This window comes from Carassius carassius, chromosome 7 (assembly GCF_963082965.1).
Source record: "Carassius carassius chromosome 7, fCarCar2.1, whole genome shotgun sequence".
Lineage (NCBI taxonomy): Eukaryota > Metazoa > Chordata > Actinopteri > Cypriniformes > Cyprinidae > Carassius > Carassius carassius.
The window spans coordinates 34900043-35044221 of NC_081761.1; the positions used below are offsets into that span (position 1 = coordinate 34900043).

Sequence of the window (144179 nt, forward strand, 5' to 3'; positions counted from 1 at the left end):
TATTTTAAAGTTTTACATGAATGAAAATTACATGGAATTATATTGCTTAAATTGTGTTTTTGGTCTTTCAAAATGAGTAGAAGAGAATTTTAGTTGTTTTGTGTAAAATATGTTGTACCATAGAGAAATATAAATTTTGCTTTACCATTTTACCACCTTTTGGAAAAATATGCAAATTAGTAAGCCAAAAAATGTTTAGGTTTACTTACATATGTGAGTGTGTGTGTGTGTGTCATTTTTTTTCATAACTTTGCAGTAAATGCTATATATATTTTCATTAAAAAAAATTAATAAGCACTACTTTAAACATTAAAAGTTGTATGTAAATATTAGTTATCTTTTATGAATAAAAGAATTAACTTATAAAAAATTATAAAGTTACAAATACAATACAATCTTGGTTGTATATATAATATATATATGTGAATATATATAATGGTTAATTAATGAATATATGTGAATATACAAATTTGTCCACAAATTTAAGTGAACTAATTTTGTTTTAATAAGGCTCAATAAAAATTAATGTTTGACCACCTTACAGAGATTTCTGTATCAAAAAAGCATTCAAGTCACTAAATGCCTCCTTCGCACATTAAATTCTGAATAAATGACACAGTCACTCTGCAGTTTGTCTTATTATCTCATAAATGGTTGCATAGTCTAAAGTGTGTCACTCCAGAGCCACGGCCTCCATTGCATGCCGGACTATGTCTTCATTAAAGTTACGAGGAACCATGCCTTTGCATTTCTCCCTGTGCAAGCTGAATAGGCTGCGGGTAATCGATAGAGAGAGTGTGTGTGTGTGTGGAGATGACCACTCCACAGCAGCTGTCTGTCCAGCTTGCAGGAGAATCGGCACACAAAAGCCCCTCTCCCCTGGGGCAAGACTCATGGGGCAGGGGTCTAAGACCGCTACAGAGAGAGCACAAGAGCGACAGAATGCAGGAAAGCCAGAGAAAAACAGTGGAGGAAGAGAAGGCTGAGTGCTGAGAAAGAAAGATCGACCGACGTGTAAAAGAGAATTCCTGAAGAGCTCACAACAGGTGCACAGTGAAGAAACGCTGGGGGAAAAAGAAAAAATAGAGAAAGCGTTAGAGTGCAACAAGAAGACAAGAAAAGAAACACTTAAGTCCAGTGTGACCTAAAAGAACTGACTCCACACCTGGTGTAAACAGGTGCAATCAAATATTATATATCAAACATGTCAATTTACAACACTGATGATAAATCAGCATATTAAAATGATTCCTGAAGGATCATGTGACACTGAAGTCTGGAGTAATGATGATGAAAATTTTGCATCACAACAATTAATGATATTTTAAAGTATGATAAAATAAAATGTATTTTAAATTGATAGATATTGATTATACACATTCATATATACATATGTGATATGTGAGTATATATATATATATATATATATAACCTTTCATTATCTAACTATAAATCTATTATATAATCAATTCAAATAAAAAATATATATGCATGCATTTCATAAAAACGTTAAATTCATGGAAATAAAATTAGATAAAAAAATTCTAAAAAAAACTGACAGATTGATTGGCCTGCAATATCCATCATCCCTAATCCTCACTAAACAATCGTAAGGAACACAGGGGCTGGTTTTTGACAGTTATTGAGTTGTTTCGTTTAAAGGTGAATATAAACATGAGCATCATGCTGTGCGTGTCTGCATCACTGATCTAGAGTCAAATCTGATGTTGAGCAGTGATGGATGAGATGTCAGAGGACAGCCTTCGACCGCTGACTCCGGATCAGTGCGTGCATGCAAAACAAGTCCTTTTGTGATTAAGCTCTTCCCACGAGCTTCATCTTACCACTGACACACTCAACACCTGCCGCCAGCTTTGTCTTAAAAAGGCTGATCTTAGTTATTCTGTTTTTCTTTGGCTTTGTTGAGGGCGGGTCACTTTTTGGAGGGTGTGACGCTGATATTCAATGCTCGAGATTGTTACAAAAGTGTGTTGGGGAGCGTGATTACTGTACCTGCAGCTTTTGTAACCTACAATCATGCCCAGTGTGTCCCATCAGGCATCATGTGTTTCCTCCAATGTGACACTCGAGAGCTTTGGCGTCCCATATAAATGAGCCTGAATGCATGCGATGCACCCCAACACACACACACACACACACACACACCTGTGTTGACAGCGTTGTTTGGAAATGAGCAATCATCTTGCAACAGATTGTTTGGGCCTGTTTGGAAGACAGTGCTCATGACAAAGGCTCATAGAGAGCTTGTGTCCTCAGGGAACGTGTGTGTGTGTGTGTGTGTGTGTGTGTGTGAGGGGGTGATGGAGGTATAGAGCAGGGGGTATAGTTACTGACCCCCCCTCCTCTTTTACCCCTTTGTGGGCCCTTCTGAAGAGGGAGAAGAAAAGAAGGATGTGGGATGTGTGAGCCCTAAACACAGGTGCCTACATCTGTTCATCCTCAGGGCAGATGCTGGAGCAGAGAGAGACAGAGAAAGAGACAGAGACAGAGAAAGAGACAGAGAAACTTTGATGGGCTTCATCTTCAAAACAAAAGCCTGAAGTACTGTTGAAGACACACCTACTAATTCTTCATTATTACAGTTTTCACACTTTAGAGTAAAAGTGAAGTCATCAAAATTATGGGGGAAACATAAGGAATTAGATAGAGATCAAATCACAAATATATAAACGCTTTATTATGCTCATTTTGGACACACATCAAACATTCAACTTCATGAGGTGCATACTGGGAGGTTTTCCAAGACTACTAAACACGCCCAAAAACAAAGATGTCAAAAGAGGCTTTTAAAAAGTGATTCCATAGAAGAAACATTTTGGTCTCTAAAGAACCTTTCTGTGAATGGTTCTAAAAAGAACATTTTTTTCTTAGTGTGAAGAACATTTTAATATTCCAAAGAACCCTTTTCTTCTATAGAACCTTTTGTGCAAAAGAAAATGTGAAGAACATTATAAAAATCTACAATGAAACTTCTTCCACTTTTAAGAACCTTTTATGGAATGGAAAGATTCCACACTCTTAAAAATAAAGGTTCCGAAATGGGATTTTTGCAGTGATGCCATGAAGAACCGCTTTTTGGTTCTCTAAAGAACATTCTTCCGTTATAAATAATCTTTTGTGAAATGGAAAGATTCCATTGATTTTAAAGGTTCTTTATGAAACCATCAATGCTATTTCTATAAGTGAAAGAGGAACATAAACATTGATGGTGCTTTTATTTCTCTATCCTTTTCAGTTAAATTAAGTTTATGCACAATGCAAATGTATGCAAAATGTATTTGACCCCTAATTTACACTTCATGCCTCATTATTACTGCATTAGAGAATAAAAAAGTATTAGAGCAAGTGTCTTTAAAGGATATTTTCTCTTTTTTTAAGTGGATGTGTGAAGTCGGTTCTCCACAAGTTCACACAGGTGTCTGAGCAGAACAGGTGGAGTTCATCACATTATTCATCAAACTAAAATAGTACCAAGTTTGAATATTAAAAATGTTTTGCCACGTATACTATTTATTTAGTTATTTTTTGTTCTTATCTACTGCAATGACATTCAGACATTTTCAATGTGTCTCAATACTTTTGAGTATATATATATATATATATATATATATATATACATACATACATGGGATTCATCACGTGTGATGAAAGCGCACTGCATCGACATCTTTAGCGTGAGGACCGTGGTGTCAAAAATGCCTATATGTCAAATCAATATGCTGAGAGAGAGACAGAGGTCGATATGTTGTGGTGCATCAGTCCCTGGAGCCCTCGAAGCAGATGTGTTTTGATACGCACAGGCACGCGACAAGCGTCAGCTCCCAAACGTCCACGCCTGTCTCCTTAAGCTCGCGCACACCCACAAACAGACGCACGCGGGCGCAAATAAGAGGATCCCCGCGTAATTATTGAATGATTGTATCCCCGCGGGAGGCCTCCGAGAGAAGCTCAGTGAAGCCACGGCCATCATGTCCATGGCAACAGCGCATGATAATGAGCCTCGTGGTCAGAGTCAGGGCGCGCGTGGGTTGTTAGGGCATCTGGTCAAAGTAATATGATCTGAAACAATGCATAAACCACAGGTAGCCTGATGAACGCGCCTGTACCTCTTTGTGCATCTTTACAGTACCATAACATAAATATGCCACTAAAGGCCCGCACACCAAGAACGATAACTATAAAGATAATTATAAAGATAGAGATATTAGCGTTATTTTAAGCGCACGCTCATGCTGCTTTAATTTATAGCAGGATTGATTCTGATTGGGTGCCAATGTTTTTATCGTTCATCAGCTGGAAAAAATCGTTCTGAAAGTGATTCCAACGATATCGCTGTGCCTTTATCATTATAGCTGTGGTGTAGACTATATTCTCTAATATTGAGAAGGATTATTAGGACTATATCTTTATCTTTATAGTTATCGTCCTTGGTTTGAATGGGGCTTAAAACACTATTTTTGATTCTAGTGTGTCGTCTTAATTACCCCCGCTGAAAAAAAAACTAGAAAGCATCAGAAATACTAAAGTTCTGTTTTTTTTTAAGTTATTTCTGGACTTTTATGTTACTTTTCTAATGGATACCATTTAGTGTGAATCTTTGCGCATTGCGTTTTTATTCTGGGTTCATCTACTTGCCTATATAAAATATACATAATCAACAAGGTGTATATTGAATTTCGCATTTTAATATAAGCATTTTATATGATACTACTTAATGCAAACCGTGTAAAAATGACTGGCTGCCAGTCGAGCAAATCCTCCAGGACTATGAGACGTCTTATATCATCCGACCAGAACTGCTTCCATGTACAACTGTTTGCGCAAGCTAGATTAGAGTTATTATTACATTTTGAATATGGTTATTTTTCTTACAAAAATGCATAGATTCGTAACAGTAGGTCTTTTTTCACCTCCCGGAGCCATGTGAGGCACATTTTTATTATGAATGGATGCGCTTTATTTAACTTATTTTGGGCTGCTGCACACAACACCTGCTGAGAGGCATTAAACAGCTTGAAAGCCCGAAGACAAATTTTAATATAACTCTGATTGGATTCGTCTGAAAGAAGAAAGTCATATACGCCTATGATGACTTGAGGATCAGTAATTCATGCACTAATTTTAATTTTGGGGGTGAACTAACCCTTTAAGTCCATCGAAGTTACTCTTCTGTGTGATTTATTTGTTGGGAAAAATGGCAGACTCTGTGTTATGTTTGGTCCGATTGCCTGTCAATCAAGCTCTTTGGAATTGTCAATTACAAATATTACAAACCATCAACTTTTAACCATTAAAAACATTAAAAATAGTTTGTGTTTTGGGACATATTCCATTAGGATTGAACAAGCAAAAGAAGGTGACCAAGTAGAGACCAACAGGCACCTTTACAGTTTCCATTAAAACCAGTACAATTCTCGTTTTAACCAGTAAAACCATTACAGATCATGTGATGGTCTTTTTTTTCCAGCAGGGAAGACTTAAAGTCGAAACAAACAGTTGGGGATGTAGCTATTAGCAAAAGTGCTTTTGCTTATTATTATTACCTATTTAAATTATAAGTATGCATCTCGACAGAGTTTTAGTAGCTAATGATTAAAGTTTAAAACGAACTAATCAAACGATTCGTCGCATTTGCTTGAAGGGGCAACCATAAAAACAATGATGTACCGATACGTCGATTAAATTTGACAACTATTTTATCATAAAATAGAGCTTTACAGCGTTTTGATAGCCTATACGGTTAGTTAGTTGTGCTCGTCGCGTTCAATTTCATTGCGCTAAATTACTTTTTATGCACATTTCACAATTGAGACACCCTTAAAAATGGTCGACCCCATCCCCAAAAGTGATCGGATGTGCGCGCACCTTCCTCTCTCTCCCTGCTCGAACATCCATGTTACCTTCTCCAATCTACAGCTGCGTTTTTGTAGGACACATCGTGGCGTGTCAAATCAGATTCTCCAACCCCTTTGCCGATCGATAGGTCGCAAACAACATTATAGCCCCTAATTGTGATCCCCACACGACTTCATATGATCGATCCCGTGTGATGCGAGCCCAGCTTAGGTTCCCACGGCCGCCCATGTGCTGTCTAACTCCGCTGGGACTGCAACACTTCTGGCTTCGCCTGCGCCATCTGGCCCCTGCCGGCCCATACCGTTACAGGTTCTTTAGCATGCTTCTAGTTCAATTTAGACCTAGGGTAGTGAGCACACACACTCACACACACATACACAGGCAGAGGGAGGGAGGAGACAGGCGTTTAGTCAGTGGCAGATGGTGTGTAAGGGTCTGGTCGCGTCTGAAGGCTCACCATAGACCCCCTTCAGTGACTGTCCCCCGAGGGGCTTCACAATCAATGAAAAACGAAAGCGCAAAGAAAGGCAAGAACAAGAAGCAAGCGAGTCCCACTATCGTGATAGTAGCTGAGGGGCTTGAGTTACTACAGACTTAACACACTAAAAACACGGCCTATATATTTAAAGAAAAAGTAGAAGCCTACAGAAGTATGTACTAACTTTGAACTGCCAGGAAAAAAATAAATACTCAACACAAAAAAAAAAAAAAAAAAAATATATATATACATAAAATTTTAAATAAAAATAATACAAATCACCTGTTTTTATGAGGGGAAAATGGCAAAATATTGAATTAGTTGCACTTTATAAAAAATATAGGTGGTGTGTTTTATGTTACATTATTGGTTGTTTAATCAGTGTTTACTGCATTATGGTAGTGTTGTTATAGGCCTATTGTTGCCATTTTTATAGTTGCTGTTGACGCCAGTTCGATAAACTTTAAGTCATCAGGTGGCCTTCTATGTAGCTATTGTGTTGTCATCAGGTAGTTTTGGTTACGAATGAATGCAAAAAAAAATTTAATGAAATTAATGAAGCCAAAAATTGGCTTGGTATTTTATTTATTAAATTGTTTAATGGCATATGCAATTCAAGTGTTTTAGATTATACAATTTAACAGTATAACACAAAACTTGATCTATAGTTACAAGACATGTAAGTGATTGGGGAAAATAGTAAGAAACTTTTAAGTCTTGCAGGGAGTAAACAGAAAAAGAGGAATGGCTTCTTCTTCCAACACATTCCCAATGTCCCACCCCTGCCCCCTGCAACCAGCAAAGTTTCACTAGGAATCCATTTTTTTACTTCCATTCAAAGATGTCAGAATTTGGCTCATTTAAACGTTGGTGGATTGGAAATACAGATAGAGCTCAAAGCATATCTTAACACAGTGATGTAATTTGTCTCACTTGTGTTTGGTTACTATGGACCTCAGGCGAAAAAGCCTTTGTGCTTAAGAAAATCGCACTTAAATGAACGACCCCCCCCCCCCCCCACTCACCACTCCCACTACACACGCGCAAATCTGCCTCCTTTTTCTTTTGCACACACACACTTTTTCCCCTTTCTCCCCCCTCCAAACAACGAATACTGGTTTGGGGGGGAAATCATAGCTGGTTCTAATGTAAGACAACAGTCCGGCATCGAAGACGTTCGAAAGACCAGGAAAAACAAACATATATTTATTTACATGGCCTGCTGAGAATGGAACGATAAGGAGGCGATTTGCTTGCTTTTGTGGGGCTCCGCAGATCCCCCGATTATGAGAACGGTAGCGCAGGTGCTGCTTGAATTACCATACAGCTGAGAGCAAACTTATTCCGCCTGCACACAATAGCGCTGCGCCCCAGGGATGGCCACGCGAGCAACACACACACACATACACTCTCACACACACTCACGCGCGCGCTTCGGACTCTTTCACTGCACGCGTTCAATACACACACGCACACACACACACACTGGAAAAAGGAAAGCAAGTGGAGAATTTGGCCTCCATACAAATGATGGGTATTCTTTTGTGAGTTTGCCTGACGCACACACAGTGTTAGCCTGGGGAATGCTTTTTACACACAAATCAGGAGACTCCCTGAAGCAGGAAACGAAAAGGGAAGTAAACTGAGATTGTAATCCTCAAATGTGCTGTTAGTTAACTTTTCGATTAGTTTAATTATGCCAATTAAAACACGCGTTTTATAACTCCCTGAGCGGACAAACAAACACAAAACTATCACGTATTTTTCTATTGAAATATATTCTAATGCGATAAATAATCTAACGTCTAAATCTTCAAGTTGTAAATGACCGTCACTTTTACGCACACACGAGCAGCGCTGATTTGTTTAGGAGAGGTTGGTTGGTAGGGGCTGGTTGCAAGGGAGTCGCATTGTAAAGCGTGGGACAGATTGGGGGTAGTGGTTCATTAGCATATTATTACCCCGACATGTGGCACCCCGTATAAAACTGGCGGCAGGCGGCCTCGCTCCAGATACAAACGCACAGTGTCCGCTGGAGAAGGACGTGAGGAGGGATGCTGGACCAGTGACGAACCCTGGTTTATAATCAGACCAAGAAGGAACTATAAGAATACACACCAGCATCTTTTCAACTTTTCTTCTCCGACTTCTGAGGATTATATCATTCTGACGGAATTCAACAAGTCCGTTTATTTTAATTATTTAATTATTTAAATTTTGGACTTCTCTGATTGTTTTGGACAGACTTTTTTTGCGGGAAAGAACTGGGGATTCTTTCGCTTTGTGCACATTTGACATGAAAGGGAACTGCATTCATGCTCAGTCTCTTTTGAAAGCAAGGCTCTTCCAATGAATCAATCGGCGAAAAGAAAAGGCTTTTAATAAGAGGGATCCCTTGACTGATCTGGGAGCAGCCAAGTTGCTCAAAGACTTTCAATAACCTATTTATTTATTTATTTATTATTTATTAATCATGGGACGCTACTTACTGTTGCTCTTCTCCATCCTGTACATGCTGCTCTGGCAGGTAAGATTGACTTCTCACTCATGTGTGAATCTAAAGCAGTGTAATAATTGCAATCACATTTAGATCTAAAATTCACTAACATTACTTCTTCTCCAGGCGTCTTCCTCAGGCGTCTTCGAGCTGAAGTTGCAGGAGTTTTTGAACAAGAAGGGTGTTCAAGGCAACAAGAACTGCTGTAAAGGTGGACTGATCACACCGTACCAGCAGTGCGAGTGCAAGACTTTTTTCCGCATCTGCTTAAAACATTATCAGCCCAATGCATCTCCAGAGCCGCCCTGCACCTACGGAGGCACCGTCACCCCCGTGCTGGGCTCCAACTCTTTCCAAGTGCCTGATACCTTACCGGATGGCTCTTTCACCAATCCCATCAGGATGAATTTCGGTTTCACGTGGCCGGTGAGTGCTGATGCTCTGACTTTGAGAAGTAATTCAGAAGCAATGTTCAGCTCATTTTCTGATGGACAAATCTGTTTTTGCTATTGCAGGGAACCTTTTCTCTTATCATCGAAGCAGTGCATGCTGATTCCAAAGAGGATTTGACAACAGGTATGTGGTCTCATAACAGAAAAATAAATTTTTAATATGAATATTTTTGAATTGCATCACTGAAAATCATCTTCTACACAGAAAACCCAGAACGCATCATCAGTACCATGACTACACAGCGACACTTGACTGTGGGCGAGGACTGGTCCCAGGACCTGCACAGCGTAGGTCGAACCGAGCTCAAGTACTCCTACCGCTTTGTGTGTGACGAGCACTACTACGGGGAGGGATGCTCTGTATTCTGCCGGCCCAGAGATGATGCATTCGGTCATTTCACCTGCGGAGAACGTGGAGAAATCATCTGCGATGCCGGGTGGAAGGGCCAGTACTGCACAGAACGTGAGTAAAAATATTGTATATTAATATAGAAAACATTGCATAAAATTCCGTAAAATGTCAACCTAGATTTGAAAGGATTGTGTGTAACTTATTTAGAAAAGAGAGGGATAAGAGGCAAGGAAAAAAAGTTAACGGTTACAAACAACTTGTAACTAATGCCCCCACCCCCCACACTCAAACTCCCTCCTACAGCCCACTCTCACAACACACCACTTGATTTATTCCAGTCGGGAGGAGGAAAGTTTTTAGGAATAATCTCACGCGTGCCATAAATTTACATGCTGGCGTCCTATTGGTTGCTCCCAGAGTGGGCTGGCTGCTGATTGGCTGGCGTAAGGGAGGTATTGTTTGAAGTGGGCAGCTGCCGAGAGTGCGCAGACAATGGAGCAGCTGTCGCCCGCTGGCCGCGCATACACCAGCTGTCCACTCTTATCTTCCCTACCCGGAGACATTGAGAGCACAGGAGGGAGAAAAAAAGTTTTGACCCACAGTGAAGAGAGGGACGAAAGAAGGGTCCCCTTGTTTGTGAGTGCCCTATTGTTGTCATGTGTTAAGCAGAAATTCTTCAGTGGTGATTAGGAGATTTGAGTTTTTTTAGCAAGAGAGACCGCTAATTGGTTTTAGGGACCCCACCTCACTCTTCATATGACATAAAATGTCCTAGTTAGGATGTACAGAAAACAAAGTTAAAATAAGAAAATGTGCCAATCACGATCTTAACGCAGGTGTTTTGTCCTCCTTACAGCAATTTGCCTGCCAGGATGTGATGAGGAGCATGGCTTCTGCGAGAAACCTGGAGAGTGCAAGTATGTTTATCTCATGTTTGCATCATTAGCTGTTAAAATCACCTCCAGGATTGATTTTCTAATCAGGCTATTTGTTCCTTTTGTGCATCAGGTGCAGAGTGGGCTTTAAAGGCCGCTACTGTGATGAGTGCATACGTTACCCTGGATGCCTTCATGGAACCTGCCAGCAACCATGGCAATGCAACTGCCAGGAAGGCTGGGGTGGCCTCTTCTGCAACCAAGGTAAGAAAGCGAGCAGAGCAAAAGACACACAAAAGATCAAAGAAAAGCATTTAAAATGGCCTTGAAAGACTAAGCAACAAATGGAAGTTTGGTAGAGAGAAGAAAGGCTGGCTGAAAGAGATATGTGGGATAGACGTTTGAACATGCAGCAGCTGTCCAGCTGCGGTCCAGCCATGTGTCACTGCTTTGGGTCGGATTAATCCACATGTGCTCAACATATGTCTGCCTCTGTTACAGATCTAAACTACTGCACACATCATAAGCCCTGCCAGAATGGAGCCACTTGTAGTAACACCGGTCAGGGCAGCTACACCTGTTCCTGTCGGCCAGGATTCACGGGAGCCAGCTGTGAGATCGAGGTCAACGAATGCACAGGAAACCCCTGCCGCAATGGAGGAAGCTGCACTGTAAGTTTGCCAACATGTAAATTAGACTTGTACACTATGTACAAACCAATGCTTTTGCATTAAATCACTCATTCTCGTTCTTGTCCTAAGCATCCTGTTCATTTTGCATTTATAGGACATGGAGAACACCTACAGCTGTACCTGTCCACCTGGTTTTTATGGCAACAACTGTGAGCTTAGTGCTATGACGTGTGCAGACGGGCCGTGCTTTAACGGCGGACGCTGCGCCGACAACCCCGATGGTGGGTACTTCTGCCAGTGTCCCACAGGATACGCAGGGTTCAACTGCGAGAAAAAGATCGACCATTGCTCCTCCAGTCCATGCTCTAATGGTATGTTGCATTTAGGATTTGAACTGATCAAAAAGCGTGATCAAAAGCGGCCCAGAATCTCATTCTCTTCCCTTTTTGTCTCACAGGTGCACACTGTGTTGATCTGGTGAATTCATACTTGTGCCAGTGTCCCGAAGGGTTCACTGGCATGAACTGTGATCGTGCCGGGGATGAGTGCTCGCTGTATCCCTGCCAAAATGGCGGGACTTGTCAGGAAGGGGCCAGCGGTTACATATGCGCATGCCCACCTGGATACACAGGACAAAACTGCAGCTCACCTGTGAGCCGCTGCCAACACAACCCCTGCCATAATGGTGCCTCCTGCCACGAGAGGAACAACCGATACGTGTGCGCTTGCATTCCCGGATATGGAGGACGCAACTGCCAGTTTTTGCTTCCTGACAGAGCGTCTCAAATAGCCGGTGACATTCCCTGGACTGCTGTGGGATCTGGAGTCCTGCTGGTGCTGTTGTTGGTAGTTGCATGTGCCGTGGTGGTGGTTTGCGTTCGCTCGAAGGTTCAGCAGCGCCGACGAGATCGGGAGGAGGAGGTCGCCAATGGCGAAAATGAAACAATCAACAACCTCACGAACAATTGTCACAGAGACAAAGACCTGGCCGTAAGTGTTGTCGGGGCAGCACCTTTAAAGAACATCAACAAGAAGATTGATTTTCACAGTGATCATGACGACCTGAGCATGACAACAGAGAAGGAGAAGAGGAGCTATAAGACACCACATGCACCTGCAGACTATAACCTGGTGCATGAATCAAAATACGAGGCGAAGCATGAGGTGAAACTGGAGCATGCTGGGAAGGAAATGGCGGCAAAGGAGTTGTCCGAGAGCTGCGAGGATGTAAAGTGCCAATCTCTGCAGGACTCTTCTGAATTTGAGGAGAAGCGTAGGAAACGTCTGAAAAGGTAAAAAATGTGTTTTGAGTAATCTTGTCCAAGATAACAATCTCCTCCTTTGAATATTTACTCAATTTACTGTCAAATTCATGCATCGCTAACATGCTACTCACTTTTTTCTTTACAGTGATGCATCAGAAAAGTCCAGATATTCAGAGTCGAGGTATTCTGAATCAAAGTATTCTGAATCAAAGTATTCCGATTCGCTGTATTCCGAGTCAGCATGTGCATTGGCATCGGCATCCACGTCGGCTTGTGTCGACACCAAATACAAATCCGTCATGGTGATGTCGGAGGAAAAAGATGAATGTGTAATTGCAACTGAGGTGAGTGTCACACGCTGTTGATTTTATACATTATGCAAAGAAAGAATGTCCATTTAGCATTCTTACCTTGAATCTGAGAACAATCTAACAGGTTTTTTGTTGTCTTTTCCCATCTCAGGTGTAATGGGCCTGCAGGAAGCCGATGCTCATTGTGTCCTATGGGAGACATTTTGAACTCCCTAAGAAAATGCTGCTGCTCGAAACCTGGTGGAAATGTCCCACCTCATGACTACTGCTGCTGAGAAACTAAGACTGATTAACTGATATTCAGGATGAGCTGGTTCTCTGTACTGAACGAGGCACAGGCAGTGGTTGCCTGTAGGCTTGGAAACTTGTGGAAATGATAGTGATGGCAGGAGTGTCATTAAAATTTCAAATATAGATGTAAAATTTACCTGTAAAGCCATTTTAAAGGTTTTGGACAATATGTGTCCATTTTGAAATGTTTTTAATGTGGGTTCATCACATGAGAATGGCATTAGGAAGGAAGTAAAGAAAGAGAAGAGAATACAAGAAAAGTAAAGTATCACAGTGTTTTGCCATGTGATGTCCAATAATGTGTCAGAATTGTGGCAACGTTTTAGCAATATTTTGGCAACATTTGCTGGTTTTCCGCCAATAATTCCCACAGGCTTTTACTGTGCCCAGAGACTGCACCAAACATTAAGGATGTTAAGGACGTAGTTTAAAATAAATGTGTCACAAATTGTTTTGCCATTGAATGTCTTGACACCTTGGTGAAGTTGTGATAACATTTTAGCAATATTTTGGCAACATTTGCTGGCCCCACAAGTCAGTGTACAAGGGACTACATCAAAACGGTGGATGTTCAGCCATACTGGCCTGTCTTGCACTGGATAAAAATGTCACATGATGTCATATCCTGTCACATGATCAGTGGAATCTATGTGTAAGTGCTCATAAAAAAAAAAAAAAAAACACTCAAAGTCTTCCAAGCCTCCGCTTTTTTGCATTATGGTTTAGAAAATGTATGTAATTTGTTTTTTGACGTAAAAAGTTTGCGTTGTTGATGACGAATAATATCCTTGTTTGTATGTTTTTGTTTTCTTTTTTTTATAACAAGAGTATGATTTAAGTTAATTTATTTTTATTTAAGTTGTATTTCTAAATATCTGTAATGTTTTTAAGATTATTTAAGTTTGCGTTTTTCCTAAGTTGTTCCTGTTACTTGCAAAGGCACTTCGGGTTGCTGGGATGTTTTGAGAAAAAGTTATTTAAAGAAGGATTGTAAAAAATGTTATTAATGCTATTGTTTTCATTAACAGGCTTTTGTTTGATTTTCTTTCTCTAAATGGAAGTTTTAGCTTAAATTATTTTTCCAAATAAAGATTATGAACTATCGAAGGTATTTTGTTGTTTTATTAACTCCACCACACACTTCTGTTTCACATATATTGGTCTTAAAATAGAGCATCTTTACATTCATATTTGAAAGCTGACACAATTCTTACCGCATTTTTAGCTTAAAGAAAATACAAACTAATAAACCACCAAAAACAAACTGCAAAACCTTTAAAGTGTTATGAGACGCTGCTAAATTGGAGCCTCTTTAGTGGTGGTTCACATTGTCGTTTCTCTGAGTTGGATTTATGACTTCAATGTGTGCCACTCTGTAAGGGTTGGAAATGGTTCTTTAGAAAATGGGGAGTAGATTGGGATGCAGGTTCTTTATAAGGATGAGAACGAAGCTAATCATTAACATCTGCTCTGGCCTCTCGGTCACCCCATACTGGGCTATTCATGGCTTTACCCCACATTCTGCCTGCCGCGGGTGCATCGCTCAAGAGAAGGGCCTTTGAGAAATGTCGTCAAATAGCTGCAGGATGTTTACAAGTTTTCAAACCAGACTAGAGAGAGAAACTTAAGGCTTTGGGAAGGGGGAAAAACCCTAAACTAGTTGGCACATTTCCTAACTGGATGAAACTATTTGGCAGGTGTTTTGGCGGGAAAGCCTTTACTTGATTTCAAACACACATCACCAAAACATTCTAGAGCTATTCTAGAGAAAGTTTGTTTGAGAGAACAAAATGTCTTTTGTTGAGCTAAATATTAAGCTCGAGGAGAAGTTCAGAGGAGTTCTGGCTGAGGTCTCTTACAGCACTCATCAATGGAGCTCTGGGGAACAGGCAGAGTCACAATGTAGTGGTGAACAATAGCCGATACAAAAGGGCACCATTTGGGAGAGGCAGTGTGTGCCTATGAATGGGGGGAAAGGAAGGGGGGGAAAAAAACGACAGATGTTGTCTGTCCTTCTGTGTCAAAGTGTCCTGCAGGCAGAAAACACCAGCTAGACCCCACATGGCCATGAAGGAGAGACACAATGGAAACCCTTTAGCTCACATCTTTTGGACTTCTGATATTTCGCAATGTAATTTTAAACTACTTCGCACAGTGCTATAAAGTACTTTACTTGATTTGGACATTCATCCTGAGATCGATCAATAAAAGCTTTATTTTACACTATTCCTGACACTTTCTTTACCCCATGAGCAGCCTCACTATTACTACGGCTCATTTAAAGAGTTTTCAAAATCCCTAAAATTAGCAACCTCATAGCAACACCCAAGCAACCACCCAAAACATTTCAGAATCACGGTGGTGTTTAGTATGGACAAACACCACTCACATCCACTTTAGAAAGTGTGCATCCAAATGGAACGATTGAATGTTTGGTTCCTAAAGAGTACATTTGAGTGTGGCCTTTTACATTAAAATTATTTCCCGATCGTTACATTGCTTTCATCAGAAGGCCTCTGCCAAGTGCAACCCAAGATCAAGCTGGCCAAGCATTCTGCACTTCAATTAGCACTAGAGCTTGAGCTGCCATCAGTGTGACTTCATGGAAAACAAAGAGGGGAATAAGAGGCTTGCTCTGTGATCCTGTTGCATTTTAATGAGCTGATCATGTGGAGTCCTCAGGGATCAGACGGTAACACTATATTCCAGCACAACATAAAGATAAAATACGAAACAGCATCACACTTGAATCATAAAGTCATCAGTCACGTCCAACTGTGCTGCGAGAGCTCGACTCACATCCACCGGTGCTGGTTACTTATACGCCGTTAGCGGCAGAGTGAAAAACTAACCAGAGAAGAACAAAGGCCAGAGCTGGAAATAACCGAGGAGCACAGAAGACGAGAAGAAGAACATGTGAACTGGGAACAGGAGAACAAGGAAGCAGACTCGGGTGCAACAGGGACAGAGCAGGTGTGATGAAATAGTCATGAGGAGAGGCAGAGTCTAGCTTGAGTTACACCTGCCGCTCCTAAAGTAATGAAGGAAAGAGCCAGAGAAGGAACGCCACGGAGATGGGGAGAAGTAGGAGAGATACAAGACTCTGACAAGGGAAGCATTGAGAAGGTTTGTGTGGAGTGTTTTATTTGTGCGTCTCTGCTATTGAATTGATTCTATTCCATCAATGCTGGTTACTTTCATCTTATGTTAAAAAGCGCATGTCTTGCTCACCTTGCATGTCAGTGCTGTAAGCTCATGCCTCAAACAACAAGTACTGTATGTAGATGTTAGACTGAGTTACTGTAAAATGTAACAAGCTTGATTAGTTGTTTGAGCTCTGGCATAAAAACCATCTAACCTTTAAGCCTCGAGGAACTTGTTTAACTCATAAGCTACACTAAAATATCCTGTTTCTGGTACAGATCCTGCTAAGATTGCACTTATCGCTGTATTTAGGAGTTAAAAGTCTCTACCTTCACCTCAGAGACGTAAATTATTCAAGAGCGCTTGGATTCAGTCACAATCGGCCAATCAGGGAAGTTAAGGTGATGCGTCCTGAACAAGCAGCCGCTGAGATGTCAATTTTCTCTTCGCCACTTTGTCTCTTAACATGACAGTGTGCGTCAATCAAGTGTGTGCATTGATGAGTTGAAGGGCCGTCAGAGTAACCAGATGATCTACAACAAAACGAAAATAATATAAAAATGCATTTTATGGTTTACATGCAAAGTAACACTTTAGTTTAGGAGCCAGTTCTCACTATTAACTAGTTGTTTATTAGCGTGCCTGTTATTAACACATTGGCTGTTTATTAGTACTTATAAAGCACATATTCTGCTGCATGACCATATTCTACATCCCTAATCCTACTCAATACCTAAACTTAACAACTACCTTATTAACTATTAATAAACAGCAAATTAGGAGTTTATTGAGGCAAAAGTTGTAGTTAATGGTTTTGTTCATAGCGAGAATTGGATCTTGAAATAAAGTGTCACACCATATTTCGAAATAATAGATGGACAAGGCAATACAGTTTCTCCTGTCTATACAGCAAAACCTAAAAAACAAACAAACAAAAAAACAAGCAAACAAACACACGATTTAGATGCAAAGTAGAATCAGACTAATGGGGAAAATTCTGATTGGGTTTTGCCTACACCAGAGGTGCCCAAACTATTATTATAGTTAACTAAACCTAAAAATAAAAACCATAAAAAAATTGTTTTTAAAATAAAGTAAAATAAAATAAAATATTTTACTACTACTACTTTTATTTCCGGTAGCGATATTTCTATTTTTTTTATTTAAACTTAAATTGCTGTTTAAGTTGACTGGTGTACTATAATGAATAAAACTAAAAAATACATAAACACAAAAATATAGACAACTTAAAAATAAATAATTACAATTTTAAACACAACAGAATGACTAAAATTTTAACTATAATTAAAATGAAAGATACAAAAAACTATAATAATATTTAACAAAATATTTAACAAATAAAATCTTAAAAATTAAATTCATTTATGTTCTATAATTAATAAAACAAACAATATTAAAACTAAAAAAATATATAGAAATTAAGTTTTTCCCCCCTTCGCTCTTGTGATATGGCATGGCAGGTCAAATCAAAGGTCATCACATAAGTCCACAGATAACAATAATACTAAAAAAAATATCTATGCGTGCCTAGCAAAATTCAAGAAATAGCCGGCAGAATAATCTGATGATTTTTGATTTATAACAGAATAATTTGTTTTATGTGCAGCACAAGCAACAGCTGTAGAACAAAGAGTGGACCTGAAGAACTCATTTGCAAACTAAAAGAACAACTGTCACTAAACTAAGAGACCTAAAGCATGACTCGACTGGAACCGGCACTTCAGCGCTCAGAAAGTCGCTCTGTAATAGAAATGCAGAGCAGAAGAGGGAGCACCAACACAAGCAGACGAGGAAGCATCAGCATGAGCAGAAGAGAAAGTGTCAGCCAACACACAGGTGAGATTTAACCCTGTAAAGCCTTACATATGAAATAATTTAAAAAAAAGTCCCAAACTGAGCAAAATATGTAACTTGGTGTAGTCACTGATATCTATATGGCCAAAAAGCAAGAGGAAATTCCGACAGCTTGTAATGTAAATAAATGAGATCTTTATAATAGTAAACAGACTATATGCATAAAAAGCATTTGAATATCAGTTGCCACTTTATATTTCCAAATATGGCTTAGTAAAATTCAATTTTAATGACTGGATACCGCAATTCTGTCCATGTTTTCCGCATCGAAGAAAACATAGGACCCTAGTATTGGGTAGAAGTAGAAATGTAGAATATGGTCATGCAGAATGTGTGCTTTATTAGTAATAAACAGCCAATATGTTTTTAATAGGCATGCTGATAAGCAACTATAGAGAGAATTGGTCCCTATACTAAAGTTTACCAAAATGTTAATTCTTTAATCATTTAATTATTCATTTATTTCAATAATTGTATGCATCAGCACAGTATCAATTCCATGTCTTCCTCAAACAGAGACTAGAAGAGAAACAGAACAAAGCAACGGCCGCGCCATTTTTAAAAGGGCTAATCGCTTCCTCTCACGGGACAGGGAGCCAGAAGATGGCAGTTCTCCCGCTCCTGTGCGCTACTTTGAGAGGGGCCACCCTCTTCCAGCCAATCACAGTCCTGAGCGCAAAGCCACAATCCCCTACCGAAACCCCGACCTGGGTCTCCCGTCCTATAGGAGGCGCTCTGACAATCTTAGCAACGAGGCAATGAGTGGCCTCTCCCCCCAGCGACACATGTCCTATTCAAATTTCAGACGCGGGGACAGCCAATCCCGTGCAAGCCCTCGTTCCGGCAGCCCGAGATCCACGAACGTCTCACCGCAGAGGCGAGGGGAATCGCGCAGTTCGCCCCATCGCCGAGGTTCCACCGGACACCGGACGTCTCACACGTCCTCTCAACAGGCTTCTGGAAAATGCACTCCATCACATAGACGAGATTCGGTGGTCACGCGCACCACGTCTCCCTCGAGAAGCTCAGGTACGAATAAATATGAGGAGTCCTTTAGCCCCGCCCACAAAAGAAGCCCCTCCCAAAGCTCCTACGGACACAGCTTGGATTCTGAAAAGCTTTATAAGAATCTCAAATCAATTGCGAGTTCGGCAGAGTCAGATGTCTCCGAAGAAAGGAACGGCTGGTCGAAAAGACATTCTGATGTGGAAATCGATGGCGATTATAATCAACGCAAACACGGTGGTCGCAATAGCACTCGCAGCAGTCGAAAGAGTGGGGGCTGCAATACTGGATACAACAGTCGGGATTTCTCTCCTAAACGAGGCTATCGTGATGACAAAACAAGCCGCGGCAGTCGAAATAGTGGCTACAACAGTGGATCTAACAGCCATGGTGCCTCAACACCTTATCAAGATTACGATGAACATGGTATACTAAAAAACAGTACTTCGAAAAACAAAAGCCGCAGGAATGGCGGCTACTCAGACACCTCGGACAAACAATCCAGATCTGATTCCCACCATTCACTAAGCCCCACCCACTCCCCTCTAAGCCCCGCCTCACCTGCATCAACACCAAACATCTCCCAATCAAGGCGGAGCCGGAATCAGGTTCCATCCCCCGATTTGCCTAAATCCCAAGCCTCAATATCAGAGACGGACAAGCCGGTCAATGATCGGAGCAGAAGCAACATCAGGCGGGGTTTGGAGGCGCTAATCCTCTCAGAGAACACCAGGTCTTCCAGCCAACCCGCAGTGCCAGAGATGACCATTGAGGACTATGTGATCATAGCCGATATTCCCCGATCGAAGCTGTACCCTGAAGAAGAGGAAGCAGTAATAGTGAGGAGGAGACCGCAGAGCCAGAGCCCATGCAGAGACAATCAGCACAGGTCAGAGATCTGAAGAGAGATGGTACCACTTTTCCACTGACATGGTGCTGGTGCTGATGAAAAAGCAGATGCTTAATCTAATAAAAGACTGATGGACATCCTATAAAAAGTTACTCCAATTACATTATTTACAGCTTCCATTTAAATTATAATTAAATAACTTGTGACCATTACATAGGTTTTGGGAGAAGTTTGGCCATTCAAATTACTGGATTTTAAAATAAGGTCTTAAAACTTAGCTTAAAAAATAAATAGACAAGTAGGACACTTCCACAGGTTTTCAAACTTTTTGATGAATCACCAGATATGATGATTCTCTGAGGATTGACTATTTTCCTAAAAAAAAAAAAATCCTAAATGTTTTGTTTAATTTTTATTTATTTATTTATTTATTTATTTTTTACATCTATCCTAAAATTATATATATATATATATATATATATATATATATATATATATATATATATATATATATATATATACACACACACACAAAATAAGTCATGAGGACTATATATAAAATAATGGTATTCTATTAAAGAGTTAATTTTTTTTTATTATTTATTGTATTATTACCTGTTAAAAACTAGAGCTGTCAATGAGAAAAAAAGTAATTTTGACAAATTTTATTATTTAAATTCAGATATATATATATATTTATTTATATTTGGCATGCCTAAAAATACATTTACTGCAATCAAAAAATATTATTCCTCTCAAAATATTTTAATCGGGCCCAGTAGCATCCACTTCAACCCAGAAACCCCTTCATTACATCATCTTTTAGCTCTCAAGTCAAAATATAGTCTGGTTCTTATAAGGATCACAGAACCCCATCAAAGCACTGGCATCATTTCAGTGGCAAAGTGAGTGTGAGAGAGAGAGAGGAAACCCTGTCAGTAAATTCTGCTTCTCCTATCTGTGTTTAAAGCTATGGGGATGGGAGATATGACCATGAGCGTGAGGTTTCAGAAGAGCGAGGCAGAGGAAGAGAAAGAGAGAGAGGAAGAGACCGCAGAGAGAAAGAACGCAGACGTCCAGACAAAGAGATGGGAGGGTCGTCAAAAACCAACAGCACTGCATCAGGCCATTCACAGGTGCCTAAGATCAGTTTCACATACTACTTCCCTTTCTTACTGATGTCATCTCACCTGTCATCTATCCTGCTGAATCTGCGGAGCCAAAAAAATAAAAATAAATAAGTGACATAAAAATGGCACATATTCGGACAGATGATAAAATAGGCAAGATGAAAAATCCCATAGATTTCCACTGAAAGCACCTTATTATTTTGATGTTTTGATGTGTATGTGACCTCCTAGCATCCACTCAGAACAAAGTAGCTGCATTCTTTTTACTTTGAGATCATTCTGAGGTTAAATACAGATTAAAAATCTTAACAAGAAATAGTTATTAGCTATGATACTGTTTTTAGGAAACACTGGCATCTAACAATGCCTTGGAAAAAAAACTGTCAATCTTACAAAATAAAGCATATACATAAACCCAAGTCAATATATCGGTTATTAAATAAGCATGCATCTAAAACTCCTGAAATATTGGTGTCTCATACTTTAGACTAGAGCAATCAATGCAATTTATTAAATATATCAATTAAAATCTGCATGTGTGTGAAAAAAGTCAGATGCAACCCCTTTTGTAATCATTAACATTTTTATAAGTAACTAATTTATTAACACGATTTTCTCAGTTCTGTAACAGATTACAGTTAAATTTATTTTTAAATAATTACGTAATTCAGTTACATGCACCTAGTGTCACTCCCCAACAATGACAGCTAGCAATGTTTTCTTGAAACACCATTTAAAAAAATAACACGCTTCAGAATGTCTTAGTATCTCTCTGAATATGTTCTCAGAGGTGCAGCAAAAATGGAGAAAGCGTTCGGATGGTAAACGGGAAGCACAAAAGTCCAGAAGAGTCCCCTCAGATGCAGGTAAAGTCTCCTAAAGTTACACTAATTTCTAGTTGACCAATGCTGAGGTGTTTGATTTCTAGTTGAGAGGCCAGGTTCGTAGCCAGCCTATTGAAAGGGGGGGGGGTTCTTTTTTTTCAAAAAGTGGACCTTTTGCAGTTTTTCTCCACCTTTTGTATTTAATTATGAGGTTCAAATACTTCATGCAATATTTTTGATGCACCCAAAAAATTTACTGCATTTTTGTCAAATTGCTTCCTCATGTAACACCTTTGTCAGTCCATACACAGTTCATAAGTTTAAAGACTACACTTGACCTTCCCTGAGCTGTTGCGAATCATCTGTAAATATACAGTATATGCATTGGTCAGTGATGTTGTATATTATCTGAAATACACTTTTTTTTAAGTTTACTTGCAAAGTTATATGTTCCTGTTATCCAGTAACAGTTGGCTTCATACTTTTTGGAAGACAAACAAGGTACTTTAAAAGAAAATTCTTTATATTTTTATATTTATTTTATATTTATATTAATAACAAAACAATAACTATAGTTTCACATGATTTATATGTATGATTAGAAGCAGTTTAGCCTATGACATAAATGAAAAATATTTTGGTGTTTTTAGAATTTGGTGGTTTATATCGATCTATATCGAGCTATATCAGGAACAACCTCAGCTACCTTCTGCTCCAGTGGGGTTGACGACTGTTAGCTATCCAATGTTATAAGTTATGTAGTAAATATAACAACCTTACCCTGTTTGCCAGTTTTTTTGAACATATTTTCAATATTCTGTGACAATGACGCTGCTGCCTGCTTTCTCTTCCGTCTCTCCTGCTCTTTTCGCCCCATACTCACTACTTGGTTGTATCGCCTGACATAAAAACAGTCAAACACCTTTTTTTTTTTTGAAGCTTTGTCAATGACTAAACACTCCAATTTCATTCATTAGATGTATGTACATCCAACTTCAGATAGATTGGTGTAAAAAAAATCTAAACATTTTAGTAACTAAGCAGAATTGTATTAGGTTTAGTAACAACATGTTTACTGTATTTTTCGGACTATAAGTCGCACCTAAGTATAAGTCGCATCAGTCCAAAAATCCGCCATGACGAGGAAAAAACATATATAAGTCGCACTGGACTATAAGTCGCATTTATTTACAACCAAGAACCAATAGAAAACATTACCGTCTCCAGCCGCGAGAGGGCGCTCTTTGTTTTCAGTGTAGACTACAGGAGCACTGAGCAGCATAGAGCGCCCTCTCGCGGCTGTAGATGGTAATGTTTTCTCTTGGTTAATTTCTCTTGGTTCATGTCAAATTCATTTTGATAAATAAGTCGCACCTGACTGTAAGTCGCAGAACCAGCCAAACTATGAAAAAAGTGTGACTTATAGTCAGTGTTGGGGAGTAACTAGTTACATGTAACGGCGTTACGTAATTTAATTACAAAATAAATGTAACTGTAATCAGTTACAGTTACTAAGAAAAAGTGAGTAATTAAATTACAGTTACTTATGAAATTTTTAAAGATTACAAAGGGGATTACATTTCACACATACACATACAGATTTAAATGATTTCTTCTGAGACACACGGCCCTATAATTTCCGCGATGCAGAAACATAGTCTGGTTCGTAGAATCCAGTCATAAAAACGGGATTGCTATTGCCTAACGCGGACAGAATATGCCACATTTTGGACAAATAAATCAAAAGTAGGTCAGTACACTTGAATCAAAGCATGGCCTAGTGTCTGTTAATATTAAGCCGCGAAAGACATTATGAATCCTGCACGTTCTGAATGTCTGTGGAGAACAGGCGCGGACCGGACATCTGGAGAACCGCGACAATTCCCGGTGGCCTGGCAGACGATTTGTCCCGCTATTTTAATATTATTATTGTATAATTGCCTGCCGAATGTACTGTACTAAAGCGATCGTTTCCGAATCCGCCATTCGATAATTACATCTCTAATAATTCATGGATCGGTTAGTTGTGACTGGCAATGGTTGGGCGCGCGCGCTCTCCGCGCCTCCGCCGAACGGTTTGGATCAGACTCAGAGTAATCAATGCAAGAGAGAGAGTCCGGAGTGGAATGTAGCGCACAGCTGGAGCAGAGAAGCAAAACTACTGTTCAGGGTTTGCAGTGCAGGTCAGTTTCATCTGTAAAGATGCTATAGTAGTTTTGTATTTGTTCACTTAGTCAAGGAGCAACAGCACATTGATCACACTCACTCAAAATACTGTATAAACGACATCATTATTATCTATTGTAATGTTGCAGTAGTAATTAAGCTGAAAAATAATGAGATTTTATTATAGGTTTAGGGGAAGCTACGACAGACAACTACACAACCCTTACGAAAATGTATGTTTTAATATTTTGCTATAAATCCAGAGACAAAGGTTACTATTGCCACAAAGCACACAATACACCATGCCACAAATTAAAAATTATTTTACAAATGTATTTATTTAAAAACAAATACAAATGGTAATCCATTTGCAAATAAATAAAACAAGGTTAATGTACTTTTATATAATAAAAGCATGGTAAATTTGTGTGAGGGAAAAACATGACTCATGAATTAGGATTTTTCTATAAATATATTGAAGTGATGCACTCATTTTGACATGTAGGCAATTTAGAAAGTATAGTTTTGTTAAATCTTGAGTATTGAAGTCATGAGAGAGATGGATAACAGGGCAAAATAAAGAGACTGAAAAGAAAAATGGAAGTGAAGGTGCAGTTCAGGAGAGAACTTTTAATTATTTTGCATGTCCCCAAACTAAAGATTTATACCTTTTTTATGTCAGGTCCATACAAAAAATAGTGTTGTCCCTGAATTTGTTTGTATGAGTTAGAGATTTCCTGGTCTAAAATTTTTTTTCCCAGTCCCCTCCTCATGGAAATTGATGCAGACTTGCGGTTTCATTTACTATACATAGGCCTACTGAAGCTCGGAGTGATTTCAACCTCTGCCGTCTCAATATATTAGTACATGAACACATAAACACAATCTCTATCATGAATCACTTCATGAGAATTTAACTTGTTTTGAGAAAACTATCATCATATACAAAGAGCAGCAATGTTTCAGGAGTTTAGTACACAGAATAGGAGGTATGCTTATTACATAAACATATTTGAGTTGATGTATATGCTTTTATTTATTATTTTTTAATTAACTTTTTCTTTCCAAACTATTGTTAGAAGCAGTGTTTCCTGTAACTATGCAAAGATTTGGTTTCAAAAAAAGTTTCACTAAACAATTTCTTTTAAATTTTAAATTTGCATTGAACTTCAGATCAATCTTAAAGTAAAATGCATAACTAAAGTCTGATTGTGTGGTGGATGTTCAAAATTGATCATCTTAATTCAGGTGATGAAGGATGGTGAAAGTCTGACAGTATTGAGCTCTACTTTAAGGTTAAACCTGCATAGTGTAAATGTTGACTAACGGTTGCAAATAAGCATTTATTAGAGATTTTTAAAAGTAATCAAAAAGTAATCAAAAGTAATCAGTTACATTACTTTAATAAAGTAATTGAAAAAGTTACACTACTATTACATTTTAAATAGGGTAACTTGTAATCTGTAACCTATTACATTTCCAAAGTAACCTTCCCAACACTGCTTATAGTCCAGAAAATATGGTAATTGTTATATTGTTTACATGGTACAATTTCTGGTTAGCCACGTTCTTTGTGCTTGACAAATTTTATGATTTCAGTTCAGTGCTTGTGATTTGATTCAATATTGACTCATTTGGATAAATATTAGGTAGGCTTCACAAGATATAGGCATACATTTTTCTCTAGACAAAAAAAAAAAAACTCACATAATCAGCCCTATCAGCTGGTAGTAATTTTTAGGTTACATATAACTCAAATGAAATATATTGCGTTTTATTATTATAACAACAACTGTATTTAATGATATAAGTAAAAATGTGTAATATAGTAGGCCTACAGATAATTAGCTAAATATTTTCTATAGCTCTTTTTTCTAGCCAACTAACGTACATGGTAATTAAATGGCTTTCCCAAGGTAAATGTTATGTGACATAATTGTTCTCCAGCAGTTTTATTGACCTCTTTGCGCATTGAAAAAAACACTGATTGGTCGATATGAGGAGGAATATACATTTCGGTAAGTAATGTATCTTTCAACATGGTTCATTCATGTTTATACGCTATGTTTATATGGCTATCAGGGGCGATTCTAGGCTCAGAGCTTTAGGGGTGCTGAGCACCCAATGAGCCCCACTGCCACCACCCACCCTCTTTTCACACAAAAACAAACAATATGTCTATTGAAAAATAACTTTATCATTTTAACATTGATTCAACTAACTCCAAAATCCAGATTTTTTTCCTTTTTTTTTTTGAGACCTTTTCAGAACATCAGCTTAATTGTGAGAGTTCACACAGACACCCCTTGTACACCCCCAACATCCCCACTCATGACAGCTGCCCCATCGTAGGTCTGTGCCACACATTTCAACTGATCAATTCCCTTCTTTACCAACTGATTTTCAATTGCAGCTGTTATCGAAGTAGCATCAAACTGTGACACCTCTGTAAGGGCTAGGAACCTTTCTTTGACGGCATCATCAACAGACACGTATCTAACACAGAGTGCCAACTGTTCTGTCTTTCCATCCCTGGCCTCATCAGCCATAATGGCATACATATTTATTCCCTTTATCTCACTGATGATATTTTCTGTTAGTTCTTGTGAACAGCACTCTATCATCTCATTTTGGCTATCAGATGAGAGGTACGTGGTGTTTGAAGGGGCTGTGTATCTTTGCAAGAAGGGATCAAATTTGGTCAAAAGTGACATGCACTCTAGGAAATTGCCTTTGTTGTGACTGTCATCCATTTCATCATGACCTCTGAATGCTATGCCTTGCTTCCCCAAGAAGCAGGTTACTGCCATAATACGCTCTAGGTACTGCCTTCTTTCACTAATTTCAGTGGTACTTGCTGCCTCTATCTGCTCTACAACATTCCCTTTTGACAGGCTTGCTTTGTAGCTGTTTCAACACACCACACTGTCCTTATTTGACTGTGTTGTTTTATGTTTTTGAAACTTGATAAGTGCCTTTTGCCAGTTATTGACTCCATCATTAACAAGTGCATCCTTTCTGACATTTTTGCCAAATACCCTACAAGCAAAGCAGAAAGCAGCATTTTGTCTAGCTGAGTATTCCAGCCATCTGAAACTTTTGAACCACTGTTCTTGAAAGGCTCTTTTTTGTGTGCCAAACTGAGTATGAGGGTATTGAGACAGCTTTAACTGTTTAGGACCAGTGTCCTTATCCCCTAAGTCTGAACAGCTCTCTTCTGTCTCTGCTGCTTTGGCTTGGTGGTCTCTATCAAAAACAAAAAGTAATATAGGCTACTTAATGCCAATAAGTTTGTATAGGATTATGAGTAGTTACTGTTTTACTTGCCACTATTCACTATATGTCAGTTTATTGTTGTTGTTTCCTCACCTGGTTCTTTCTGCATGCTCTCCCTTTCCCCTTCGCCATCTCCCTCTCTTTCCCTTGGCACTGACAATCATACACAAATATATTGTAGGCAGGAGAGTTTAGGTCAGTTTGTCATGTCACAAAAATGAGACCATGAGACCATTTACAGATTCTAAGGATATGACCAAAAGGCACACAGAGGCGTGCCATTTTAAATGTCTTTATTATTATTATTATTGAGCTTAGAAACTTTTTTAAATGACAAATTCCTTTCACAAGAGAAGCTTGTGAGTTTGAAATAAGAAATAAATAAAATAAAAGCAGGGGACCATTGCCTAGATAAGTAATTTGATTCAACAACAGCTGGTTTGCATTATCTGTTACTTTAGCTTAACACTTTTCAGAAGAACAAAAAAAACAAAAACAAGACAGAGGTCATTATGGACTGTCCCTAGTCTCTCACCTGAATCTGTCTTTTTTCTTTTAAAGAACTGTCGTATGTCCATTGCTCACTGCCAGGCCACAGACACACACACACACACACACACACACACATACAGAGAGAGAGAGAGAGAGAGAGAGAGAGAGAGAGAGAGAGAGAGTAATGCTAGGAGTTCAGGAGTTAAGCCTGGTTCAGGTTAAATCCTGTGTGTCATGAATGAATAAATACAGCAAAAGAAAAACATGAAACTTTGTTTTATTGTCTAGTTTGATAGTCAGCCACAACTGAAAAATAACAGATTTAAATCTAGGAATTAATAACAATTCATTTAAAAAGCCACAGTGAGTGTTTTCAGAGACTTTGGTGTTTTCAGTGATACGTCGTTTGATTTCACTCCAAACGCCATCATGTTTCCATGACGACTGACCAGCAAAGACGCTCGTGACGTCATGTTTACATAACTCCCGTTTGTTAAAATGAGTATTAAATTAACGATAAACTTTAACAACAGAGACACACGTACGCACTACACAGGTACGCAGTTTGTCGCGCTTCTGTTTTTGTTTCACACTCTAGCAGTTAATAAACAGAACTGCATGCGTCTTGCGGAAGAACATTGTAACCGGCTTTACTTCTCTCCGTTTATGTCTATGGACGAGTCACCCAGGTCCTGTGCTACTCCACAGCGGCGGCGACCCGCCTGACCAAAATAGTCCGAAAATAAACACTTATTATAGGTGTACCACCATGGTTATTCAGGATACTGACTCCAGTACTCACCGATATGGTTTCGGAATCGGAACAACTCTAGGTAAAAGGAAAGAAGTGTCAGACACAGCTTTGCAGCAACTTAGTTGCATCACAACCGATCACAACACTACATCACGGGTTCTCACTCTGTGTGTGTTTCGCGCTGGATGACGGTCGTGCTGAGCGGTGCAGGTACAGAGGAGAAGTAGAAGAAGAGAAGAGGATGACACCATTTGCTATGCGGGGATGTTTTAATTTTCCTCCTTAACACATACATTTTAAACCACAAACTACGGAGTATGTTTTGGACATTATTTAACCGTGTAAAAGACGAATTTTTTTTTTAGAATAACAACATTTCTTACTCCAAGTTTTAGGGGTGCTGAGCTCCTTTTTAGGTAAGGGGCTAGCCTCGCCCATGATGGCTATTATATTTTAGACTCTTGAGTGGATAAAATATAGAAATGCTTTTAATAAAAAAATATCCCCCCACATCATTCAGAGCCGATGCTTCTTCACCGTTGCTTTGAAAAGTGTATTGCGAGAAGAACTCTCTCTGAACTGCACGCGCGGCACACAAATAAACACAAACGCCTAGCTACAATAATCGTATTAATTTGATTAATTAAACAGCAACCATATTTGTCACAAGCATTGATTAAAACAATGCTGACAATAATAACATGAAAAAAAACGACTTAAATTCTGGACCTTTGGCCAGGGGGGGTGTTCGCAGAAGACTTCCTAGACAGCGACTACGTTATATTTAGCGCTAGATATAAAGGTTTTAGTTAAGCTATGAGAGGATTTGACGCTTAAACTATGCTGAGTACAGGTCAGTTTGTTGATGTGTCAAACCGCGAGCTGCTTCTTCGCGGAAGCGTCTTGTCACGTGACCATCTGTTGGAGATGCTCGCCTAGTCTCGCGCGGATAATTGAATGTTTTCGTACACCTTCTATTTATGTTTAATGCAACATTTACTTAAATGAGCGCGAATTTGTATTTATTTAATGCACGACTTTGTGGTCGTGCGGATACGCGTTTCTGTGACACTTCGTACTTGCGTGAATTGAGCAACTAAAGCAGATTCTTTCCTATTTCATGCCTACTATAACCGGATACCCATGTCGGTAAGTAATTGAAATGTGTGTGTTTGTTAAACTACTTGCGTAAATGTTGTTTTTTGTGAGCTCTTAAATGTCATACAGTTGCTCTTGAAAGATTTGTACTGTATTTATTGAATTCCTTATGCATGCACTTGTTTTAACGCAACTGATTCTGTTTCCTAAAAGCTTGATCTTCCGCTCTGTAAAAAGGGATGGATGTATATGCTGGATGAAGATGAAGAGGTACAGGTCTGCTTCTGTTGAACTTGATCTATTGCATGTCTATGGCTGTTATAAGGCATAATAAGTTGGCATAATATGACTCGCTATACTTTTATTTTTTATATTTTCCTATATGATTATATATAAAAGCACAAGTGGAAATGGCGACCACTTAGAGGATTTAAGATACACTTCTTTTGATTTTGCCTGAAATCTTGTTCAAGGAGCTAGAAAATTATATAAGGCTTTGATTATTGTGCAGTATTACTGCTTTGTGGAAATGCACAAACAATTTGTTGTTTTGTTTGTAGTGGAGGAAACACTGGTTCGTGATCTCTGATTCAGGATTGAGATACTATAGAGACTCTGTGGCTGAAGAGGTGAGCGAGAACGACTGACATTGCCATACAAATGAAATATTATCTAAGGACTGTACAGATATGTCATGTGGAAAACATGGAATGAATCTTGGAATAAATTTGTCAAATAGTATCTGAAAGCATGATCTTATTTAACGACACTATCTTGAATTCTGCGTTTTCCGCCCTGATAGAGAGATGAGGCAGATGGTGAGATTTATTTACGTCACTGTCTGCGAGTGGAGGAATTTGATGCCGATAAAAACTATGGACTTCAACTGCATGTAAGAAGGTGTCACAGAAGTTAAGAGGACCACTCATTGGAAAAAAAGTATGAATATTCCTATGTCTCAGACCTCTGTGACTGACCTGCAGATGCGTCATGGACTGGTGACCCTGTCAGCGATGACCTCCAGAATCAGGAGGAACTGGATCGACACACTCAGGAGGAGAATATCGTTCAGGGATTCGGCTGAAAGCATCCGGTAGGACAGAGTTGAAGAAATAAACGCAGAGAATCAGACACGGGCGGATTTCATGAAAACAGTCAAGAACATGTCTGAAAATTATTTTGAGATATGACAATGTTTTTAGGAAAATTCATGTTTAACTTTCATGACATTTAAACATATTTTATAATTCACAGTAGTAGTATTTGCTATAATGCATTAATGCATGTTTAACAGTTATTTGATATCCATACTGTATAGAAATACAATAATGTGCTTGTAATGAAAAGTAACATTTTAAATTTATAGTAAAATAGCTGGATTGCAGTGACGATAATGCAAAAATATCTTAATGTTCTTAAAATTATGTTCATAAAGCTTTTCTTATTAATATAACAAAGCTTAATATTTGTGTTAAATACAATTTTTTTATATTTTAAATTAAATTTCATGTAAGATGTTTTCATGGTATTTAGAATATATGTGTTTATTAAAAAAAAATATATATATATATATATATCCACGTTAAAATCTTGCTATTTTGATGATGGTTTTCTGTAAGATTTCAGAAACTGTCAAGAAAAAAAAAGGATAATGTTTTGACTTTTGAGAGAAGAGATGAAACCTAGTTTTCAGTCCATAAAGTGTTTTAATGACAATTAAGTATATTTGATAATATACAATAGTAGCATTTGCAATAATGCAACTATGTAACATTACAATAGTGAGCATCTAATGAGAATCATCGCTGATAATAATAATAATAAGAATTAAGAACAAACTTAAAATAGAACAAAAATAAAATAGAAAAACAAATAGCTGGAATAGCACTAAAATAGCTGGATTACAGTAAAATTGTCATAAAAATAATTTCTCATTGCAAAAAAAAAAATTATTCTTCATGCTAAATGCAATTCTTTGGATTTTGACTGGTTTGAAACATGAAATTTTGCATATATTATTCACCCATTAATAATTTATATAAAAATATATCAAATATTCATGAATCATTCCTATATTGGTTATGGTCATCTGAAAGATTTGACTTTGGGCTTATAAACTGAAATAACATTTACGTTTAGTCATTTAGCAGACGCTTTTATCCAAAGCGACTTACAAATGTGGACAATGGAAACAATCAAAAACAACAAAAGAGCAATGATACACAAGTGCTATAACAAGTCTCCATTAGCTTAAACACAGTACACATAGCACTTTTAAATAATATAATAAATAAAAAGAAAACAGACAGAATAGAAAAAGCATAGAGCAAGCTAGTGTTAGAGTAAATAACAATACTGATGTTTCCCTGAAGCAGGTTTGAGGTTTGACTTAGGTTCCTTTTTCAGAAGTAGGAAGTTGATTTCTCTGTCTGTTCTCAGACACCCAGACAACAGTGACATCAGCGACAGAGAGGACTCCTATTCCCAGAATGCACCTCTCACACCCCATGACCCGGGGTCAGATGTCGGCGGTCCGTATCAGGATGAACCCCACCTGCCGTCCTCACCGATACCCAACCGGCGGGAAGCCGGCGAGGGCCGCGACCGAGAGCTTGAAAGACGTCTGGAGGGCCGAACCAAGTGGTTCCAGGAGGGAGTTTCTGACAGGGAGGGTGAAGACCCCTGGGACAAGGTGGAGTTGAAGAAGGGTGTCGTGATTCCAGTGATTTTGACCCGGCCGCAGGTTCCTGACGCTCAGACCGGGCCAGACATCGAGAGCAAGTGGGCGGACTTTGAGCAGCTTCCGATCGGAGAGAAAAGGTCCCCAGCTGGTGTCCAGAATCCCCAAACAACAAATGAGGGTCTTCAGGGGGAGGTGTGTTTTTAGCTTCAGACATCTTTTTGGTCTAGGAACATTTAATCTGCATCATCTGTGTGTGTGTGTGTGCTGGTCAGGTGGTGTCTCTGAGGCAGCAGATCGAGGCTCTCCGTCAGGTCCGTGTGGCAGCTGGTGTTTGTGGTCCCGATGCGCCCTGCGCTCTGAAGCTGGAGCAGCTGGAGAAAGAGCACAGGGAGAGACGGCAGAAGATACACGACGAACACGAGAGAGAGCGCAGAGAGATGGAGAGAGAGAAACAGAGACTGCTGCAGGAGGAAGCCAAGAACGCAGTGCAAGGTCAGTGTGGGTCAAATAAGAGTGAAAGAACATAACAGTGTCATTGAATCATTTATTGTGAAAGAAAGAATCATTTGATCAAAGGTGGCAGTAAAGTCATTTATGATTTCAGAAAAGATTTCAGTTTCGAATAGATGCTGTTCTTTTAAACTTTCTATTCTTCAAAGATTTCTGAAAAAAGTATTATGTTTTCCACAAAAATGTGAAACAGCACAACTGTTATTGATGATAATCAGAAATGTTTCTTGATCATCAAATCAGTATATGAGAGTGATTTCTGAAGAATCATGTGACTCTGAAGACTGGAGGAATGATGCTGAAAATACACAGAAATAAATGACATTATATTTCAAAATACTCATGTTTTTACTGTATATTTCATCCAAAATATAACCATGGTGAACGTAAGAGACTTCTTTAGAAAAACATTTTAAAAAACCGGTGAACGGTATATATAACTGTAAATATAGTAATTAAAGCTGAGTCAAATTATTGTTAAATAAAACTAAAATGATTAAAATAACACATTTTCACTACTTGAAATAAAATGTTAACTGACGTAAAATAAAGCAATAAGCCCTGTGAAGCCGTGGTTTACTGTGAATTTATAACGGCTAAGGGGTGATAAAAATAAAGCAAATGAAGTGTAATGATGTTAATAAAAACATTATTCTTCCGCCAAACAATGTAGTTCCTCAGAAACAGCTGTGGTTGCAGAAGTAAACAAGGAGCTATCTGCTTTATAATGAAATATAAAAAAACTTAAAATGTATTATTGACAATGTTACATTTCTCATAATCTTTCATTTAGCTTAACTTGAAAACTAATAAATACAAATTAATATAAACTACTGATATATAGACTTGTTTAAAAACACACACACACACACACACACACAAATGATAAAAACTTAAAAACAAAATGGCTACACCTTTAAATAAAATCCTAGTGAAACAAAACAAAATTCTTTACTCTAAATATCAAATTCAACGTATTAACAAAAACCGTATGATACTAAAGTAACACTGATTTTGAAATGTGATCAGGTGACTTTTCTCCATCATTTTAAGTACTAAGCTTCTGGTCACACGTCTCATCTTCATCCTGCAGCGATGGAGGCTCTGAGGAAAGCTCATCGGGAGGAGATTGAGAGGCTGAAGGCTCACGGAGGAGAGACGACAGACCCCTCCGTCAGACAACAGCTGTACGTACACATTTAGACAATTCATACACGATACATTCAGCAAGATAATCATGAGCAAAATAAGATATCCAGGATCTATGGACTATCAAACAACAGTAAAGACAACTCTTACGTTTACTTTTAAAATGAGTAAAGATTTTGTAGCAAAAAGACACATAAACCATGACTTGTACATTTGTACAATTATACGAAAAGGCCTTTTACTTATTAAAAAAGTGTCAACTATCAAACAAACGACAAAAGGCATGTAGTAGATCATTCTGATAAATTAGATGCTTTTATGATACAGTAGGCTTTATAGGGTTAATATCTACACTTCTGAGAATATATTGAATGCCAGAAAACGCTGACATCTTGTTCATACTCTCATGGGAATCCAGTGCCAGTGATCAGTACTGTACATCTGTCCGGCTCAGCTGTGCTGTAATTCTTCTCTCACGGCTCACAGAATCACAACACAAGAGCATCATTTACTCTGAGAAGTGGCAGGGGTAATTGACAAGATACCCCACGGAGAGATTAACCGATCAGTTAATCAATGCATGGTCTTGTGTGTGTATCAGGTGCGAGTCGCTCGCTCTGCAGCATGAGTTGGACGGTCTGTCAGAGCGATATTCCCAGCAGTGCGTGGAGCTCAACCGCATCCAGAGCAACACCGAAGAGAGGAACGGAGAGATCCGACAGAAGGAGAGAGAGATGGAGCAGCTCCGGCAAGAGAACCAGGTAGACCGGATGTAGAGTCCATGAATTACAGATTCACCAATGAAATAATGTATGATACACACTTGTGTGTATGCACCCTGGCTCTGAGTCTAGCGGGAAGGAAAAACTGTGATTGAAGTTCTGCTGGGATGTCCACGGATATGAGGAAATCATAATTATAATGTGATTGGGTTGTTTAGTTTTTTTACTTCTAGTATGACATAAAGCATTAGATGTGAAACTGATGTTTTGTTAGTCGTATCCTGCCACAAAGAATTATGGGAAATGTATGTTCAAAAGTTTGGGGCCTGTAAGATTTTTAATATATATATTTAGCTTTAATAAATTGTGAAAGCTAAATAAGTAAAGCTAAATATATTTTTACAATTGAAATAACTGTTTTATTTGCGAGTAGATTGTAAAATGTATTTTATTCCTGTGATCAAAGCTGAATTTTTAGCATCATTTCTCCAGTCTTGAGTGTCACGTGGTTCTTCAGAAATCACTCAAATACGCTGCTTTGATGTTAGATATATAGATATACACACCTCGTTTTTTTCAGGACTCTTTGAATAATGAAAGATCAAAAGAACAGCATTTATTTGAAAAAGAGAACTTTAGTAACATTATAAAAAGTTTTACTGTATCCTTTGATCAACTCAATGCATCCTTGCTGAATAAATTGTTACTTTCCTAACGTGAAAAGAAGCTTACAGAAATTTTCCCACTACTAACTATGGTGAAGTTCATGTGCACTTATTTCATAAATGTGATTTTTCAGAAACAGCACATTTAATCCTCATGTCAGATATTGAAATCTAACTCACAGCACCTTTAAAATTACAACAAATTATATCAGTGAGTCAGAGGTGAAACAAATAAAGATGTCAGTGTAATGTCTCAACAGACAGCATCCTGCTTCATTGTTCTCAGAAGAGTTTTGTTTACTCACCCAGGACTGGATTACTAATACTAATCAGGGTTATTGCCACTACACAAATGCTACAAAATGGGTTTCAGATCAGCGTGAAACACAAATAATGACCTTGTTGTCCGTGTGTGAATAAGCGTGTTTGTGGTTTTTAGTTTGGACGTGTCAAAATCACATTTCCTGTTCTCACAGGAACTGCAGGCTCGTCTGACGGAGGAGATAAGTCTCATGCGATCCTTCATCACAGGTCAGAGGTCAGGAGTGGTTCCCCTCGGCAGCTACGAAAGGAGCACCTCCGAACTAGAGGTAAGGCTGTGTCTTTTGACCTATACATGAAATAAAAATGCCTGCCGTTATTTTATTAATACATACAAGATAAAATGTAATCTGATGCTCAGTCAGTCATCTTGTAAGCCCCCAAAAACATACACTATGGTTCAAAAGGTTTGGATCATATTAGAATGATATCTGAAGGATCATGTGACACTGAAGACTGCACAAACGAGAGAAAAAAGGAGACAGCAATTACAGGATATTACTTTCAGTTAGCTTTTCAGCAAATATAATTGTATAATTAGATTTTTTGTTATCAGTACAGTTAAGAGAATCAATAAACTTTAAAACATGTTTTTGAATTACACTTTTACTTTTATGTATATGAAATCCGTCATATAAAATCATAGGATTCAACATAAAGTTAACAGAAATCATTTTCAATTCATTATATATGAAGACATCTTGACATGTTCCCAGATCTCTGTTTTGAAAATACCTTAGATAGGTCTTAAAATGAAACATTTTGTCTGGTTAATCTGAATAAAATCCACAAATTTGGATGAAGTATAATTACACGGCTATATATTGTGAAGTTTTCGACATGGGTTGACGAGGGATGCTGGTGACGTCATCGGGGGGCGGGGCATGTGACGTGAGTGATTGGTGTTTCTGTAGACCAACACTGCCATCTACTGATCTCCAGCGTGAACGCACTCCAGCAAATATCTGTCAATATGTTAGGTGTTTTACACTCATTGATTTACTTCTTAAATGAACTGTCATTTGTTGTCTTTGTCCATTTGTGTGGGTGGTTTATACATTATTTATAATGACACTAGTGTGGGTGATAATAATATAGTTTTCCCCTCCAATTTTGATGGAAAAAGCATATTTAGGTGCTGCGACTGAACACTGGTTCATTTTCACCAATTTGAATAATCCTTCATCTTTTTTTGCACATAATTTAAATATTCCATGGTATGACGAATGAGGTTTTGCAAAAACAAATTGTATGTAGATGGTTCATTATAATGTGGTCAAAACATGGATGAGTAAATGTATCTGAATTGAATCAAAATGTTATTTAAAGTAGTTTTTAATGGAGTATTGTTGACATGTCCCTGTCCGTCTGTAGATGTTACTGAAGGTGAAGGAGAGCGAGGTGGAGTTTCTACATAAAGAGATCAGCTGTCTCAGGAAAGAGGTCCAAACTCTTACTAAGGTACAACGTTTGTATGACAAAATCTAAATGAATACTATTCACTTTCTTTATACATGTTCCCAGTCTTACTGTCAAAAAGTGTACGTAATCTACCCTAATCCATTTGGGATCAGTACGTTTTCTTTTTTTTAAGAAATTAATACTTCTATTCAGCAAGGATACATTAAATTGATCAAAAGTGACAGCAAAGAGATTTATAATGTGACAAAAGATTTCCATTTCAAACAAATGCAGTTCTTTTGAATGTAATATCCATCAGTATCAAGATTCACGGTTTCCTCAAAACTGTTTTCAGTATATTAGAGTGATTTCTGAAGGACCCTGTGACACTGAAGACTGGAGTAATGATGCTGAAAATACAAAGGAATAAATTACATTTTAAAATACATTTAAATGGAAAGCTGTTCTTTTAAATTGCAATAATATTTCACAATATTACTGTATTTTTATTTTATTTTTTAAAATCTTATCAACCCCAAATGTTTGAACGGTAGTGTAAATTAAATAAAACCAACTTGGGTTTATCACTACCCTTCAGTATTAATATATATGAAAACCTTTATGGTGATGCTTAGCCATGAATAATCAGTGTATTGATTGTTTCTGTGTGTAGTAACAGTGTTTCTCTGCCTGTAGGAGAATGAAGCTTTGAGCGAGCGCTATAAGCAGGTGTATGTGGAGTTGACTGAATTACGGGGCCGCAGTGAGAGAGACATCAATGCACTTAAAGAGCATCTCAAACTCACTGATGCTGCACTGGAGGAGGGGTGTCTCCCAGGCAACAGCACCGACCAATGAGAGCACAGCAAGAGGGCAAATGAGACGGATGGGCTGCACTGGTTTCTCCATCTCCCTTTGGTCATGTGTATACAGGATACTGTGTTATGTGAAGCTCTTTTTTTATCTTGTTGGTTAGAAACTACAGTGGTGCTGAAAGTCAATAAACACTCCAGGCTCTTAAATCAAGATATATTCTAAGTTAAACACGTAAAAAAAAAACTTATGTAAAAGTGTATGAATGTCAATGTATGTGGGACCGTTTGTAAAATAAAATGTGTAAGAAAAACTGGTCAGATTTAACTTCAAAACAAATAAATTTATGCAAGCTATATGACTATATTACAACAAAGTATTAAAGGTAGATCATAATGTTTTATCTAAATCTAAATCTTCACTTTAAATATAAATGTTAAGTCCAAATCATAAATGTTAATCTTATATCTAAATGTTATAAATATATATGCATTTAGGAGACGCTTTTATCCACATTGCATTCAGGCTATCAATTTTTACCCATCATGTGTTAGCTAATAAATAAATATATATATATATATAGTTAAATATTTATGTGTAGCTAAATATTTAGAGAACATATATATATATATATATATTTCATGTTCTCTTGCTCTCGCTCTCTCTATATATATATATATATAAATGTTTGAAACATTTAAAATATATAACTTTACATTTTAAATATTAAATCTAAATGTTGAGCTACACTTTTAAATATTTAGCTATATATATAAAATTTAGATATAAGATTAAAATTTATGATTTAGACTTAATATTTACATTTAGATTAAACAATTAGATTTAAAATTAAGATTTAGATTTACCTTTAATAATTTATTGTAATATAGTCATATAGTAACAAATACAAAACATTATTTTGTTTTATTAAATTATTACAAATATTTAAGTAATAAAAATAATCGCATAAAGCTTATTTTTATTAAACCTTGCACAAATGTATGTCTTACCAAATCTGACCAGGCACCCCATATCAATGTAATATCTTTGTAAAATAAACCATGTATGATAAAACACATTACATGTATAACGAAACCACAACCAGAAACTAACATTCGAGCGATTTATTAAATAGAAGAGAGGCAGCTAATGAGGGCAACCTCAAGTCATATTGTCTTTGACAATATTCAAAAACATAAAAACAGAATTAAACTTTGGCTTATGGACATGGTTAGTGTAATGCAGGGTGTAAACACAAAATGTGTTGACCATCTTCATTATTGCACAAATATATCTTGTTCATCTGGAACAGCTCAGAGGATCTTCAGACTGCTGGAGTGAAAAAACAAAAACATGAATATCTGAAAACCACACACACAGAGTAATGCACAGTATATGTATGGTAATTAAATTGATGTATTACGTGTACCTGCACTCAGTCGTCATCATCATCATCATCAGGGACGAAGATCTCATGTTCCTCCAGAAGAGCAGCGAAATGTTTACTGATCAGATTACCGACATACAGGAACGGAATCACCACTATAAACATGCGGGTCAGACCGAACGGGACCTGCGGAAATATGATAGATTAAATATAATATTATTAATAATAATTATAAGAATATATGGGTGCTGGTTGAAGACCAGACCATTTAAAAGAAAAAATATGAAAATGAGTTTTGTATAAACAGTACACAAAAACTGACATGTCATTAAACTGACATGTCTTTGAATAATTGATTTATAAAAACAACCGTACACGAATACTTCCTTATTTTATAAGATATGTGCCGCACCATTCATTTGATTGGTTACTGGTCGTGTCAGTCAAGCCATTCTTTATTCTGATTGGCCAGGACGAAACCCAACCCTAGATGCTGAGTCCCTTTGGGAGTCCCTAGCTGCAATTAGACACGTTTAAACGCACCTTAACTGGTTTAGGAAGGACACCCCCCGTTGTGGTTGACACGGCGGTTCGGCTGAAACACGGTCCTGGTGCGTTTACTGATTTCGGACCAGTGTTGCGGCTCAGTGATGCCGTATTTCTAAGGAAAAAAGCCCGAGAGAGACGACCTGCCAACGACGCCATGTTTCCTACTTGTGCATTTCAGAGACACGCCCCTTTTTGGGTTTGTAATTAGGGGGCGGGGTAAATGTGAGCTATTCATCTCGCGCGGTTACTAAACTCATAAAAAAATGTATACTTCTGTTACAGTTAGTGTTTTATTGAATAGTTGTGTTTAATCATTACATCATAATATTAATTAATAATTGACACTGTATATTTTGCATTAGTAATGTCAATAAAGCTTAATAATTGCTTGGGATGTGTAAATGAAAGGGTGGGATTTCACACAAACATTCATGTAACAACTATTTCAACAGAGACACACCTTCAGATCACCTTCAGTCTCGACAATAACAATATGACAGTGTGACAGTAATGTAGAATGTAGAATGGAAACTTAATAAAAAAAAACTTAATTTAAAGTTTACATTTATTTACTAATATAATCGCGTTTAAAAATGTGACAGTGTGAAATATACATATGACAGTTATAATTTTTTTATGTCGTTGACATTATGTGAGAGATTAGCAGATTAAGCAGAAACCTCTTAAAATATAAACTAATTTTGAAACAATTACTTTTAAACACGAAATATTCGTTACTGATATTATAGAGTTGTTGATTGGTGAATACTACGCAGAACCCAAGAGACGTTGAGAAACTCCTAGCAGAACACCCGCCCTCGTTTCTATGATTGACGACGTTTGTGACAAATCAAAGCCCTCAGCGGAGAACGCAGAGCCAATCAGAAAGCTGCCCGGGCTTGTACTGAGGGCAAATCCAAAGAGCTGGCAAAAATCAAAAATGGCGCCCAGCTCGAAATCAGAGAAAAACGACAACAAACAAAAACAACTGAAAAAACACAAAGATCACGTCGTCAAACTTCTTACGCGTGGGCGGGTACGCAGAAACGGGGATTTGGGACAAAAGTGGCATTAATAACGTGAAATGTTTTTTTCCTCTAAGCGTAACGTAGATAATAATGTGTGTGTTATTAGCATTTTTAGCTGTAGCTTTATTTACCGTCATTTAAGTGTCCCTTAGTGTTTATCATTTGTATATATGTGAACCTTTTAATGGACGCAACAATGGACACATTTTTATTTACAATATACGGTTCTTTGGGGCAACTATAAATGTACAACAAACATTGTTCTTGATTATGAATCTGATTGATTTGCCCAACAATGGTCAAAAGTGGGTTGTGCATTATTCTCCACTGACATCAATCATTCTCATTGAAATAACAGTTTCAACCCTAAACACAATCTCATTATGGTATAGGTCTATACTAAATAGGTCAGTATTTAATATGAATGAATGGTAGAAATGCCTCAGGTAGTGTTCAGTGCAAAGATGATCATCATAACTATCATGGATTTAATATTTAACCTAAACAACATTGATTAAGCAGCTTTATTTACAAAGTCAGTTTAACAGCCAATTTAACTGTACTTATGGCCAATATTTCCAAGTGTATTACTCTGTAACTGTATTCATATATCTCTTTAAATCTGTCAGTTGAATGGGCATCTCTCTCAGCGGCTCTTCCGGAAACTTCCTCCACGCGTCTGCGTCCCGCTGAAGACCATCGTCAGTGAGGAGTTCCTCAGAGCAGGGTGAGGAGGAGATGCGATCCGTCCCGTCCGTTATTGGAGAGATATGAATGCTGTATCTGATTGGTCTGTCTTTCTGCTGTCACAGGCACATCTTCCTGGGCTTCACCAAATGTGGCCGGTATGTGTTGTCCTACACCAGTGACTGCGGCGAAGACGATGACTTCTCCTTCTACACGTATCACCTGTACTGGTGGGAGTTCAACCTGCACAGCCGCCTCAAACAGGTACATATGTTCATATTTGAATGATTGATCTTTCTCAGTTTGTGTGGTTGGGTGCTCATCCTCTAAATCAGTTTTGACTTGTGGAGTTCCTCAAGGTTCTGTCCTAGCTCCCTTTTTTTTTGTATATATACTCCCAATGGATTCAGTTTTTAATAAGCACTATTGTTCTGCTCATTGTTATGCTGACGACACTCAAATGTACGTGTCTTTTATGCCAAATGACATCCAGGGTTTGAGTACTTTAACTGCTTGTGTGTCTGATATTAAATCACTTGGATGTAAATGCACTGGTTAAATCTAGTTTATTTTTTTCAGCTTGCTTTTGAGTTTGAGAGATTTATACATGCTTTTATCTCATCTTGACTAGACTACTGCAATTCAGTGTATATCGGTATTAGCCAATCGTATATGAACCCCCTAAAACAGTTCAAAATGCAGCTGCTAGACTTTTGACTGGCACTCGCAAATACAAACATATTACCCATGTCCTACTCTCTTTGCACTGACTGCCAGTCCATTTAAAATGAAATGTACTCTAACAACATAGATATCTTTAAAATAAGACAATGTCTACTAAAGTTTGTGATGGTGCAAGTTAAAATTAAATTACATTATTTCAGATTGGTTTCTGATATTTTTTTTTAAATGTATTAAGTTTCATTTGCTCTGTCACAAATATTTTGATTTGACGCTGCATGTATGCCTGAAACTGCACTCTTTAAAAAAAAAAAAAGGTTTGAAAGTGGTATTTCTCACTGATGCCATGGAAGTTCCGTTCTGGGTTCCTCAAAGAACGTTTCAGTTAATCGTTTTAAAAAGAACCATTTTGATTTTCTTGGCATGACGAACATTTAATAATCCAAAGAACCTTTTGCCACTATAAAGAATCTTTTGTACAATGGAAAGGTTCCAACATTTTGCTTTTTGTTTTTAAGGTTTTAAATGGACTGGCACTGATGTATCTTTCTGACATTTTAGGTTTACACACTCCAGCTAGATGTCAAAGGTCATTAAATCAGAAACTCTTATTGGTCCCTAGATCTGGACTGAAGAAAAAGGTGACCGGGCTTTTCGCCATTGCCGGCCCAAAACTATGGAACAGCCTTCCTATGACTAGAACAACTGCAACACAATCCCTTTTTAAAACAAGGCCGGAAGCCTATCTTTCAGAGAAAGCTTATAGTTTATGAGCTAACAGGGGCTTATTTAAAAATGATTAGGCTACTGTTTGTCGTCATATCATTTTATGTAGCCTACTTTGCTGTCTTTCAATCAATACTGTTCAGCACAGTGGTCAACCATTGCTGTTTAACTGTGCTTTGTGAATAAAATGAACTGAACTGATATAAAATCTGTTGTTTATAACAGACATCTAAACTAAGATTACCCCATGATATTACATGAACTTTATCTGTCTCTCTCTGCAGGTGCATCATGTGCGTTTGTTTGCAGGTGAGGACATCTACAGCGATCTCTATCTGACCGTTTGCGAGTGGCACCATGATCATTCCAAGCTGGTCGTCTTTGGCTTCAAGTAAGAGCCCTGCTCCTCTGTGCTGTGTGTTATGAGCCAGTGGCTGGGTTATTACGGTAATCTAAACATGTACTCTCTGTGATCTGTCAGCACGCGCAGCTCCAGTTCAGCCCTGATGAACATGATGATGAGTGATGAGAACAACAGGGACATCTACATCACCATCACCTCAATGCCTCCCGCACAACCGTGCAAACAGTGCTGCCCCGCGTCCTCCGTGTCCACCATACGCACAGGTGCATTGGTGTACTATAAGCATTGATGAATTGCTCTTTCCAGTTCCTAGCAACAAAAACAAACACTTTTCTCCGTTCACGGGTTTTCAGGTGGCGAGTGTCTGCAGCACGGTTATGTTCTGAACGCTCGCTATCAAGTGGTTTATCCGTTCCCGACGTTCCAGCCGGCGCTGCAGCTGAAGAAGGACCAGGTGATTCTGCTCAACACCAGCTACTCTCTGGTGGCCTGCGCCATCTCCCTCTGCTCAGGTACACAGCCAGTGTTTGTTCACGTCGGTTTGTTGATGTCCACATGAATGTGTGTGTTTGCTTTCACTCAATGCCACTTGTTTTAGGAAATCGGATTGTTTGGACAGTTCTTTTCAATTAAATGAATAAAAGAATGTCATTACTCAATAGTTATGTTCTTCAAACTGACCAGTTCATTCAAATTACTGGATCATATAGAGTAACCAAAGAACCTCAAGACAGGAATTGAACTTGGGTCGACATGAGCGCAGTTACTATTGGCACCAACATAATTCATTTTATACAGGAAGGACTCAGTAAATTGATTAAATTGTTCAAAATTGACAGTAAAGCCATTTATAATGTTATAAAAGATTTCTATTTCTGTGCTGTTCAACTTTCTATTCATCAAAGAAAATGCATCATTTTTTCCACAAACGTATGAAGCAGCTATCAGAATATCAGAAATATTGATCGTGTGGAGCAAATCAGCATATTATAATGATTTCTGAAGGATCATGTGACACTGAAGTAATGATGCTGAAAATTCAGCTTTGATCAAAGAAATAAATTAGATTTTAACATATATTTAAATAAAAGCAGCTCTTTTAAATTGCAATAATATCTCACACTATGACTGTTTTTACTGTATCTTTAAGCAGATGAATGCAGCCTTGCTAACTTGATTCAAAACATTAAAAAGATCTTTTATATACATTTCAAACATTTACATTTTAACATTTATTTGCTGCTATCTATACAATGTTTTTACTTCATTAATAGTAAATCTGGTGTATTTTTGTATTTATTTTAGTTTGATTTAATGAACTCGATTTCATTTGATGTGTGAATTCCTTTTGGTGTAGGAGACGGGCAGCAGGAGGGTCAAAACAATCAGATTCTCTACCGTAAGAGAGATGCTTCCTCCTCTTCTCCTCCTGTCGGACCTACATCCCCTTCCTCATCAACCTCGTCTCAGGGGTCACCTGACCTCGGACAGTTAAAGCCCCATTTCACCCCGCTCTCCTCCAGCCAATCACAGGCGGCCGTGCGGGCCAGAGAGTTCGCTGCTGACATTTTCCGCCGAGCTCAGGCTGGAGCGAGGGAACATGACAGAAAAAAAAAAGAAAAAGAAGAGACGGACACCCAGCGATTCCACAGCGAGGAGGAGCGAATGAGAGAGACACAGGAATGCGACGCAGAGGTCCCGGGACCCTCGTCTTCCTCCTCAGGACAGAACCAAGGTTCAGTGTCACCCACAGACGCAGAGGACAGTGCTGTGTGTAACACAGTCATGTCTCCTGGATCCACCTCCTCCGTCTTCTCTCTGTCTCCACATCCTCATGAGCCTTCATCCTCCTCTTCCTCCTCTGAGCCTGCTTACGTTAACTACACCACTCTCAGATACAAACTACCACAGGCCAGTGCGTCAGAGCAGCCGAGCGGTATGACATTTCTCATCTTTTCTTGTCATTAAAGACACACACACACAAAACTTGGAATCAGATGTAGATTCAGAAACTGTTCTGACATATTAGGTTCAATGGTGAATCAGAACGATCAGAAGCTTGTCTATTTGAACTGTTAATTACAAGAACCGGAGTCATTTGTTTATGAATCAGACTCTGCTGGACACACTGTGTGTTTTGTGATTCACTAAAAACATCCAGCTCATAAAAGTCATTTGTTCATGAATCAGACTTTACAAGTCACATCGTACGTTTATGATTCACTAAAAAGTACTGATTCACAAGAGTCTTTTGTTCATGAATCAGACTGTGCCAGATGTGTGATATGTTTTTGATTCACTAAAAACTCATAAAAATCATTTGTTGATGAATCAGATTGTACTGGTCATAATGAACACTTATGATTCACAAAAAAGAGCTGATTCATAAGAGTCATTTTTACATAAATTGGATTACGCCACTCATGCTATATGTTTATGATTCAATGAAAAGAACTGATTCATAAGAGCTGTTTGTTGATGAATTAGACTACGCTGAACATATTGTATGTTTTATAATTAATAAAAACTGGTTCGTAAGAGCCGTTTGGTTGTGATCAAACTACACCAGTTACACCACACACACACACATTTCCTTTTTGACTTGATAAAAAGAACCAACTCTAAAAGAATAACTTGTTTTCTGATCACACTGTATTTCACTATGAAACAGATTCATGAAGCAGACTACACCAGCTGTTTTTGATTCACTAAACAGAACTGACTCATTAGATAGAGTCTTTTGACTACACTGGTCTGTCTCTTGTCTGTAGGAGATGAGGATGATAAAGTCCTGCTTCCTTTCACGGTGACGGATCTGAAGGGACGAAACTTGCAGCTGGTGACGGGACAGTTCAGCGGTCAGGTGTGTGTTGATCCCACACACGTCTGATGCTCCAGGGCTGTGTTTGATCTCTCGTGTGTTTGCGTCTCTCTCAGTGTGTGTGTGTCGAGCAGCTGACGCTGGACTTCGAGTATCTCATCAACGAGGTCATCAGGAATGATGCCGACTGGGGCTCCCAGTTCTGCTCCTTCAGCGACTATGACGTGGTCATCCTCGAGGTGATGGGGTTTCTTTTCTTCAGGAGGAGCTTTTTTGTTAGGATTTGTTTACAAAATGCACTAGTGGTGCCCGTTTTTTTCTGTTGCATTGGTTCTGGAAGTCTTTCTTCTATATATATATATTTTTTTTTTTAGTCTGAAGATGACAAAGATGAATGGAATGTTTACTCTGCTGTTGCGCTCTATTGATGCATTGTTCTTATTTGCATGTGTTCTGCTGTTTCTACTGCAACAGGTTTGCCCGGAGACCAATATAGTGGTGATAAACATCGGGCTGCTGCTGCTGGCGTTCTCTAACTGTGAGGATGAACACTGCAGGTAAACACACACACACACACAGACAAGCATATGATGAAATGTCCATTAATACTTTGTTTTCTGTCTGTTTGTAGACCGAAGTCGTACCACTCCAGTCTGCAGGTCAGTTGGGATCTGAACACTGGAGCGTGTCGTACAGTCGGTGTCGGTGACCTTACTGAGGTCAAAGGTCAGACCAGGTAACGACCCTCGGATGCGTGGGCCCTGTTGTCTGTCTGTTTATCCTCGCTCAGATGTTCTCATGTGTGTGTTTGTGCCACAGTGGAAGCGTGTGGAGCTCCTACAGGAAGTCGTGTGTGAACACCGTCATGCGGTGGCTGGTTCCTGAGAGCAGCTCACGCTACATCAACCGCATGACCAACGAGGCTCTGCATAAAGGTGTGATTTAGACACACATGAGCAATACACCTGCACTACTGGTCAAAAGATTTTGTTTTTGATGTTTGTGAAGATTTTTCACTCTTTTTTTCTGCTCGTTGCAGGTTCTTCTCTTCAGGTGTTGGCTGATAATGACAGAGCCACGTGGATCGTCCTGTGAGAGAGACGACACGCTCACACTCTTCAGTGCTGCTCTGCTGTGTCCAAACACAGCCACTCTCAGTGTTTCTGTCGTGTTTGTTGCGTGTATCCGTGTGATTGACATAAAGACATGACAGCGCGGGACACTCTGGGAACATTTTTTGAAACACGTCAGTGATCACCATCCCAATAAGGAACAGAGCTGAACGTCTGTCTCCACTTAACTTGAACACTTCTACACGCTTGTTTTGATGTTAGTGTAATGGACTGCAGTAGTTTTTTTCTGTTAGAAACGCCCTGTAATTGGAAGGTATAGCAGGATGTTTTAATAAGACGTTGCTTTGGGGCTCATCTGTATTTGTTTGCTTGATTTGTTTTGTTTGTTTCAGGATGCAGTTGTTTACATCGTTTAGACCGAGTCCTCAGCCAATCAGAAGCTGTCGAGCTCTCCTGCCCTGTTTTAATACTAGTTGTGGCCTCACAGCTGGACTGGATGAGAATCTTGATTTTATGCAACGTTGTTTTACTTTATTTTTGATAAAAATTATTCCTTCATTACTTCACTGGTTTTATGACTTTTCATTGCATCAAAGTGAGCAGTGTTATTTTAATATGATTTATATACAATAATGATGTTTTATTATCTTTTGTAATTAGCTTTATTTTTCAGCTTTCATTTGAATTTTGTTGTAGTATTTTACATTAATTGTAAATATATATATATATATATATATATATATATATATATCCGTTTAAATTTTAATAATGTTATCTCAGTTCATTGCAACATTTCTAATTTTCAGAACTTTTTTTAAATGTAACGTTTTTCATCTAAAATGTATATTTTGTTTCAGCTTTATTTCAATTAACAAAAACTATATTTAATATTTTTTTAGTAAACAATAAGACTGAAAATAAGTGAACTGCATATTTATAACAAACACAAAACATCAGAATGCATAACTTTCTTAAAAGATGCTTTTAAAGGGACACTGAACCTCGAGGCACAATGATACAGATTTTTACATGGATCTCATCTACAGGTACACTTCAAATAAGGCCATTATGGTTTCAACAGTACAACAGAATAAAACTATATCATACATTAGCATAATCATACATGGGAATAATTTCAGCAACTCTTATAGTACAATTAAAGAAACACTTGATATATATGTATATATATATATTCAAAAACAATATAAACCTGTGCTAAACGGTTACATTAATATTCATAATCATCACTAGCATATCTTCTTTTTTGTTTCATTAAAACTGCTGCAGAATTGTTCCACACATTAGATTTGGCTATAACCACTGGAGAGTTACACACTAGCTGCTGATTGGCTGTCAAAACCACCGTAATTAGACACAGAATATTCATGAACCGCACCAAAGCGTCCAATCACAAAACATCTCTGTACTCTTCACTAATAAATGTGTTCAGTGTTTGTTAGAAAATAATCATTTGTGCTCGGCTACATTAGTGTGGATGCAGAATGAATAATTCGTGCAAAATGAGGAAAAATGACAGATGACTCTCTTTATAACACAAGATGCTTTCATTAAATATTAAACACAATCTCATTCATGTCAACCAAACTTGATAATTTACACTAAACTGACTCTGCTTATATTTCACAAATGAGGCCTGATGAGATTTCAGAATTAAAAAAAAAAAAACATTCTCATGATTGTTTTTGACATTTATTTATGCATTTATGGATCTCTAGATTGAATAACTCTCTGAAGGCACATTTGATCCGTTAGCATCTGACTCAAATCAAAAAGCATCAAAAATAAACAGCTGATTAAAGCACAACAATTGTATATAACATTTTCATTATTAGGTAAAGAAAGAAAAAGTCAAAAGCATGGAAGGACATGGTGTTATACAGCTGTGAAAGGCAAAATCTGCTGCTGTAGTTTTTAGCTACACCTTAAATGACCACACTCATCATGAATATTAATGAGGAACAGGCCTAGGTGACGCATGATTGGCTTTGGCAAAGAATGATTTCTATGGCAGCATGGAGCAGCACAAAACTGGAATCTTAAAGTGACAGTCTGCCCAAAAAATGTAATGTCCATCTTAATTTATTCACCCTCACGTCATTATATAACTCTCTTTCTTTATTCTTTTTTTTGGAGATAGATGACTTTGGAATGACTTGATGGCACATGCTTTTAATTTTGGGTGAACTGTAACTTTAAGATTCGATACACGACACACATGGCAGCTTTGATTGACAAAGGGAAGGCAATGAAAATGTGTGTGTGTGTGTGTGTGTGTGTGTGTATGTGTTTGTGCACTTAATTAAGGCATATGAATGTTACCGTTTTCTAGAAAAGCTTCATTAGATCATACAGCAGCTGTGAGGGCTGACTCACCTCAGGAAACTCAAACATGAAATGAACCGAAACTGAACTTCCTCTAATAATTACCAAAACTGAAGATTGTATTTCAATCCCAAACTGGCTCCCAGAGATAGAGCTCAGTATATAGAGTCCCTGTTTGCACAGACAACAGTTAGTTTGGTGTGCTGCTGTTGCTGTTGTAGAGCTCGGTTCGGGCGAGTTTGGTGGGCGGCTCCAGTGACTCCTCCCCCACAACCACAGGAATGGCCATGTCCTGGTCTTCATCCATTTCATCATCCTCCTCCTCATCCTCTTCATCTACACACATTCACACACAAACACGATCAATGAGATTTCCTGATGCTACAGTGTTTGGGTGGTTGCTCAAAGTCTCATGCATTTTCATGTTCTGATTTATCGGAGTGCGTTTCTGTACGTACCTTTATCAGGATCCATTGACCTTTGACTTCTGTTCAGACAGGCGAACTGAAACAACAAACACAAAGTTAAGTCCCTGCATTGACAGCATGCATGCATGTGTGTGTGTCAGTGTGTCCACCTCTCCCATGACAGAGATGGGCGTCTCTCCTTTGGCCTGTGCCACTCTGTGCTCGATCAGGTAATACATGTACTCGTCATACAGCAGTCTGATCAGATGAAACGAGCCAAAACTGGCGGCACTGCGCAGAGTCAGATCTCTGATCACCACAGAACTACAAAACACACAAACACTGCAAAATTATGGCAATATAACAACTAAAGACACACTACAACCCCTAACATGGCATCAGCTTTTAAACAACCTAAAATGACAGAAACAGCTTAAGCATCTATTTATAACGTAGGGGGCGGGATGCTTCAGATTCTAGCGAGCATTTAATAGGACAGAAAGTTTGATGAGAAGCTGAAGTAGGGCTGGACGATTATGGCCTTAAATCAAAACCTCGATTAATTGAACATTTTGCCTCGATTACGATTATTGAATGATTATTTTGTTTTCGGTTTTTTTTTTTTTGCCCTCATAGTTCACTGACAAGGTTTGTACTGTAAATATGATTGACTATCAGCAGTTATTATATCTATGTTCTTAACATTTCCTACTAGGGTTGGGTATCGTTTGAATTTTATCGATTCAGATTCTTATCGATTCCTAGTTTCGATTCCAATAAGATAAATCCAATATAAAAACAATTAAGTCAAACATTTAGATGTCAAACATTTTTTACAAAGCATTCTGTTGCAGCTGAATAACATGAGCAAAAATAAGCAGCCTACAAAATTCTGCAAGAGGAATTTTGCCTGTGATTAAAAAAAAAATTCCATAGCAAAAACAACTAGATTAATATAAATTTCAAATATTAAAGTGTTAAAAACAAGTAATAAGATAGGTCAGTAATTAGAAAGGATCAAACAAATCAATAAGCAATATCATAAATAAATACAACTAAACTAAATTTCAGGTACAGAAACTGTAATTAAAACTTTAAAAACACTGCATAGTTTTCTTTTTATGAATAAAATAAAGATTAATCAAGTAAAGTTATTAAATATATTCAGTCAAGATCAGTGAATGATTTTCTTTTGTTCTTTGATTAACATTAATGACAGGCAGCGCGTTTATTAGGCTGTTGTCTCTTTAAGCAAAAATACTGCACATGTGTGTTTTCTTTCTCATCTGTTTATGTTCACGTAAGACAAAAACGGCTCAGTTTATTATGATATACTGATGTAACGTTAGTTTTCTGTATCGTAGTTTCGACTCGGAACAACCTTTTCTACAGTTAAAATACACAGAACAGTCCGAGAACGGACACAAACCAGGAACCCAGCGCGACCGCCGACCGCTGCTCTCTGTGCACGCGCTTGTGCTTCATGTGCGCTGCACACAAACATGCTATAAAGAAGTTTGAGATTCTAAGCTACTTTAGTGATAAATCACAGGACAGCGCTGACAAGTTACTTTGTGTTCCTCTGTGCACGCGATCTTCACATCTACTGTTTATATGAGGGTTCGTGCCACAATGCAGCTGCGCGAACATGGTAGCTCGATATAATAATACACATCCGTTCATCTAATCGCTTGAATGTCCAAACCATAAAACAAATACAAATGACAAAGTTTAGTGAAGACGCAAGGCTCACCGCTCACATCGCTTTGCTTTTATGCCACTGACTGGACGGGTCAGAGTCATGTGACTACACACGCGCTAGTATGCTTTTAAGGGGGAAGTGTTGACAGGATTAAAAAACCGAAATAACCGACATGGGAAAATTACGTCGGTTAGAGGTTATGAATTTCGGTTTTGATTATTTTTCGATTAATCGTCCAGCCCTAAGCTGAAGTGCAGGGTGATGTCATCAAAATTGTTAATCCATATCAGAGGAAGTGAGAGACATACATTTTCAATGCAAATTTGATCGTTTTGAAGCACACTAGTTTACAAATAACCGTAAGGCTAAAATATTCATACTAAAAGCCGAAAAACTTAAGTTTTGATTTCATGGGGACTTTAAAATGCAGTGTACAGTGCAGAATAAGCAGAAATCTCACCTGTAGAAGCTCCATTTGAGCAGGAAGAGTTTGGCTGCTTTGGGGAAGGCCGGGCTGCCGGTGTACGGCTTCAGGACCTGCGAGACGACCCCGTCCAGCCATGCAGCCCACTGCTCCAGAGAGTTCTGCTGCTGCAGGGTGAGTTTAAAGTCCTGCTCCAGCTGCTGGACCACACCGTCTTCACAGCCACACACCCACGAGGCCTGCTCCTAAACTCACACACATATACAGCTGTAAATTGAGAACTGAAGGGAGATCTGGGGATGACGGGACATGAAGCGAGCGTGCCGTGCTACCTGTACATTGGTGAAGTCGACACGGTTGAGGTCGCTGAGCATCTGTGTGATCTGAGCCGTGTTCTGCAAGACGGCGCGGGCCGCCTGAGCCAGATGATTGAGAGACGTGTAGCGCCGCAGAGTCTGAGCGAACGCTCCCGCACACACAATCTACACAACACACACACAGCGTTAGCATAAACACACCGAAAACAGAAGGAAGTCAGAAGAGATCTGTGATGATTCAGACCTTGATGCGGACCATCTCCTCCGGGATGTTGATCATGGCGTTGGTCAGCCAGTTCTCCAGGATCTTAGCAAAGTTACGGATGGCTTGAGTTAAGGCACCTACAGGAAGGGAGCAACAGAAAGAGTCAAAATTAAGACAGGAAGACTACATTTCAATTTCTGCCAGTCTGGATCTCAAGTATGGTATTTATTTACATCCACGGTCATTTGCTCCAGCAGTAACTACAAGAACATTTTGAGAATCTTAAGCTGTACGGAGTTCTGTTGAAGTGCATAGAGTTAATATAGAGTTTACAATATCTTCGTATGGTTGCATACAGTTAAACAACTGTTACTTTTTTCCCCCTCAAATTGTGCATTTCAAAGATTATGGAGTTTATAGCTTTATATCAAGTTGTATAGAGTGTGAAAAATGTTATATATTTGTGTAGCTCATGGCTGAGCTTGTTTATAAAGTTGGTAACTAGAGTTTTGTAGTTCTGCGGACTCACTGGGGATATTGTGCAAAACTGTATAAGGTTTTATAGGATTATTTCTAATAGAGTTAGTTAACTCACTGTGGATAGAGTTGATGTAGAGTTGTAACCCACCGGGATGTTTATTAAGTCTGTATAGAGTTTGTGCATGGTTGTGTAACTCTCTGAATTTAAAGTTTGTATGGAGTTGTGTAGAATTTTATAAATCATAGGGACAAGAATTTTTATAGTTAGTTTTACATCGTGTAGGACTATGTAACTCACCGAGGATAGTCATTATATACACTTTGCACAGAGTAATGTAGAGTTTTGAATCTACTGAAATTATGTTTATACAGTTTGCACAGAGTTATGTAGAGTTTTGTGACTAACTGAAATGGTGTTTGTGTAGCGCTGTGTAACTCCCTGGGGATGTCGTTTACATGAAGTCTGAATAAGTGCAAGGTTTTATAGGTTTGTGTCTAAAAGAATTGGTGGAGTTGATATAGAGTTTGTATAGAGTTGTAACACACTGGAATGAAGTGCAAACAGAGTTTGTGTTGTGTTTTAACTCGCTGAGTTTATATGAAGTTTGTATGTAGAATTTTGTGATTCACTGAGGTTTATATAGCAGGAAGTTGAATTGTTGACATTAATAGAGTTTATAAAGTTACTGTAGTGTTGTGAAACTTACTATGCATGCTGTTTAAATGGAATTGTAAATAATTTTGTAACTTATATAGAGTTTGTACATTGTTGTGAATCTCCAGGAGGATGATGATTATATATAGTTTAACTAGTACATTTTGTAAGTGTATGGGACAGAGTATATATAGAGTTTGTGTAAAGTTGAGTAACTCACTGAGGATATTGTTTATATAAAGTTTGTCTGTAGAATTTTGTAATTAATTGGGTTTGTAAAGCGTTGTTTAAAGGATGGTGAAGAGTTGCAACTTACTGGGATGGAGTTTATGTTGTTACCATATAAAGTTTATATAGAGTTTGTGAAGAGTGGTTTCAGTCACTGGGATGGAGTTTCTATAGAGCTGTGTAACTCACTATAATGGAGTTTACACAGAGTCTGTGTAGAGTTGGGTAACTCACTGTGGATTAAGTTCATATAGAGTTTGTATATAGTTGTAATACAGGAATGGAGTGCATATAGAGTTTGTGTAGTGTTGTAACTTGTTTACAGAAAATTTGTCGGTATGTATAGCATTGTGTAAAAGGATGGTGAAGAGTTGTAATTCACTGTGATGGAGTTTATATAGTTATCATATAGAGTTTATGTAGAATTTTGTAACTCACGAGGATGTAGCCTGTATAGAGTTTATGTAAAGTTATGTAACTCACTGGAGTGGAATTAATGTAGAGTTTGTGTAGAGTTGGGTAAGTTGCTAGGATAGAGTTTAGTTACTGTATAGAGATATATATAGAGTTTGCGTAGAGTTGTGAGAACTCACTGGGGATTGGTCTCAGGACATCAGGAATGAGGATCTCCACTAGGCTTTGGTACAGTAAATTGTCGCATTGGCGGGCCCAGTTGAGAATGGGCTCATATTTACACAACAGAAGCAGAACCGACTTGGGCAAACGCTTCTCTGATTCATCATGACTGTAGAGACAGAGACATCAGTGAGACACAACACAACATCACAACACTTGTGACTGCACTTTAAGCCAATGTGTCTCACAGGTCGAGTGTATCCGTGTCACTGCTTTGTCCTTCACTGAACCTCCAAAAAGTCTTCCAAAGCGTCTCCACAAGAGGGAACTGCAGGTTTACCATCACGTCCAGAATCGCCTATAAACACACAAACACACACACACATTATTCACCAAAACACTACAATAACCACACATCTGAGATCCAGCACACACACTCACCTCACAGTGCTCTCTGTAGATCAGCTGATATGTGTGTACGTGCTGAGGATGGAGTCCATCTGGCAGAGGTATACCCTCATCTTTGAGCTCAGGGAACTCCGGCAGACTGCGAGACGCATCTGAAACACACATATTCAAAAAGTTGATGTAGCGTTGATTGTATGTCCAAAAGAGAGAGCTGCTCTTACATTTTGTGTTCATTTTACCTAAAAACTGCTGATACTGGTGAACCTGGGCACTGATGTCAGATAGCCCCGCCCCTGGTTGATGCCCCAACCCCAGGCCCATTCCATTGGTCAGTCCCTCCACCTTCTGCACAGGCTTTATCCTTTATCAAGAGATGAGGGCTATGAGTCAAACTAACAACAGCAAGTGATCAACAGCACACAAACTATAAACACACACACACACACAGACCTCTGTTTCTGTGAGTACGGCTGTTGTCTCATGGCCAGGTGTTGCTGGTCCTCCACCAGTCTGTGGAGAGGGGAGTTGCTCTTGATTCGAAGGCCATAGTAATGGTACTTAGAGTTCCCTCTGAAAAACACACACACACACAAACAAATAGTTGTTTTAATATTAGCCTGTTCTGTTATTTTAGTATCATTATAGTTTTTTTTTAATAATGTTGTTTTTTATTTCATATTTATATCTCAGATTAGCATGTATACAATTTGTGTTGAAAAATTTTTGCAAATAAAAAAAACATGGCGTTGAGAACATGACGTATTCACAGATAATCAGAACACATTTAATGTTTAACGTTATGTGGAGCAAATTCTGGATCAGAGATTTTACTGTGGGTGGAGCTACCCAGTACAATGAATATGCAAATAAAGAAAAATGGTTCATATTGCTTGTTGAAGCTTTATTGCATCACACCTGGTCGAGACAGTGTGACTGTACCTGGTGCCCAGACGTCTGGTCCTGAGGCCCATGAACACAGAACGAATGAGTTTGCCAAAGGAGGCGGCGTTCACAGGTTCCAGCTTGGTCTGCTGGCAGTGCAGGAGGTAATGACAGTAGAGAGTACAGCGAGGAAGACTCACACCTTCAGCTGTCTCATAGTTATCCATCAGCCACTGCACCTGAACAGACAGGAGACAGACGGCAGGTGTTAATTGACTGACTGATCAAAAACTCATTTTTTACCTGTTTTATGGTGAAAAGTGTTTTTTTTCTGTGTATTTTAGCATTGTTTTGCTTTATTTTTATATTTTCATTTTTATTTTAAAGTTTTAGTCATTTTGTTATGTGCCATTATTATTATCCTATTATTTTTATATTATATTTATATTTTGTTATTCTATTATTTTATATTATATTTATATTTTATTTATCTATTATTTTGATATGTGCTTAATTATTACTATTAATTATTGTTAGTAATTTTAGTACATAAACTTATTTTATTTCAGTTAACCGACCAGGCAACACTTCTATTTTTCATTAAAATTTCTAATGAAATTTCTTCTAGTATTTTATTTCAATTACTAAAATTAATTTTAGTCACCAATAACAACACTGGGTGATTCTCTTTGGGTGAAACCCTGATTCATCATTCAAGAAAACAAATACACTCACAGTCGCAGGTGATGCTCGTGTGTTGTGTGAGAAGTTCTGGTTCCCTCCACTGGCTCCACCAAGCATGTACCCGCCCTGAATCACATAACTCCCCACCCCTCCACTGGTGACCACGCCCCCTGACCCGCCCACTCCTGACGAGGACCCGCCAGCCATCACGGTGATCCCCGAACTGCCCTCTGAGAACATGGAGACCACCCCTGTGCCCATCCCAGACGTCACAGACACAGGCTGAGTGCTGGCGGGGGACGTGACCTGTGAGCCGGTGGTGGGCGACGTCTCATAGTAAGTGACTGAGGGTGTGGCCTGAGAGTAGAGGGAGGGGTCTGTGAACTGATAACTACTGGAACGACTGAAAAAGGGAAAGAGAAGGACAAGTACAGAGAAAGGTAAATGTTTCAGGAGCAAAGAGAAGCTAAATATCCACCACAAGCACAGTGTGTGCTGATGCTCACATTGCAGTATTGTTGTAGTTGGCGTCTCCCTCCACAAACTGGCTCGGGTAAACATGCTGTACCTACACACAAACAAACAGCAGTTTCACATCAGACTCTTAAAAAGACAGTTTTATCACAGTCAGGTATGAGGGGGAACATCACAAAGAATGTCTATATAATGTCAAATCTAAATCTTTACTTCAATATTTTAAACTAAACTTTATATTTTAGTGCTGATAACAGTTTCACACAATATAATAACATATGAACAATATACAGACAATGTTTAAAGTTCATTTGCACCTGTAATTACATATAAAAAATGTTTAACTGTCAGGTAGAAATTTATATAAATATGATTTGACGTTTGTTTTGAAAAAAAAAAAAAAAATCAAATGTATACATTGTTGTGTACATTTTCATATTTAGATAACAAAACATCAAAATAAAAATCTAGCAACTAATTTTTATTAATTCTGTTAATATTTATTTATATACAAACAAAAGATCAACAGACCTAATATTGAACCTTGTGGTACACCCGGTTAGCTATTTTGTAGTGATGACTTAACACCATTAATTTTAACACATTGCGGTCTACAATACAGGTATGATTTGAACCATGAGTACTTCATGATTGACAGTATCAAAAGCAATTTTAAAAAAAGTCTAAAAATACTGCTCCCATTACCTTTCCTCGATCCAAACTACTTTACTTTATGTTATCTATAAAATGACATATAGCCATTTCTGTTGAATACTTTGGTCGAAATCCAAATTGTTTAGAGTTCAGCAGATTATTTATTTCGAAAGAATTCTTTAAATTGTTCAACCACTAACTTTTCTAAATCTTTGGAAATAACTGGAGCAATTGAGATGGGTCTATAATTACACACATCATCGGTCTCTGTATTTTTTTCGGTGTTCTTTGTTGTAAATTGTTTCTAGTAATCAAGTCATTATACAATCACAATAACGTACCCCAAAAGTATCTGACCACTCAAAACACTTAAAAAAAAATGTACAGTATAAAAGTCATTGCTTGCTACATTGCAAAAACCTTGTGAAATATCAAACTTTGCTTGCAAAGAAATATAATGCAAGCACACTTTCATTAAACCAAGCTTTTGAGGTTTGAACTGATATATATATATACACTACGTAATGAACCCATTACAGTAGATGAGACCCCCATATATGGGTCTGGCATGTTATAATGTCATTCTGCTTAAAGCTGTTATGAAGTGTGTGTGTTCATACCTCAGGTGTGATGTGTAGATTACTGACCCCCAGTTGTCCACTTTGACTCTTGGTTGTGGCCTGAACCACAGACCTCTGCTGGACACAAATCACCACAGTTTTGGGATTAATTTGATCTTTATGGCTTTGATATCCCACATGTACATAAGTGTGTGCATTACCTGTGCTGTCTGCACCTGTTGCACTACCTGTGTGGGAACGCCAGTCTGTCCCGAGGGAGGAGAATTCGATTCAGAGTCATTCGAGTGAAGTGAGCCCTCTACACAGAGACAGACCAAAAACAAGCCATATAATCAAACTACTCAAATTCTCAAACTCATTTGCATATTAAAGGCTATAACTGAAACAGGAATGTTCAGAATGTTTTGAGATTTGAGAAGTATAAGAAACTTGAGTACAGCTGTATGAAAATATACTGTAACTGTAAGAACTCAATTACATGAGCCACAACAACCGATTTACATTTTTGGTTAAAAAAATGCTGCAGCTGAAGAATAGAATATGGCCACTTCACACTACTGAAGCTCACACCGCAGATCTTATGTGTGTGTGTGTGTGTACGAGAGACAGAGGAAGACACACTGAAGAGCAAAATAAAGAGACAGAAAACAGAATTGAGAAGGAAACACATGACAAAACCGCTCTCAGAAAAGAGGAAATAATGACTGAAGACATGTTTTGCTCAGTACAAAACCTACAGGAGGAAATAATACCAAAACCATAACACACAACCGTCGAAATCGGTTAACATGCACTCATACTTACGGTACAGCACATCCAGACTGTACAAACAGCTACTGTAGAACATGATGTGAACACAGACACACATGCAGCCATTTCTCTTTATATCAGGCTCTCACAGGCCGGCCTTGAACAACTAATCTCCACAGATGGGCCGAGAAATCTCTCGCTCAGGTAAACACAGGTATCAGATTGAGAGAGAGATTGAGAGAGTAGAAATCAAGCTCAAGAAAGGATGAGGACGTTTGCTTTACCTGTGCTTTTTACTTTGGTTTGGTTTTTACTTTTGGCTATAGACAGGCTCTAAAAACTGCTAGGGCAGAGCATATCCACAAACTCATAGAAAATAACCAAAACAATCCAAGGTTTTTATTTAGCACAGTGGCTAAATTAACAAATTACCAGATGCCACCTGATTCAAATATTCCACCAACGTTAAATAGTAATGACTTTATGAATTTCTTCACTGATAAAATAGATAACATTAGAAATACAATAGCGAATGTAGATTCAACAGCATCTAATACTTCAGTTTCATCCATCGCACCCAAAGATAAACTGCAGTGCTTTACAACTATAGGACAGGAAGAGCTAAATAAACTTATCACTGTATCTAAACCAACAACATGTTTATTAGATCCTGTACCCACTAAATTACTGAAAGAGTTGTTACCTGTAGCCGAAGAACCGCTTCTCAATATTATTAACTCGTCGTTATCTTTAGGTCACGTCCCAAAACCATTTAAGCTGGCGGTTATCAAGCCTCTTATTAAGAAACCAAAACTAGATCCTAGTGAACTGGCAAATTATAGGCCTATTTCAAATCTTCCATTTATGTCTACAATTTTAGAAAAAGTTGTGTCTGCTGCTCAATTGAGCACCTTCCTGCACAAAAATGATCTGTATGAAAAATTTCAGTCAGGTTTCAGGCCCCACCATAGCACAGAAACTGCACTTGTTAAAAATACAAATGACCTGCTTCTTGCATCAGATCAAGGCTGCATCTCATTTCTAGTCTTACTTGATCTTAGTGCTGCGTTCAACACCATAGATCATGACATACTCATAGATCGATTACAAAACTATACAGGTATTCAAGGGCAGGCTCTAAGATGGTTTAGATCCTACCTGTCCGATCGCTACCATTTTGTTTACTTAAATGGGGAGTCATCTCATTTATCATCAGTAAAATATGGAGTGCCACAAGGATCCGTCCTAGGTCCCCTTCTATTTTTAATATACATGTTGCCCCTTGGTAATATTATTAGAAAATACGGAATTAGCTTCCACTGTTATGCTGATGATACTCAGCTATATATTTCAACGAGACCAGATGAAACTTCTAAATTATCTAAGCTAATAGAGTGTGTTACAAATGTAAAAGATTGGATGAACAATAATTTTCTCCAATTAAATTCGGATAAGACAGAGATATTAATTATTGGACCAAAAAACACTACACAGAATCTTGTAGATTACAATCTGCAACTAGACGGATGTACTGTTACTTCTTCTACAGTCAAAACTCTGTGTGTTATATTAGACAGCAACTTGTCTTTTGAAAATCATGTTTCCCATGTTACAAAAACTGCATTCTTCCATCTTAGAAACATTGCCAAGCTACGAAACATGTTATCTGTTTCTGATGCAGAAAAGCTAGCTCATGCATTCATGGACTATTGTAATGCACTTCTAGGTGGTTGTCCTGCTTCTTCAATAAACAAGCTACAGGTAGTCCAAAATGCAGCGTCTAGAGTCCTAACCTGGTCAAGAAAATATGATCATATTACCCCAATTTTACAGTCTCTGCACTGGCTACCTATTAAGTTCCGTATCATTTACAAATTATCATTACTTACCTATAAGGCCCTAAATGGTTTAGCTCCTGCGTACCTAACTAGCCTTCTACCACGCTACAACCCATCACGCACCCTAAGGTCACAAAACCCTGGACTTTTGGTAGTTCCTAGGATAGCAAAGTCCACTAAAGGAGGTAGAGCTTTTTCACATTTGGCTCCCAAACTCTGGAATAGCCTTCCTGATAATGTTTGGGGTTCAGACACACTCTCTCTGTTTAAATCTAGATTAAAAACACATTTCTTTCGCCAAGTATTTGAATAATGTATCTTAAATTGTGAGTGTAGTTGTATCTGATCAAATGTGCATTCTTATTCTTTAGCTTGGGTTAAACTAATTAATTTTTACTTTGTTGGAACAGCAGCTATGCTAATGATGTCTCTATTTGTTTCTATGTTTTGCCACGGGATGTAACTAGGATTTACACAAGCTCCAGTCTGGATCCAGAACACCTGAGAAGAGATGATGTTGACCATCAGAGGACCTCAGATGATGCTAACCCTGAATCAACAACAGAGCTAAAAAATATTGCTACAAGTGTGACTGCATCATATAATAATTATTAATTATTAATAATATTAATAATGTTCATCATCTGGCTGACTACGACTTGTATAACTTTTTCTACAAATCCTGTCATACGTGCACAAACTGACAGTCACCACTTATAAGCTATAACTAAATATTGTAGAAACATAATTTTCTGTTGTACACATAAAGTTGCTTTGTAACGATTTGTACTGTAAAAAGCGCTATACAAATAAACTTGAATTTAATTGAATTGGTTTCTATTCTGTATTTTCCTGCATCCTCCAGTTTATCGCTCTACTCGAGTAAATTATTCTGTGATATCTCAGGCTTTGTGATCAGCTTTAAACTGAAGCCTTTCTACAGGTGTTTTGCTGCTATCTTTTTCCATTCAGCAGATTAATGTACATCATCTGCTATATACTTTTATGAAATGATTGTCTTACATAAAAAGAGTCAATTTTAGACTAATTTCATATAGAAACGTTTTAATCTGTCAGCATTCATTTCATATACACATACGTGGAATTTATATAATGTTGAGATTTTAATTGTATATATATATAAATACATATACATATATATATATATATATATATATATATATATATATATATATATATATATATATATATATATATATATACACACATATATATATATACACATATATATATATATATACACACATATATATATATATATATATATATATATATTTATTTAAATTGCACCCACACACACGCACACACATATATTTACATATACATATGCATGTGCAATTTAAATAAATATATTTTTTATTTTTATGTTTTTATTACAAAATAAAAATCTAGTTTTACAAAAGATTTTTTCAATAAAAATATAATTATCTATTAGTGTTGATTTTTTTTTAGCATGAGTTTTAAATATACAAGTAATTTATGTTTACAATGCATATAATATAAATAACTTCACTCAATATACATAACTTTCAAAATTTGGGGTCAGTATTTGCTGCCCAAACATTTCTATTTATCAATGTTAACTTTGAAACCATTATAAATGTATTCAGGATGCTGTGATGAATAAAAAGAAAAAAAAAACATTTATTTGAAAAAAAATTCTGTCAATTTTGATTAATTTAATGCATCCCTACTGATAAAAGTATTTTTATTTTTTTTAAGTATTTTTTTCTTTCAATAATATTGACATAAATAGACGTTTTGTGGTCACTATATTGAGTCTGTCAGGTCTCAGTATTGGTAGTTAATAAAGCTGCTGTGGTAAGAAGTTTGTCTGCGGACGCTGAGTAGGCAGTGCTGTCATATCGGCTGCCAATTAGAGCGTTACAATGTTCAGTCATCAGAAAGAAAAAAACTGTGTATGTGTGAGTGTGTTAAATAAAAAGCAGAAGGGAAAGTCTGTGTGTCAGGCTGTGACACGCACTGCTACTCTTGCGCGTTTATTTCGAGGTCCTTCTATTCAGGGAGAGGCCTAGAAAGTGTCAGGTGTCTGTTAGATCAGATTACACATCCTTTCATACACGTCAGTCCTCACCAGGAGAAAGTGAAGTCCACATGTAGCTAGTAAAGTGTGAGTGCTCACCGCTAACGGTCACCACTATGTACTGCTGGGCGCTCTGGCTGTTTCCTGCCTGGGAGGCGGAGCTTTGTATCTCTCCTGCCACATACTGCGGTGCTGTCACGGCTCCTTGAGGGGGCGTGGCCAGAACCAGTTTCTTTTGAGTGACAGGGGGCGTGGCCTGCACTCTTATGATCGAGGCCGTCTGTGCAGGAGCGGATCCCGCCGAGCTCTGGATGTCGGAGAGGAACTGGGAGGAGGTGGTGGTGGAAGTCGCTTTCTGCTGGGTCGACGAGGCCGTCGTGACGTTGCCCCCTTGTGATTGAGAGGGTGGAAGCTCCTCGGAGGGGTAGCCTGAAGTTGCCATGATGACCAAAGCCCAAGTCCACCTGCAAACAGAAATTAAAAGCACGGATTAAGCCCCGCAGGAAGTTGAAAGCAAACAGATTTAGACTTCTTTACTTGTTTTAATGATAGATGGTACTGCACTTGAGATTATTCCTGCACAGTCCTGCACTTTCCATGCACTGGTCGATTTTGAGCTGTTTTGCTTTCATAACATTTTTTTGTTTCGGATTAGAGGAAAGAAAATGTTCAAAATGCATATTTAATTGTTTATTTTAGAATTCTTCGTCTCTTTGCGTCTGTAGATTTCAGTTACAATACATATCTTTGAAGTCTGGTTTCTCAAAATGAGTTTTTTCTCCACTTCAGGAGCAACTAGACCTACATAAATCAAACTTTTCTTTCCTATCTATATACTGATGGTTTTCTCTAAGGCGTTTTCTTTTTAAAAATATATCCATTTCTGGCTGTTGGCAGGGTTTTCCGATTTGATAAGTGATACATACAGTACAGTAGATATCAAAAATCCTCGCAGTATAAATCTTTTAACTCTTGTAAGTCAACAAAATATTGAACCTGGTTTTTTCATTTCTGGAAATGTGAATAAAATTATTAGATCATGCATGTGCATATTTGAACATAACATTTCATGCAAACTCGTAGCACAAAACAATGATCTTAATGTGACTGATGCGATTAGTCAACTGGGGAATCATACTCTATTCACCTGTAGAGTCTTGCCTTAATATTTTATTGTATAAAAAGCAATAGTGCCTCCTAATAAGGACTTAGATCCAAACATTATTTTTACGAAGCAAATTCGCTGGCATCTTTCTACTGGTTTAACTACATAATTATTTGAAAACAAAATAAGAATATGCATTTAGAATATTTTATTATTATCAATCACAACAAAAACTATTTATCTAAAAAAAATGTCAGGCATTCTGTCTCACTTATGCATAGAGTGCATTCATTTACTGTGAGACTGCATGTAAAACTAACCACATTCTCTCTCCCTGTCAGATGCACATAAATCCTTGAGCTGGCTGAACTTGTTTAACAGTACTCGCATTTTCTGTGAATTTGAGGCACCGGGCGGCATTGCGTGCCCTGTCTTGTGATGACAGTATGAGCTCGTTCATATGAAGTTACTGTGAGAGAGAGAGAACATTTCACAGTGAACCTTCTGATCATCAGACTTTGTGTAAAACAGTTTAAAAAGAACTCACATCATTCAAATTATTCCATGAAAATAATAAAACATTGTGTTGTGTTATGTATTATTTTTCTCTCTCTGGTCCAAATACACTAGTAGACTACATAATAAATGCTATGTTTTTACCTGAGTAATATACAATCTATTTTATGTTTCTATATAAAGAAAACATATACAAACCGACAGAGAATATAAAGTAGAAAGAAACATTAAGCTTATATATTCATAACTTATTTTCAAATATGCTGACAAATGTATATGCAAAACATCATAAAGCGACTCATTTATTGAAGATACATCTGACTCAACTTTATTTTTTGCAATACATTACCTTTCTCTCTATGGTCCATATTATGATTTTAAGGGCAAAATATAATCTTCATGCATGTTTTTGCCTCAATAATAGTACATGTTTTAAGTTTACATTATATATCACATTTCTTATATACTTGTGTATTAATATGTATGTTTTGTTTATTGCTGTTAGAACAAAGTATGCATAGACATGTGTGACCCTGGAGTAGAAAAGCAGTCATAAGTAGCACAGATATACTTGTAGAAATAACCAAAAAGTGCATTGTAAGGGTCAAAATTATAAGTTTTGTTTATTGCTGGCAGAGAACTAAGTATGTATAGCTAAATAACTAGATAGAAATATGTCAATCACGCCCTTTTAACTTCACAGGCCACGCCCTATCAGGGCAAAGGCCACGCCCTATCAGGGCAAAGGCCACGCCCTATCAGGGCAAAGGCCACGCCCCCGCCCCTCCCTCCCTCCCTCCCTCCGCGCTGGAGCTGATCTGGCACACAGTTCTGGCTGTTCGACGACTCCCTCAACAAAGTTTTTAACCCGAGAAAACACAACTCCCGGGAGTTTGATCCACTGAAAGCCTGCATTCCATCGTCATTCGCGTTAAACAAACCCAAAACTGGACAAGCGAAATAAAGCCACAGTCGCGTGTAGTTTGACTGTCAAAAGTCGCTCTTTGACATGTGATCCTAAACCACTCGTCTGTTTCAGCCATCAAGTCCGCTAAACGCGCTTCTGACGTCACGCTCGCTCACCATAAACAAATAACAAGTGAAAAAGTCACACATGCTCAAGTTACAACCCCCGCCATTTTGTAGCAGATTTGACATCGTCATAACAACCGCCAGCGCGTGCGAGAGGCGCGAGTCGAGTTCAGGCGCGTGAACGGAGGAAACCGTGCCTAGCACACTTCGACAGTTGTCAAAAAATAACAAGAGGAGGATGCGTGGAATAAAGTTGTTCTTTCACCTGTCACTTCCCGCCGGTTGATCTAAGTTTGGTGCGGAGTTTTATTTTCTTAAAGGTTGTTGTTGATTCGCGTTGCTGGGTTCTTGTCGCCACGACTACCGTGACTATGGCGCCTCGTCCTCACCGGGGCAACTGTTGCTATCCACCCGTCTAAGCACCGCCCTCTTGCTCAGCGACGATTGGCTGCGCGTCGCCAAGGGAAACGGCCTTCTCTCTTTATTATTGGAGAAGGTGAGAATCGATAACAAACAGAGCTTCTCATTCGCTGACAGTCGAGTTACATTATTACGCAAGAAGATCACGCCCCCTTTACGCTCATTTATTGGACCGCATTTCTGTCAATCAAATCAAACGTCACGTTCGACTCTTCGGACGTTTCGACGTCAGTTAAAGATTGTTCTGTTCTTTATATGTCCTTGTTATCTAATGCATATTCAATAAAAAAAAAAAAACGTCAGTTAAAGATTAATGTAAACGTTTGTATCAAAATAGTGTTTTATTTTTATTTAATTTTTTTATAACAAATAGAGTAAATCGTATGTATAATCATTACCCTACAAAACGTGACCATATTAAATGTACTTCCTGTACATCAAATGACAACGGACTAAATGTTTTCAAACATTTTTCCATAAAACAGGATAACTGTACCCTGAATAAATTAAATTTTATATATATATATATATATATATATATATATATATATATATATATATATAAATTATTCGTGTTTTAAGCACAAAATACTGCAAATGTAGGCTCTCATTTTATTTCTAATTCTAGTGACTCAATTAGCATATTAATCATAATATTATAATCATTATAATAACCAATTAGCCCGTATGCTGAAGGCCCATCCCTGTGCTGTTATCTGTGTGAACGCCAGTGTGTCAATCTTGTGACTGTATGAGTATAAAGAAACAATCTTTCCCTGATAGATTTATAAGATGGTTTCTAAGGTGCTGCGACTCTTAATAAACACACACACACACACACACACACGCACACACACACAACAATCACTCACTTCTCACTTCCATATCCTCTTATCTGTTTGAAATGTCACCTCGTGTCACCAGAGTTGAACTAAACCAGCCTGCGCTGTGTACGCTTAATATTCATTAAATGTTTATTCTGTATTAATGATGTTTCATGGAATATGGAAATCCTACAGTACAGTGCTGGGCAGTATCTGTGTAATCTGGATTACGTAATCAGATTTCAACTGAGTACTCGATTACATCTACTTGTATATTAATATTATTATAATTATACATTTTTACATTATTAAAATGTTAACATCAAGACAATTCACAAGGATTATGCATTGTGGAATTTCGGTAGAACTTGGTTTAGAAAGGCATTTACATTCGGATTAAATAAGTATAAAATGTATTTACATGATCTGATTAAAAGTGCAGCGTTTGTGTCAGTGTGAGTGCGCAACTTCATAATTCATTCCACATTTTGTGTGATTAGACAGAGTGTGTGACAACAAAAAGGTCAGGAGTGATGAGATTGGGTCGCTTCACTCGACATCACCTCCTCAGAGGTGCACAGGTTCATTATAGAGGCCTTTGTCTTCCTAAAGGTTTCTGCCCTGCTATTATCACGGTCCATCTGATGGACCCGCAGCTGCACAGGCTCCATGAGACACTATAAAAGCCACAGAGGGGCAACAAGAGGTTAGATAATCTTTCTGACCAACAAGGAGCACTGGGAAACATCTCTCGTCTGTGTGGTGGTGATGTGTAAAGCTGCAGTTGTCACACTCGGCCTGCTGGGCCACGGACGGACAGCCGATGTACAGCAGAGAGTTCATCAGGGCAGTCATCTTCACCTGCGGAGGCTCGCGGTGTAGGAGATCTCTGGATGTTTCAGGTATGACACAGATATAAGGAAAAAACTACAGGAGTTGTGTTTACTGTATATTCCTTTATTCCAATACAATACAATACACACACATTTAGAGGAACCCAATTTTCCTTCCATAGCTTCAATACAACATTTATAAACAAAATGTATTTAATTGTACTTTTGCATATAGCTTTAGGTTATTTTGACACAATAACTAAATTACTATTAGGCTACAACAGTAAAAACGTAAATTTTTATTTATTTATATATATATATATATATATATATATATATATATATATATATATATATATATATATAAAATCAAATATATATTTTTTGTTTAATAACATACATATTTATTTAATAATAATAATTATTATTATTTTTATCATTATTATTATTGATAATAGCCATACATTTAGAAGGCAAATTAAACACATGGCATTTAATTATTTTTATTTATATGATTTAAAATTCACCTTTTTCTTATAAATAAAAAACTAAATAATATATAAACAAACTATACAATAACTAAATGATCTTTAGACAATAAAAACATATACTATTTATTTAATAATAATAATTATGTAATTAAATTGTTATTCATTACATTGTTAATTTATTTTAATGTTGTATACACATATATGTGTACATATATATATATATATATATATATATATAAAATTATTATTATTAACAATTAAATTATTAATTATATTAATTAAAGTGTTATATATATATATATATATATATATATATATATATATATATATATATATATATATATATATATATTAAATAAAACCATTTTAATATAATTATTAATAATGTGTGTGTGTGTACAATTATCTGACTGACAGGATGCTGCTGGTTGGCAGGGTGTTGCTATGCAGTTGCTAGGTTGTTTGGGGTGGTTGCTAGGTCTGTCATATTTTGGTCTCTGTGGCTGAGGTTTATCATTCAGTGTACATTTGATCGTCTACCAGGTGACAAAGCACAAGTCTGATCACTGAGACCCAGAGGATCCATTCACGTCTAGAACACAAACTCTGTGTGAGCAGAGATGTGCTGTGGTTTGAATCACACACAGGAACAGTGCGTGACGTATCTGTGTGGTGTTGTTCTCTGATCAGGTGACCTCTCCAGTGATCTGCTCTCCGCTCATGACCCCATCGTCCCTGGACTGTCATACAGACCCCGTCCTGACGCAGAGGCCCCTGTCTGGACAGGAGAGGGCCCGGAGGACCATGTGTTCATCTCAGAGGAAGTGCTGGAGGCCTCACGCTCGTCAGCCAGGAAGGGGCGGGGCGTGGTGGTCGAGCTGTCCAATGCCAGCTGTAAATAGGGCTGCAGTAAGAGTGAAATCAGCTCACTGTGTTAAAGGACTGTGTGACCATTTCAAGCCCTTCCTCGCCCCTCATTCACTCCAACCTGAAGAATGAAGGGGGAGAGGTTGTTGAAGTTTGTTCCTATGAAATACTGACATATATGTGTGTCAGGGATGTAGAAATAGCTACTTTTTGCCAAAGCGAAGAGCTGTTTGTCAGTCTGTTCAGAAGCTGCTCATCTCTGTTCTTCTGATTCTCTTGTGTGGTTACTGATTTAATAATTGCACATTTGAATAAAGGTTTGATTGCGATAGAGTTTGGGGTCACGTGGTTATTAAAATTATTTTAATGTAAAGTTTACAGACGCTAAACAAACCTCCCTGGTTTTTTCACAAATTGCACCCTGCATGCAAATATGTAGGAATATGGTAATAATCACAAATTATTGTGGTATATCAACATACCATAGTATGAGTGTTGGGGAGTAAGTAGTCACATGCAACTGAATTTTTATGCAATATATTGAATGCAATTTTAATTTAATTACAAAATAAATGTAACTGTATGATTACAAAGGGGTGTTACATCTGAAATTAACACACACACAGAGAGAGGGATTTAATTGATTTTCTTCCTAAATTGCTGTAAAATATGAGACACAAATGCTTCAGGAGTTTAGGACACAGAATAGGACACGTTTATTCAATAAATGTTTTATTTCTTATTTGATAGGTTTATGTAAATGCTTTCCAATTCATTTTTAGTTGTCAGTGTTGCCTGTCATTATGCAAAGATTTGATTAATATAGATAGATAGATAGATAGATAGATAGATAGATAGATAGATAGATAGATAGATAGATGATAGATAGATAGATAGATAGATAGATAGATAGATAGATAGATAGATAGATAGATAGATAGATAGATAGATAGATAGATAGATAGATAGATAGATAGATAGATAGATAGAAAGATAGATAGGTAGGGGCGTGCCAAAAGGTTTCTCATTGGTGAAAGGAGTTTTACTGTGCTGGCCAATCAGCAGTAAATATACATTTACCTAATTTCCTTAGACAAGGTGACAGAAGATGGAACAGATGTGTGTCAGTGCACCAGCCTTGATGAAGCCTTCATAACAGCCTTGTGGATGTATTTTGCTTTCAACATTGCATATCCACCACACCTGAGAAAGACACTGACTTTCCTTCAAAGGCACATTGTCAACATTAGAAGACGAGACAAGCACTGTCAGTAACTTTACTCTGAATGATTTGCCTCTTGTATTAGATCCTCATGCCTTGACTGTACCATTACCCAAAGTGCACTCGAAGGACATTCACTCTTGTGAAGTTAATCCAACATGCTGGAGTGGTACATGCACATGAACCAAATAGCTTGCTCTATTCTTTTTCTATTCTATCTGTTTTCTTTTTATTTATTATATTATTTAAAAGCCCTTGCTACGTGTACTGTGTTAAGCTAACTGAGACTTGTTATAGCTCTTATATATCATTGCTCTTTTTGTTGTTTTTGATTGCTTCCACTTTGTCCTCATTTGTAAGTCGATTTGAATAAAAGCGTCTGCTAAATGAATAAATGTAAATGTAAATATTAGTATAACCTGTGGTATAGATGAGTGCCAGTCAACTTTTTTTCTGATTCTTTTTTGAATCTCTCATCATTTGTTTTTCTCTTGTGTAGGTATGGTTGACTGGAAGTCTGTCAGTCCAGATGTGAGTAGGACACACAGAGTGGAGTTGGAGCTCAGCAGATGTGTGATGCTGTAGATACTGTGGTCTTGGAAAGAAGGGCATCTTCACAGCTTTCTATTCAGACAAAGAGTTTGCTGAATTCTGTTCTATGGACTGCTACTACAGAATGAATTAATTAATGAATGAGTGGTTTATCTATCTATCTATCTATCTATCTATCTATCTATCTATCTATCTATCTATCTATCTATCTATCTATCTATCTATCTATCTATCTATCTATCTATCTATCTATCTTTTTACTTGAATTGGTGACTGAAACTGAAAGCTAAATAAATGTTTTAGTGGATAAAGCTGTGTCTGTTTGCTTAATTGGTTAATGTCACTTAAAACAAGGTTACTAAACTCTTCTGACTAATTTTTAAATTTGATAATTTAATAGTTTGTCATATTTATTTTTCTCTATCAGGCAAAACCTAGTTTTTGGGTGTAACACTTATCAATAAAGTTTCATTTGTTGACTGATGTATTAACTAACATTAACTACGAGCAATACATTTGATACAGTATTTATTAAACTTGGTTAGTTAATGTACGTTGTTTGTTCTTGTTAGTTCACTAATGTTAACAAATACAGCTGACTTTAAATGACTTTAACTTAAGAACAGCAAGTGCAACTAACCGTGTTAAGAGACGTTTGTATTCTCAAAAATAATTGTAATCTGTTTTTAAACTAAGACCTAACGTTAAACGTGCGGTGGTGATTACGTCAGTAAGCCGTTTTGAAGGTTCTTTCGAAAGTAATTTAAAATAATATTATTTACATCATTAACAATGTTTTTACATTGGATGAATTTCAATTGGTTTTATAGGATTATGTGTTTAATTTATCGCTTTTCTATTAATCTATAGGCCAATAGCGATTAAGGGTATGGCTCGCCTTTAGGCGGAACAGCCAGTTTTCGCTAAACCTGCCACGCCCCCTACCTTTCTTTCCACCAATGAGAAACCTTTCGGCACGCCCATTGCTCCAGGCTGCAGTTACCCCTACTTGCGTGCACCTGAGTTGACCCGTTATCACTGTGTCTCCATCTACAGGTCACAGGGTGCATTACAGACTCTGAAATTAAGTTATATCTATCATAAACCTTCGTTCATTAAATATAGAGGATACCTAATATGTGTTAGCCAATATGTCTAGATTTTTCTTTGAATAAAACCCTAAGGTCAGTATTAGAGTTTCATTTCGTTTTTTGTTAATGAGACATGACGTCACGGTCACGGTACGGAAGCCGCTCAGATTCACACCGCGCGATTAACGCGTCCGCCATGCATCAGGCGCCGCCGGTGAGAGAAGAATAACAGCAAAGACGCCGATTAAATCCCACAGAAATCACGCAGAATCCCGCAGTGAGCCATCCGTTACCGCGAACCGACGGCTATCAGCGCTTGAGGGATACACCCAGACACACACAGAGAGAGACAGAGACAGTGACTGAAGGTGAGAGCGTTTGGCGGGTTAGCACCGCAGCTAACGGCTACACAAGCGTCTGTGTGTGTGTGTGTTCATTCAGCGTCATTATAAACTCATCACGCACATATAACGGGTTTAATGCGTTTTATTTCATGTGTGATCGGTTAACGCATCTGATGTGAGCTGGGGAACTGGGTTAAACCAGGCTGCATAAACACACACACGGCCTACACACACACACACACACACACACACACACACACACACACACACACACACACACACACACACACACACACACAGACAGAGATTATACATATCAACACCACACACACACACACACACACACACACACACACACACTACACATCTTCACACCATGCTGAAACGTACACACAAACACACTTCTCAGTCAAATGTATGTGTATTTATAATATTTTATGTGTGACCACAAAACCAGTCAGATTTTAAAAACTGAAATTTATACATCATCTGAAAGCGGAATAAATAAATAATAAATCAATATTATTAGGATAATATTTTTAGGATTGTGAAAGGACAATAATTTTTTGAGAGACAACTATATAAAAATATAACTATATATAAAAAATCTTGAGAAAATCACCTTTAAAGTTGTCCAAAGTCTTTTACAATGCATATTACAAATCAAAATTTATGTTTTGATATATTTACAGTAGGAAATTTACAAAATATCTTCTTGGAACATGATCTTATTTAATAACCTAGCGATTTTTGGCATTAAAGAAAAATCTATAATTTTGACCCATACAATGTATTGTTGACTATTTCTACAAAAATACCTGTGCTTAAGACTGGTTTTGTGTTTCAGGCTCATATATGTATGCACACATATCAATTTAACTAACTCTATGTATATGTGTATATATAGATTGATAGATATGTCTAACTCACATGGATAGTATTTATACAAACTCACTTATTGACTAAAAAATAAGTACACATACTTTGTAATCAAGTTTTAGGGATTTGAGAGATTTTGTAATATTCCCGTGCTATTTCTATGTGTGACATAATGTTCAAACGATTAAATGTTCTTCCATTAAAACAGTTTAAATCATGCTGGTGAACAGGTTTTCAGGTTTGGTTGGTGCTTACATCGTCAAATTAATTTAAAATGTTGTGTAGAAGAAATGGTTGCATGTGCAATGAAACCATTGATATTAAATGAAACCCAAGCATCTTTCTGAGCCACTGAAGAAATACTCGCGCACACATTCACACACACGGCCCACACGTACGTCAGACACTCACACATTCACACTCTCGTCTGCCTCGATCCCACTAAAGCAGATCAGATGGTGAAGCTGGCGTCCAGGTGCTCGCGCTGGATTAGCCTGGCTTCAGCCGTTAAACGTGTTTTAAACCGGGGATTTGTTCTGAATGCATGTGTCTGTGGATGAGTTGTGTGTGTGGTGATGTAGTGCACTCACTTGTCCTCTCTCTGTGTGTGTGTGTGTGTCAGGATGGAGTGGCAGCCGGATGAACAGGGTTTACAGCAGGTGCTGCAGCTGCTGAAGGACTCTCAGTCTCCAGATACGGCCACACAGAGAGCCGTCCAAGAGGTATATTACACTATCATTATTATCGCTTATGTCTTTAACACTTATTTATCCAGGTTACCACACAAATATACTGTAGTGTTTTTAGTGTCTGTGTTGGCAGCTTTTATTTGGTACACTGTAGTGACGGGTCATACGCTCGAGTATGATTTCTGTTTTGTTTAACATTAATTTAAACTTTTATTTAGCATGTACACATCAAAAGTGACGGTAAAGATGTTAATGTTCATCAAAGAATGCGGAAAAAAGCAATATCACATTTTCCACAAAAAATATGATGAAGCAGCCCAACTGTTTTTTTTTTCACATTTACAATAAGCATAAATGTTTCTTGAGCAGCAAATCATCATATTATACTGATTTCTGAAGGATCATGTGACACTGAAGATGGGAGTAATTATGCTGAAAATTCAGCTTTGATTACAGGAATAAATTTATTTTTAAAATATGATGATAATTGTAAAATGGTTGCGATACTGGTTTACAATATTAGTGTTTTTGATTTAAATAAATGCAGACTGGATGAGCAGAAGATACTTTTACTATAGTACTATAAAGATATACAAATTTATTGTAACCTACAGCAGTATTTACCACAATATTTGTTCCCTAAAACATTTTAAAACCTAAAATGCGATGCAGAGGATTGTAAATCTGAAGATGATTTGTTTAATCATAGTCTTGGAAGTGATTGATTGAATTTAATCTGACTGACTCATTCAAGAAAATGAATCAAACTTCGTCACTCTAGTCCCTTTTTTAAAAAAATCGAATCTACTTGCATAGTTTATAGGCAACATAATAGTGTTTCTGAAGGGTATTCAAATTACTAAATGGTCTTTATTAAAGATCTCTGATTTTACCCTGATGTTTTCCTGACTCTCTCATTAGAAACTGGAGCAGCTGAATCAGTATCCTGACTTCAACAACTATCTCATCTTCGTCCTCACCAGCCTCAAATCTGAAGGTCTGTAGTATCCCATCATGCATGGTCTGCCTCAGTGCCTCACACGCTCTCCTGTCTCTCGTCTGAAGGCACGTCTCTGTGTATCTCTGCAGATGAGCCCACCCGTTCTCTGAGCGGCCTGATCCTCAAGAACAACGTGAAGGCTCACTACCAGAACTTCCCTCCAACCGTGGCCGACTTCATCAAGAGAGAGTGTCTCAACAACATTGGAGACCCGTCCCCGCTCATCCGTGCCACCATCGGTCAGTCTGAACCCGGGGTTGAGCGGGTCACACCGTAATAATAGATGTGGAGTGATCCTCTACAGAACTCTGATTTAGATGCTTTGAGCTGATTATAAAATCACAGAAGTATCCATGGTCGTTAAGTGACACTAAGAACTCATTCAGCTGTGTGTTATGGTCATGTCTGCAGGTATTCTCATCACTACTATCGCGTCTAAAGGGGAGCTGCAGACATGGCCTGAACTGCTGCCTCAACTCTGCAACCTCCTCAACTCGGAGGATTACAACACTTGCGAGGTACGACACACGCTCAACTCTGAGTATGCTTTAACCAAGCTCCCACTGTTGACCGAACACCCATTTAAAAAATAATATGTAATCATTTCTTTAATATGCACCAATATAACAATAATAAAAATAAAAATTCTGTTGAATAACATCATAATACTTTAACTTTCAAAACAGTGTGCTTACTGATTTCAGCATTTTCTAGGGATGTAACGATATCAAATTCTCATGATACGATAAAATATCGGTATGAAGTCCACGGTACGGTATTTGTTGCAATGTAAAAAAAAAAAAAAGACAAATTAAGACAATTTTGTACATTTTAAAGTTAATTCTTCTATCGAATGCACTGAGAGTTCAGAATTAAGAGCACAACCCAACTAAGAAAACATAAGTCAGGAGAAGTCATTGAATTGACTTGTTCCTAACTTCATAGGGTACTCAATCCTCTTAATTTGTGGTTTACTGAGTCTAAATTACATTCACACTGGTGTTTTAGGAAGACAGACAAATCAGATTGTATTAATAATAACAACAATTTGATCTTATTGTTATTCTTATGACAGCAATAGCCAAACATTGTAAAATATTTGCACTTGAAAATGAGTTTTCATTGCTAAATTATTTTAGACTACAGTAGAGAAAAAACAATACTAGTTGATATCATACAGGTTATTACTGGTGTGCGATTTTATGACCATCAGTTTCCTTCAAAGATACATTCATGGTGAGCCGCCAAAAATAAATCAATGTATGGGAAACACTGGTTATCTATTTTGAAATATCAGAATCATATCACCATTATAGAAAAGAAAAATATAGCGATTATTAAATTATTGTCCAGCCTTACTTAAACTGAATTTGCTTTAAAAAAAAAAATACTAATCTTAGGTTTTTTTGATCAACCTTAACAAAACTAGTGAACTTGTGTAGTCTCTGGACTACCTAGATCAATAATTATCCATAGAGTTGAATTGTATTTTTTAGATGGTTATAAAATTTCATTTAAACGATGAGCGTGACCAGACATACTCAAAATTCCCAAGCCAATCTTCATGAAATTATCATTGCACTCTAACAGTTGTTACAGTTTGTACTAATATTCTTTCTCTAACTATTATAAACCCATAATGCAGTGTGTTTTCCGACAGAAATGAGTGTGTGTGTGTGTGTGTGTGCAGGGTTCTTTCGGTGCGCTGCAGAAGATCTGTGAGGACTCGTCTGAACTGCTGGACAGTGACGCTCTGAATCGACCCCTCAACATCATGATCCCCAAATTCCTGCAGTTCTTCAAACACTGCAGCCCCAAGATCAGGTGAAGAACCACACACACACATCTCTCACTGATACACTGTCTGTGTTTGATAATGAGTTACATCGTATTGATTCACTCTCTCTGTAGGTCTCATGCCATAGCGTGTGTGAATCAGTTCATTATTGGCAGGGCTCAGGCTCTCATGGACAACATCGACACATTCATAGAGGTGAGTTGACCTCCAGCAAACAGTGATTAATTGTGTGCAGTAATTGCAACTTTACATTTGTGAGCAAAGTTTTCAGCTCATCCGAGTCATCTGAGCTGAATCGATGAGGAATTGTTTTTTTTTTTTTAAATAGTTTTTTTTTTATTGCACAGTATAGTGCACAGTTCTTTTAAATATAATTCTATATTTATTTTAATATTTTTGTGCCTATTGAGTTTAGGTCAAAAGTTTACATCCCCTTCCAGAACCTGCAAAATGTTAAGAATGAGGGATCATACAAAATGCATGTTATTGTTTATTTAGTACTGACCTGAATAAGATATTTCCCAAAGATGTTTACATATAGTCCACAAGAGAAAATAATAGTTGAATTTATAAAACTGACCCCGTTCAAAAGTTTCTGAATACTGTGTTGTTACCTGAATGATTCAAAGCTATGTTTTTTTTTAATGTTGTTTAGTAATAGCTGTTCATGAGTCCCTTGTTTGTCCTGAACAGTGAAACTGTCTGCTGTTCTTCAGAAACATCCTTCAGCTCCCACAAATTCTTTGGTTTTCCACCATCTTTTGTGTATTTGAACCCTTTCCAACAATGACTGTATGATTTTGAGATCCATATTTTCACACTGAGGACAACGGAGGGACTCATATGCAATTATTACAGAAGCTTCAAACACTCGCTGATGCTCCAGAAGGAAAAACCATGCATTTAGAGCCGGGGGGTGAAAACTTTTGAACAGAATGGAGATGTGTACATCAAAAATCACGCTTGTAGTTTTTTCAAGAAAGCACACTTTTCAGCAGCCTAGTATGTCATGAACACAACTACAATCCGGCTCATGATGACCCATGCATTTGTAGTTCCTTCAGTGGTGAAGGCTCAGCTCATCTGTACTGTGTGTGCTTTGTTTTCAGTCTCTGTTTGCGTTGGCGGGTGATGAAGACTGTGAAGTGAGGAAGAACGTGTGCAGAGCTCTGGTCATGCTGTTGGAGGTCCGGATCGACCGCCTGATACCACACATGCACAGCATCATTCAGGTGAGACCAGCACTTACATCTGATGTCTTCTTGTCATTTCAAGGAATTTTAGGAACTTCATATCAGTCCTGTGTCTCTTTCTGCAGTACATGCTGCAGCGCACGCAGGACGCGGATGAGAACGTGTCGCTGGAGGCGTGTGAATTCTGGCTGACTCTGGCGGAGCAGCCCATCTGTAAAGAGGCTCTGTCAGGACACCTGGTCCAGTGAGTACTGCAGGCCATCATCACACATCTGAGCATTAACCGAACACACAGATGAAGCCTCTGGCCTGAGAGATCTGATCTGAACTCATAATGTAGTGAGATGATCTAATGTTAATGTATTTCTCCAGACTCATCCCCATCCTGGTCAACGGAATGAAGTATTCGGAGATCGACATCATTTTACTGAAGGTGAGTCACCATAAGAGTCAGGGATATTAAATCAAATCAATTTTATTGCATTAGGTAAATTTGCATTCACACATTCAATTGTTTCACAAGCATTTGATTCCGAATCATTTTTTAAAATGTATATATATATATAGCTGTTATTTTAGTGTTATTTATATACTATTATACCATTTATAAATATTGTTGTGACGAGTGGGGCGGGGCCGAGGGACATGGGAGCGAGGCCGGGGGAGTGATTGGAGATGAACTACACCTGTTCGTCCCACCGGTCTCGAGGCCCATGGAGGAGATGGAAGGATATAAAACTGGAGCGACGACAGTGAAGGACGAGAGAGGACCAGGCCTGGGCTTTTAGTTGTGTTTTGGGTTTTATTTTATGCGCACCAGTCGTCCGTGAGGGGCTGGTGCGCTGTTGTGTGTTTATTTTGTTATTAAAATGTTTTTGATTGTCCGCCGGTTCCCGCCTCCTTCTTCCGGATGAATATGAAGGTTGAATTCGTTACAGTGGTGCCGAAGCCCGGGAGAAGGAGGGACGCGCTGCTGAAGATCCCTCGCCGCTGTGGTGAATCCGCGGTGCCATCGAGCTGGCGAGGAGTGTGCCGCCATGGACGCTCGAGGCGGTGGACTGGAGCGAGTTGCCGGGGACGGGCGAGCTCGCTACCGGCTGCCCACGATGTGGAGAGACGGCTGCCGTCCGTGAGGGAGCGGAGGAGTCGGCGCCGTTCGCCAGGTGGCCGGAGCCTGCTGCCTCCGCCGGAACGGGGAGGAGCAGGGAACGGGGGACTCCTGCCGGCTGCCCAAAACCGGAGGAGCCGTCGCCGTCCACCGGGCGGCGGAGGAGTGTCGTGCCGTCTGCCGAGGGCCGTCCAGTGCCACCGCCAGGCACCGCGGAGGAGATCACCCAGCTGGTGGAGGGCCGAGCAGCGGTGCGTCTGGGAACCGGAATTTTTTTTTTTTTTTTTTCCCTCTCTCCCCTCTCTCGTCTCTGTCGCTCCTCCTTCCATCTCCTTTTCTCTCGCCTCGCCTGTCCTACCCCCAGGTTCCCGCAGGTCCCCGGGAGCGGCCCCCCCGGAGGGAGGGGGGGGGGGGGGGGAGTAGAGCGCAGTCTCGGGAGTACCCCCCGGCCTGCGAGGGGCGATGGGGGTATGTGACGAGTGGGGCGGGGCCGAGGGACATGGGAGCGAGGCCGGGGGAGTGATTGGAGATGAACTACACCTGTTCGTCCCACCGGTCTCGAGGCCCATGGAGGAGATGGAAGGATATAAAACTGGAGCGACGACAGTGAAGGACGAGAGAGGACCAGGCCTGGGATTTTAGTTGTGTTTTGGTTTTTATTTTGCGCGCACCAGTCGTCCGTGAGGGGCTGATGCGCTGTTTTTGTGTTTATTTTGAAATTAAATGTTGTTTGATTGTCCGCCGGTTCCCGCCTCCTTCTTCCGGATGAATGTGAAGGTTGATATCGTTACAATTGTGAATTAGCTTTTATTGTATTTTCAGTTTTTGTTTTGATGTAGCAATTAATTTGTTTAATTTTTCTACTATTTTGCTTTTTTAAATTGTTTGTTTTACTAACTTAGTTCTAGGGGATGCACGATAAATATCGGCTGATATTTAATGCGTATCTTGTCAGTAAATCCGGTTCTGTAATCAGCAGTAAATCTCTACACGTGCGTTTATTTTGGCAAGATGCGCATTAAATATCAGCTGATATTTATTGTGCATCCCTATTTATTCACTAATTTGTAACAAATTTTACTGCTCAACTTTCAAAAGTTTTTCTTAAAAAAATAAATAATAATAATTTCATATATATATATATATATATTTTTTTTTTTTCTATTTTTTTCTATTTTTTTGTTTAGTTGTATTGACATTTAAATTTGAATATTTTTTATACTGCTAGTAATTTTATTTTAACATTTTCAGTTGTTTTTTTTAACGTTTATCTAATATTAATATTTTAATTTCTGCTTTATTTCAGTGACTGATAATTATTTTGAATAGTTTTGATTTAAGTTGACACACTGATTTGGAATCTTGAATTTAAAGGGTTAATTCACCCCAAAAATATCTTAATTTGTGTTCTGAAGATAAACTAAGGTCTTACCGGTTTGGGACTACATGAGGGTGATTAATGTCCGAATTTTCATTTTGGGGTGAACTATTCTTTTAAAAGAGAATTTTCTCTCCTAATGCTTTAAATTATACAGAGAAGTGTTTCCGACTAATTACTCAAAACAGTAATTCTTTATTTTTTAACTATTTTTGGAAAGAACCAGCTTGTTTTCAGGATTTGAACTACACTGGTTGCTCTGTGTGCGCTCATACATGTCCGAAGAGCTGTTCAAAAGAGTTAATTGTTTGTTCGTGAATCAGATTACATTGATCGTGTCGTTCAGTTTTGCATGCAGCCTGTGAAGACAACTCAATAGAAAGAGATTTCAAGATCTACTTTATTTTTTGTTTGTTGCAAATTGATATCGGAGCTGGAAATTTTAGAAAATCAATTCTGTTCCCCAGTCCTCCTGATTTATAAGCAGTGTGTGCTCCGTACGAGACCAGGTGAATCTGACTGCAGCTGCTCTCTCTCCTTCTCTCTCTCTGTGTGTGTGTGTGTCTCAGGGTGACGTGGAGGAGGACGACAACGTTCCTGACAGCGAGCAGGACATCAAGCCTCGCTTCCACAAGTCACGCACCGTCACGCTGCAGCACGAGGGAGGAGAAGGGGAGGAAGGAGAGGACATCGACGAAGACGAGGATGACGACGACGACACGCTGTCCGACTGGAACCTGCGTGAGTAAACGACCAATCAGAGCGCGCTTGCTGTAAATGCTCTCCTGTGTGTATGAAGTGTGTATACTTCTGTGTGTTTGTAGGGAAGTGCTCTGCGGCGGCGCTGGACGTGTTGGCTAACGTCTTTCGGGACGAGCTGTTGCCGCACCTGCTGCCGCTGCTGAAGGGTCTGCTGTTCCACCCAGACTGGGTCATCAAGGAGTCTGGGATACTGGTGCTGGGAGCCATCGCCGAAGGTGTGTATACTGAACTCACTTCAAGGGATAGTTCACCTAAAAATCATGTAGTTCCAGAAGCTTAATGCTAGGTGCACACACGTCCTGTCTCTGTCTGTCAGGCTGCATGCAGGGTATGGTCCCGTACCTCCCCGAGCTCATCCCGCACCTGATCCAGTGTCTGTGTGATAAGAAGGCTCTGGTTCGCTCCATCGCCTGCTGGACGCTCAGCCGCTACGCACACTGGGTGGTGAGCCAGCCGCCGGACGCCCACCTCAAACCGCTCATGACAGAGCTGCTCAAACGCATCCTGGACGGCAACAAGAGGGTGCAAGAGGCCGCCTGCAGGTCAGTGTTCGAGAGAAATCCACATCTGAATTATCTACCAATGAATCCCAGTTATAAAACAACAGTGTGATGTTTTTCAGTGCATTCGCGACTCTGGAGGAGGAGGCGTGTACGGAGCTGGTTCCGTACCTCAGTTTCATTTTGGACACTCTGGTGTTTGCCTTCGGGAAATATCAGCACAAGAACCTGCTCATCCTGTACGACGCCATCGGCACCCTGGCAGACTCCGTCGGACATCACCTGAACCAACCGGTAACTACAGCTGCCAACAAAACAGTTTTCAGACTTCATTCACTACCAAGACTTTTTCATGTTTTCAAGAGTAGTGTCACATGCTTATGAAGAAAAATATCCACATGATCCTTCAGAAATCACTATAATATGCTGATTTACTGCTCTAAAAAAACATTTAATATTATCAATCTTGAGAACCGGTGTGCTGCTCAATATTTTTGTGGAAACGATGTTCAATTTCTCTTTAATTCTTTGATAGATAGAAAGTTCCAAAGAGCAGCATTGTTTTGATTGTCACTTTTAGTCACGTTAATTCATCTTTTGAACTGTAGTGTATGTTGTTTTAACGTTTCTAAAAACCACAGATGCAATGAGGGCAACTCAAAAGATAAGATACCTTTTTTATGTCAAAATATATGCCAAAATGATGGAAGTCAGTAATCAGTAGCTGGGTTTCCATCACCCTGCTTTTTTGCACATTTTGAAGCATCATGACCGAATCGAGTGATCGAAACACTGAATTTTGAATAAAAATCCCTTAATTCGCAAAAACATTTTTACGCTCGCTTGAGCTGGTTTTTGACTTGTGCAAAAAAGGGCTAATCCGAATAATGGGAGACGGAAATGCGTTTTGCGAATAAATTCCTCAAAGCACATCAAAAAAGTCACATGACTTTGCACGATGGGACGCTAAATCCTAAATAACCAGCAGACCGATCTCATTTCACAGCATCTGAAATATTGTTATGGTCATTTTGAAACGCCCGAGCAAAGTCTGTCATCAAAGTATTTCTGTATAATTCCCTCTCAGCGCTGTTAAACGACTGCGTTCCCAAACAGCAGCGTCCACCTCCGAAAGCACTGACCGCATTCATTGTGTTTCATCTGCTCGTTCTGAGGTGCACGTCATTTATTATATAGGGAAATATTATATTCAGTAGCGTCTCCCACTTTTCTTAGTGATGTATAGTGCCAGTTTATCAGGAAATGTCGGTTTTGTTCTCTTTGACTCGTTGGATGGAAACGCTGCTTGTTCGCAAATATTTTGTGCGATATTCCGATATAAGTTAGATTCACAACTGTGGATGGAAACCCGGCTAGTAAATGACACGTTTTGGGTTCGATCTGCCTCTGCTCATCCCTTGCCCTTGACAGCATGTTTTAAAAAGCTAAATATTATTAGCACAAGCTTGTAGGCGTAGAGATCAGTGGTCTGATCTTGTGTCGTGTGTGTGAACAGGAATACATCCAGAAACTGATGCCTCCTCTGATCCAGAAGTGGAATGAACTGAAGGACGAGGATAAAGACCTCTTTCCTCTGCTGGAGGTGAGAACTGAAGGAAAGCCTTCATTTCATAGTTTAAATGGACTGTATTTTCATGACACATAATTATACATGGTTTTGAAAAAACAATTGTAATTGAAAGTGAAAATAGACAGTGAATGACTCCTGTCCTCTCTGTGTTTGTGTGTGTAGTGTTTGTCGTCTGTGGCTACGGCGTTACAGAGCGGTTTCCTGCCATACTGTGAGCCCGTCTATCAGCGCTGTGTTACTCTGGTGCAGAAAACACTGGCACAAGCCATGGTGAGGACACACACTTACTCACACACACATACTTCTGCATGAAGAACATCAGTGATCCACACAGTCATTAACCCACTGTGTGTGTGTGTGTGTGTGTGTGTGTGTGTGTAGATGTACAGCCAGCAGCCGGATCAGTACGAGGCTCCAGATAAGGACTTCATGATAGTCGCTCTGGATCTGCTCAGCGGTCTGGCCGAAGGTCTCGGGGGTCATGTGGACCAGCTGGTTGCCCGCAGCAACATCATGACCCTTCTGTTCCAGTGTATGCAGGTACAATGTGTGAGAGACTTTAACATTTTATTCTATCAAGTATTTACAATTTGATATTTTGTAGTGCTATTTTTGGTAGATGTTTTGCTGTGCTGCAGGCGCTGAATTAAAGTGAAAGTGCATTGTTCGCGGGAAAAATGAACATGGATTGACATGGAAACGCAGTCACATGGGTTTTTGGCTAGGTTTAAAACAAGAAAAAGAAACCTTTTTTTAGATAAACAAGGAAAACAATATACATGTTCACTTTTATGGAAGCAGAAAAACAAAGTTCATTAAGACCCGTGGGATTGCTTGTGATAAAGATTTAAATGCACGAGACTGTTTCTGTCTGTGGTGTTTTAATTTTAAATATTTTAACAAGAAAAGTAGGCTAATTATTGTGTTTAAATGTTTTGCCGCTAGCTTGAGCAGCTTATTATCTAAACCTAGAAGTAAAATGCATGAATAATGCGTTGTTCATATTTATTGAGTTTAAACTAATGTCTATATGAAAGATTGTTACTGTTCTGTGATAAAAGACTAACGATGCTGAAAAAATGTATTTTATTTTTTATTTTTTACATGATATGAAATCAAAACAATGAACAAATGTTGTGTTTGTGGACTAAACCGACGCGGATCAGTAGCGGACTGCAAACACGTTCTGTGTGAAAGCACAATGAGTCCGTGCTGCGGACTGCGTATGCACTGCACGCAGATTATGCATTTATAATATCCATTTTATGCAAGTGCTGTTGGGCTAAAATTGTCGCCAAAGGCGGCAACACGAGCAATTTGCTCCAGCATCTTAGCCGCAAGCACGTCTTGGAATATCAACCAGCAGAAAATGCATTATACACCTGATTATACATAAAAAAAAAAAAAACGTCATAAACTGGAAAACCGGTATAATTTTGAAAGAAAAAACGGTATATACATTTTTGGTCAAACCGCCCAGCACTAATATTTTGTATAAAAATATAGTAACATTTAATGTTTACAATTTTTTTGTATTTAAAATACAATGAATGTATTGTTTATATTGTAGGTGTTATGTTAATATTAGTGTTTTTTTTTATTTGTATTATGAAGTTATTTTACTGTTATTATTATTACTGTTATTTATTTGCTATATTTATAAAATACACTTGTATACATTAAATTATTTTTACATTTTAAATATTTAATTTACTATATTTGTTTTATATTGTTGGTGTAGGTATGTTGTACATTTTTATTATTTGTATTAACAATTGTTAAAAAATTATTATTATTTGAAGTATTTACTACATTATCAAATACATTTGTTTAGTTTATTATTTAGTATTTACTTTATTAAACACCCGTTTTTTATTCTTGGTGATATGTATATATTTAAATATTTTATTTGAATTGTTGTTATAAAATTGTTTATCAATTTGTTTTAGAATATTTTGGTTTTTGTTGTTATTTTTTTCTACTATTTCACTTTTTAAATTATTTAATGTTGCATTATACAGCATTAGGCTGATTTATTGCTATGAATGCAAACTGAAAGTGCTACTCTTGTTTGTAGGACAGTATGCCTGAGGTGAGACAGAGCTCTTTTGCTCTGCTGGGGGATCTGACCAAGGCCTGTTTTCCACACGTAAAACCCTGCATCGGTAAGACCAGCTCATTTGAACTGCATGATACACCCTTAACTTCTTAATAAATTCAGATTAATCACTGAAACTGTGTATGCGTGTCTAGCCGAGTTCATGCCGATTCTGGGGACGAATCTGAACCCTGAGTTCATCTCTGTGTGTAACAACGCAACCTGGGCCATCGGAGAGATCTGCATGCAGATGGGTGAGGATCATCACACTGATTCTGCAGAATAGGATTCAGAATCATGTTTGTTTGACGTCATTAGCATTTTTCATATTCTTGTTATCTCAATTCACTCTGTCATTTCCCTCGAATCGCCACATCATGATAAATGACTTCAATATTACATTTATGTCCAAGAATACATGAAACCGTTCTATCGAGTCTGGTTGAACTGACCTGTCTCTGACCTGACTGTGTTGTGGTAGGTGTGGAGATGCAGCCGTATGTGGCTCTGGTTCTTCCTCATCTGGTGGAGATCATTAATAGACCCAACACTCCCAAAACCCTGCTGGAGAACACTGGTACGACCTCTGACCACACATGAACATTTACAGTGCTCCAGACTGCCACCAAATGGTTGCATTTTATGACAATTTTTTCTGCGGATGCGACTGATTTTTGTGTTTATTTTGATTTGTGTCACACTTGCGCAACCACTGCATTGTCCAACTCATAAGCTCTGCCATTTCTGATGCATTTGAGAGCGAAACTACGTTTCAGCTGCGCAGCGCAAACTGTTTAACAGCTCTGACTGCGATGCAAACAAACTTGTCCGAGCTCAGAACAGCTTTACTCAGGAGCCAAAGTTGATTTTGCGACACTGTTACACAGATGCAACAGTGCTGTGAGATCCAGGGAGAAGTGTTTGAATTTGCTGCACAATGGTAAATGCGATCTAGTAAGAATCATTCAAATCTGCACAGAAATAACATACGTCAGAAACCAGAAGCAGTAACGCTAACTGTAACCATAGTGTTGTGGTAGAAATAGTCAAACGCATTACATCATTCATTTTGAAAGAGAAATTCAAGCACTTTTCAATGACTTTCAAGCATTTCACGCAACTATTTCCAGCACTTTAAAGCTCTAAGATGATCCAGTTTGAATGTTATTTTTAATGGGATGAAGGAAATATACTTTGTGGTAAACACACTTATGAAAAAAAAAGAATTAATAGATCAAATCATCATTATAACAATTAGTGAGAAGCAGATGAGCACTTAATGGCTTATTAGTCATTCATTTCTTTTTTTTTCTTTTTTCAATTTTTTCCTCTATATTATTAAACCATATAATCACTATTATAAAATATCAAATCATCAAGAAAGATTTTGCCCAAATTTTACACTTTTTGTTTTTTTTTGCATGAAGAAAAGTCCCTAACATTTCTTAAATTTGCTTCTAAATCATGCATAATCACTGAAGTTGGTCAGTTCCATATGCTAGAAAAATAAATGTACATTTAATAAGAGTGGAATATATACATTTTCTGTATATAAAAAGTAGATTTTGCACCTGTTACTGTTGTTAATAAAAGTAAATTTTGAATGCATCTTAACGCAAACTAAGACTAATCTGTATAAACTATAACAAAAGAGAAATAAACAAGTAATGAACATGAAAAAATTATTAGTAAAGGCACTTATTGATCCAAAACAATAGTAATTTTATGATTAAATGATCTTTATTTTGAATACCCCCACACACCACCCCCAGTGTTACCAAATCTGCTCCTGGTGCCAGCATCTGTTGAACTTAGTGGCCATTCACACAGATAAACAATCAAACCTTAACTCCTCCCACTTCTCCTTACAGCCATCACGATTGGTCGCCTGGGTTACGTCTGTCCACAGGAAGTGGCTCCCATGTTGCAACAGTTCATCAGACCCTGGTGAGTCAAAACATCTAGAGACTTCAAATCGGCATACTAGAGGGATTTCTGAAGATCATGTGACACTGAAGACTGGAGTAATGATGCTGAAAATACAGCTTTGATCACAGAAATAAATTACATTTTACTGCATATTCAAATAGAAATCAGTTATTTTAAATTGTAATAATATTTCACAACATCACTGACTTTTACAGAGTTTTTGATCAAATAGAGACTGGTTTCAAAAACCTAAAAATATTGACACCAAATTTTTGCCAATAAGATAGTTTGAATTAAGAATTTGTAATGTTTCCATTTTCAGCTAATATTTAACTGATGGTTTTTATTTTTGCAGGTGCACGTCGTTACGAAACATCAGAGATAATGAGGAAAAGGACTCGGCCTTCAGAGGCATCTGTGTGATGATTGGTGTGAATCCTGGCGGTGTGGTCCAGGTCAGTTCTGCTCTTCTGACTCTGCTGTGATTGACCGTGATGTTACTCTCATCCATCACTCGTTTCCTTTCACCCGTCTCTCTCCCTCAGGACTTCATCTTCTTCTGTGATGCGGTGGCCTCCTGGGTCAGCCCTAAAGATGACCTGAGGGACATGTTCTACAAGGTCAGATGAGCGTGCAGATGTGTTACATCACATTATGCCTATATATAGCGGTGAAATTAAGAAGATTGATGTTTGATGAATGAGATTGTGTGTCTCTGTGTAGATCCTACATGGTTTCAAAGACCAGGTCGGTGAGGAGAACTGGCAGCAGTTCTCAGAGCAGTTCCCGCCCATCCTGAAGGAACGCCTCTCTGCATGCTATGGCGTGTAGCCCCGCCCCTCTGCTTCACACACAGCACATGCTGTCAGGTTAGTGACGACTGCTGATGTCTTGTGATGGTATAATGTGCTGGGACAAAGAATCACTGTCCTAGCTGTTTCTACTCAACTGCAGTATATGGCAGATCATTTGAGCTCAGCTGCTTATGTTTCTCTTGAGTCGTACATCCCACCACTCTTCGTTTGCATAGTTTAATACTAATCAATATGCCTGAGATTTATATATATATATATATATATATATATATATATATATATATATATATATATATATATATATATATATTGTAAATTACACTATGCATGTCATTACATTTACCCATCTAAATTGTCCCAAATATTCATAAAGTTTACATTTATTTAATATCCGCACACATCATTTTTCTTAAAGGACCAATCATTTATTTATTAGATGTGCAGAACAAAATTTTTTCAGTCTGTTACATCACTGAGACAGTGATATATCACCTAATATTGCATCTAAAATAGAAATATAAAAATGTTAAAAGATTTAAATATTAAAGTTTTAATATCGGTAAAAACTAATTAATTATCGGTCAAGCAGATTACTGTTTTGTCCCAAAATTGACTGTTGTTGCATTTTTTTGCCCATGACACTTAATAGCAATATCAAAGAACTTAATAAACAAGTATTTGTGTTAAAAGTAATTTATCTGTCAAATTGATAACAGAAAAAAAAAATACTTATATCATGGTCCAGCATCATTGAGATTGGCTGCTAATGTTGCCTTTATTTGCCCATAGTCGATTATGGAATATTAAAAAACTTATAAACGATTAAGTATAAAAAGTACTTGCATTAAAAATGTTGTCAAATGGATAATGCATTAAATAAATGTTAATATCGGTAAAAATAGTATTATTGATCAGGCAGACTACTGGTCAGCTTATGCTTCCCACAGTCACAAAAGTGATATTGAAGAATTTAATAAAGATCAAGGAATATTAGTTGTTAAAAAAAATATCGGTCAAAAAATAATTTCCTCTTATTTGTCTCTCTTTTTCTTTCAGTTGAACCTTTAGGAGGGGGGGAACTCATCCATCTGTGTATTGCACTGCCCTGATCGTGGGGGAGAGGGACGCGATTGGCCGCTCCGCCTGACGGACAGATCCCACGCCCTTTGTGTGTCCATGAGGGTGGGTGGGTGGGTGGGAGGGGGGAGGGGACTCCTCTAGTTAACTGCAGAATGCACCCAATCACGGGGAATAAACCTAAAAACGTAGGGAAGACGAGAGATAGCGTAACCGAGGGAGAGCGTAAGGGAGGTGGTAGGTTAAACGGGAGGGAGGTATAGACAGTTATATGGGAATAATCGCTAAAAAGATTAAGATTAGGGAGGGAAGCTAGACAGCAACTGTTATACGACTTTTTTTTAAATCTCAAGTTAATCCCAGGCATAAGAATCAAATGCATTCACACGCAGACTGACCATAGAGACACATGCACATAAAGTTGCAATAACTACGAGCGGCCAGCGCCGCCGTAGCAATAGCATATTCAGACTTTAACACTGAGACTCTTTAGGAAAGACTAGAATCGTTTTTCTTTTTTTAATAATTACTATTGATGAAACGGGAACAATCTCGGCTTTAAAAAAAGATGGTTAGCACGCTATCGCGAATTTGTGTTTTTGATCGTTAGTAAGGGAGCATCTATGAATTCAGTTTTCATCATCATCATCATCAGCTTTGTCGTCGTCGTTCTGTCCGATTGTCGTCACGATTCCCTGCTTGCGTCTCTTATGCCGTATCGTTTATTTTCCAACGTTTCTTCTCACTTTTTTGCGTAGTTGGCTTGTAGTTTTTTCCTGGGCTTGGTCAGTGTTCGCTGGTAAAAAAATTAATCGTAGTTTACAGATTTCAATCACACCGTAGTTTAATCTTCGTCGTGATTTCGAGAGATTCGGTCTCGTCGCGAAGGAACTGGAACGGAAACTCCAAAATATAACGATCATGACTTGCGTTATGTATGTGTTCGGTTGTGTGTGTGTGATTTGTTTAACAGTAGCTGTGTTGGGAGCTTTTAAGTGTGTTTTGTTAGTGTCATTGCCATGTATTTTTTTCGTAATTCGCATTTCGAATGTGTATTCTCGCTTTAATAGGTTGTTAATTGTTTAAAGGTACCTTACACTTGACTCCTGGACCCCTATTGACCTGTAAACTGTGACCAACGATGTGTGTGCGCTTGTGAGTGCATGTATGAATGTATTTGTACCGATAAATATTGATGCCATATTGATATTTGGTATTTAGTGATTCAATCAGATTATCCAACAAAATACAACTATATCAAATATAGTTTTACAACAATAAGGTTAATTTTTTTAGTTCTTTTTTTATGTTTTGCTGCTATTGCTAATTTTTTGGTTACTTTGATGAATATAACCAAATTCACAACATTTAAATTCTGTCAGAGCAAAATGCGTAATTTAAATTTGGATTATCGCTTGTCATGCACTTTTTGTTTTGCTATTTTTATCATTTTATTTTATTTTTTTGTAAGGAATTTGCTGGTAAATTTACTGATAAAACCGTTGGATTCATCATGCGTCTTGTTTTTTCTTGTGACAATATTTGTTGGCTGGACGATTTGAAATAAGAGCGAGCAGAAAGCAAAGACAGGAAGTGACGATTGGAAGGATGGCGAGGCGGAGAACGATTGCTGCGTGTGGAAATCTGCACTGAGACTCTGAAAGAAAAACAATCACATTTCTCTCTTTACCTTGCCAGGAAAAATAAAATGATTTTTTACTAAGCTGAAGAACTCTTTTGTGTGCACTTGATTTTTCTCTTTCTCTCATTTTTTATTTTAATTATAAAAGTAAAGTTTTCAAGACAAACCTAAAAACTACAACCAAAAGTGGATTGTTGTGGCTTCTAATCTGTTAGTTTTAAGCTCATCTGTATGTTAGTGTACTCCTAATCATTGACTAAAACTAAGCTTTTCACTTCCTAAAGAACACAATTGAATCGTCAGTTTATGTAAATGCCCTCTAGAATGAGAATGAGCCCCACTCCTTTAATAAAATATTGCTTTTTTGATGGTTAATTAGACCCGTTGTGTCCATGTTAAGGATTTAGATGGTAGCTGGTGCTTGATTAGTCATGGAGACATAACAGCATGAAATTTTCAATGGAAATCTATGGGATGTTGATCAACGGTTACGGGAAAATCAAAAGCAACACCCATCAGAACAAGCTGGAGGTCTGTGCCAGGAAATTTTGGATTCGAGTTCGGGATTTAAAGATCCCCAAGCCATAATGATTTCCAGCAAACTCCAGGGATTCAGAATGACATGCCTGTGCCTTGAAGCATCTAAATAAGTCCAGGCTGTCTGTGCTAATCAGAATCAAGTGCTTATCTTGTCTTTTGTTCTGATAAATATATGGTTTTATGAGCGGTTTCAGATCTAAAATGCAGATTACAGCAGGAAGTTCCTGTAGATTTGAGGATGTACTTCAGTGTCTCTCTTTGTCCAAGTGTATATCTTTCTGTAAGAGATGACAAGATCTTCATAGGACATCCATCACTTAATCATGCAAACAAGCTGCAATAATGGAGATCATTTACAGTAGAGACTCACCTTCACAACTGCAATCCAGAAGTGGACAGATTTGAGCATCTGAAGTGTATCAGTAGTGTTAACCAGCCATCATACATGCTGATCACTGTTTTATGTGTGTGTGTGTGTGTGTGTGTGTTACCAGCTCCAACACTCTCACATAATCTCACATGCTACAAACCCACAAACAGGAAACAGACAAGTGATGACAGGAAGTTTGAGTTTAACACATAGATCATATATATACTGTGCAATCACGCTTTAATAACAAGATACTCCAGAAGTATCAGGAACTATTTTTAGATGTTTTCTCACTGAAATCATGTTCCATCACTTGGTTTCCATGTAAATTTGCATTGCAAGTTCATGTTAAAAACTTAAAGTCATACTAAATCACATGTTGTCACAGCCTGGTGGTCTTCATAGAGAGTGTGAACTTTAACCCTGAGTTTGTTTTGCAGGAAAGTTTGTTTTGTGACGATACCCGAGTGAGAGCTGTGTGTAGGGCTACAGTAGAGTGAGAGAAGGTGAGATGTTAGTGTGTGTGTGTGTGTGTGTGTGTGTGTGTGTGTGTGGTGTTACTGTAGGCTTTATTAAAGTGAAACTCTGGAGGGCTGGAACTAAACCAAATGAGAAAGAGGAAGAAACTGATCAGCAAGAGAAACACCAGAACCATCAGGAACAGTGCTGTGTGTGTCTATACACTATCGTATACAAAACACATGGTTATTTTTTTTTAAATAAATAGTTCACTTAAATTATAATGACCCAATTTACCTGATATTAAATGTAATTAATTGGCTGAACTCACCAAGTGAGACAAGACGAGCACTGCGCATGTAATATGTGTATTTTTTGTTTAAAATACTTTTACCAAGGTTTTAAATAAATTTGAATGGTCTCTGAATATTGGTAAACAACTAATAACAAATGTAAGATTTTATTTAGCCTTGGGAAATCGCGAATCGGACCGAGTTAATGATCAATATAGTATATTGGATTATTTATGAAATTATTAGTATTAATCATATAAATCTTGATAATATTAAAGGGATAGTTCACCCAAAAATGAAAATTCTGACTTAATTAAATTAAATAAGATATTTTGAAGATTGCTAATGAAACAGTTGGTGGTTTCCATTGACTTCCATAGTAGGAAAAGAAATACTATGGAAGTCAAAGGTAGCCACCAACTGTTTCATTACTAGCAATCTCCAAAATATCTTATTTTATGTTCAACATGAGAAAGCAACTCATACGGGTTTGGAACGACATGAGGGTGATTAAATTAAGTCAGAATTTTCATTTTTAGGTGAACTATCCCTTTAATCATTCACAGTATTGATCACACTTCACAGTTTAACTTGAGTGAATTACAGCATTGCGAGTCGGTTCACCTGAATCAGTTAAAATAACAATACAGATCTGGATTCACAGACCTTTTCACATTTCCGGCTTTCTCAGCAGCATAAGTTGTCAATAGTTTGGTTAACTTCCTGAGCAGTGAATGGAAGAGTACAACAACAACAAAAATATATATATATATATATATTGTTTTCATTGCCATTTGCTCAAATATCAAAAGGAAAACTCCAGATAGTGTTTTCATAACTTTCCATAAAATAAAATAAAATTGAGGGAGACTGATAACGGCATTCAGAAGAAAATGATGTCAAAGAAACCTTTGATACAAAGGTAATATAAGCTACAAAGTATAGTGTTATAAATGTACACACACACACACACACACACATATATATATATATATATATATATATATATATATATATATATATATATATATATATATATAAACTTGAGAATTTGTAATGCCGATGATTACCATTAAACAGCATCACAGTCTTGTGAAAAGTAAAACTCCTTCAAAATGAAAGTGGAAGAGAACAGGACTCGGAAGTAATTATGAAGAGATCATAAAAGGTGAGAAAAGACGACGGGAAATCATCCAAAGACACTCACTTTAACTGAAACTATCAGAGAAACTAATCCAAAACACAAAGAACCCATGACTATAGAGAAACATCTATATGTCTGCATATATAACAGGTAAAACATACTTCACAACTGCTCTGGAGGGTTATAGAAGTGGATCATTTCCCGCCATTATCTCCTCTGTCATGCAGTGAAGTACAGTGTGTGTCTCTAGCGGCCGACAGAAGAACTGCGCCCTCAGAGAGACTGTCAAGTTGCACCGCGTCAGCATAACACGAGACTTTAAAGACAACTTCTGTCTAAAATACTGTTTATTTGACTTAATACATGTGTGAGGACGAGCCCAGTACATGAGAAAGCGCACATGCATAAGATAAGGGCGACAAGAACAATTTATACGAGTCATTCAATGGAAATATCCATTTTTCTGTCTTTACAGAAAAATTACACTTGGTTAACACTCTAGGGGTACAATTTCTTGATATTTTAAAATGAAACAATATGTAATTTGAACAACAGCACCTTCTTGACCCATCAATGTGGCAATATTTGTTCTTGAATCAATTATAAAGAGTTCAAAGCACCAAATAAACGGCTCGTCCGCACAGAAAGTGCTTTATTTTGAGGTGAAAAAATGTTTTTTTCTGCCATTTAAAATGCAATAATGTATTTATAGGTATCAAATATGTGATGTAAATGACATTTAGAAAAACAAAATGGCAAATAAATATTATAAATTATATACTTAAAGTAGTGCTACCATTTAACAAAAAACTAAAGAAAAAAATCACACCGATGACATCACTTGACTTACTTTTTCCTATTTCCTGAATATTTATGAGGAAACCGGATTAAAATAAATAAAACAGTCTTGTCATTTGTAGCATTATTATTATTTTTCTGTAACTCGAGAAATAATCGAGAAATAATATTTCATAGTATTGCCAAAGAACACCAGTGACAAAAAATCATTGAGCTGTCATTCATGTGTGTTCATAAAGTCAAAAGGTAATATATAATGTGGTCTAAGTTTAAATTTTAGAAAAATAAATACATTTTAAGACATGTTGCCATACCAAAAGTGGACATTTCTGTAGAATGACTCGTATACATTAATTGACCTAAAACAACATGCCTCAGATCTAAATATATTAGATGTAATATACACAATTATGTTATTAATTATTAATAGCCAGGAGTTCTGTACATGTGTTAGTGTATTCTTAAAGACATCGTTTCACTTTTGACTTTTGAGACTGCGGTCAGAAACAGTTGAGGTTCACTGCTCGAACATACTTGTTAATATTGATCTAGAATAAGATGATAATGACAGCCTGAACTATAAGGTCTATTAATACTCAATATTAAATATCATTTAGAAATGTCAAACCAGCATTTACGAGAACATGGCAAGAAAATAAATACATAAATATTCTTTTAGCTTGGGACACATTGAGGAGTTTGTCCTTTTAAAAAAACAGACATTGGCCAATATGCTAATTAAAGAGAGCGTCTGATTGGACGAAAATCTGTGTAGTGCAGGATGTCATCAATATTTTTGTTAAGTGTAGCTATTTCTGCTGAGAGTGAATGTTGTGAGGAATACACTAGCATAAAGATGGACAGGCCATTTGGGATCTCTTCCTTTTCTTCTGATCATTCATTTTCAACCAACACAACTTACTGTGCATTTTCTCTAATGGTGCAAGATCTGTAACTTCTTTGTTCAGGGGTTTGAACCTACAACCTTTGGCTTCTCAGCTTGATGTACACTTGGCATTTTTGTTCACTTTCTTCTCACCTTTTCTTCAAAATGTCTTTACTTCTTACTGTTCCTGCATTGCAATGACGTTTTCTTACTCTCTTTCCATTCCTTTCTTACTGTCTGCTTTGTGGGAACTGCTGTTGCATTTCAGGAAGAGTAGAAATGCGATGGCAGTGAAGTTGTGCATTATTGGGTAAAACAACCAACTGGCTGAATGTGAAACACTTACTAGCAACAAAATGCCAAATTAAGCTCAGCTGAACCTATAAAATTATTGCATTGCTGGAGGTGGATCTAATCTGGCCTAAGCATGTCTTTGGAGGGGTCTGAGGTGAGCTTTCTGATGTGTGGCTGCTCAGAAGTTGCTGAAGATTTGCTGTTTCTTGCTCCAGTCCATAGGGGGCGCTCTCTTGTTGGGCCGTTTGGCCCAGGCTCTCTGCTTGGCCTCGGCCGCGGTCAGACTCAGATGCAGACCGCTCTCCCAGAACGGATCTAGACGCCGCTCCTCAGAGTTCACACCTGGGTTTGGTTTAGGGCCGTCATCGATGGAGTGATGGTCAGAATCTGTGAGCTGTGAAAAAACAACCCAAGGTTTATTTTAGTGCTGTCAAACGATTAATCAAATCCAAATTAAAAATAAATTCTTTACATAATATATGTGTATGTACTATGAATTTTTATTATGTTTACATAAATACACGCACATGCATGTATGTACAGTATTTAAAGGTGGGGTTTAGTGTTTCTTGGTAGCTAATGTTATCATTTGAAATCACCAAAACAAACACACCCCTACCCCAAAAGGGCCTCGCCCCTATTTTGATAGCTCCGCCCCACACATAAATACACTGGATGTGGCGCATCATGGGACAATACCCTCCCACTGCGTTCTATTCATGACATATTGACACAAATTTCAACATGTTTTACATTTAATTTAAGTAATACTATACCATATTAACATATGATTGTTAGCTACCAACAATTACAATAATTACTATTACTATTATTTAATTAATAATATAGAAATGCATTGTACTCAGTGATGTTCCTGGCACACACCTTGTTGCTGGTGTCAAAGCTGCTGATTTCAGCGTTCGACTCTAAAAACGTGGATCGGGAGGAGGAGCTTCTGTGACTCTCGTGTCTTGGCGAGCCGTTGCTGATTGGTGGGTCAGTCCATGTGATGTTGCTGATTGGTGGAGAGATCTTGGGGGTGTCTGGGACCGGTGAAGAAGACACAGGGCTGTGTGCGGTTGGAGACATCGTTCCAGGACTCTCTATGATCGGCCCTCACCTCGGCGTGACACAGGCCCTCGATGCTCCTGTCGTTCACCTGCATACATGACAGACAGAGGACAGAGCTGACTTTGACTGAATACTAACAACTGCACACTTTCTATACTATATAGATCACAGGATTCCAATTAAGGCCTTAATTAAACCCCAATGCATCCAACTCAAGCTACACCTAAAATAAAAACAAGAGACTGAACCTATATACAGCTCTAGATAGAACAACACAACATACACTACTATATTTTAATTAATTTATTTAATATATCATACAAATACACTATTGTTATCTATTCTATTATTATACTTAATATTATTTATATTATTATTATTGAAGAAGTAAAAACATCATACAATAAAACAGTAAACATTACATATCCCTTCTTTCTATTTTTACTGTAACAACCCATTCCCCTCAAATCTAAAATATTATAAGATTCATTTATTTATTATATTACAATATAATACATTTTCACTTTTACTTAAATACACTTTATTTAAATATTTTTTATTTTATTTCTGATTTATTTTTATATGATTAACTGTGTTTATTTATTATATAATATAATAATAATAACAATATTATTTTAATATTTCATAGTAATATAACATTATCATACTAATATTATTTAATATATTATTACTTACATGTATTTATTATATTATATACACTACTATTTTGATACTATATAAAATATATAAAGTAATTCTTTATAGTAATTTCTTATATTAAATAAAACCATAATATAATAAATATAATATTATTATAGTGAACTAAATTATTATTATTATATTATTGACTACATTTATTTATTATAATGTAAGGAATACAATATTATGTTATATTGCATAAAACATAATATTATTCTAATTAAATAAAATATGTTATATATTAAATGTAATTAAATTATGTATATCATTTGTCTCAATACTTTAAAACAAAGAGAGATGGAAGAGAGGTTGAACCAATAGAACTCAATAAAACAATATCAGATACACTTCTTAAACTTAACTATTATTTATTTATTATATTCATTTACATAGTAATACATTATAATATTGTTATACTGCACTATATATAAGAGTGTTGATTATATTTGTTTATTATATTATAATATACTAAATATTTTATAATTTAACAGAATCTATAATAATATTAAATGAAATGATATTTATATCATTCTCTCATTTTTTGTCCAGCAGGTGGAGTGTGAGGCCGCGTTACTTCCTCTTCCTCTTCCTCTCTTAGAAGAAGCCTTACTATAATTTATCATTTGAATTAATTGATAATATACTATATTATTTAATTATTATTATTGCTGTTCCATAACTTTTGGAGCTCGAACATCACACAACATTTGTGATGTGAAAATTCTTGAAATTTAATGTAAATGTCATGATTTATCACATCCAGAATAAACATTTTTGTTTACATATGTGTGTGTAATGTGTATATTTATTATGTATATATGATACACACAGTATATGTATGTTTTGAAAATATTAACGTCTATATTTATGTTCACATAATTTATATTATTTATAAATATGTTTATTAACATCACATATTTTTCTTAAATACATACATGCACGTGTTTGTATATATATATATATATATATATATATATAGACACCGCACACGCACATATACTATGTGAACAAGACTTTTATTTTCGATGCAATTACTCATGATTAATTGTTTGACAGCACTAGTAAAAAATGTTTGAAAGTTGCCATTTGAGGTGGTGCCTCAAGTTAATAATTGACTATAAATAAGTGTTTTTCTAATGATATTCAAATGCATTGAGAGACAAACACTGCTGAGTGAATTAAACACTGTCATTCATAATTACTGATCTGTCTTTGATAATTACAGAAAGTGGCCAAAAATTAAATCCATTAGGACAGATTTGCAATCTGTGACGGCATCTCACACACACACACACACACACACACTCACACACACACACACTCTCTCTCTCTGGCGAGGCGGGTGGTTTCTCTTCATTAGTGTAATCTGCATCTCTCCAGAAATCGAATCTAATCTGATCCAGTGCTGCTAATCAGATCTGATGGATGCTGCTGTAATCCCGTGCCATCACCTCGATGAGCCGGTCTCTGGGCCTCAGGCCCGCACGCTCCGCCGGAGAGTCAGGGTCCACTGAGCGGATGAACTGACCCGAGCGAGACTTCTTTCAGTGCAGGTTGAAGCCGTAGCCCTGCTCGCCGATGGTCATGTGACACAAGCGTGGATGCAGGTCCTTCGTTACCTCACCCTCCTCCATCACCGTCTCCTCCTGGAGAGAGAACAGGAACACAAGAACAGCAATGAACTCCAGAAGAAGTATGTAGGTCAACAAACCAGGAAAACTGACTGTTTTAGCTCCCACATTAGCTAATGAGCCGGTTTAAAGAGATAGCTCACCCAGAAATGAATATTCTGTCATCATTTAGGCTACTCATCCTCAAGTTGTACCAAATCTGTATGAGTTTCTTTCTACTGTTGAACACAAAAGAAGACATTTTAAAGAATGTTGTGGACCAAACAGTTGACGGTACTCCATTGACTTCTATGGTATTTCTCCATACTATGGCTATCATCAGCTGTTTTTTGGTTGAACGGTTCCTTTAATTTCCAGAGTGAAATAAATCAGAGGAATATAGACAAAGTTATTCGTTCAGCATATTGTGTTATGCCTATATTCTGTGTATTTACTCAATAATGTGTGAAGTAATCTGTATTTATATTATTACAAAACTTTTCATCAAACAATCTTTACAAACAGATTTTTCTAATTTTTTCTAAGTTTTCTGTATGACAGTTCACAGAGGCAGCTGCACCATTAATATTTTTAATGTATTTATTTTTTGTTTGCATAAAAACTGCAAGTGATCATTTTAAATGTTGGTCAGATGATCATTTTTCTATCAAAGTGGACAGTTCTTGGCCACAATAAGATGCATTAGGTCAGACTTTATGCAATTTAGCCAAAGGTCCAAATTCGTCAGTATTCACTAAGAAATGAATAGTCACAAACAACATTTCATATTAGAAGCATTACCAGCGCTACAGCTGTCCAAGTACTACGTTAATGCAGTTCTAAACACTCCATCTATCAAATAGTTGCAGTTATTTTTATTAATTTTTACAAACTACTCAAATTTTTACAAAATGTTATTAATGATGAAACTGTCCCACATTACATTACACATTTTATGCAATCATTTATCTCACTAAAATACACAGTTGCACTTATATTTAAAAAGCAAGTCACTCGAAAACCTTTTTTCTTATTTAATCACAAATATGGTTACAAAGGGATGGAAACTTTCCAAAAATTCTCCAATTTTCCAAGTTTCAGAAATGTTCCACCTTTTTGCATCTGTAATCATGAATATTTAATGGTAAAACTGTCTTCTACTAAATGACAAAACTTGTATGCAATCATCTGAGCTCACATATCTCAATAAAATACACAACTGCAGTTCTTTTATTTATTTTTTTCTTTGTTTTGACAATTGATTTGCACAAGATGTCACTACCAAAAATGTGTTTTTGATTTAACTACAAATATTTTTTGGTATAACTGTCTCCCCTTACATTACAAATTTGTTATGTAATCATTTAGGCTAATTTATTTCACTAAAATAATCTTTTTGTTTTTATTAAAATGCATAAACAATATTATGATACTGAATATTATTATACAAAAATTGCATTTCACTAATAAAATAAGTAAGCTACGTTGAGGTGTTGCATTCTCAGTGTTGCCACAAGGGGCGCCACAGAGGCCATCAATATAAACAGTCCGTTTTCTTCTTCTACATTCAGTTTCTCATTCAGCTCAATTAGTGCTTTAATAATAACAGATCTGGTTTAATGACACAGACATTTGGAGTAAACTATCGCCCACTTGATTACGTATGTTTGTTGCCGCCAATAAAAATACACGCACAACAAGATTGCATTCTTTGTCACCCATTCACGTCTGCATTTGTGCAATGTTTCTGGCCAAAGACAAAGGAACAATCCTGTTTGTTATCATATGCCGTATGATTCGATACATGCACGACCCTGGGCCGTGTGCATGACCATTGGCTCATTTCCTCCAAGAAGTGAAACACGCCCAGCAGGAATAAGGGACATTCTGTGAGACATCATGTCACTTCCTGTTCTAAGACAATACAAGGGTGGTGTCTGTTTGTGTCCCATGAGGTAAAGTGCCTTACACACATGTGCTTCAGCTCCTGAGACTGAGATGCCACTTAATCTAATCTAGCACACACACACACACACACACACACAAACACACACACACACACACACACACACGCTCTCTCTCTCTCACTGAATTCTGCAAAAATACCCTGAACTAAGACTCCCAGGACCAGAGAGTGAGAACACAAAGCAGGTAAATGAGAATTAAGGACGCAGAGAGAGAGAGAGGATGAGGACAACAAGAGAGATGCAAATGAAGTTTCACTTAAAGGGGTCATATATTATTATTATTTGTTTTATTTTTTTAGCAATTGATGTTTCCTTTTGTCCACCTGATCTACAAAAAGAGCTTTACAAGCCATTTTTACCTCCTTTACATGTTAATAAAGCATATATTTTACTGTATATGATGTAAGTTTCATAATTAATTCTAATAAACAAGCTGATTTTGTTACTGTACCTTTAAGACTTCCATATATACTTAACCTACCATATACAGTACCGCTGAAAAGTCATGGGTCAGTAAGAATTTCCTTTTTTTATGAATAATAATAATAATAAAATAAGAAATTGATACTAATATTCAGAAAGGCTGCATTAGATTGATCAAATTAAATTGAAATAATGCAAGGATGCATTCAATTGACAGTAAAGGCATTTATATTAAATGTTATTAATCTATTTCTAATAAATGCTGTTCTTTTGAACTTTCAAGGCATTAAAGAAATAAAATATAAAAAATATGAAGCAGCACAGCTGTACTTGAACATCAAATCAGCATATGATAATGATTTCTGAAGATCATGTGACACTGAAGACTGGAGTAATGATGCTGAAAATACAGCTTTGATCACAGAAATATATTACATTTTAAAATACATTCAAACAGAAAATGGTTATTTTAAATTGTAATAATTGTTTTTTTCCCCAGAAAGAGCTGTTACCTGTAGCCGAAGAACCGCTTCTCAATATTATTAACTCGTCGTTATCTTTATGTCACGTCCCAAAACCATTCAAGCTGGCGATTATCAAGCCTCTTATTAAGAAACCAAAACTAGATTCTAGTGAACTGGCAAATTATAGGCCTATTTCAAATCTTCCATTTATGTCTAAAATTTTAGAAAAAGTTGTGTCTGCTCAATTGAGCATCTTCCTGCACAAAAATGATCTGTATTCAATTCAATTCAATTCAAGTTTATTTGTATAGCGCTTTTTACAATACAAATCGTTACAAAGCAACTTTACAGAAAATTATGTTTCTACAATATTTAGTAGTAGCTAGTAGTTTGTGCACGTTTGACAGGATTTTAGAAAAAAAAAAAATAATAATAATAATACAAGACGTAGTCAGCTAGACGATGAACTATCAATATTATTAATTAATAGTTATCATATGATGCAGTCACACATGTAGCAATAATTATTTAGTTCTGTTGTTGATTCAGGGTTAGCATCATCTGGGGTCCTCTGAGGGTCAGCATCATCTCTTCTCAGGTGTTCTGGATCCAGACTGGAGCTTGTGTAAATCCTAGTTACAAAACATAGAAACAAAATAGAGACATCATTAGCATAGCTGCTGATCCAACAAAGTAAAATTACTTTAACCCAAGCTAACAAATGAAAATGCACATTTGATCAGATGCAACTACACTCACAATTTAAAAGATACATTTTTCATATGCTTGGCGAAAGAGATGTGTTTTTAATCTAGATTTAAACAGAGAGAGTGTGTCTGAACCCCGAACATTATCAGGAAGGCTATTCCAGAGTTTGGGAGCCAAATGTGAAAAAGCTCTACCTCCTTTAGTGGACTTTGCTATCCTAGGAACTACCAAAAGTCCAGCGTTTTGTGACCTTAGGGTGCGTGATTTGTTGTAGCGTGGTAGAAGGCTAGTTAGGTACGCAGGAGCTAGACCATTTAGGGCCTTATAGGTAAGTAATGATAATTTGTAACTGATTCGGAACTTAATAGGTAGCCAGTGCAGACTGTAAAATTGGGGTAATATGATCATATTTTCTTGACCTGGTAAGGACTCTAGCTGCTGCATTTTGGACTACCTGTAGCTTGTTTATTGAAGCAGCAGGACAACCACCTAGAAGTGCATTACAACAGTCCAGTCTAGAGGTCATGAAAGCATGAACTAGCTTTTCTGCATCAGAAACAGCTACATTTCGTAGCTTGGCAATGTTTCTAAGATGGAAGAATGCAGTTTTTGTAACATTGGAAATATGATTTTCAAAAGACAAATTGCTGTCTAATATAACACCCAGATTTCTGACTGTAGAGGAAGTAACAGTACATCCGTCTAGTTGCAGATTGTAATCTACAAGATTCTGTGTAGTGTTTTTTGGTCCAATAATTAATATCTCTGTCTTATCCGAATGTAATTGGAGAAAATTATTTGTCATCCAATCTTTTACATTTTTAACACACTCTGTTAGCTTAGATAATTGGGAAGTTTCATCTGGTCTCGTTGAGATATATAGCTGAGTATCATCAGCATAACAGTGGAAGCTAATTCCGTATTTTCTAATAATATTACCAAGGGGCAACATGTATATTGAAAATAGAAGGGGACCTAGGACGGATCCTTGTGGCACTCCATATTTTACTGATGATAAATGAGATGACACCCCATTTAAGTAAACAAAATGGTAGCAATCGGACAGGTAGGATCTAAACCATCTTAGAGCCTGCCCTTGAATACCTGTATAGTTTTGTAATCGATCTATGAGTATGTCATGATCTATGGTGTCGAACGCAGCACTAAGGTCAAGTAAGACTAGAAACACAAGCTACTTCATCTGTATGAAGTATTTCAGTCAGGTTTTAGGCCCCACCATAGCACAGAAACTGCACTTGTTAAAATTACAAATGACCTGCTTCTTGCGTCAGATCAAGGCTGCATCTCATTTCTAGTTTTACTTGACCTTAGAGCTGTGTTAAAACTGTGGTAAAATCACTTTATGATTAAATGATATTCATCGCATTATGATGAAACTAGATACACTCATTCAGTAATATTAATAATAATCAACAACTGTTCCACCAAGTAGTTTAGTTCGTTAGCAAAACTACAGGTTATTCATGGTTTCAAACGCAGCTCATCCAATCAGAATTAAGAGTCAGATTTATTAACACAGAAATGGCTTAAAAGCTCTGTTTCACAGAAATAAGCACCTCGATGCTAGATGACACAACAAAATAAAAACAACTTTTAATATCCTTTGACTGAATAGAAACAAAAGTGAATTCTGTCGACTCTGTTGACTCATCGTCAGGTTGAAAGTCATGTAGACAGCCTTACACTTCAGTTTTTATAAAAGAAATGAGAAACCTGGAATGCAAACAAATGCTCTCTAATACTGTTAGATGGTTGTTGGATTGAATCCCACTGCAGCTAATAATAAAACAGTCAATAACATGACTGCAAGTTGACCATCTCTGGATTATATTGTTTACAGGACTCTTGCGGTGCGCTGATCCTGGGCAGGTGTCAGCACACCTCACCTGACCTCACCTGGACACATGGAGGTCTGTTAAGAGCTTAGACAGCTCCAGGCAAGCACCTCAGATGAAACCAGACTCATCTCCTGACGGAGGGCAGGTGCACACCCATCAAACACTGTAATCTTAGCCATGGTTGACCTCTGATTGTCCTAAAATTCAATATTTTGAGATATATCTATAGATTGAGTGTTTGTCTTACATGTTCACTGCATGAAACACACTGTGGTCAGGTTATTCTTGTTGCGTGTGAAGCCACATTTAACTTGACTCATATGATGTTCTTTGCATTGGTGTAATTTTAATATCATTGATATCCTAAATATATATATATTTAGAAAATATTTAGTTAATGTTTACTTTAATTACCCTGCTTTGCAATAGTTTTGGATTTCAAAAAAGTCACATAACCATCTTTGTTCACGTGCCTAATTTGACTATAGCTATTATCAAATTTTGAATTCTTGATTCCCAACCTTGTTCTTCATAATATAGCACACTGCTGCTCTCTGACTGCATTTCCTCCTGGACTTCCTCTCATGGAATCTCCAATATGAGGGAAGTTCTTATACAGTGAAAGAGACAGTATGGCCACTATATGCCATGTTGTGTCATGTTTCCACCTATCCAGAAACCAGCAGCAGTGTGATAGTGATGGGATGTTTCATTTACACAGGTGCAAGCACTCAACTGAGAGATCTTCTCACCTTATTAATGAGAATGCTCTCTGAGCTCTGTCTACTGTATGGAGGAGTGGTGGAGTCTCGAGGAGAGGAGGCCGCTGAGGAGCGAGAGCCCATCTCAATCGCCCTGTCCTCTGTACACGGCAGACCGTGAAACTTCAGGAACTCATCTGTGACCCGGTCCACCAACAGCAGCCTGGTGCGGTGCTCCACCTCCAGGATCCTCTGCACAACCTGAGACACAGAACCAAACAGTCACTAAAACATGCACAAAGTACCATGCGATGTTGGAACATGGTACAATATAAATTTTGCAAGCAAACACGAAGTTTATCGGAATTAAAACTTTTTTTCTGCGTGAATGCAAAGTTTATTGGGGAATGCAAACCATTTGCGCACAAACACAAAGCTTATTGGGGGAGTGCAACATTTTTGGACGTGAACGAAAAGTTTTTCAAGGGAACGCAAAAGCTGTGCAGGCTACGTGAACGAAAGGTTTATTGTGGAATGCAAAAGTTTTGCATGCAAAGTTTATCAGGGGAACGCTAAAGATTGGCACGTAATGTTGGAGTTTATCAGGGGAATGCAAAAGTTTTGCACATGAATCAGACGTTTATCAAGGGGGACGCAAACGCTTTCAAGCCGATCATGCAAAGATTAAGTTGGAATGCATAAGTTTTGAATGTGTAAGTTTGGCAAGAAAACTAAAGTTTTGAGTTTGTAGTTTCTCTGGGAAACACAAGGCATTGACATATATTTTTTCTTCACTTTTATATCACCACGTCCCTTGTGAAACAACTCCTTACCATATAAATGCCATAGTATGAATATGTCATTATTTTATATATTTACCGTAGCCTACTATTGTAATACAGTAGGCTATACTTTTATCTAGAAATGTTTTAAGGCGGCATTAGACACTACAGTGGAAAGTAAACGTAGTCTATTGCAGCGTTTTACAGTGATTTACCCGTGGTTTACAGTAGTAACAGGCTAACTGTGGTTTCCACGGTGAGTGTTTGTAAGGGTGGAGGGGAAAATTGTGTTTTCTTAACATCATCACACAATAATACAATCTTAAACAAATACACATGAACGCTGTCACCTCATTGTGGAATATTTCTTAACATCATCACACAATAATACAATCTTAAACAAATACACATGAACGCTGTCACCTCAGTGTGGAATATAACACACTGTCTGTGTCTCAAAACGTGGTGAGATCCCCATATAGACAGCTCTGCGCGTTTTTGGAACTTTCGTGCGCCTTTGGAACGTTCCAGCAGAGCCGATCAGCCCTATACGCTCACTACGCAAGCTGCGTAGGGCCCCGCAAATTACTCAAGGCCCCGCCTCCTCCTCGTGTCATAGCGCGTCACGTCACCGTCAATTAATGTTTACAACATCCATGACAAAATGAGGCGAAACTATCCTCTGGTCACGAAAAGAGGAAAAAAAAAACCCATGAAAGTGAACTGCGGGAACAACAATCAGGTAAACTTGTCTTCTCTCCTCTCTAAGTTTGAGGTCAGCAAAGTAAAGTTTATACTTGAGTTTATGTGCATTTCTGTTGTCTTTTTTCGGTCTTCCTAACCTAGCTGGGCAGGCAGGCAGTGCATCTCTTGCATCACTTTGTGCCTGACAAAAGTGAGAGTAAAATACAATTATTTATTACGTTTGTTTTTGATAAACGACAAAGTGCAACGGTGTTTGTTTACTGCAGCTCGGAAAAGATAACCGCGTCGCGTGTTATCATGCGTTCATATGCGCATGCACGAAATGAAATGCGCATTTTTCAAGCAGAAATATATGTGGAGACCAGACAGACTGTACAATATATGGGCGAGAATGATGGCACTCCTAATCAAAAGTGCACATTATACATACATACTTTTAAAACAAGACACTGATTATCTAGTCTCAGTCAATGTGTAGTTAAAAACGCTATACAACTGCACTGCACTAATTATGCAAGATGGAAAGCAATGTATTGATAATTTGACAGTGATTGACTTGATTTATAGGCTATATTGAATTTAAAATGTTGATTAGCTGGACATACTGGTCAATGTGTGAATGCACATCCCTCAGTTAATAATAACCATAAATCAAGAATTGCTTCACCATATATATTACAAAAATAAAAAAAAAACCTTTAACATGCTATGGCAAGCCATTTTAGCTTTTATTCATTCACAGCTTATGCATTTTTGATATCAAGCATTACATTTTTTTACTATTTGCAATGTGAATTCTTGATTATTTTTACTAATAGTTAGTCAATAATAGCTAATACTAATAATATTAATACTAATAGCTAATAGTAATACTTAGTTTCATTTTTATCTACCAATGTCTATTTTTGATATCAGGAATTACATGTTAACTTGTACAAAAGTTCATTCTTGATATCAATGATGTCATCACTCACAGGGATTATTGATATCTGCATAACTAGTTCACTAGTTAAATATTACAAGAGCCAAGCCATAGTATAAATAGTATTTTATATTTGAAAATGTATAAAAGAAAATTGGGAGCCAGTTTGAATGGGTCTGATGCAGCTTATTAAAGGAGTTATCTATAATTTGCAGGACCATCAGCCAGTACAAGCACATACTCAGTTGATACACATCCAGCCTCAGCCAGTACTATCACAGACCCAGAACAGCCAGCTTCAGCAAATACAGTACAGCCGTCTTCAGAAAGTACGAACACAGTGACAGACCCAGGTGAAGTACAGGCAGCCTCAGTCAGTACTAGCACAACCAGAGGTGTACAGCCAGCAGCAGATACAAGCAGCTCAGACCCAAATAGAACAGTTGCCGCTCCACCAAATGACCCAGCAGATTGGCCCCCCGTCTTAACAGACTTTATGAGGACTGAGTTTTATCTCTCCTGTTTCTGTAAGATTATGTAATTTATAATAAATGACTTTATATATTTTGAGTATTTTATTATTATATAGTTATTATTATCATCAACAACCACAACAATAGTAATATTAATTATATAAATGTATATATATATATATATATAGATATATATATATATACAGATATATATAGATATAGATATATATAGATATATATAGATATAGATATATAGTTAGATATAGATATATGATTTTTCCAATTTAGTTTTCTTCTTATTTATGTTTACGTTAATATTCACTTACTTAATAATATTCACTTGTTATCTTAATATTCTATAGGAAATACTCTATTCAATAAATATTGTTTGTTTGAACCTCATTATGTTCTATATTGTTGTTATATATTGTCGACTGTTTTGTTTAAAGGAGGGAGGATTGTATTGGGATCACTGAAGTGTCAGGTGTGACTGTGTGGCAATGGCAAATGGTTTACATAGCTCACGGCGTCACGGGTCAGTTAGAGGGCCCCTTACCAGAATTTTGCTTAGGGCCCCAGGGAGGTCAGGATCAGCACTGCGTTCCAGTGATTTGAAATGCCAAAAACGCTGTCTGGGTAGCAGCTCAGTGAGACACATCCCTGTCAGTGTCCCAGATCCCAGGTGAAATGGTCCGACAGGTTCTCTCTCTCTCGTTACCTGCTGATGCGTCTCTCCCTCCACGTTCTCTCCGTTCACCTCCACCACCCGGTCACCGGACCTGAGACCGGACAGGTCCGCGGGGGAGCCCGTCTCGATCCTGCGGATGAGCTGCGCTCCTCGGTTGCGTTCGCCGTGCAGATGAAATCCGTAGCCGCGGTCTCCTTTAGTCAAATAACAGAGCCGTGGCCGGAGCTCCCGCTCCAGGATCTCTCTCTCAGTGTTCGTCATATCCCGCTGCAGCCGCGTGCAATCACCGCAGAAACAGCCTGCTCTATAATATGAGCTTTATTCAAGTTTTCGAGGATCATTATTCCACATGCTGTGTCTGCAAGCGTCGTTTCTAAGTCATTTAAATAGTAAGAGAATAAACATAACGGTGCAAAATCAAATTATTTGTATTACTAATTCAGTATTATAAATGAAATATATTTATAAAAAAACAAGCTGAATAATAATACCCAAATAAACGCTTTAATCCGAACGCATATAGCCTAAATCCGTGTCCGATCCGTTTGATTTAGAAATTACATCAATTTCTGTTAAAAATGTATCTTTACTCGAGTGTGTCTTCCACAAAATGACTCTCTTCATCCCACGAACAGTCCAATAAGTTTAGTAGCCATTCATCCAGCCTCAGGCACGCACGCCACAAGCGTTCTCACCGATTGTTCTTCTTATTATAATCTATAATAATCTATAATAATCAGTAATAGTGTGGCTCTGAGTTCAGCATCTGAGCACGGAACGCATCAAGTGCGAGAGTGCGAGAACTGAACAGGGGGAAGAGGACCGGAGGAACTGTAAAGAGTGTGTGTGTGTGTGTGTGTGTGTGTGAGAGAGAGAGAGAGAGAGGATTGGAGAGATCAGATGTTGTTGGATAAGTCACAGATATCCACGCGGAACATTTCCTCTTCACGTGTGTTTTATGGACAAACCGTTTGGCGGAGGCGCGGAGAGCGCGCGAGTCATGACTAATTAGAGATTTAATTATCAAATGGCGGATTTGCAAATGATCGATTTAGTACATTCGGCAGGCAATTATACAATAATGATATTAAATGGAGGGCAAAATCGGCTGCCAGGCCACCGGGAATTGTCCCGGTTCTCCCGGTGTCCAGTCCGCGCCTGATTTCCACAGACACGCAGAATGTGCAAGTCATATATTACATTTTTGGGGCTTTATATTCACAGACACTAGTCGATGTCATGTTTTGATTCAAGTGTACTGACCTACTTTTGATTTAGTCATCCAAAATGTGGCATATTCCGTCCGTGTTAGGCATTCCGTTTTTATGACTGGATTCTACGAACCAGACTGTATTTCCGCATCCCGGAAATTATTAGGGCGGTATGTCTCAGAATAGTCAGTGCAATTTGGGAAAGAAATCAGTTAAATCTGTATGTGGATGTGTGTAAATATTCAAATGTAATCCCCTTTGTAATCGTTAAAAATTTCATAAGTAACTGTAATTTAATTACTAATTTTTTCTTAGTAACTGTAACTAATTACAGTTACAATAATATTGTAATTAAATTACGTAACGCCGTTACATGTAACTAGTTACTCCCCAACACTGAATATATGCCCAATGAATATGAATGTAGTACACTTATATGCACTTCTAATTTATATATTAGGGGTGGAACGGTTCGCTGAAAAGAATCCGAACCGTTCGGTTCACCCCACACGATTCGGCACGCGCTGGGACCGCGGTTCAATAAAATATAAAGCATCTGTAATATGGTTAACACGTAAAACAAACTGTGTTCAAATAATATATGTTTCTGTTGATGGATGCGCATTCTGGATTCCCAGACATTACAACAATAGCGATGAGGGAAAAAAAAGAACCTGGACAAACCATTCACTCTTGTCCAATGTGATTGCAGTATGCAGGAATATGAGAGCAGTCATTTGTTCCGTCATCATCCGGGTGCTGAAAGCGCGCGCGCACAGATGAGACCTGAACAGCACACGTCAACATGTATAACTAATTTAAGCTCTGCCAGTTTAAACATTTAAGAGCCAAAGGACGCAAGCTCGCGCGCAGTGAGAAGATTTGTGCATGCGCAAACCAGCGCGAACGTGCGCAAATATAAGCTCTCTCTGAAGTATTGTGTTTAAATGGACAAATTCACACAAAAATTATAATTTTTTACCGTCTTGGTAAGTATCCTACAGCAGACATAGCCAGCTGAATGTAGGCCACTGTATCAGTGCATTCTCTTAAAGTGACAGTCTTTATATTAATAGAAACAGCAACAACAAAAAAATCACTCACTGCTCTTGATTAAAAAGCTTTTATAACTTTAATAAAGAATAATATTTAATTTATACAGTCCAATATGCAATGCTGTTTTACATTTGATTACTTTATTCAATTTCTGTAGGCTACCTAAAAACTTATGCTAGACCTGCCTAAAAAAAGAAGAAAAAAAAAAAAACAGAAAATCACTGTTTATTAACTAGCAAGTATACAATTGTTTAGAAGAAAATAATAAGTACAATAAGTAATGCACTCAACCACCATGGCCAGTATGCACGCTCACCACACAAGGCTCTATTGCTAAAGAAAAAACATGCTGAAGCTTGTTTAAAGTTTGCTGCACAACATTTAGACCAGACTGTGAAATACTGGGAGAATATAGTCTGGTCAGATGAGACCAAAACTGAACTCTTTAGATGCCATAATACACACCATGTTTGGAGGTCAAATGACACATCACCCCAAAACATCATAGAGTGGCACTGGCAAAATTCATATAACTGAAGGAAAGATGAGTGGAAAAATTAAACAAGGGCGGACATTTCAGCAAGACAATGATCCCAAACACAGCCAAGGAAACTATGTTTTGGTTTCAGAGAAAGAAAGGAAGCTGCTTGAATGGCCAGCCAATCACCTGACTTGAATCCAATAGAAAATCTATGGAAAGAACTACAGATTAGAGTTCATAGTAGAGGCACCCAGAACCTTCAAGGTTTGAAGACTGTTTGTGTGGAAGAACTGGTCAACAAAGACACACTAACAGTTTTATAGTTTCCATTTTAGTTACAATTTATGTTATAGAAAACCTACGAAATGTATCACTGTGACATTTGGTTTGCAATTACACACATTACTTTGTTGAAACTGAATCTAAGTCTATGCTGTCCTTTGTGTCCGGAGTGAAGACAGAGATCTCTTTCTGAGGACAGATGTCTGCTGTTCTTGAAGCTGATTTCCTGCGAGAAGAGGGAAGACAGATTCAATTGGTGCTTCAGTGAAATTGTTGTGATGTTTTCTTGTAAAAAAAAAAGTGAAGTGACATTCAGCCAAGTACGGTGACCCATACTCAGAATTTGTGCTCTGCATTTAACCCATCCGAAATGCACACACACAGAGCAGTGAACACACACACACACACTGTGAGCACACACCCGGAGCAGTGGGCAGCCATTTATGCTGCGGCGCCCGGGGAGCAGTTGGGGGTTCGATGCCTTGCTCAAGGGCACCTAAGTCGTGGTATTGAAGGTGGAGAGAGAACTGTACATGCACTCCCCCCACCATGAATGTTAGAGATGAGAGATGAATGTTAGCAACAAAAGGACCGACAACACCTCGAGTGCTCTCTGTGCCTCATATCAAAACATATCAAAGAACACAAAAAGAACCCTGTGTCTCCTGATGATAATATGAGGTCATATGAAGTGAAATATATCATCGGGAGCCATGGGTATTCATTTTGTGGTCATTGATATGCTTTTTAAAAAAAATGGTAGCCACTGACTTGCATTTAATGAATCACAAGGACCACAGTTTCAGCTAAAAATCACCTACATCTTGATCTTGGATGACCTGAGGGTGAGTAAATTGACGACAAATTTTCATTTCTGGGTGAACTACCCCTTTAAGGTAAAGACACAAATACATATACAGTATCTAAAGCTCAAAAAATAAATGTTTTAAATTTTTTTTTTTTTTTTGGAAGGATGTTTCTATGGTGTTCTAATGTAGAATGTTGGTCACAGGAATGTTCTTTGATTTTTTTTACCAAATCTGTATGTCTGACTGGGTAGAATAATTGTAGCAATATGTTTCAGATCAAAACAGACAACAGTTTAACTTCTGTCTTACTGATGCCTGAGATGAGTTTACCCAGAGTCTTATCATCATCCATCATAACGAAGCACCTGAGAAAAAAAAACAAGAATTTTGATTGGCTGTCAGTCACCTCAGGTGATTTGTGTTTGGTTCTCGCTCACCTCAGGTGGGGCCTCTGTGTCTTAGCATTTCTCCGCTCTCATTGGGTCTACGGGATTGTCCCGTTTGCTCCTCATCTAACCGATGAATGACAGCTGTGTTCTCCAATCACGTGGCTCCCAGTGCTCCCTCTTCAGCTCCGCCCCTTTCTTCACCTCATACACCAGCTTCACAAGGCCCCACCTTGGTTTTCTAGATGACGTCAAAGGTGCTTCATCCTGCTTCTTTTTTCACTTTTATAGTTGTGTTATTGCAACTTGACAAAGTCTCTGTACAAAATAAAATACTGTTAAATAGTAATAATTATTATATATATATATATATATATATATATATATATATATATATATATATATATATATGAAATGTAAAAATAAATAATTATAGAAAATTATTAGACATTTTATGAAATTACATTCAATATTTTAAAATAAATGTAGTTACACCTGCGTAGTTGGCCTAACCTGCAGGAGTTTCTGAAATACTCTGTTCGTGAACTTCTGCTTTTACTTTCTGAGGACCATCTTCTGATCTGAGCCCTTGAGCCATTCCTCTATTTACATCACTTTTCATCATAGTTTCAGTCACGCAAGTGTCTAATACAGCTATTGATTCGGTGAAATATGGAGAGTTCATTCTTACAGTCAAACGATTGAATATGTAAACACATACTTTCTGGACTGACGCCAACATTAGATGACATTACCTGACTTAATGTCACAAATATAACCTCAGTTTTTGCTAAAAACAAATCTTTTGGACACAACATCCCTATCATCATTCATCAATCATTCTTTGAGCCGGATCTTTTCAATAAAATGTCTGAATCGCAGTGAATGGATCTGATGAATCACTGAATCGATTGCTTGAACGAGTTCGTTCATAACGAACTGTTCGAAAGAACCGATTCGCGTGAATGAGTCAGGCTCGTCAGTTTCACAAGCGAATTATCGCGTGTAGTTTCGTAACACCGCCAGCACTTGTGAAGTGATCGTGCGTTCGAGGCTTCAGAACTACAATTCCCTGCAGTTAGTGGTCACGTGACTTGTTTTTGTAGGAAGTGCATGCCCGTACGTTAAGCATGACTTCCGGGGGGCAGTAAAGGGGGCTGGTGAGCGCAGGGGCAATTCTGTTGGCTGACACACTGCGTGACAAATAAATGCATAAATCGGGAGAGATTCCGTTTTATCGTTTAGTCATATGTTCTCGATATCATCCCACCTCCATCATCCGCAGACGGTAAATTAATAATATGTTTGAGTGTTGCATTGCCATGTTGTTTATGGATTGATACTGGTTTATTTATTTATTTATGTCTTGTTTATTTGACCACATCGGAGATATGCGTGTATTTACACGGTTCATTTGGCGTGTTTACTTTCAGGTATTGTCTCTGTCACAATCAATTGGTGCATTTTTAAATGCAGGCATTTTTTTGTGCATGGGCTGAACTCAAGTGGACTGTCACGAGGTGTCAGACGTTTGACTAATGTGCATTGTTTTCCTGCCATGTTTTCATGTCAAAAGAGACGATATATCAGATTGTTATTTATGCTACAATGATTTGTGGTTTAGTAGAAGTGTTTTAATATCTTGAGGAGCTGAGGTGCTAGGAATGACATGCCACAGAGACCCCAAAAATACATGTTTAAGAAGGAGTTGTCAATCTTTTCTGACCCAGGGACCCACTACCAGACATTCAGTATACTCAATATATGTATAATCTTTTTTTAATTACGTGAGAAATATAAAAATATTAATTCATATTCTCTTAGGCTGTCATCATGTTTCTAGGTAGAATATTTAAAATAGAATATTTTAAAACATACTGAGTTTGTGATTTATTTGTAAATTTTTAAATTATTTTAATTCTAGATCTACAAATATAAAAAAATATAAAATATATTTATTTAAAAAAAATATATACAATTTTTTTTAAATTTATATTTAAGCCTACAGACCCTCTTTTGTGCTTTTTTGGATCTCCAGCTCCAGGAGGTTTGAAGTATCTGTCATTCAGGGTCTCTCGCAGGAGTGAGGATGAATAAACAGCCCAGTAAAGAGTCTCTGCGGGACCGGGTCAAGGGGATCTTTGGCCTTGGTCCGACTCGGCCCCACAGCAAACAGACCGAGAGCAAACCGTCCGAGTTCATCATCACGCTGGACATCATGATGGTCAGAAACACTCCGATAATCAGTCACACCATGCTCCACGACCTTGTGTTTCTCAAGTAATCGCTCTCTCTTTCAATCATCCAGGAGCTCAGTCCAGAGTACGGCCACCACCACCGGATCAGAGTCATCAACCACGTGTGCGAACTCGCCAAATCCAAGAAGTTTGAGGAGGTGAGGAGCATCTGCCTGCTCTTATAACATGTGCAGCTGAGCGGATCTACAGTGTGTCGTGTGTGTGTTTCAGCATGCGGTGGAGGCCGTGTGGAAGGCCGTGGAGGACTTGATGCATCCTAACCAGCCGCCTGAAGCCCGTCATGCAGTGCTGGTGCTGCTGAGAGCCATTATACAGGGACAGGTGCTCATTTTGAACTCCTTATGAAACACAGTGCAGTGTGTGGCTGCAAACTCCACTCACGCTTTCCTCATGATCTTCTCGTTCAGGGCGAGCGCTTGGGTCCGCTCAGAGCTTACTTCTTCAAGATCATTCTGGACTATCAGCCCTCTAATGAAGACCTGCCCGAGAGACTGGAGGTGTTCAAGGCCCTCACGGAGAACGGGAAAGACATCACCTACCTAGAGGAGGAGATCGGTACGGTACACACATGCTTTGGGGTTCTTAAAGAGACAGTGCAACTAAAAAGGGAAATTCTGTCACCTTTCTTTTGTGTTCAAGAGAAGAAAGAAGCTGCTTTACAGCTCACCTGTATTCATTTCTTTCTCCAAGACGATATTTAATAGATGCCTGAGCTGCTGTTTTCTATGTATGAATGGTTTGTGTAGGATCATATGCAGATTGTAATACGTGTTTGTGTGTTTTCTCTCTCAGCTCGGTTTGTTCTGCTGTGGATGGACATCGGTCTGTCATCAGATTTCCTGCATGTCCTCGTGAACTTGGTCAAATTCAACTCCTGCTACCTGGATGAGAACGTCTCCCTCATGGTCCAGTAAGAAAACACGCTCACATCTCTCATTAGCTTTTAAAAAGCATCTGCTTAAATGCTTGAATCTTGACTCGTAGACAGATACACACTGCAATTCAGACGCTTTTAGACTCTGTTTTCGTAAGAATAATTACTTTTACTCAGCAACGGTGCATTAAATCGATCAAAAGTGTCAGTAAAGGCGTTTATAATATTGCAAAAGATTTCCGTTTCAAATAAATGCTTCATTGATAACTTCATTGATTTGTTTTTTACAGGAAAATCTGCCTTCTGTGTAACCGGACGACCTCCTCCACTGATATTGAGGTAATATTGGCTCAGACTTTCAGGATTATGATTAAAGCAGTGATGGCTGAATATGTTTACCCCTGTGTGTGTGTGTGTAGGTTGCGCTGCAGGTGTTGGACGCAGTGGTGTGTTATAACTGCCTGCCCTCCGACTCTCTGACGGTGTTCATCATCACTCTGTGCCGAACGGTTAACGTGAAGGAGTTCTGTGAATCCTGCTGGAAGGTACACAGAGAAGTGTTCAGCTGAGTTTAATACGTCACATTTATGGTGCATGCTTTGACTTCTCTGTTGTTGTGTGTCTAGTTGATGCGTAAAGTGCTGGGAACTCACCTGGGTCACAGTGCCATATACACCATGTGCCGAATCATGGAGGAGAGGTACACACGCACTTATAACGGCAGAAGACAGATGTGTGATTGCTTAGAGAGTCAATAAGCTAGAAATATAACAATAACAGTAGTCATATACTTGGAAAAAAACATGGTGTGTGTGTGTGTGTGGTGTAGGGTGTACAGTGAGGACGCCGCTCTTCTCAGGGGTGCTGTGTTTTTTGTTGGGATGGCGCTGTGGGGAGCTCACAGACTTCCTGCCCTCAAGAACACGCCCACTCTGGTCCTGCCCTCCTTCTGCAAGGTGTGTGCTTGTTTGCCATCAGTTTGTGTTTTTATAAATGTATTGTGATACCTACTAGAGTTTGACCTCTGACCTCTTTGCCCAGGCCATGAATAGCACGAATGAGGTGGTGTCCTACGAGATTGTGCTGTCGATCACGCGGCTCATCAAGAAGTACGGCCGAGAGCTGCACGTCGTGACGTGGGACATCCTGCTGTCCATCATAGAGAGACTCCTGCAGCAGATACAGGTACACACACACACACACACACACTGAGATGTTATATGAGTGTTTATCTCCTGACGCTCTTCATACATGTGATGTGTGCAGACGATGGGCAGCCCTGATCTGAAGGTGATCGTTTATGAGTTACTGAGCACCGTGGAGGAGCTGTACGAGCAGAACGACTTCCACGGATCCTCGCAGAGATTCTTCAGCCTGGTGGAGAAGTGTGCTGATAAACGCCCCGTGAGTTTCACTCGCTCTCTGTGCGGCTGTCCTCTTCTGAAGCTGTCTGGTTGATTCACCCTTCTTCAATGGATATATTTATTTATTTACTTTTAAATTAAGTGTATATTTATTTGAATTTATTATTAAATAGAAATTAAATGTAAAGTAAGGGTTAAATGTATAATTAAATTTAAATGATGTATACATTTATTAAATCTACATTAAGGAGGATATTCTGAAATTTCATGAAAATATAAATCTATTTAAATTTATTAATATGTTAAATTAAAATGTTTTATTCAATTTAAAAATTTAAAATAAATGTTTTACTAAAAGTAAGTTTAGTATAGATTTAGGAGGACGTAAAATGTATTCAATTGAAAGACAGTTAAAATGTGTTTTGAATTAATTTTTTGACATTCAGATCAAATAAAAATATACATTTATTTAAAATCATTATTAAAATTAAATTAAGGAGTATATTCAGAATGACTAAATTTATATAAATGTATTTAAATTGAACCAATTTATTACATTTAAATGAAGTACTTCTTTAAATTCATTATTAAAATTTTGTATAAATTAAATAGGATATTCAGACTGAATTTATTGAATTGAAAGAAAGCGTGAATGTATTTAAATCTATTGCTAATTTAATAAAACCAATTAATTAAATGAAATTTAAAATTTATTATTGTATTTCAGTGTAGTGTAGATTTATTTAAATTTATAATACAATTAAGTTATTTATAAATGAAGCAGGATATTGTCATTGACTAAATGCTTTATTCAGTGTAAAGGAAGAATATACAAAGAGTTCATTTGCAAAAACAAAATAAGAAAATAACAAAAGACTAAAATAACAAAAATCACAGCTAATTGAAATAAAAAATATAACAAAAAAACCACCAAGGTATTTGAAAAAAATGAAATAAAAAAAGACTGTTTTTGCAAATAAACTCTTGATGTGTATTTAAATGAAGTGCATTATTTCGGTGTGATCTGTCCTGTAGGATGCGTCTGTGCTGACGCTGATTTCCTACAGAGCTCAGTCCATTCAGCCGGCTAAAGACGGGTGGCTGCAGAACCTGCTCAAACTCATGGAGAAGTTCTTCAGGTCTGCATCATTCATCATTATTCACTAAAGTCCTGTTTTAAACCAACCCTGGGAATAACTGTTCTCTCTGTGTGTGTGTGTGTGTCAGGAATGAGAGCCGTACTGTGATCAGGATCAAGGTTCTGCACATCCTGTCCTTCGTGCTCAGCACAAACCGACAGCTCTATGAGGTTAGTCCTGTAGCAGTCATGCCTTTCCCTGTGTTGGTGAGCTCGCTGTTGTTTTTCTTGATCGTCTGTGTTCTGTGTGACCAGGAGGAGCTGATTGAGGTGGTGGTGATTCCTCAGCTGGGTCAGATCGCTGAAGATCGAGATCTGTCCGTCAGGAAACAGGCCACGCAGCTGCTGGTGGATCTGGCCGAGGGCTGCAGCACGCATCACTTCAGCAGCCTGCTCGACATCATCGAGAAGGTAGCACTGCTCGCTCATGATGTCACTAACGGAAGCGCAGGCATTCCATTGTTCTCTTGTATGAAATTTACATTTAAAATTCCAAAAATTGAATTTAGATTTAGATTTAGAATCTAGATGTCCACGATTTCTGCAGGTCCTTCATATAGCCCTGAAATAGTTTATTTATTCAAACATATCTAAGGGAATATGGAGCTGTTAAATAATTATAATTCTTAAGAATTTGATTTAACATCATATCCCTTCTTCCATTGCCTGCCTACTCCACAGAGACATATAATATATATATATATATATATATATATATATATATATATATATATATATATACACACACACACACGCACACATATACATATGTATGTATGTGTGTAATAAGAAATTCATAAAATATATATATATATACAAATGAATAATAAATTATATATATATTTTTTTAATAATTCCTTATTCATTTATATATATATATATATATATATATAATTTTTGTATTCATTTATTTATATATATATATATATATATATATATATATATATATATATATATATATATATATATATATATATATATATATAATTTATTATTCATTTTGATTTTTATGCCTAAATAAAAATGATCAACCTCACAGTTAGAAAACATTTCTTCAACATTTTTTATTTTTTTATTTTTTATCTAACATTTTCATGTAAAATCCCCGAACAAGTGGATGAGACCTGATTTGTGTGAGTGCACCTCTCCTGTGCTCCTGTAGGTTGCTATTCGTCCGTTAACGTGCTCTCTGGAGGGAGAGAGAGAGCTGTCAGTGGAGTCTCCCATGGAGGACGTGCGCACCGCTATACTGGGTCTGCTGGACATCCTGCAGGTACTACAACACCTGCGCTCATCAGTGTGATGGTGATCATTCTCAGAGGTGGAAAGTAACGAATTACATTTACTCGCGTTACTGTAATTGAGTAGCTTTTTTGTGTACTAATACTTTTTAAAGTAATTTTTTAAATCTGTAATTTTACTTTTACTTAAGTATATTTTGTTTAAAGTATTGTACTTCGCTACATTTTAAAACACAATAATTACTGAGTAAAAGAGTAAAAAAAAAAAAAAAAAAAAAAAAAAAAATCGCTCCCTGGAAACTACGTCAGTAAATAATGGGCAGGAGGGCAAACTGGCGCTAAAATCACAAGAAAGAGGCAGACGGTCAAAACAGGCGTTAGTGGTGCAGACACCGCTGAAAACGAAACCCCGTTATATTCTGAGGTTGAACTCGAAGGAAATGAAGTGAACCCCTGGCCACATGTATGCTCTATTATGCAGTGTAAGCTGTACTTGCCTAGGAAGACTAAACTAGCAGCTTATAAAATCTCGACAAGACATCAACCCTTCGCAAGAATGTAGAGGTAAGCTAAATAATTGCATCGTTGCATTGGTGGTTAAAATGAAGCTTTGACATTTTAGCAAGAGGTTTTGCACAAATTAGCCAAAAAGACAGTGGTGAGGAGTGTGCTATATATATCATCTGCGATAATATCATGTTTTTTGTTTTAATGATGTGCGCGCGCATTTATAGTGCGTTCTTTCACTGTGTGATTCAGTCTCCTAAAATGCATTTAGCATGATCACAAAATTGAAGATATAGGGGCAGAAAATTCACATATTTATATAATTTCATATATTAAATCAAAATCACACAAAGAAGGCCGTCTTTTCCTCCAAAAATCATCATGAATATATACATACATATATATAACAGTTCAGTAAACAAGTTAATTAAGAGACTTGCGTTTTAGACACCATATTGCCTTTTTTAGCTCTATTTCTACAACAGAAAATAATTCCAAACACAGCCACCAAAGCACAGTTTTGCGTCTCTGAGCAACGTGACAGTGTTTCGTTCCTGAATGAATCAACCGTTTAAATGATTCGGTTCAATCGCAATGACTCACTTATTAACAGTGACTTGCTGACACATACTGGCCATTTTAATTTCACATTTAAAGTATCTTTTGATTTTTTTTTAAAATAATTAATTTCTTATCATTTCAAATGAGTATTCAACATTTTATGTCTTGTATGTCAAAACATTATTCATGCATTTGTAACTGCAGGTTAAATGCATTCTTGTCCTGCACTAAACAGTGTAATACATCTAAATGCCACTTCCAATGAATCTTTGCATTTCCTCTGCATTAAAAGATGAGTTTGTTGATACTGATTAGCCTGGTAACAGCCCAAATGTCTTATTATTCTAAATAACTGATTCCTTTAATTAAAAACAACTAGTTTGAGATTAATAGACCTATCCCAGGGGTGTCAAACTCAGTTCCTGGAGGGCCGTAGCCCTGCAGCGTTTAGTTCTAACCCTGCTCCAGCACACATATCATGTAGTTTTCAAATAAACCTAAATGATTAGATTAGCTGGATCAGGTGTGTTTAATTAGGGTTATATCTAAACTGTGCAGGACTGTGGCCCTCGAGGAACTGAGTTTGACACCCTTGGCCTGTCCCATTTTTGCCTCCCTCCCACTGTTAAAATGTAACTAAGTAATTTTTACTCTGAGTAAATTTTAAATGAGCTACTTTTTACTTTTACTTGAGTAGATTTTTAGACTGGTACTTTTACTTGTACTTGAGTAAAATTTCATTAATGTAATGGTACTTTTACTTGAGTAGAATATTTTTGTACTCTTTCCACCTCTGATCATTCTCCGTGTCAGCTCCAGTGATGCTGTGTGTGTTCTCAGAGTAAACTGTACAGTCTGCCGGCCAGCCACGCCAGCCGAGTGTACGAGCTGCTGATTTCTCATCTGCAGCTTCACTACAAGAACAGATACTACAGTGCTGCCGGGAGCTCCATACGCCTTAAGGTCAACAACACCTTAGCAAACACTCAGAACACGCTAGCTACCAAATCCTCAGAATACATAGCCTTCTCAAATCACCTGGGCTTCAGAAAAGGGAAGCATCTTGTTTTCTCTGATTTTGTTTGTGTGTCAGGTTTTTGATTTCTTACTGATGATGAGGGCCGACTCTCTTCATCGTCTGGGTGTCCCCAATAAAGATGGCGTCCTGAGATTCAGCCCATACTGTCACTGTGACGTCGGGTAAGGACTCAAACATCTTTGTCTAGTGCTGTTTTCTTATTAAGCACACTTATGAACGAGGGTGTTAAATGATATCAAATTTAAATAGTGCTGTCAAATGATTAATTGAGATGAATCACATCCAAGATAAAAGTTTTTGTTCACATAATATATATGTGTCTGTACTGTGTATATTTATTATGTATATATAAATTACACTTAATTGAATTAAACATTCATTTTAATTTATTATTAAAATGACTAATATTAAAACTAGAAATTATTTAGGAGAATATTCAGATTGACAGAATTTATTACATTTAAATAATTATATATATTTTTAATTAAATTAAAGGTTTTGTTGATAAAAGGCAAGGCAAGTTTATTTATATAGCACATTTCATACACAATGGCCGTGTATGACACTTTTTTTATAGTATTTTTTATAGTAGTTCAAAAACAATTTTTAAAATAACTCTGGATTCGTATGAAAGAAAAAAGTCTTGGATGACTTTAAGATGAGTAATTTATGTGCTAATTTTCATTTTTGGGTGAATAACCCTTTAAAATGTATTACTACTATTTTTTAAATGATATACAAATTTAATTCCACTTCTTATTTATATTAAAGTAAGTAAAAATCAAAGAGGATATCCAGATTATAGTACTATATTTATTATAAAATGTAAAGAAAGTATAAATATATTTAAGTGTTTTTTTATTTTATTTAATTAACATGTATTAATACATTTAACTGTATACATTTATTTACATCTGTTATCAGAATTAAATCAAGTATGAATGATTAAGGAGAGCATTCAGACTGACTAAATCTCAGATGTCTGGTTTTCAGGGAGTTGGAGAAGAGAGTGACTGATAAGAAGCCAACAGGAACTGTGTCGTCGCCAACAGGAAGTCCCACACCGGTGGCTCCGCCCTCCTCCATTCGCACTGCCTATCTGCCCTACAGCCTGGCCTTCAATGTGCTGCTAGAGTGCCTCAAGATGGTACACACACACATATCGCTCACATCCTCTTCCCTTCATGGTACTGAATTTATCTACCATGTTTTCAACACAGTGCCCTGTGTATTTGCATTCCTGGAACATACAGTTGAAATACAACACAATCTGTGTGTGTGTGAATATAACTATGAAAGGTAAAACATCAGCTGTTCGTGTGGCTTGCAGGAGTCTGACTGGAAGGTTCTGAAGCTGGTTCTGGATAAGATGTCCTGCACCTTCCAGTACAAAGTTTTGATCCTGACCTCATCCTGCAACATTGATCACCTGTGCTCCACTCTCTGCTCCATGGTAACACACACACACACACACACACACACACACACCACTGAGAGCTCTGATCTGATCATCAGGTCTCAGTTTATTCTGTTTCTTCATGTCATTGTGTTTAGATCAGATCTCTGTGAGATAGTCAGACTAAAATCTCACTGGATTAGCACAATCGCACAATGGCGAAATGAATGTTTGGAAATGTAAACTGTTAAGATAGATAGATAGAAAAGATACAAATAATTTTTTTTAGCTGGTGTGAATATACTAGTGTTCTAATCATTTGAACTCAGTGGAATAAACTGTATGGGAGCGAGGTCATTTGGGAGAGTGTGTGTGTGCAGGTGACCGACCGTCTGATATCGGAGCGACTGAAGAAGACTCCTGATGGATTCTCCCTCACTGATGTTCAGCTCGCTGTGGTTCCTGTTCTCACCGCCCTCACCTCGTACCACAGCTACCTCGAGCAGCCCCGACAGGTGACACCGACACATGTACCCCGCTATCCAGATCGTAGTTTTGAGGTTTTGTCAGATTTGATCAAGTTTAGCTAGGGCTGTGATCTAGACCGTATCGTAGGCACACTCTGAAGGCTGTTTGAAACGACAAGAAGCAGAACTGAAATTACATTGTTGATTTAGGTGTATTATTACATTTAAATTGACTATACAATTATCGCATTTAAATGAAATACACATTTATTGAAATTAGTGCTGTCAACGTTAACGCGTTAACGCATGCGATTAATTTTTGTCTGGTTTAACGTGTCAAAATATTTAACGCAATTAACGCAGCATCCGTATTTTCTGCCATCCGTTGACTAGCTTTACATTATATGATCACGCTCTTATTCATTTAAATGCTTTTAAACATTTCAAGCGTGGCAAGACAAAAGAGAATGCGCTGTCTGTGAATGCCCTTATGTGACACATACACACGTACCCACACACACACACACACACACACACGTACACACACACAATGCATAGACAGGGCGCCAGAATCCAGTTCTCTTAAGCGCTTGAACTAACAATAAACATCCCAAAGTGCCAGTTTTGTCGATTATCCTCATAAGAGCAATCTTAAATGATTTATATAAAGTCTAAAATGAACAAAAAGAGTTGTGAGAGAATGAGGCGAGATCTATAGACAGTATATAAACGGTGAGATCCGCGTGTCTGTCTGCTCTTAAAGGGACAGCAGCCAATAAAGCTTCCTGTCAGTAAAGTTAAAGAACAAAGGGAACAGAGAAAATGACTCGCTGCTCTTGACTAAATAACTTTTGTAGCTTTAATAAGGATTAACTATTTAATTTATAGTTTATGCAGTGCAGACTGCATATAACTTTGATAACTTTATTAAATTTCTGTATATTTCCTAACTGTTAAGACAGGAAAGGCAGGAGTAAACATGACATTTATTATGGGTTTATGTTAGCATTGTTTTAAGTTTACTTAAATTAAAAACTGTTATATTTTTGAAGCCTAATAATAAATGTAAAAAAATAGAAAAAATCAGTAGCTGTATTAATATCAGTAATACTGGCCTTCATTCATAAAAAGATGCCATTTAAACAAGTATTTAAAATATACTGTCTTTATGTTGTTTCTACATTAATTTGATTAACTGTGAAATTATTACATTAAAAAATATATTAAAAACGTACAAAAACATTTCTTTTTGTATTGCGATTAATTGCGATTAATCACAGAAAAAATGTGTGATTAATCTAGTTAAAGTTTTTAATCGATTGACAGCACTAATTGAAATGTGTTCATACATTTATGTAAATATTTAAATCAAATAAGTTTAACTTAAATGTATAACGTTTGTCACTCACATTTTTGAACAAAGACTTGAAAGTGCATGATCCAAACCGACATTATTATAATTCATGACTTAAAAAAACGTTTTGTAACATGATTTTTGTAATGCAATGTTTGAATTTAAACTGGGTTTCAAAGGAAGAACTTTGAGATTTTAAGTTTTCAAGTGATATATCATTTCTGATGATTTCTGAAGTGTGAAAGAGAAAAAGGCAACAAAGAAGACTTTTTTTGACAGGTCAGAACTCCTGATATGATGTAGGTTTCTGAGGGGCACTCTTGCCATAAATTAATCTATTACTTTTCCTACATCATTTTTAACAAAACAGATTGGTAAATATCAATTTAGGAGTCTTAGCCCTTTCCAACGGTATATAGTTTGTCATGATTAGATTAGGATTTAAATGTAATATAGTGAAGTACACGTAGGGGTCCACTGAGGGGCCGGGTGACAGTACAATCATGTTCATTCAAGTGTATTATAAAATTAAAAGTATACAATTATGTACTTGTATACTGCTTTAAATGTAAGAATACATTAATAAATGCATTTAAATGTATTACATTTTAATTAAATATTTACATTACATTTAAAGCATACATTTAAACATTTAAATTTGTTATTCAATTTATATTAAATATTAATTTGTTAAATTTAAAGTTAGTACACACATATGTCCATTTATATATAAATTGCATTTATTTATTTAAGTAAATATTATTATTCAAAAGTGTTTTTAAATTTAAACTAGATCAAAAATGAAAGGGTATTATTGTGTTTAATGTAGAACACACTTGTGTGTTTTCTCAGAGGGAGCTGGTGCAGTGTTTGGAGAAGGGTCTGATCTACCGCTGTGCGAAGCAGTGTGTGGTGGCTCTGACCATGTGCACCGTAGAGATGCCCGACATCATGATCAAACTGCTGCCCGCCCTCATCGTCAAGCTCACGCACATCTCAGCCACCGTGGCCATGGCCTCGCCCATGCTGGAGTTCCTGTCCAGTGAGTGCAAGTCCGCCCGCTCTCACATTCTGACCAATCAGAGCCGCCCTACTCACTCTGACCAATCAGAATAGAGCACACATTCTACATTCAGGATACAGCCACAGCGAAACGACACCTGTGGATCATATACAGCTCAAGTACTGATGCTTTTTGTCTCGTCTCTCTCTCTTAGCATTAGTGCGGCTCCCTCATCTGTATGCTAACTTTGTAGCCGAGCAGTACGTCAGCGTGTTTGCCATATCGCTGCCCTACACCAACCCCTCAAAGTGAGTAAGCTCACACACACACACACACCTGTGAACTCGCACATACAGACTTGATTAGCTATTTGACTACCTGATGTTCAGTTATAATGTTACAAGAGATTTCTATTTCAAATAAATGCCGTCCTTTTGAACTTTTGAGTCCATCAGAGAATCCTTCAAAGAGTTGAAGCATGCACAACTGTTTTCAACACTGATAATAATCAGAAATGTTTCCTTATTAGAGTGATTTCTGGAGGATCGTGTGACACTGAAGACTGGAGAAATGATGCTGAAAATTCAGCTTTACATCAAAGGATTAAATTACATTTGAATGTATATTCAAATAGAGAACAGTTGCTTTAAACTGTAGTAATATTTCACAATATTATTGATTTTAGTGTATTTTTAATCAAATAAATGCAGCCTCCATGAGCCGAATTATCCTAAATGATGTGTTTTCTTGTTTTTCTGTTTGAAAACAACCTTTTTCAACATTGATAATCAGAAATGTGTCTTGAGCAGCTAATCGGCATATTAGAGTGATTTCTGAAGGATCATGTGACACTGATGATGCTGAAAATTCAGTTTTACATCACATGAATAAATTACATTTGAACATATATTCACATGGAAAGCAGTTACTTTAAACAGTAATAATATTTCACCATTTTATTGTGTTTTTGAATCAAATAAATGCCGCCTCCATGAGCCAAATGATCTTGAATGATGTGTTTTCGGGTTTTTCTTTCATTCTCTGTAGGTTTAATCAGTACATAGTGTCTCTCGCCCATCATGTGATCGCCATGTGGTTCATACGCTGCAGACTGGCTTTCAGGAAAGACTTCGTTCAGTACATCACCAAGGTGGGTGATAGGATTGATCAGATCGTCAGACATGTGTTTACAGATCGATCTGTTGGTCTTGAGTTGAAGTGTGTTTTGTGTGTGATTAGGGTCTCCGTTCAAACGCTCTCCTGCCGTTCGATGACACTCACGAGCAGAGCAGCTTCAGAGCGCGCAGCACCAGCCTGAACGAGAGGCCCAAGAGGTACACACACACACACACACACACTCAAGCACGCAGGGCCGGATCACAGTTTGTCTCGTGTCAGGTTTTGCCGTGGGAAGGACTCAACGCATGATTGTCATTCAGGCGCCTCATTGGTTCATTTCTTTGATGGTAGTGTCGTGATCTCTGGCTTTGTGTGTCTGGTTCACTTCAGAACATCAGCTGAGTTTTCACTTCCACTCACAGATGCTAGTTTGACTGTGGGACGTCTCGTCTTCCTCTGTGTTTCTCTTTCTCCCCTCATCTGGCCCAGCAGTGACTGTCTCAAAGGCACATCAAAACCATTAACAAACCATGTTTCTTCAACTATGGCATCTTTAGGCCCCAGGGATTGATTTTTATTCAGACTAATAGATTTAGACTTATTTGTTTTTGGTCACATTAAAACTAGAGATTTTTATTTGACATTTTCTAGCAAGACTTAGTTCTGATACTTTTTTCAAATGCCTTTGATTTAAAAAAAAAAAATGCATGTTTGAAACCCTGATAGTCTAATTAAAAGAGGATATTGCTCATTAGTCGTTATTTTAACATTTATATTAGTGTGTATGGATTTTTCAAAATTCTGTATATTCACAAATATATTATGTTTTAAAACATGTTTTTTTTTAATGCTTTTTTTTGTTATTTTTCTATAGGTTTTTGGGTCTCTATATATATATATATATATATATATATATATATATATATATATATATATAACAAAACTATCTAATTTCCACCACAGGATTATGATGAGTTATGATTTAAGATGTGATGGAAATGCCATTTTTGTGAGGGTTTTGTTCATCCACTGTTAAACCTTAGGATTATTTGTAGGCAAATTTAATTAACAAGTTTAAAAAGTGTGTGTTAATGGAGTTAAATTTCCAAAAGGACTAAAAATGCCCATAGTTGAAGAAACACCTGAATACAAACAGTTCACGCATCTCTAAAACTTGTGCTGATATTTGATAATGAGCTTATACTTCGCTTTTCTAGTTGCTTATTATTTCCATCCAATTCTACTCCATTCATTCATTCACTCACTCTCTGTCGTTGCTTCTCTTGATTGGTTGTGAAAAAAGCCATTGGCCCAAAAGCCAGTCTACTTTTAACAGGAATCTCCATAATACTACATAATACGGCTTACTAAACCCTTTTAACCAGCACAGCTGATGCAGCAAACAATGCATTGCAATCATTGTAATAACAAGACATATCACTAATACAGTCCACCATCAGTTATGTCCAGAGTCACACAACCATCTAATCTCACTGTCCTGATACTGATTTCAGGTTCATTCTCTGTGGAAACCATCCGTGTTCTTTTGTATTCTTTTGTAAGTCTCGTGTCTTGTCTCGTCATTGAGTCTGGAGCTTCGAATGAAAAGCTTGAAAAAGAGAAAAAGTTTACATGCACAAGAATATACACACACTTATGAAAATGTAGTCGAACAAATCATTTATTTATACTCTCTGTTTTGTTAATAACATTAATGAGCATCATTCAAGATCAGATCAAATTACTGTATGAAATTATTTGAATTATTGCGTTTTCAGAATAAGAATTTCAGAATGCATGTGAAATAAAATACATTTTAAATAAAACAATCATAAATTGCTAATTAATTTGTTTACCTGTATGCCATGTGAACATTAACCAACATCTGCTAATGTTTTTTTAAATTATTAAATATAAAGTCAATATTTTAGGTCAGAGTCTGGCAAGTAAATGTTCCCCTAGAAAACCAACTTTAATCTAAAATGATGTGCATATAAACATGGTTCATACTTGTTTATGCTCTTTCTAGCTGATCAGGCCTTTCATTCTCTGTTCCAGATTCTAGTTTAACTCCATCCGGTCATTCATTTGTGTTGTGTTTGCTGTATTAAATCACATACACATACACACGATCATATCACTGTTTTCTTATTAATATTAATTTCCAGAATAATGATCATAGCAGTGTCTGAATGCTTTTTTTTCTTCCCTGTACCATGTGTTTGTGCTCTCTCTGATGAGTTTTTCATTTATTTTCTCCTCTTTCCTTCTTTTGGTAGAATGCTGACAGTATATTGCTTACTTTATGCCTTGTTAAGTGTCTCTTGATCTTTTTGATGCTGTTTCTCCTTCCAGTTTTCTGTTTCCTCCTTTTGTTTTCTTATTGTTTTTTGAGTGTCGTCCCTGTTTTCTGGTTCTCAGTGTGCGCTGCTGACCAAGTTACTTTGTTTTCCTTTCACTTCCTTATTTGACCCCTCCCCCCCTCCTCTGATTGGGCCATGCGTGGTGGGTGTGGTTTGGGGGGGTGCCGACACCTGGGATCCATCACCTGTGATTGGTCGCTGGCCCCTTTCGTGACACTCCACAACCAATCGCACTCCCCCATCCACCCATGCCAACATGGTTAAAATGCCCCAAATTCCCCCTGACCCTCCCTGGTCACGACGTTATGCTGACGCACACCTGACCTCGTTTGCCCTCGGGGCAGTTTGCGGACGACCAAAGTGGTGAAGCAAGGCCCCAGCGCAAACTCTCCCGTTAAAGACCTGAAAGATCTGTCGGCCATGGACGCCTTCCGCTCCCGAAGCATCAGTGTGTCCGAGCATGCGGTGCGCAGGTAGAGCATTTTTGGTCACCTCAAAACTCAACAACCGATTGATATCCCTGCTTTTCCTTTTCTGTATGCAGGGACGGTGGGCGGGGCTTGGGCATTCGGGGGTGGGGCGTTGTCTTGCCGATGCGGGGTGGGCGTGAACATCTGGTTTGGGCTAATTCTGATTGGGAAGGAAAGGGTGCATGCTGGAGGAGGGTTTTGTCATTTTACGGTGATGTCGACTGCATGCGCTGAGCCTCGGAGCATCTGTTTTTATTTCAGCCTAACCCCGTTTGGTATTTGCTTTTATCATGCTTATTGTGCCGTTTGTGATGGTGTTTTTTTTTTCTTTCCATGAGCAAATTAGTACGGAGCCCCTAAAGGGACATGGTGATGGAAAAAAAAGAAGACAAGTGTTTTTGCGTTTTCCTGCAGAACTTTTGTTTTCCCCCACGAAACTTTGCATTCACTCGAGAAACATTGTGTTATATATCAATGCTTGTAGATTCTCTCGCAAAAAGTTTGTGTTCCCCCAAAATGTGCTGCGTTTTATTTAAGTGCTTTCTTGCTAAACTTTTACATTCTCTCACAAAAGTCTAGCGTTCCTCAAGAAACTTTGCATTATCTTGCAAAACTTTTACATTCTCTTGTAAAAAGTGTTGCATTATCACCAAAAAAAAAATATTTATGATGAATAATGAGATTGGAGGGAAAATTCTATTTCAGAACTTCTGCGAGAAAAATTTTGCATCCGCTTGCAAAACTTTTAGATTCTCCTTATAAGACATTTGCGTTCACCCAAACATTGCATTATATTTTACTGTTTTTGTTTTCCCCAAAACTTTGCGTTATATTTTAATACTTTTACATTCTCTAGTAGAAAAACATTCGCATTCCCTCAATATACTTTGCAAAACTTTTCCATTTTCTTGTAAAACACTTTTGCGTTATCACTCAAAACTCTAAATAAATATGCGTGATCGTAAAACATTCATGAGGTGGGAGGAAAAATATTTCAATGCTTTTGCAAGCTAACACAAAGTTTCTTAGGGGAACACAATACTTTGCGAGAGAAACATTGCATTTACACACAAAGCATTCCCTCGCAAATGTTTGAGATCCCCAGAGAAACTGCATTATATGTCAATGCTTTTGCATTCTCTTGCAAATCTCTTGTGCTCGTCCAAGAAACTTTGCATTCTCTTTCAGAACTTTTGCGTTCCTCTGAAAAATCTGGCAAATTTTTTTGCAAACAAAAGCACATCCAAATGCTTTGAAAAATAATATTTTCCCATCCCATTTTTTCCATCTCCATGTCCCTTTAGGGGCTCTGTACTGCACACAGGAAGCATGCGCAATTAAAGTATGTGTTACACATTCAAATGTTTGTTGAATGAGATAGATGGCAGTAATTCAGCTCCCAGACACTAGGGGGCGCACTCCACTTGCTCATCCTGCTGCCTGTCTGAGCCTGTTTTAACCTTCACTTATTCACATCATTTTCACACACTCTTTACCCATGATCCAGGTACAGTATCCATCCATGTTTTATCATACTGCATTTTGTATCATGAACAAAAATTCGCACAATAATCCGCTGCGAACACGCTGAAAATGTTTCACTGACACCCTCTTCAAATGCTGTTCCTCCATGATTTGCTTTCTACCCAATAAAAAGTATTTTTTTTTTTTTTGCATTTTTTTTTTCAGGGCTTATACTTACCTGATATCATTTCAAACCCATATGAATTTCTTTCTTGTGTAAAACACCGTAGTGCTTTTTCCATTCAGCAAAATACATTGTTGTTGTCCCCTCACAGCTTTGTTTTCATTTGCATAAATATGTAGTCTAATCTCCATGTGCTCCTGAACTCATTAACAAACTGCAGTGTGGCACATAACCAGCAGATGACAGCCGAGCATCAGATGAGATTTCCAGTACTATCTGCCCTCAGATGTCAGTGGTTTATTAACCCAGTGCATCTAATTACCATAAAACCTATTAATCAGTTCAGTGCCTCCAAGTTACAGGATGTTAATGAATAGAGCGTCCGCTATTAGCAAGCAAAGGGACTTCACACGGCATATTTGTTTTATTAGCTAGCATGTCTGCTAATTACCCTTCCATCGGTTTACTAATCGCCTGAAGTATTTATGTGCCAAGGGCTTGTGTTTGGGTAATTCCAAGATTGCTCGTTATGATTTAAAAAGCGAGCTAATAATGCTGGACTTGATCTAAATCACAAGCAGTTTGACTCTTCCTGTGTTAAAGGAATATGTACTGCTTCAGATTTAGGTTTTAAATGTTTTCAAAACTCATAGAAAGTGAAAGTTTTTTTTTTCTCCTCTAAGAAAATCTTATATTAATTGCTCAGTTTCAATCCAGTGGTGATTTGTACTCCAGTCACTATTCCACACATTCATATTCAGCTCTGTCTGTTCAGCTTAATGCATCAATAGAGAAGAAAATGCATCGCCAAACCACATCGTTTATTATTCCACAGACATCAACCACCATCTGACTGCAGCTGATAGAGATGATTGAGGGCTTGAAGTGCATGTGAAGAGCCGGTGAACAGTGAAACCTTTTCTCCGTGTGAAAAGGCAGTGAAAAGATGTTTTTGATCGAAATTGTGCCTTTTGAAAAAGATCAACTGGTTTAGATGATATCATATTTTTCATAAAAGGTGGTGTTATGATCAGCTGTACTGGAACCCCAGGATTCAGAGACTTAATGGACATTGTATGCGGCTGGAAAAATATAGCATTCTAAGTTTTGCTGAATGATAAAGTTTTGCAGTGCAGGAAGAATTGCTGAATGATCAGATGTTAAGACACAAACTGGGACTCCCTGTGTGTGTGTGTGTGTGTGTGTGCTGGATGACCTGTTGACAGACGCTGAAGTGATTGGGTGTGGTGTGGTGGTTAAAGCTCAGGTTGTTGGATCGATTCCGGCGTGCCCTTGAGCGAAGCAGCTGAAGGAATGCTCCAGAATTAACTTCTCTGTATCAACAGCATTTGTCCATTGCTTCAGAAAATAACTTTGACCCTTCTATCAGGTGGTGTTTACACCAACACACTTTCAGTGGAAGCACACAGGTTCATTCACTCTTAGGGTTTAAATGCAAAAATGCACCGCTGGAATTTTCGTTAAACATGTTTAATGTACAAAAAGGAAAGATTCTGTTATTAATTCGTATTAAATGCATTGCTTTCACATATTTACTTGTATTGCATTGCAGTAACAGAGAAAAAAAATTAATGATTTAATAGTTAAATTAACTTAAAATGTGATTGTCATTTGTAAATGACATATAAGTAGGTGCTATTTCATATTAATTTATATTAGAGAATACTAGAGTTTAATTTTATTAGTAAATTAAATACATTTGGAAAAAATATAGTTAAAGGAAGAAGTAAAAAGTAAAAAATATGGTTAATAGAAAAATTTAATTAAATAAAAATTAAGGTAAATACAAAAATTACACGTTACTATAGAATGTTTAGAAAAAAATATTCAAAAAAAAGATTTTTAAATACATTTTATATTCAAATATTCTGTTTAAATAAATAATTTCCCCCTTTTATTAAATAGTTGAGTGGAGTGACAAGAAAGTACAGGGAGGGACTTGAACCTAAAGTAATGTGTTTTTGTATCAGTGTGTCATCTCTTGTGAGGTGTTATGAAGACAGAATATAGTTTTTATTGTGACAGAGGATGTGTTGGTTTATGAAGCATCAGACGAGGGTCACTCTGACTCTCTGCAGTAGATGCTTCTGTCTTTTGTCTGTGTTTGTCCACACGCGCTCGTATCATCCACATTCATCCCTTGTCCCCCAGTGAGATGAAATGAAAATGGGCTTTTGTTGATTGCATGCTTATGCGTAGATCAGTTTGGTTTCTTTCATACCTCAGATGTACGTAGAAGTGCAGTGCCAGATGTGTAATTGTCATCATGATTCAGAGTGGATGCTAACGTGTTACTAGTGTTATAATGTAAGATAATGCAGATGCATTTGCTTTGATATTCCTTGAGTGTTCTGGGTAGTTTTAGCACGATTCTACAGAATGTTCTGATTGGTTGCTTGGGTGTTATGAGATGGTTGTGATTGTATTTTTTACTGAAACCAAAAGTATTGGACCCAGTATAACTGAGACCTGGGTTCTGAATCAGCTGTCCGCTTTATTAATTGTATATTATTATTTGTGTTTATTATCATTAATATGTATTCACTGTGTATGTTATTTTGTGTCTGACTGAATATCAGAAACAGTAATTTAATGGGAGTCTATTTTTAAAGTATTGTTTTCATTTGATATTTCATTTTAATTTTACTTTTTTATTTTATGTTTTTAACCAAAGATATTAGACCAACTGAGACAATTATTCATTTTTTAAAAGTATATATCTTTTATTTGGCTTTTGTTCTGACTTTATTATAACCCTTACAGTAAAGAATGAAAAAAACATTTAAAATAATATTTTGATAAATTGATTATCTCTATCAATGTGAAAAAAAAAAAATATATATATATATGTATATGTATTATTGTGCGTGTGTGTGTGTGTGTGGTGTTAATGAGAAGTTTCTCAGGTCAGAGAGTGGATGTCGCAGTCAGAAGTGCTTTAGCTCAGCGGTGTGTGTTCATGTGGGTTGGTGTGTGTGTGGTCTTAGTGTATGGAGATGATGTGGGCTCTGCTGATTTCCCCGGGGATGCTGTTGCCGTGGTTACAGGAGGGCAGGATGCTGATGGCTGCCTTAGATTAATGCCATCACCTGGATAATCACACGGCTCTCCACAGATTTGTGTGTGTGTGTGTGGATCGCAAGCTGGCAGATGAACTTTTCTAGGTGTGTGTGTGTGTGTGTTAAACAGCCATGCTCTCTCTTGCTTTCTCTCCTGCTCAAGGTTTGTCAGTCCCAGTTTTGTGTCACTAAAAGAGAAGCAAGAAAAGCGTTGACTAAACAAAACAGATAAAGGAATTTGACTCAAGAGTTAATGAAGTCTACAGTGAATAGTTGTTTAAATGTCTGTCTGTTCCAGTGTTATCTTTAAATTACTATTTTTAGTAATTTAGTAAATTAGCTTTTATTTTTTTATATTTTCAGTTTTTCATAAAAAAAAGTTTATGTAAGTAATGAGTTTATGTGCTACGGTTGTTTTGGTTAGTGTTTTTAATTTTATATATTATTATTATTATTATTATTATTATTAAGGTTTAACAGATTTTTTTTTAGTTTTAGTTGAGTTTTAGTTTTTCTTCTCAGTTTTTCAGTTTCAGTTTTCTACAGTTTTTATCTAATATTTGTATATATACTGTATATTTTTCAGCTTTATTTCAGCTAACAAAAACGACTTTTTATAATCAACAATAATAATCCTGCTCTGTTCCTTCCAAAAAATATCACGTATTACTAGAGACTTCTTAAATATTGCACATGAGTCATATGGACTACTTGAAGAAAATGTTAGCTTTTTTTTTTATTTAAGCTGATTTTTTGTTTTAATAAAGAAATATTCATATGGTTTTAGAATGATTTGAGAGTGACCGTTTTCCTTTAAGATTTGGAAATTGTTCTTTTTCTCTAATATTTCTGTTCAGATTAAAATTTTTAATATCAGTTTTAGTTTTATTACTTCAGCTAATTGTAGTACCTCCATTAATATTATATTTCAGTTGCAGTTTTATCTAATATTTAAATGTAATTTTTATTTCAGCTTTATTTCCATTAAAACCAAAAACTACTTTTAATAATTTTAGATAACAAAAACACTAGAGAGTGAGTTTTTTTTGGGTAAACTATTCCTTTAAGCAAAGATAAACTTGCACAGTATCTCTGATTTGAATTATAAAGAATTATGCGTCTGTTTTAACTGTGTGTGTTTAAAAAGGCCACTCCCGCTTTAATCAACATCTGAATCTGATTTATTACATCTTCACAAACACACTCACACACTCTCATCTCAAGCTGCACACTGTGTCCTAACCAGCCGTGACGAGTGATATATATCACTCTCCATCAGAATCAGAATCAGAATCAGATGACTCCGAATCAAATGAATCTGAATCTGAATCAGCCAGTGGTTCAAAGTTGTGGTTAGGACATGGTGTCAGAGACTAGCTGAGGTCTCTGACTTCACTAGAGCCAGAGCACTCTTTGACCTCGTGACCTCTCCTGTACCTGTGTGTGACCCCTGACCCCGTCCTGTGCAGGATGCAGACGTCCAGCACCACCTGCAGCCTGGGCTCGGCTGACGAGAACGCAGTGATGCAGGCGGACGACGCGCTGAAGACGGTCCATCTGGAGCTGACGGAGACCTGTCTGGACATGATGGCTCGATACGTCTTCTCCAACTTCTCTGCGCTGCCCAAGAGGTGCTCACCACAAACCACACGCCACAGCTCTGCTACATTCACAGCCCTCATTCAATCACATTAGTAGCGTGTCTTTTCAGATTTAACAGTCCAATTAATCGCTATCAACTCTAAAGATAAAATAAAAAAATGTTACATCATGTCAGATAGAAGCATTGAGACATGATTCATTGAAGTCATGCAAAATACTAGTAATTGCACTTAATAATAATACATGAAATTGATAATTGTAAATTAATGCTAAGTTAAACGGAAGCAATTAGTAATAAGTATTAGTATTTTCCAAAAAATAATAATAATTACAGTATTGTTATAGTAGCCTTACTTTAAACTAAACAGTTCGTAATGGATGTTTATGATTGATGTTCATTTAAAGTAAAATAATAAACATTTATAATAATAATTGCCTATTTTAAACTGAAACTGTGAGTAATGTTTTATTTTTGATTTATTTTTTAACGTGCAGTTACAATTAAAAAAAACAAAAGATTAATTGCCCTGCTTTAAAAATGAAAACATAAATAATTTTGTACTTTTGTATCATGTTTAAAAAATAAAAATGTATAATTTATAAAAACTAGTACGATACAGTACTAAAACAATACAAATATGTTTTTCATTAAGTCATTTAGGACAATAGACCTAAATGCACCAAAGCTGTTCTACCATCAGACTTTAATGAAATTGTAATTTCATTCATTTGTCAGTCACTTTGAAATAAAGAGTCAGCTAAAGGAGTAAAAGCATTGAGCGTGTGTGCAGAGCTGCTGGTGTCTCTGCTTTTTCTCTTTCTTTCATTTTAGGCTGGTTTACACACTTTCAGCTAGAACTGTAATTGCTTGCCCTTCATCCTTTTGTTCGGTGTCTGTTTGCAAAGCTTTAAATAGTACTTGGCTTTCATCTCTGCGGTGCGTGATGAATGCAGGCCGCTGAAAGCTGCATCGATTCCCCTTATGTTCCAGAGCAAACTTCTTTTTCTGTCACTCTTATAGTAGTTGTTTTAGCTGTGTGTGAATAGGCACATCAGCTGATATCCTTATTCAGCCTGTTGTTTTGGTCCCTGTGAGAGATGGATGGGTCTCTCACAGTGACACTAAATACGATGATTGATGGGCTTTGTGAACTCTTCCTCTCTCAGGTCTCCGATCGCAGAGTTCCTGTTGTCCGGTGGCCCCAGTATGACTTGGCTGGTTGGGAATAAGTTGATCACCATTACGACCAGCGGTGGCTCTCGAACCCAAGCCCTTCTGGGTCTGGACATGGCAGAGAGGCCCGGAGGAGGAGAAATGACCAGGTTACAATCGTTTCAACATAGATGGCACCAACCAATCATGATAGTGCTATAGGTTAACGTTTTAGCACATTGCTAACATGAATTAGAATTTGCTAGCATGTTTATAAAATGTGTCCCAATGTTCGTACCGTCCATCTAAAATAGTAAGTTAGATTAGAATAAGTGTGTCCCAAAGCATAGGTTGTTGAAAAGTGTATGCCAGAAGTCCCCAGATGGTCTGCCATTCCAGACCATGCACACTCTGATGGCTAATATTACCCACAATCCACTGCGCTTTGGTGAAGGATTCTATCCAGAACTACAAACACTAATAAAACACGTTAAAAAAACTAAAAACATGGCAGAAGATAGATAGATAGATAGATAGATAGATAGATAGATAGATAGATAGATGGTAGATAGATGGATAGATGGATAGATGATAGATGGATGGATAGATAGATGATGAATGGATGGATAGATAGATATATAGATAGATGATAGATGGATGGATGGATTGATGGATGGATGGATGGATGAATGGATGAATGGATGGATAGATAGATAGATAGATAGATAGATAGATAGATAGATAGATAGATAGATAGATAGATGATGGATGGATGGATGGATGGATGGATGGATGGATGGATGGATGGATGGATGGATAGATGATAGATGGATGGATGGATAGATGATAGATGGATGGATGGATAGATGGATGGATGGATGGATAGATGGATAGATAGATAGATAGATAGATAGATAGATAGATAGATGGATGGATGGATGGATGGATGGATGGATAGATGGATAGATAGATAGATAGATAGATAGATAGATAGATGGATGGATGGATGGATGGATGGATGGATAGATAGATAGATAGATGGATAGATGGATAGAGACAGGAAGAGGAAGAGCTTCATGTGAGTGTGTTTACTGCTCTGAGTCTCAATATAAAGACAGTACACACATGACTGTTCTGCAGGTCTGACCCGTCCTTACACACCCGACAGACGAAAGAGGCTCCTGCGAAACTGGAGTCACAGTCGGGCCAGCAGATCAGCAGCAGCACTCGCACCCGCGTCCGCTCCATATCAGGTGACACACACACACACACACACACTCACACACATGTGTGTGTGACCCAGAGCTTTCAGTTAAAAACTTCAACTGAAAAACATTCCAAATTTGACATTAAACTGAAATTAATTTTAAGTTTAAAATAGCAACATGTCTAAAACTAAATAAATAAAAATATTAAAATCAAAACTAATAACAATAACCTGAAATATATAAAAATAAAAGCTAGTTCAAAACATGAAGGAAAACTATAATAGTACATGGTATTAAAATAACACTGCTCTGTTCAACATAACAAGAATCATGAATTCAAATTAAAGCATGAAATCAAAATGTATTTAATTGTTCTTTTATTGTTGTGATTAATTCTTAAATGCATGTTACTTTAAAATAAATTGTTTAGTATATAGTAGAAAAAAAGAATTGAAAATGAATAAAAAATTGAATTTAAAATGAATTGAAATGAATAAAAAAAATAGCAGAAACTGAAAAAAAGGCTTAAATTAAATGTGGAAATTATACAAATAAAAACTAATTCAAGATATGTAATATATTAGTATATAATGATATGTAATACTTAAAACTAAATAATAAAAGTCTTATTAAACTAAAAGTAATACTACTAAAAAAGGAAATAAAATGATTGAATTTTAGATTATAACAAATCTAATAAAACATCACTGGAAGATGGGGAAGTCACTAGAAGCCCCTCGTGGTTCCTCTGTGCAGGGGGTCACGCTCTGCGGGCCGGGCCGGCTCAGAGTCTCAGTCCTCTGGTGGCGTCTCCTGAGGGGGAGTACAGCGGCCCGCTGCCCCCGCCGGGACCCCCGCTGGAGGTGCTGGGGTCCCAGAGAGGAGTGGACGAGCACTCGGCATCCTCCGCATCACAGTCCTCAGCGCCGCTCAAAGACAAGTCCAGCCTGGCCGAGTTTGTTCCCATGCTGACGCAGGGCTGGGCCGAGATCTTCATCCGCAGACCCTCAGGTACCACACAGACTTTACCTCCTAACCTTGTCCCGGGCCGCAATTATAACCCTCTCGCTCTCAATTATGACACATTTGTGCAGGCACTAAAATTAAATCATCATAACTCCATTCCAAGGGCGTTTGAGAGGCGCATGAGTGATCTTGCGTCCCGCAGGGGATGCCATGCCATTCCCAAAGCTTCATAATAGTTTGACTCAGACCTGCCGTGCCCACGGGCCCCATTTTCCTCAGCTTTTCTTCTCCGTCTGCCTCTAAATGAAGAATAGCTCGGGAGCATTTAGCAGATTTGTATTTTTTTTTGTGCATTAATTGTGACGTGTCCTTGAGTGCTTCACTTCTTGAAGAATAACACGTGACGATGATTTTTCAGTGCGGTTCCTGAGGATTTCACAGCGTTGCTGTTGTGGTTTTTGTCACTTTTTTTTGTGCATGTCTTTCTTTCATGAGACTTGAGTTTTATAGTGCTATTGCCTCATTTCGAACCACTTTTTTGTGTTTTATTTTTTTGTAATCGCTCTTGCGGTCTTTCTTTGAGTTGAGTTCAGTTTGGTTCAGTTTATATTATGAGAAACAGTCAAAAGCCAAATAATAGGCTAATAATAAAGTACTCAAGTCAATCAAGTTATCAGTACTGTAAAATAAAAATAAGGTTAAAATTAAAGTGTTTATTGTACATTTTATATATTTTATTAATAAATGCATTTAAATGTAATATAGTTACATTAATATATTTATATAAAATTTTAAATAATTGTGCTTTATCCAAGTATTTGTTTCCGAACAGCCAAAGGTTTCCTCTCTGGGTAGGAAGTCACACACACATTGTAACCTGTCTGTCTTCTTTATTTTAGTTTTTAAGCATTTTACACGTAACATGTAGCCTCCTCAGATCTGGTTTTAGTCCGATTTTATAATTCAAAAGTCAAATAAAAAAATAAACGATATAAAAACAAAACATATGAAAATAGAAAAAGAGATTTAAATTAAATGTTGTGTTGTCAGTATTAAGCAAGGATTAGATCACACTGTAAAGTGTAAAAACAATCCTCTGCATGAATTTGTTATAATGGGTAATATACATTAGCTTTATTGTTTACATTATCTTATGTATTTTAACAGTTTTGTTCACTAAAACTACATTATTACTTGCTTTTGATACTTTATTTGAACTAATTATTATTGCCACATTGCTATTATATATGTATTTAAAGTAATTTTTGAGGCTAGTGTTCACTTATTCCTATTTTTTATTACTAAAAAAATAAGTATAATTATTCGATTACTTGATTAACTGAGAGAATAATCAACCAGTTACTTGTGACAGTCTTAATAATCACATTTATTTGTTTTCTTAACAACCGTGATATGTCACCGTGTGATGTTTTGAAGATACACCAAAGGAAATGGATTCTGAAAATATTGATCTAAGGAGTATTTTCTGTAATATATTTCTTTCCTCTGATTAGTTTGCGTCATCTATCATGTTTTAAAGCGTGCTCTGTAAATCTGCTCTCAGGGAACACCAGTTGGCTGATGTGTCTGGAGAACCCGCCGAGCCCCTTCTCGTCTGAGCTGGGGAACGTCCCGCTGCAGGAGCTGTCCAGTGTGCTGATGGCCATGGACGGGGTGAAGGAGCCCCAGAGCGAGGCCCCTGGGCCCCAGCCGCAGGGGAGGCCCTGTCCCATCCAGCGCTCCAACACCGGTGAGCTGCCGGCTCTCAAAACAGCACTGTTTCAGCTTATGCTCCTGGAGTTTATAGAGTAGAAATGTTGCGAGCTAAGAGTCTGAGAGTAGCATACTACCGTGCTATACTACTTCACACTGTTTATACAGTTCTGTAGCAGAGCTTTTCTTGCAAATATAGCATTTTTATTTTTGTATGCACAGAATGTCTAAAAAGCATTTGTGAATTTTAATTAAGGTTTTACATTTTTAAATAATTTTTGGTTATTGTTTTCTGATTTTTATTAAGTAATTGCTTAAAATAAATGTAAAATGACAAGTGTAAAAATATATATTAACTTTTTTAATATTGCATTTAATATAATTTTTTTTAAATGCTTTAAATTTTATTAACTATGATAACCCTGAATAACATGAATCATTATCTTATTTTATATTTTATATAACCATTATTGTTGTTGTTATTATTCGCTAATTATTTTCCAAAAGTGTAGACATCAGGGATACTAAAGGTGCCATTGAATGCATTAATACAATATTTTAAATTGTTCTCTGATGTCCCCAGAATGTGTATGCAAAGTTTTATCTCAAAATACCCCACAGATCATTTTACATAGCTTCTTGAAATTGCCACTTTTAGGGTTTGAGCTAAAACACTCTGTATATGTGTATGTCCCATTTAAATGAGAATGAGCTAATGCTCCGCCTCCCTTCGAGTGTTGGTTTTCCAGCGGAATTGGATTACTTTACACTGCTGGCGCAGGTTGCTTTTCATATCCGTAGGAGGGTTTTGTTGCAAAAACCTGGCAACCCTGCTCCCTTCTCAGACGTGTTTGTAGCTTCAGGAGCTCCCGCTCGCAGACAGACCAGTGTTACGATGACTGTGTTACTGACCTCACACATTGCTTCCAAACGCAAGTTTTAACTACCACATTCCTATTCACAGTTATTCTGGTAGCACATGAAGGCAGCAATAGTGAAACAGCCAGTGACAAATGGTAGCCTTAGCAACATTACTGTGCGTTCACACCCCCGCCGTCGAGAGCATCAAAACTCGTTCTGGCCACGCTACCAACAATGCTGAAGAAAGATTAGTGGATGCTCTGACGTAGATCGATTGCTTATCTTGTATTTAAAGTGGCCGCAAAGCAAACAAGCTTGTTGATCTTGTGCAGACTGACCACAAGAAGGGGAAACTTTACAAGTTAACCTCATTAAATAATGTTGTGGATGAAGTATTAAGGTCCTTTACATAATAATGTATAAAGCACTAATACCACAAATACTCTGATACAAGTAAAAGTCCTACATTGAAAATTTTAGTTAAGTAAGTATAATAATTAAGTATAATAATTAAAAAAATGGAAAAAAGTGACGTGACATACAGCCAAGTATGGTGACCCATACTCAGAATAAGTGCTGTTCATTTAACCCATCCAAAGTGCACACACACAGCAGTGAACACACACACACACACACACACTGTGAACACACACCTGGAGCAGTGGGCAGCCATTTATGCTGCGGCGCCCGGGGAGCAGTTGGGGTTCGTTGCCTTGCTCAAGGGACTTGAACCCACAACCTTAGGGTCAGGAGTCAAACTCTCTAACCACCAGGCCACGACTTACCACAACTGGGACTATTATACAATTATTTATTATATCATTAGATTAGTATTCCTGTAATGTTACTGTACATTAGCAGCTTACCAGGAACACCAACCATCTCAGACACCTTTGGTCCACGCATCATTTTTTATTAATTTATGTCATTGATTATTGGGAAACCCACCACAGCAGTAATCAACCTCTCCTCCATTTTGCTTGGGAACTAATTTGGTCAGAACCAAAGTTTACAAATCTGCTTTCTCTGGAATCCTCTGAAGCGGTGGACTCTACGTTCCGATTAGTTGCCGCCAAACCACATCATAGTTAATTTCCATAAAGTTAACCAGATTTCTCCTTGATGCTCTCAACATCCAAGTTGCGCCTCGCTGCTTTGCTCACATTGCAAATGAATGACTTCCGGCCCCTTTGACGCCCACGACGGCTGCGGTGTGAATGCATGTTTTTTTTCTTACAGATTGCCAAGAATCTCTTTTGGAAAACAAAATATGATGTGTGATGCTTACTTTGTCTGGAGGCTGGACGTTTGCCACGAAGCGTTGGTATCGATCCCTCTTTCAGCAGCAATCTTTGCACAACTCCAGCGCTGAACTGACCCTCGTTTGTGACACAGTCGAGACTGGTGTAAAATGTCTTGTGTCCTCAGCGGTCTATGGAGACTCCTATGTTCGTTGGTGCATCCCAACACATGACACATTTAATGACATTGTTTCTTCAAGAGGCTAGAGCAAGAGAACAGTAATGGCGGACCGCTGCTTCTCACTCAGGGCTGTGTATATGCTAATAGAGCAGAGAGTGTCACAAATGGGCGGTACTTTCACTGACTATGACATCATAGTCTGGAACTGCTCGTGTGAAGAGACTGTTCATGATTTTTTGGAAATATTAAACAATGGCTGGTTGTTTTCACCTACTGCGGCCACAAAACTGTGTTCAAACACCTTATAAAATTGATTTTTGCATTCTATGGCACCTTTAAATATGCAAAATAATTATGTGCAAGATCATGTCTGGATGTCATTAGCTGAATAAAACGGGTTTACTTAATAGTATGCAGGGATGATAGTCCAAATGAAGAGATAAAAAGGCTCAATTAAGAATAACATACTACGTTTACTATTATATGGCAGAAATGGTAAAACTAGTATGCTGTTTCAATGCTGTATGTTACCTAGAATTTTTATATAAACCGTATGTAAGAGCACACACACCTACACACACACACACACCTACACACACACACCTACACGCACACACACACACACACACACACACCTA

At 37.5% G+C, this 144179-nt stretch overlaps 9 protein-coding genes and 1 long non-coding RNA gene across 14 annotated transcripts in view; 7 read left to right on the forward strand and 3 right to left on the reverse strand.

The window, feature by feature from the left end:
• Positions 1–8239: 8239 nt before the first annotated feature.
• On the forward strand, positions 8240–14133 carry LOC132144043 (delta-like protein A). Its single transcript, XM_059554764.1, has 11 exons — positions 8240–8882; positions 8979–9278; positions 9368–9428; positions 9510–9767; positions 10513–10573; positions 10665–10795; positions 11033–11202; positions 11318–11534; positions 11621–12455; positions 12574–12772; positions 12891–14133. Exons 1-11 carry the CDS (start codon positions 8829–8831, stop codon positions 12894–12896), a joined length of 2292 nt encoding a protein of 763 aa, XP_059410747.1. The 5' UTR covers positions 8240–8828; the 3' UTR covers positions 12897–14133.
• Positions 14134–18564: 4431 nt separating this feature from the next.
• On the forward strand, positions 18565–38251 carry LOC132144044 (TRIO and F-actin-binding protein-like). Its single transcript, XM_059554765.1, has 14 exons — positions 18565–19943; positions 20875–21040; positions 21823–21900; positions 29858–29914; positions 30205–30273; positions 30447–30536; positions 30628–30737; positions 32084–32519; positions 32600–32819; positions 33931–34024; positions 34588–34747; positions 35850–35963; positions 37069–37155; positions 37792–38251. The coding sequence occupies exons 1-14, from the start codon at positions 18808–18810 to the stop codon at positions 37951–37953; spliced, it is 2979 nt and encodes a 992-aa protein (XP_059410748.1). The 5' UTR covers positions 18565–18807; the 3' UTR covers positions 37954–38251.
• A 766-nt stretch (positions 38252–39017) lies between these two features.
• Positions 39018–40039, reverse strand: smdt1b (single-pass membrane protein with aspartate-rich tail 1b). 2 transcript variants are annotated; one of them, XM_059553345.1, is made up of 3 exons: positions 39839–40039; positions 39338–39481; positions 39018–39237 (listed from the first exon to the last, which is right to left on the reverse strand). In XM_059553345.1, exons 1-2 carry the CDS (start codon positions 39998–40000, stop codon positions 39344–39346), a joined length of 300 nt encoding a protein of 99 aa, XP_059409328.1. In that variant the 5' UTR covers positions 40001–40039; the 3' UTR covers positions 39018–39237; positions 39338–39343. The 2 variants fall into 2 exon arrangements, with proteins under 2 accessions (XP_059409328.1, XP_059409327.1); XM_059553344.1 differs by having other exon boundaries at positions 39018–39240; positions 39839–40036.
• Positions 40040–40725: 686 nt separating this feature from the next.
• Positions 40726–47785, forward strand: dcaf15 (DDB1 and CUL4 associated factor 15). The gene is made up of 13 exons (XM_059554766.1): positions 40726–40880; positions 41502–41599; positions 41685–41823; positions 43251–43357; positions 43448–43593; positions 43684–43842; positions 44688–45266; positions 46102–46193; positions 46268–46390; positions 46626–46708; positions 46783–46887; positions 46971–47086; positions 47191–47785. Exons 1-13 carry the CDS (start codon positions 40785–40787, stop codon positions 47244–47246), a joined length of 1899 nt encoding a protein of 632 aa, XP_059410749.1. The 5' UTR covers positions 40726–40784; the 3' UTR covers positions 47247–47785.
• Positions 47786–49523: 1738 nt separating this feature from the next.
• On the reverse strand, positions 49524–66013 carry rfx1b (regulatory factor X, 1b (influences HLA class II expression)). 2 transcript variants are annotated; one of them, XM_059554769.1, is made up of 18 exons: positions 65816–66013; positions 62997–63361; positions 58445–58542; positions 58284–58358; positions 57042–57103; positions 56587–56938; positions 55909–56090; positions 55420–55539; positions 55209–55330; positions 55003–55121; positions 54810–54919; positions 54579–54730; positions 52662–52759; positions 52433–52582; positions 52137–52345; positions 50145–50298; positions 50026–50071; positions 49524–49903 (listed from the first exon to the last, which is right to left on the reverse strand). In XM_059554769.1, exons 2-18 carry the CDS (start codon positions 63337–63339, stop codon positions 49758–49760), a joined length of 2538 nt encoding a protein of 845 aa, XP_059410752.1. In that variant the 5' UTR covers positions 63340–63361; positions 65816–66013; the 3' UTR covers positions 49524–49757. The 2 variants fall into 2 exon arrangements, with proteins under 2 accessions (XP_059410752.1, XP_059410751.1); XM_059554768.1 differs by having other exon boundaries at positions 58284–58361.
• Positions 66014–66974: 961 nt separating this feature from the next.
• Positions 66975–69248, forward strand: LOC132144255 (relaxin-3-like). Its single transcript, XM_059555035.1, has 3 exons — positions 66975–67025; positions 67573–67696; positions 68809–69248. Exons 1-3 carry the CDS (start codon positions 66975–66977, stop codon positions 69018–69020), a joined length of 387 nt encoding a protein of 128 aa, XP_059411018.1. The 3' UTR covers positions 69021–69248.
• An 840-nt stretch (positions 69249–70088) lies between these two features.
• On the forward strand, positions 70089–71070 carry LOC132143200 (uncharacterized). The gene is made up of 2 exons (XR_009434217.1): positions 70089–70252; positions 70707–71070. It is a non-coding gene; the product is annotated as an uncharacterized LOC132143200 (long non-coding RNA).
• Positions 71071–71998: 928 nt separating this feature from the next.
• On the forward strand, positions 71999–90743 carry LOC132144046 (transportin-2). Its single transcript, XM_059554767.1, has 25 exons — positions 71999–72218; positions 73696–73795; positions 74684–74759; positions 74852–75001; positions 75174–75280; positions 76453–76586; positions 76674–76755; positions 77670–77792; positions 77879–77997; positions 78126–78186; positions 80809–80980; positions 81064–81216; positions 81318–81543; positions 81624–81795; positions 83018–83104; positions 83255–83362; positions 83474–83632; positions 85170–85257; positions 85346–85444; positions 85672–85767; positions 87062–87137; positions 87475–87574; positions 87665–87739; positions 87843–87988; positions 88991–90743. The coding sequence occupies exons 2-24, from the start codon at positions 73697–73699 to the stop codon at positions 87948–87950; spliced, it is 2670 nt and encodes an 889-aa protein (XP_059410750.1). The 5' UTR covers positions 71999–72218; position 73696; the 3' UTR covers positions 87951–87988; positions 88991–90743.
• A 4867-nt stretch (positions 90744–95610) lies between these two features.
• On the reverse strand, positions 95611–108770 carry LOC132144256 (Na(+)/H(+) exchange regulatory cofactor NHE-RF2). The gene is given in 6 exon segments (XM_059555037.1): positions 95611–95831; positions 96323–96506; positions 96571–96596; positions 98659–98964; positions 104991–105200; positions 108540–108770. Coding segments are annotated over 6 exon segments (1173 nt in total). The 3' UTR covers positions 95611–95615.
• Positions 108771–113862: 5092 nt separating this feature from the next.
• LOC132144048 (tuberin-like) overlaps positions 113863–144179 on the forward strand; it is a 46100-nt gene continuing 15783 nt past the window's right edge. For 2 of the 3 annotated variants that reach the window (XM_059554770.1, XM_059554771.1), the window contains exons 1-31: positions 113863–114022; positions 114773–114958; positions 115043–115129; positions 115203–115313; positions 115400–115547; positions 115785–115902; positions 116157–116205; positions 116286–116411; positions 116493–116566; positions 116696–116822; positions 116908–117051; positions 117133–117270; positions 118266–118369; positions 118458–118539; positions 118624–118779; positions 119531–119641; positions 121518–121640; positions 121771–121877; positions 122710–122863; positions 123047–123169; positions 123493–123627; positions 125786–125975; positions 126151–126244; positions 126984–127086; positions 127176–127270; positions 129763–129891; positions 136086–136247; positions 137386–137541; positions 138512–138624; positions 139336–139590; positions 141110–141295. In XM_059554770.1, the coding sequence (XP_059410753.1) occupies positions 114824–114958; positions 115043–115129; positions 115203–115313; positions 115400–115547; positions 115785–115902; positions 116157–116205; positions 116286–116411; positions 116493–116566; positions 116696–116822; positions 116908–117051; positions 117133–117270; positions 118266–118369; positions 118458–118539; positions 118624–118779; positions 119531–119641; positions 121518–121640; positions 121771–121877; positions 122710–122863; positions 123047–123169; positions 123493–123627; positions 125786–125975; positions 126151–126244; positions 126984–127086; positions 127176–127270; positions 129763–129891; positions 136086–136247; positions 137386–137541; positions 138512–138624; positions 139336–139590; positions 141110–141295 (3835 nt within the window). In that variant the 5' untranslated portion in view covers positions 113863–114022; positions 114773–114823. The remainder of the gene's footprint in view (positions 114023–114772; positions 114959–115042; positions 115130–115202; positions 115314–115399; positions 115548–115784; positions 115903–116156; positions 116206–116285; positions 116412–116492; positions 116567–116695; positions 116823–116907; positions 117052–117132; positions 117271–118265; positions 118370–118457; positions 118540–118623; positions 118780–119530; positions 119642–121517; positions 121641–121770; positions 121878–122709; positions 122864–123046; positions 123170–123492; positions 123628–125785; positions 125976–126150; positions 126245–126983; positions 127087–127175; positions 127271–129762; positions 129892–136085; positions 136248–137385; positions 137542–138511; positions 138625–139335; positions 139591–141109; positions 141296–144179) is intronic. The other variant, XM_059554772.1, reaches the window with a different exon arrangement.

Coding starts and splice junctions, on each gene's coding strand:
- LOC132144043 (XM_059554764.1), top strand. CDS start 8,829: ATGGGACGCTACTTACTGTTGCTCTTCTCCATCCTGTACATGCTGCTC. Junction 8,883..8,978: donor TGTACATGCTGCTCTGGCAG/GTAAGATTGACT, acceptor CTTCTTCTCCAG/GCGTCTTCCTCAGGCGTCTT. Junction 10,574..10,664: donor GAGAAACCTGGAGAGTGCAA/GTATGTTTATCT, acceptor TTTGTGCATCAG/GTGCAGAGTGGGCTTTAAAG.
- LOC132144044 (XM_059554765.1), top strand. CDS start 18,808: ATGAGTGGCCTCTCCCCCCAGCGACACATGTCCTATTCAAATTTCAGA. Junction 21,901..29,857: donor AAGAGTCCCCTCAGATGCAG/GTAAAGTCTCCT, acceptor GTTTCCTAAAAG/CTTGATCTTCCGCTCTGTAA. Junction 29,915..30,204: donor TGCTGGATGAAGATGAAGAG/GTACAGGTCTGC, acceptor TTTTGTTTGTAG/TGGAGGAAACACTGGTTCGT.
- smdt1b (XM_059553345.1), bottom strand. CDS start 40,000: ATGGCGTCGTTGGCAGGTCGTCTCTCTCGGGCTTTTTTCCTTAGAAAT. Junction 39,482..39,838: donor TCCTTCCTAAACCAGTTAAG/GTGCGTTTAAAC, acceptor ATATTTCCGCAG/GTCCCGTTCGGTCTGACCCG.
- dcaf15 (XM_059554766.1), top strand. CDS start 40,785: ATGGCGCCCAGCTCGAAATCAGAGAAAAACGACAACAAACAAAAACAA. Junction 40,881..41,501: donor AACTTCTTACGCGTGGGCGG/GTACGCAGAAAC, acceptor TAAATCTGTCAG/TTGAATGGGCATCTCTCTCA. Junction 46,391..46,625: donor ATGACGTGGTCATCCTCGAG/GTGATGGGGTTT, acceptor CTACTGCAACAG/GTTTGCCCGGAGACCAATAT.
- rfx1b (XM_059554768.1), bottom strand. CDS start 63,339: ATGGCAACTTCAGGCTACCCCTCCGAGGAGCTTCCACCCTCTCAATCA. Junction 58,362..58,444: donor AACAGGTGCAGACAGCACAG/GTAATGCACACA, acceptor ATTTGTGTCCAG/CAGAGGTCTGTGGTTCAGGC. Junction 50,072..50,144: donor CCATCTCTGTCATGGGAGAG/GTGGACACACTG, acceptor TTGTTGTTTCAG/TTCGCCTGTCTGAACAGAAG.
- LOC132144255 (XM_059555035.1), top strand. CDS start 66,975: ATGGAAATCCTACAGTACAGTGCTGGGCAGTATCTGTGTAATCTGGAT. Junction 67,026..67,572: donor ATCTGTGTAATCTGGATTAC/GTAATCAGATTT, acceptor TGATGTGTAAAG/CTGCAGTTGTCACACTCGGC. Junction 67,697..68,808: donor GAGATCTCTGGATGTTTCAG/GTATGACACAGA, acceptor TTCTCTGATCAG/GTGACCTCTCCAGTGATCTG.
- LOC132144046 (XM_059554767.1), top strand. CDS start 73,697: ATGGAGTGGCAGCCGGATGAACAGGGTTTACAGCAGGTGCTGCAGCTG. Junction 75,002..75,173: donor GCTCATCCGTGCCACCATCG/GTCAGTCTGAAC, acceptor TCATGTCTGCAG/GTATTCTCATCACTACTATC. Junction 87,575..87,664: donor ATCCTGGCGGTGTGGTCCAG/GTCAGTTCTGCT, acceptor TCTCTCCCTCAG/GACTTCATCTTCTTCTGTGA.